General features: G+C 37.4%; 7 protein-coding genes and 1 pseudogene across 12 annotated transcripts in view; 2 read left to right on the top strand and 6 right to left on the bottom strand.

Annotated features, from left to right (window-relative positions):
- Positions 1-10385: 10385 nt before the first annotated feature.
- Positions 10386-40855, bottom strand: LOC113114886 (replication protein A 70 kDa DNA-binding subunit-like). 2 transcript variants are annotated; one of them, XM_026281963.1, is made up of 17 exons: positions 40687-40855; positions 40164-40211; positions 39701-39779; positions 39142-39250; positions 38317-38405; positions 38078-38149; positions 36911-37037; positions 36695-36797; positions 36553-36621; positions 36256-36448; positions 35548-35684; positions 34704-34852; positions 26834-26966; positions 22760-22936; positions 22024-22131; positions 21652-21738; positions 10386-10470 (listed from the first exon to the last, which is right to left on the bottom strand). In XM_026281963.1, the coding sequence occupies exons 1-17, from the start codon at positions 40717-40719 to the stop codon at positions 10444-10446; spliced, it is 1740 nt and encodes a 579-aa protein (XP_026137748.1). In that variant the 5' UTR covers positions 40720-40855; the 3' UTR covers positions 10386-10443. The 2 variants fall into 2 exon arrangements, with proteins under 2 accessions (XP_026137748.1, XP_026137746.1); XM_026281961.1 differs by lacking the exon at positions 10386-10470 and adding an exon at positions 17908-18558 and having other exon boundaries at positions 40687-40854.
- Positions 40856-42154: 1299 nt separating this feature from the next.
- LOC113114888 (alpha-2-antiplasmin-like) lies at positions 42155-46582 on the bottom strand. Its single transcript, XM_026281965.1, has 9 exons — positions 46463-46582; positions 45554-45625; positions 45362-45439; positions 44983-45283; positions 44731-44874; positions 43454-43642; positions 43115-43257; positions 42833-43037; positions 42155-42723 (listed from the first exon to the last, which is right to left on the bottom strand). The coding sequence occupies exons 2-9, from the start codon at positions 45608-45610 to the stop codon at positions 42392-42394; spliced, it is 1449 nt and encodes a 482-aa protein (XP_026137750.1). The 5' UTR covers positions 45611-45625; positions 46463-46582; the 3' UTR covers positions 42155-42391.
- A 115-nt stretch (positions 46583-46697) lies between these two features.
- On the bottom strand, positions 46698-61471 carry LOC113114887 (WD repeat-containing protein 81). Its single transcript, XM_026281964.1, has 12 exons — positions 61232-61471; positions 59862-60270; positions 56111-59634; positions 55889-55996; positions 55592-55785; positions 55309-55490; positions 55028-55193; positions 54737-54902; positions 53823-54644; positions 51955-52100; positions 51605-51787; positions 46698-49035 (listed from the first exon to the last, which is right to left on the bottom strand). The coding sequence occupies exons 2-12, from the start codon at positions 60218-60220 to the stop codon at positions 48709-48711; spliced, it is 6177 nt and encodes a 2058-aa protein (XP_026137749.1). The 5' UTR covers positions 60221-60270; positions 61232-61471; the 3' UTR covers positions 46698-48708.
- A 1760-nt stretch (positions 61472-63231) lies between these two features.
- LOC113114889 (solute carrier family 13 member 5-like) lies at positions 63232-70111 on the top strand (annotated as a pseudogene).
- Positions 70112-75395: 5284 nt separating this feature from the next.
- LOC113114893 (multidrug and toxin extrusion protein 1-like) lies at positions 75396-85015 on the top strand. Its single transcript, XM_026281972.1, has 17 exons — positions 75396-75635; positions 76026-76127; positions 76285-76353; positions 76441-76589; positions 76767-76809; positions 77034-77078; positions 77153-77250; positions 77334-77431; positions 77534-77647; positions 81364-81431; positions 81503-81611; positions 81768-81843; positions 82194-82263; positions 82707-82839; positions 83681-83775; positions 83881-83923; positions 84007-85015. The coding sequence occupies exons 1-17, from the start codon at positions 75522-75524 to the stop codon at positions 84219-84221; spliced, it is 1641 nt and encodes a 546-aa protein (XP_026137757.1). The 5' UTR covers positions 75396-75521; the 3' UTR covers positions 84222-85015.
- Positions 85016-85890: 875 nt separating this feature from the next.
- LOC113114892 (multidrug and toxin extrusion protein 1-like) lies at positions 85891-97544 on the bottom strand. 2 transcript variants are annotated; one of them, XM_026281969.1, is made up of 17 exons: positions 97366-97544; positions 96720-96821; positions 96536-96604; positions 95891-96039; positions 95734-95776; positions 95571-95615; positions 95383-95480; positions 95212-95309; positions 94547-94660; positions 94272-94339; positions 94088-94196; positions 93909-93984; positions 93651-93720; positions 87451-87583; positions 87267-87361; positions 87084-87164; positions 85891-86689 (listed from the first exon to the last, which is right to left on the bottom strand). In XM_026281969.1, exons 1-17 carry the CDS (start codon positions 97504-97506, stop codon positions 86399-86401), a joined length of 1782 nt encoding a protein of 593 aa, XP_026137754.1. In that variant the 5' UTR covers positions 97507-97544; the 3' UTR covers positions 85891-86398. The 2 variants fall into 2 exon arrangements, with proteins under 2 accessions (XP_026137754.1, XP_026137756.1); XM_026281971.1 differs by having other exon boundaries at positions 86587-86704.
- Positions 97516-114171, bottom strand: LOC113114891 (multidrug and toxin extrusion protein 1-like). 3 transcript variants are annotated; one of them, XM_026281967.1, is made up of 19 exons: positions 114137-114171; positions 110973-111186; positions 110647-110748; positions 110371-110436; positions 109988-110136; positions 107582-107624; positions 107409-107453; positions 107072-107169; positions 104839-104936; positions 104610-104723; positions 104230-104297; positions 103510-103618; positions 103336-103411; positions 103189-103258; positions 102461-102593; positions 102069-102163; positions 101695-101769; positions 101295-101615; positions 97516-97636 (listed from the first exon to the last, which is right to left on the bottom strand). In XM_026281967.1, the coding sequence occupies exons 1-18, from the start codon at positions 114157-114159 to the stop codon at positions 101343-101345; spliced, it is 1851 nt and encodes a 616-aa protein (XP_026137752.1). In that variant the 5' UTR covers positions 114160-114171; the 3' UTR covers positions 97516-97636; positions 101295-101342. The 3 variants fall into 3 exon arrangements, with proteins under 3 accessions (XP_026137752.1, XP_026137751.1, XP_026137753.1); XM_026281966.1 differs by lacking the exon at positions 97516-97636 and having other exon boundaries at positions 100758-101615; XM_026281968.1 differs by lacking the exons at positions 97516-97636; positions 114137-114171 and having other exon boundaries at positions 100758-101615; positions 110647-110761; positions 110973-111084.
- A 5426-nt stretch (positions 114172-119597) lies between these two features.
- Positions 119598-144179, bottom strand: part of LOC113114894 (membrane-associated phosphatidylinositol transfer protein 3-like) — a 71892-nt gene continuing 47310 nt past the window's right edge. The window contains exons 6-20 of one of the 2 annotated variants that reach the window (XM_026281974.1): positions 143716-143905; positions 140696-140803; positions 139524-139696; positions 136905-137059; positions 136602-136772; positions 130992-131192; positions 130231-130379; positions 128084-128200; positions 124827-124943; positions 124457-124605; positions 124078-124227; positions 123538-123721; positions 122297-122425; positions 121806-122191; positions 119598-120957 (exon numbers count right to left, since the gene is read on the bottom strand). In XM_026281974.1, coding sequence (XP_026137759.1) covers positions 121874-122191; positions 122297-122425; positions 123538-123721; positions 124078-124227; positions 124457-124605; positions 124827-124943; positions 128084-128200; positions 130231-130379; positions 130992-131192; positions 136602-136772; positions 136905-137059; positions 139524-139696; positions 140696-140803; positions 143716-143905 — 2311 coding nt within the window. In that variant the 3' untranslated portion in view covers positions 119598-120957; positions 121806-121873. Of the gene's footprint in view, positions 120958-121805; positions 122192-122296; positions 122426-123537; positions 123722-124077; positions 124228-124456; positions 124606-124826; positions 124944-128083; positions 128201-130230; positions 130380-130991; positions 131193-136601; positions 136773-136904; positions 137060-139523; positions 139703-140695; positions 140804-143715; positions 143906-144179 lie in introns of both variants that reach the window. The other variant, XM_026281973.1, reaches the window with a different exon arrangement.

The raw sequence follows: 144179 nt of genomic DNA on the forward strand, positions 1-144179 counted from the left end.
TATATATATATATATATATATATATATATATATTTATATATATCTATATCTATATATATATCTATATATATATATATATATATATATATATATATATATATATATATATATATATATATATAAATATATATATATATATATATGAAGAGTTCAGATACAAAAGCCTCTAAGTGCCATTTGAAATTTTCTTCAAACATTTGCATTTTTATCAGTCTCCTATGTGTAGATTCAGTAATTTCACTTTGATGGCAAGGAGTAGGTTATTTTCATTGCCATTAAAGTGAAATAATAATATGTATATAAAACAGTGCAAAGCCAATAATTAACAAATATGCTTATGCACTACATCTAGCATAAACTCCAGCTCAATGTAGACATTATCTAAACCTCACAGCGATTGGCTGTCGTCTGTGTTTTTTGCCTGTTGTTTACATGAAGCTGAGCATTCCCCAACCTTTTTGATGCTCATTCTGCTGTCAATCCCAAAATACACTGCGCTGCGCCAGCATGAAGCTCAACACCCCTAATGAACTGAAATGAAATGAAAATGTTCGCTCTGTCCTATGGAAAGCCAGGAAGATAAATATGGCTTTAAACATAAATACTGTTCCGAGCAGCTCAAGATGTCCAAGAAACTAAGGATTCAATTAATTATTCCACAACAACTTTCAATCTAATATATAAAAAGATGACAAGGTCTTGCTTTATTAGACTGCTGACACTATGATGAAAGAAAGAAAGTGTCATAGCAGGACATCAGACAGCACTGAATAGATTAGACATACTTCAGTGAACATCTAGCATACCTCTACAGTTATAATGTATGTTATATATGTAAATTGTGCTACGATGCAATTCAATAATGCTAAATCAGACTTATCGAATGAAAACAATGAAACGGCGGTGTACAAATATGGCACTGCAAATTGCTGACTTTGGTCTAACTCCCAGTTTGTACAACATGTACTGAGGCAATACATTTTTGGGTGGGATTTGTAATATGTCTAGATAGATTTTCCCTCTGCCAAAAAAAGTTTAAAAGAGAGTGAACTGTTCTGCTACCGTTGCTTTTTTTGGAGACTGACATTAGCTTTTCAAAGGAGGGTATTTGCCCCATGGATGTGATTTTCATGGGCATATTCCTTTCTAATCATATAAAAAATCGGTCATCCTTGTGTCAAATACTTCAATTTAATCAGTTCATTTATATAAAATCTTTATAATTATTGACTCTTATCCGAAAATTAAATCAACTTTAAATTAAAACTTATGTTATATCGATAGGTCTATATCTACAAAACAGTTACCCTCTTGCATTTCAACTGAGCACATTTATAATGTTATGAAAGGGACCATTTAACCATCATGTTGTTCCAAAATCATATGAATTCTGGAAATATTTTTAAGAATGTTGGTAACCAAAAAATGCTGGCCCCCGTTGACTTCTAGTCATTTTTTCCATACTATGGAAGTCAATGACTAATAGCAAAAGTAGTACTTTTTGGAGACCGTTGGTTTTTGGTTACCACCATTCCTTAAAATATCTTCTCTTGTGTTCAACAGAAGAAAGAAACTCATACACATTTGGAACAACATGAAAGTGAGTAAATGATGATCATTTTTGTTTTTGGGTGAACTATTACTTCTATAAAAAACAACAACAAAAAAAACATACAAACAGAGGAATTCATTACCAGCCTGCCACAATTTCTGGGGTATTTTTGTCATTTTTAGAGGCATTCTTGATTCCTTTCTCACCCTGCTTTGCACACACTAGACTCATCTGATATTGTTCTCTAATTTCAAGAGCAGCATACAAAAAGGCAAATTCTCTATGAAACCAGATCTCGTGTTACAGATGCTTTCAATTTGTTTAACAGAGCTCTGCTGCAAAATCTCATTAGGAATTTTATAACTTTAATATTTGAAGTTCTTCTAATGCTGTCACAACATTTATTACACAATACCCTAATTTGCATCGTAAGTGATAAAGGCATGTATAATGACTCCCATTATACTGACATGACAAGGGAATTCGGGTTCCTTTCTGCACCTCCTTTATTACGAGACTCGAGCAGCCATGATGATTATAAAAGACGGTGCTGACCTATACAATTAACTCTGAATCACATGAAGGAACTCACAGAGGAAGATGTAGCATTGACAATGACTGAATTTGCTTGGAAAATAATGCCTCACAAAAAGACTTTGAATAAGCGAGTGATGTCTTCATGTGTTGGGACTGTGAGAGTTTGCTGAGATGCTATGTCTCAGTTGACCTTGTCACCCGGGACAAGAGAGCCTTGACGTAACGGCATATACAAGATGCCTCATTTTGGAGAAATAATCACCAGTGCTTCGGCAGAGATCAGGTCAAACGTCTGCCGCTCTCCCCACATTTTACTTAGCTTAGCATTTTGTCAGTGTGTCAACAAGGCGCAACTTTGAACATGACAGAAGGTCGACATTTACAAGGCACCCTAATGACCCCGAGAAGACAGGTCATGCCGGCGTCACTCACTAAACCAATGATTCTCTAACCGGCCCATCAGCACGGATGCAAGAAGGTCGCGCAGACCTTGTAACGGGAATAGAGACTGAACATAATCTGATGAACTGCCATATCCCACAACTGCCATCCAGCCCAAACGAGAATAGCACTGAGCTCAGAAAGGTGTCAGAGGGGAGCAGATTCTGACATTAAACAGTAAGAGTATTATCATCTTCACCCTGACAGAGCCAAAGACTAGTTTAAGATGATACGGGTGAGAGGGTTTAATGTCACACGGTGGGAGAGCTTAACAATACCACCAGCTGTCAGACAGGATGTGCAAAAAGCCTGTGAGGGCAGTCAGATGTCCTACATCAGAATCTAGAGGATGTGTCTCATTTGACCTCCTGGAAGGTAGGTCTAGTAAGGGGGCGTCTCATGCACTTCACAAGAAGAAGGATTAGCCCTCCATGCAGCAGCAGGGGACAGAATTAACTACGGTGAATAAAGAAATTCACTGTTCTGCTATCAATCTAGCTATATTATTGAATCAGCAATAGGTCATTCTACAAAACTGGACCATGAAGTTGAATTAACATAGTCCACAGGATGCAGAAGTGTAATTTAAATTTGAGGAAGTAATGCATTTTAAATGAGGTTTAAGCCAACAGAACACTGAATTCCCCAGCTATTATTAAATAAATTAATAAAGTAATTTTTTTAATGAATTCATTAATTTAAAAAAATTAAAAACGCAAATTGTAAAGACAAATGGTGTCCTTTTGAACTTTCCATTCATCAAAAAAGTATGACAAAAATATTTAAAAAAATATTAAGCAGCACAACTGCTTTCCACATTGATAATAAAAATATTAATAATAATAAAAGTTTCTCAAGCATCAAATCAACATTTTAAAATGATTCTGAAGGATCAAGTGACTCTGAATCATAATGGCTTGATCACAGAAGACCAAAAAAAAAAGTGTTAGAGTATATTAAATTAAAATGTCAAATTATAAAAGATTTACATTAATTAATTGACTTTATTCTCTCAAACATACTATATATGTGAGACTTGAAGTTGTGTCCCCCAGTTATGTCCCCCAACCTTATTATCATCATATTTGAATTCATGAATTATTCCATAACTAATACAATTCTCCAAAGAGAATTGTATTCTCCAAAACTATTTAAGGACCAGCTCAAGTTTCCTGCCATCTTTCTCACTTTATGTAATGTCGGTGAGTAGGGAACAGCCTTAAAATGTCAACCCAATCATCGTGATTTTGTACAGGAAACAAAAAATAGACCTTGTGAGTTTAATGCCTCAAGTGTAAAATATTCCATGTTTAAAATTATTAGAAAGTTGTTAGAAAGAAGCAGTTTTGGTTCCCATTGACTTCTCTGGTTACCACTGACTTCTCAAAAACAATGAGACATTTTTCAAAAGATCTTCTTTTACGTTCCACAGAAAAAAGAAAATCATATAGGAACAACATAAGGTTGAGTAGCCTAAATGTTGCCAGTGTTTCCAACCGTCTCAAGAAAAACACACTCATATTTTCAGAAGCCTGCACTCTAAAAAGCAAATCAACTGATCGATAATTGCAATAAGCAGAAATACACAGCCTCTTGTAAGCGGTTTCTACTGCAGGCCATAAATACTGTGCTTAATGAGGGAGCGTTTATAGCGCTAGTCTGGACACAGCATAACACTACCTGACACAAGCTGAGGCCAATAAACAGCCAGCACCACATCAACACACTAATCAGCTTAACCAGCTGCACAGAATTCACTTCACGGTGACCAGACACCGGGTTAAATATACAACGAGCACCACAGAATGAGTGACTGTAATTGCAGCGTAACCTGGTCTTGTCTTACTCGCTGCTGAGAGAATTTTAACTGTGTTTCATCCCAGGCGCCCATGAGGTCATTTAGGAAACCGATTTCACCGACAACAAGGGTTGCGGTGTCAGGGGATTCATTTGATGTCATGTCCGACTCTGTGTGCGAATTCTTTGATCTCAGGGCAGAATCTCTAAGCTACGACTGGCCATGTGATTACCACGAACAACCTGTTACTTGCCGTTTCTGACCTAATCCTATCTTCCCCTCACAGTCCTTTTATCTGTCTCCCATCTCCCATCTCTGCTCCATCCAGCAGCGCTTTCATTCCACACCACCTCCCAATCTTACTGTCTTAATTAGGCCACAGTCCATTGAAAAGCCATCTGAAGCCATAATCAATTCTAGCTGAATCAATAACACTTGGCTAGGTGGAGCAGGAGGTGACAGAGTGCTCATTGAGCTGTCAATCAAATACTTACTCCAATCTTAGAGTTCACAGTGTTCCTAGCCGTGGGCAGAGGTACAGATGTCCCTAGCGCAATGTTTGAAATTCCAGACAAGTAACAAGAACACTTCACTCCACGCCATCAAATGCAGAGTAATCGAAAACAGTTCCGTTGGAGTGTAATCGTTATTACCGCCTGTATGTTTAGCAACTTGGGATTGAAGCGATTTGATGGAGAGGACAGTGATTTATAACTGTGTTTTTGTGAAACATGTTCGCTGCCAGTAAGATAATTGCTTGGTGATTTTAAAGTTACTAGGTAGTGCCAAGTTTCTGGTACTTAGTCTTTTTGGAAAATGATGGAGAAATATTTTTATACAGGGAAGAACAAAACAGAGTGCCAACAATGCATTTGTTCACCTGATGTGGTACTTTTTCTTCACTAGGCAGAACAATGTGTCTGATGGGAATTAGAGTTAGAACTTTTTCTGGGGTCCAAATACACACACGGATGACTAATTTGTGTTGTTCTTAGCAGACTGTTAGACTAGGTCCTTTAAAAAAAAATAAAAAAATAAAAACAGGGCTGTGAAAGGACCAACCACTGAGTCATAAAATTGTAGCTATACATCTTCTCTTGATTCAGTGAGAAAATGTGAAGCCTGTGGAACCATCAAGTAAAATAAATGCATTACTATATGTGAGGGAGGGATTTATGGGAGCTTTGGTAAGGAATATTCAATATGAGTTGGAACATGAAATTCTGTAGGCATGTTTATTATGACTGCCACAGTCTAGAATCATTTTTTTAGTGATGCCATAGAGGTGCCATTGTGGGTTCCTAAACCTTTAAGTGGTTAGTTTGTAAAATAACTTTTTCTAAGGGTGTACTCACACTAGGCACAGTTGCCTTGAACCGAGCCCAATCGCGATTATATTATATTTTTAAGAGATTAGAAAAGTTCCACTGGTGTTAAAGGTTCTTCATGGAACCACAAATGGCAATAAAACCCTTATTTTAGGACTTTACATATCCAGCATACAAGTTGGAGCTGCTGTCAAAGTGGAATTCTTTGGCTTTCTTTTCCTGTTTCCAGGCAGATATAATTAAATAAATGTGAAATAATTCATGCAATGAATATAATAATTAATAAACATTTTTTAGAATGAATCTAATTCTTTAGGGGCATAATTAAGATCCTTTAGGAATTACATTTATGCGAGGCTAAAAAAATGCTGTCTACGTAGGTTTTGGAGCAGAGCAAATATGTGTTAGATTATTTCCACCCACCATCATAGTAGCTAAAGATTAAAGTCAATGACTGTGAGGATTTAAAAATATATATAAAAATCAGCTTTTTGCATAAGAATATGCATTTTGCCTTCAAATTTACACAACATATAACCATGTTAAAAATGTTACAACAATCTGCATTTTTTTTAAGAAATGCTCTTTTGATCACCATGCGGGTTGCATTTAAAGTTCATTAGACAAACCACTATGTATAGGGATAAAAGGGTATTTTAGTAATACCTTCAATAATGCCCAAATGTCACAGTAATGCCACAGTAATAATGCCAAAAGATGTTGCCCCACAGCCTAACATATCCCGCCTCTCTTTATCTGTGGATTTCAGGTTATATGATAGCTGCTTTCTGTTTTTCACATTATGTCCTGCCAGACCTCCCACCGGGAGCCACGAGAGAATCTGAGGACAGGACCTGGAAAGAAAACCAACACCGTGGGCTTGAAAGGACGGATTTAGTTCAGGGCTTGCCGCTCGCCTGCTGCTTAGAATGGCTTTGAAGCTTCGAGTCGGCCCTTCGTCACACTGCCCACAGCGTCACTTTCAGTGGCAGAGCTCACAGCAAACCTTTGCTAACAAGACATGGTCATGGCATCCAAACAGACATATCTCTTTCTTGACAGATCTGTGTAGTCCTATCACGTTCCAGAGCAGACTGCAGGACAGCCTGTGCTGCTGATCTTACAGCGGTCTGCCAACAACATCAATTGCCCACTAGGAAACAGAGGGTCACCAGTGGGCCAATTTAGGACACAGTGTTTCGGCAAAAGATGGGAGAGTATTACTACAGACGTGGAGCCTTTGGCTGTGAAGGATAGACCTTGCCTACTCACTGTCTTATCTCTCGTTTTACAGGCCTTTTTGCCATGCCTAAAGCTCCTCCAATGGATATTTCCAGCATTGGTGGCTTTCCAGTGATTATATCCACTCAAAGTTATGCACAGGCATTACCTTGGTTTTTCTTCTTTAATGCTTGTCACAAAGCCAGATCCTCAACAAACACACACCCCCTTCAATAACTGCTCTCAACACCACAGACCGGGTCTGTTAGCTCACTTGGCAGTAAGCATACTTAGTCAAGCTGGTCTGTAAATAACGCTCCACAACAAGCAAGGTATCTGCCAAACCTAAACTAATTTTCCCAACTGCATTTACATTGCTAATTAAAAAGACTTTTGGATATGTTGGGCTACTGAAATTTGTCTTTCTGTGCTGTGAAAAATATGGCCAGGACTATCATGAAACAACATTTACAACCAATTTAACTTTATGAACTTTAGATTTTTTTGAGAGTTAGATTATGTGCAATGGCAAAAAAAAAAAAAGGAAAGGAAATTGATATTTGGCTGAATCAAAATCAAAGCAATCAGCTTGGTTCATGATTATTAATTAAGTGACACAACTTTTGCCCATAATCCTAACTTAGAGAAAATAGGACACTCACTGTGGAAATGTTGTTTACAAACAATTTAACTTTTTAACTAAAAACCTGACATATTTCTGAGATAACTCATATGTGGCGAGTGGCGACTAATAATATAAAGTGATATTTGATTAGATTACAATCAAAGCAATACATTTGGTTCTTTAATATTAATTAGGTAACATCACATTCACCCATAGCCCTGATTGGGCAAAAACAAGATTTCCGCCATGGTAAAAGCAATGTAAAATGACATTTACAACCAATCGATTATAAGAACGAACTTATTCTGCATTAATGATATGCAGTGGCAAAAAAACAAAACAAAAAAACAAACAAATGTAAAGTGGGATTTGATTGGATTACAATCAAAGCAATCATCTTGGTTCATGAATATTAATTAGGTGACACAACTTTTGCCCATAGTCCTAACTTGGGAAAAATAAGGGACTCATCATTGCAAAAACATCATGAAATGGCATTTACAACCAAATTGCCTGTAAGAGCTTGGCATATTTCTGAGATAAATCATATGCGGTGACTTATAATACAAGGTGGGAATTGGTTGGATTATAATCAAAGCAATAAGCCCTGACTGGGGAAGAACAGGATTTCCACTATGGCAAAAACAACGTGAAATGACATCTACAAACAACCAACTATAAGAATTTGACATAATGTTGCGTTAAATTATATGTGGTGGCAAAAAAAAAAGTAAAGCGGGATTTGATTGGATTTCAATCAAAGCATTCAGCCTGGTTCAAGAACATTAAGAAGATGGATGACAAAATGTTCCCCTAGTAGGGTTCTATAGGAGAAAATGTGGCTCTAGCCATAGCAAAAACAGCATGAAATTAAAAGATATTTTTACGAGCAATGGAACATTATGAACTTGACATACTTCCAAACTGAATAATATGCGATGGCAAATTATGTAAGGCACTTAACCTAAAATGACAAACAGGACTCTTGTGGATTCTTCGGTCTTATGTTTTATATGCTTATGCAACTCATTACAGGTGCATCCCATTGGCAGATGCCTTTGGATTTGTCATATATATATATATATATATATATATATATATAAAACCATTTTTAAGTAAGTCCATTTAAAATACAGCTTTGGTTCCGTCAATGAAAACAGAGGGACCAAAGATCAAAAGATCTTGAAAATAGAACAGCATTTACTGATGAACTGTTCACAACAAGATGATTGACATTTATTTATAATTTTGATGTCATGTTTTCTTTTCCATATATGTTTTGGTGGGACCAAAGGAGGATCGTGAACTTTCGTCATACATTCACTGACAGATGGAGTGGAAACGGAGGAGATAAGAGTAATGTCTGACAACACGGCAGAGGATTCTTTCATTGTAGTACTCCACATTTCAACTCAGTCATCAGCTGTCTGTCTTCTCCCCGGCCCACTATCAACTATACTCATGAGTGACTGGAGGGATCCTGTGAAATCTGCCTTTGCTTTAAAGATCTAAAATAAAATGTCAGATTCTCTCCCATTGACCCGGTGTAAAGCTATCTAAGTGTGCTTTCAGTTAGACACAGCATTCATATAGACAGAGACAGATTTCTCCCACTCATCTTGAGACAGTTTAACTGACAGAGAGTAAATGAGCCAATTTCTTTCAAATGTAGGAGGTGGTCTGAACTAAAGGTGGGGGGAAAGAGTGCAGAAAAACTGCACTGATCAAACAATTTATCAAACTAAAATTAAACAACAGTCCAAAAAGTACAAGTGAGAACTCATTTCACTTCAGACATGCTCTTTTGTGACTGTACCATCTTTATTAGCTTGAGAACTGTACTTTGAAGAAAATAGTTTCCGGTTCAAAGAATCTTCAACCAAATTTTGGGTGAACTTTTCCTTGAGGCCTCAGCAGTTTTGATGTGCAATTAAACTGTATGAATGCAGGGGACTGTTACATAACCAACAACTGTATGTAGAGAAGCTTGCAGAGCTGTTTTAAATGACAGTATATTGAAGTCCATAGATGTTAAGAGCTTTTCTGGATGGTGTAACCACTGTGACAGGCAGTCGAGAAAAAACAAGAAGACAGAAATCAAATTGTGAAAACAAAACATCTCTTCAGTTTAGTTGAGTGTTTCTACCATGCTATGCCAATGTGTAGAGGCAATGATATCCAATGTCACGGGTTTCAAAACCTCCAATATAATAAACAAATGGGACCTCCTTAATAAAATATTAACCAAGGTATTTTCATGTATAAAGGTCTATTCTTTTCTTATTATATTATATTATATCATATCATATCATATCAATCATATTATATTATATTATATTATATATTATATTATATTAATAAAAAGTCAGCAAGTTTTCATTTATAACAATATTTTTCAGACATTATTTTCTTTTTATATTATTTTATATTATATTTTTTTTTTCTATTGTTATTTTCTAAGGCTTTAATCTAGTCACAAATTCCTTATTAAAGTAATGTTTAAAAAAAAGAGAAATAAAATAGTAATAATATCAAACTAAATAAATGTGTTAAAAAATTATTATGCTAAAAATACATTCTAACCCCAGTTTGAAAACCCTTAGAACATTTGTATTTCTTATTCTAGCAAGTTTTTTTTTTTTTTTGAGTTTTTTTTTTAGTTTTAGAAGTACTTTTGATCTTGTACCAGAATATTATCTTTCATTCAACATCGATGAAAAAAAAAAAACTCTATACCTCAAATAAAATCTAAACAGACATCATCTACAATATCTGTACATAAGAAGTATCTAGAAATATCAAAGGATTTTCAAAGATTATCAAAAGTTGGGCTATGTGACTTCAAAGTTAGGAGTATGTAGATGTGCCAGTGACGTGACGCACCTTTGATGTTCTGCCTTTGTATTATGTTTCTTTCAAGATTTATTGTGCATCTGCAATCTCACTTCCCAAACCTTTCACCTGCTTCCTGCAAAGAAACAAAACCTCTTGACAAACACATTTTGAGGAAATCAGTCTACGTTCTCCAGACACAATAAATAACAACAAGATATGGAATTTCATCATAATGGCTCTATTAGTTTCCATCTTATAAACTGCTGCCAGTGTCTATTTATCTCTGTTCAGGACATTGCGATTTAGCTCCGTTAACTGAATTGCAATTTGAGTCACATGTTCTAGTGCTGGAGGACCAGAACAAAAATGATCAGTCTTGGACTCATCTCATAACTCAAACTCGGTCCTGTCACATAATTCTGTAACCATTTAGCGGATATTAAATATTCATTCATTACAGTGGCACACTTTAAACTGCTCACTGCACTCTGCTCATCCATACATTACACTGATATATGCGTGCTAATAGTCATGCAAGAGTGTGCACACACACACACACACACACACATATATATGTGTGTGTGTGTGTGTGTGTGTGGGCATGTTTTTGTGACACATCAGGACACAACTTTGTATAATGACATGGGTATGACACAGGTATTACAAGGAGAGGGTGGGTTATGAGGACATAACCCATGTCCCCATTTTTCAAAACGCTTATAAATCATACAGAATGAGTTTTTTTTTTGAGAAAGTAAAAATGCACAAAGTTTCCTGTGAGGGTTAGGGTTGGTGTAGGGTGATAGAATATTCAGTTTCTACATTATAAAAACCATTACAGCTATGGGATGTCCCCACTTTTCACAAAACCAAACGTTTGTGTGTGTGTGTGTGTGTATGCATCTTTCTGCAAGAATGCATTTGTTAACGTTTATTAAAACTGACATAAAAGACATTTCTAATGTTACAAAATATATTTTAAATACATGCTGTCATCAGATTCGTTGTTTTCAACACTGGTAACAATAAAAGTAAGGGCTGCTGAAAACTCAGCTTTGCCATCACAGGAATAAATTACTTTTTTAAAAAGTGTGAATGATTTTCAGTCTTTAGTGCAAGCAAATGGTTGAAACCATCTGTTTGAAAGTGAATACTGGAACGATTTTGCGTCTTTTATGTTGCTACACAATTCCATCCACTTTCAAATGATTGTCACAAGGGTCGTCGCGATGGGAAGGATATTCTATTCATTTTCCCAGTCATGTACATGTACAAGGATTTACAGACTGAAGCTGAATAAAAAGGAATGATCCACATTTGGAGTAAAAAAGCTCCTGTCTGACAGATATAGATGCTGTGCAGGGAAATAACACTCACCCCTTTTGCTGCCAAAATGTATTATTTATTGGCATGAAGGAAGACATCTTAGTAATCTGGCGTCTGACAATAGAAAACAAAAACACTATCTAGAGCCTAATCCAATTACAGAGGAGAACAGGAGAGGAGTCACAAAGTCATTTGTATCTACAAATTCAATCTCAACCACTTTTTCGCCGAATACACAGCCTGCTTTCTTTTTATCTCAACAATTATGAAAAGTATCCGCATTGCACCTGACAACCGCATAATTGTCTGTGGAATTTGTTAAATTTATTTGAAAGGGCAGGACAATATAACTTACTCCGACACCAGTGTTATGCTGATGAACATCTCAAGCCCTGCTCAGGTTAGAAGGTCTGCTGGTTAAGTTTTACTGACACTCGCTTTCTCTATCTCTTTGTTTTCTCTTCTCCAAGCCTCCGCATCTGCGGCAGGCCCATGAATCTTAAGTGAGACGCCCACATACTGTTCCCCTCTCCATCCATTACAATTATGTTCTCCCATCTGAAGGCTATCTCTGCATTTGTCTCCAACATGCTGCCATCATCAGTACTACTGATTTACAATCTGTTTAAAAATCAGATCACATGAACACGCAAACATTTTAGACCGAGGCAACCACTTCCAAAACCCCTGCGTGATATGCATTAGTTCTAGGCCACTGGTGGAACCTAACGTTGGAAGCTAGAATCCATCTCAGAGTAAAACATATTATAAAATAAAATAGAACAAAATGATATAAAATAGAAAATGCTAAAAGTGGCACCAAACGATCGAGGCCAGTTTCATCTTAAAGTGAAAAATAAAAAGGAAAGAAATTAAATGCTTCTCGTGGCATGAAATTATGGAATACCTTTTCACCTTAAAAGAAAAAAGAAAAAGAAATTCCATTAGTGTCACTAAATTTTGGATGCATGTTTTAGTTTTCAGCTACTTAAAATATGACCAAAATGTAATTTAAATGTTTAAAATAAAATAAAATACTAAAGGGAAGTCAGTTTCAGTTTTCAGCTAGACAGAAGTAAAAGAGAAAAAAATAATAAAATAAAATATAAGAACAAATGTCACTAGTGGCACTAAACTGATGTCAGAATAAAATATTAATAAAATTATATATATATATATATATATATATATATATATATATATATATATATATATATATATATATATATATGGAAGCCAGTTTCAGTTTTCAGCTAGATAAAAAGAAGAAAATATAAAAACTTTTTTTTATTATTAAAAAAAAAGTAATTAAAATAAAAACATTAAAATAAGCGTTAAAAATGCAAAGTTAAAAATGATAAAATAAAAAGTATTTTATTTTATAAAATACCCCTCACAAAATTCAGCTTTAGAGGAAGGCAAGTGGAAAAGATGCTATAAGTTGAATTCTCAAAATGCCCTTTACAGTTAAGGTCAAAGTTTGGTGCAGAAGGTGTATGCATTAAGTTCATTTGAAAGAATGACAGTACTTTGCACTCTATCTGGTCTTCTCAGCCTTGTCACAATAAGCAGGGATAGACCAGTGCGAGCCTAAAAGATAATCTTCATCGCTCCCCTGAGCCAAATCACCGTTTGAGGTCTTAATCAGGGCAGAAGGCCTCAGCGCAATGCAAAATGCAACTCCCTCGCAGGACGAGCTCCAGGGAAGCAACCAGGCAAACCGGCATCTTCATTACCACACACATCTGCCTTTATCTACTGCTCTGAGACCTGCCAAGAGCCCTTTCGGAGTCTGAGTAATAGCAAAGTGCATCTCTCTCCAAGGCGTCTGAGATAATCCTCCTGCAGAAACTTCTCTGCCACTCTCTTCTCAGTTGTTATCACTTCAATGGATTTATAACACTTTTCAGGATGTTTAGATTCTGGTAAGTGCAGTTGACAAATCCTTTATCTGTTCGGCTTCATAATGAGATGTCACAAGTGAACACAAAAATAGCAGAACAAATAATGACGCAATATAATGCAAAAAGGCAAGAGATGCAAAATCAACATGAGCCCAGAAATGTTCTCATGTAGAGTTTATGTTATAAACGTTTTTATCGTTATTATTACTTGAGTTTAAATGTACTTTTAAATAATCACTTTGTTCATTAATTCATTAATAATTCTGTTACTGTTTTATATTTTCATAATGAGCCTTCCTTTAGTGATTTTAGCCCAATCAGAAATGTTAAAATATAATGTAGAGGCATGAAGATTAATGTAAAATAATAATTATGCTTTTATTTCAGTATATTCATTTTATTTTATTTTATTTGTTAATTTAATTAAAAGTTTTGATGTTGCATATTTTTATATTGTGGTACTAATGTGCGTAGCTGTTTTGTGTGTGTGTGTGTGTGTGTGTGTGTGATTTACTTTGTATTTAAATTGTCATTATACAAGAACTGTTTAAGATTTGAAATACTGTTTAAGATTTAAAATATATATTTATAATCCACACCTCAATTGAAGACAAATAAGATGTTTATACATATTTATGTTTATATTAATTTTAATGCTAAGTTCATAGCCTAATTTGAGTCAATAAAAACACAATGATCTTACTTGTTCCTACAATGGCAATACATAATTAATAGTATATCACTAAGGTATGTAAGTTATACTGACAATGATAAAGCAAAGTTTGTGTGAGCCTTGCAGGTATAAACACAACTGGGAATTGAATTCTTAACTTATTATGTGAAGAAACGCAAGTTTAGTAGTAGGCTCACCCGTGGGATTTGAACCGAATATACACAGCTCCTAAAACATGGCAATATTCACAATATTGACTAAAGTGAGGTCGATATATCACATAAAAAAAGAAATATTAAACCAAATGTTAATGTTGTTCTTAAAATAGCCAGGGGCACAAACTTGCACCGTGCACGCCCGCCTCCATCCCAAGCTTAGACTTGCCCTGAGGCTTAGACAAAATACATACAGCTCATTATGTCGCTTTTCCACGCAAAGACTAATGCACATTTATATGACCCAGCAAATGACACTATAGAAGCACTTTCACGCCAGTCCAACTTTATATATGGCTTTTTTTTTTTTTTACTCAAATGTCTCTGATTTTATGACCTTAAATCGCATTGACTAACGTTAGTGTTCCAGTGCTAAAGCTCACGCAGAGCACGTAGGTCAGCGCCGTTGGTAATAACAGTCAAATTAATCAACTAGAATAATGCCACTCAAAACTACAATTCACAGCAGCCCGGGAGGAAGAAAATAAGGATGTGCCAATGTGGGATGACGAAAAAAAAAAGAATAAAAGGAAAACAGGCTGTTTGGCCTTCACGCACAACAAAGCACCTCTGATGTGAACAGTGCGCTAGAACTGTGTTTATGTCGTGTTGTGTGTTTGCTGCTGGGGGATTTCACCAGAGGAGGCTGTTATCAGACAGGGATAGGTATTAAGGGGACTGGGTACTTTATAGAGATGTATTTTAGTATTCGGCAGACGTAATGGGAGAGAAGAACAACAACATTCTCACTGCTGCTCCCCTCTGAAAACACAGAGAACCAGACTTCAAGAGATTCGCCAAGACACACAATCTTCAAATAGAACTTAACACAGTCCAGGTGAATAGTAGCCATACTCAGAAGGCATCACTTTATAAGTTAGTGTTATATAGAAGGTCTGCATCTTAAACGATACACTTCAAATTAAACGGTAGGGAAAAACACTTAAAAAGGGATTTTTTAATTTTTTAATGTGTGTGTGTATATATATATATATATATATATATATATATATATATATATATATATATATATATAAAATAGGCTATATTACATATTGTAATATTATATAATAATCTGTCACCCCATTGAAGGCTCGCTGTAGTGAACTAACCCTGGAACATAACCTGCTCCGGAGCAGGTTAAGTTTAGAGAGTGAGTTGCTATGACTACTAACATACCCTGAAAGTTACCTCTGTTTTTGGAACCCAAAGTTGAGGTTATCCGCTTACTTACTCTTAAACATACCCGGATATGTCACATAACCTGCTTTCTGGAATACCCCCCAGTTCTGTCTTGATTCGGTTAAAACAATTGGGTATGTAGTTTAGCAAATTTACATTTAACCCCAAACATAATTTCTCATCATAAACTAATTGTTGTAGTAATTGTTTTAAAAGTGACACTGAACACTGGTGGAACACGAAGTAAAAATAATAATACTAATAATCTTAAAGGGGTCATATGATGTGATTTCAAGTTTTCCTTTTTCTTTGAAGTGTTACAAGCTGTTCGTGAATACATAAGAGCCTGTAAAGTTGCAAAACCCAAAGAGATATTCTTTATAAAAGTTACGAGTCAACCACGCCCTCCTAAAACGCCTTAGTTAAACACGCCCCCACATGTCTACATCACCATGTGGGAAGATTTGCATAACGCCACCCAAATGTTCACTCAAAAAAAAGCTGTAGTATTGTTGCTGCTGCCATGTTGTGGAGACAGATGCTGTGTTTCATTGTAAAAGTGAAGCTACTTTGTTTGTTCTTCGAAAAGGACACAATTAGAAATCAGTGGTTAAGTTGTATTTACAACACTTAAGACATGGTTTTATGTTTACGAGGCATGATGCAATGCAATGCTTATAAATACAGTCATTATAATCCATAATTATGTACCCAGTGGATGCAACAAATGGCTTATTTGTAATGGGTTTTATTGGTTTTGTCATGTTGCGCCACTGTTCTGACCGGGACACGAATAACAGTATGGTGAACAAAGGGCGAAACATTTCTGTCAGACACTTGAGGTATTCGGCCAATCACAACGCACTGGATAGCTGGCCAATAAGAGCACACCTTGCTTTTCAGACCGATGAGCTTTGTAAAAATGACGGGTTTCAGAAGGCGGGGCATAGTGAAACAATAATGTACATTATGTGGAAAATGTTTTTTAACCTTAGACCGCATAAACATATTTCATTACACCAAATACACAAAACAATGTGCTTTTAAGCAATATCATATGACCCCTTTAAATGAGAATGTTTAGCATTTAATTTATTCACAATATCCAGGCAATTTATTATTAAAAGTGAGCATTTTACAGCAAAAGGCACTATTATGGTGCATTTAACATGGTGTTTGTTAATACTTATATTATGAAGCAGGAAAAAAATGGTTACACTTTCCATGAAGCCCGTATTTATAATACATTATAAGGGTATTCTTAAGGCATTATAACGAATGGATAAAGCATTATAAAAAACGTATGTTATCAACTCATGAATAATCCTAACAACAATTATAGTACATCATAATACTTATGTATATGTGGTTATAAGTTTAAGAGTATGATTATTTATAACACTCAATGAACACCATATTGAATCTACTTCATTTACAGTATAATGGACTGTATCATGACATTATTTAAGATCTGCACAGTATTTTACTACAGCTTGTGAGTGGTTAGATGTTGAGTGTTTTTAGAGTGTTTCCTGTTGCGCTGTTTATTAATTGATGTGAGCTTAATACTCCAACTGGAAAAAAAAAATGCAATATTTTATATGGTTACATTTTATTTTGATGGTCCCCTTAATCAATTGACTATAAGCGACTTTGCAACTACATGCCAACTAACTCTTATTACAGTATTACTATGCTCAAAAATAGTAGAATCTAATATGGTAGAATAAGCTGATGTACTTCCAAAGACACTTACAGTATGTCAGTTTATCTGTTGGTTGACCATCAAAATAAAGTGTTAGGACTTATTTACAGTAGCAGACATACTAATACTCCAGTGACCGCTGGCTGATATGAAGTTGCAGAGTTACTTATCAACAGCTGTCTAAAGGGTACCATCAAAATAATTAAATTGATATTACAATAAAAATAGTTCAAAGAAAATGTGTCATTACACATTAATATGATCGGTTATGTGACCTTATGAAAGAAAAGCTAAATATTATTATTACTACTACTTAAGTGTTTTTTTTTTACTGCTTTAAGAAGCATCAGAAAAATGGCAAGATATGCGAGATAAGCTAGAACCACAAATAAGTACATTTTATAATAATTAAAACTGTTCTTATGAATATTAATGAGATACAACATAAGTTTTATTACGATGCATTATGCAGTCATTATAATGCTTTAAGAATACCCTTATAATGTATTATAAATACAGGCTTCATAGAAAGTGTTACCAAAAAGATAAAACCACAAACACTGACTCGAGAACACAAACAGCTTTATTATTTGTATAGGAGACATACAGTTATATCTATATAAATACAGTGTGTGCCTGGTAAGCAAGAGTGTGAACAGGATTATCAAATGTTCTGCAGGTTTGGTCCAGGCATTCTTACAGACAGAGGGTTGTACTTTTCTCTAGCCGACCTAAATCACAGCAGCAGACCCCTGAATGTGCACTGATTTATAATTCTCCAAACTCCAAGACCATTTCTTTCTCAATTTGTCTCTTCTACAATCTTCACTTCACAAAATACGTCAGCAATTTCTAAAGAACTCCAGGCCCTTTTCAATCAGTCAACCCTGGGGACAGCAGCACAAGCTAATCTGATCTTGGAGTTTTTGAAAAAGGTATTGTGAAATTACTGACTGAAATACAAAACAGAGGGGAAAAAATAAACTAAAAAAAAGCATAAAAAGAGACTTTAGAGATGCTATACAATTAGTATGCACGATACCATAAGTAACTCAAAAGTTCCACACAATGACTTTGTAGGGTTTTGTTCTGTGTAACACTGTCAGTTGTTCTACTGAGCAGCCATTTTCCTTATGTTGATGATCAGCCGTTTGCTGTATTCTCTGTGGTCCACTGGCTTGGCGTCCACCACTGTCACTTTAATGCGAGATTCGTCCTATGAAGACAAAACAAAAAGGATTTGCATCCACGTCCTCAAATTTTTCAACTCATCCTCATCCAGAAGTAGTTGTAAGATAGTGTTGCTTTCAACAACAAGAATTATGACTAAATATCATCGTCGACGAACCTTTACCACGTAAAGAAAACGAGACGAAACATAAATGCTGGTCATGTGACGATTACTATAATTAAGTGCATAATGCAATATTGTTGACAAATAAAAATTAGACTAAATTTGGTTTACAAAATAAAAACTATGCTAAAAAGTCTTTTCATTTTCATTGACCAAAACGAGACAAAACTAAATGTTATACGTTATTTTGTCTTGTTTAGTAGCATTATAATTATTAGTTTGCAGTATTTCGGTTTCCTGTGTCTCACTCCAGGGGCTGCACTGTGCAGTCACTTCCTCAAGGCCCACTCTGCATTATTTAAAAAGACGACAACAAACTAAATTAAGTCTGACACCGAGAAAGGGACCGATGTGTATAATTCTAACATGTTTTGCTGGTAAAATGTAAATTCAAATCAGAGCATCTTCAGTGTCTGGAATGGAGGTATTGAGTCTATTAAGGTAACAATAATATAATTATGTATGAACGTCACTAACACGAATAAAAAAAATAAAATAACATGACAGCTTCACACAAAGACTAGACTAAAACTAAAATTAAAACAGGCCACCAAAAACAACACTATTGTAAGGTCTCCTAGGGGAATTAATATTTTTAGTTTGAATATGAACGGTTCCTATTTTTAAGCACAAATCAGCAGCAAGCATTTTGAGTTATAATCCTGAAGTACGTATAAACAGGGAATGATCTTGGGAGGGGGAAAAAAGTAGTGTAGAGGTACAAGCCAAGAATAACCTGTTAATAGACATTCACATTTTTAGATGAATGCTGAGTATTTTCTTATGACCCCTAAATAAACCTTCTTAACCACAACTGCAGGCATTAAATATCTTTTAATGTGATATTGCCTCAGAGACAAAGGGCAGATTAAATGTAAATCTGCCATGCATTAATAAGCTTGAATAAAATAATTCCCATTAAGACCCACAGTACAGAAAAAAAAAAAGAAATGAAATAGCATAAGCAGCATTTAAGATTTTATGTTGTTTTGGCATCACAGAACTAGGTCTAGCACAATCTTAAAGATGCATGCAGATGATAGGCAAAAGACACAATCTTCCACAAAATTTCTTCTATTAGTCATTTGCAGATTTAATCTTCCTTTAGAATCCTTGATGGCAACAAACTTAAACCAAATACACCTCAACCTCAAACCACTGACTGCATATTTCTCAGAGACGAACCTGCAAACCCTTGAGTTTTGCTCTCTGAGCACTGGACTGTGTTGTAAAGTAAAAGTTCATTGCCTGTAATGGTTTATGACAAATGCTGTTCTATCACATATATTCAAAAGCCTCAAAAATTCTTACCAAACAGCCTGTAGATATTTTAACAAACAGACACAGCAGTACTAAAAAAAGATGAACAGTAATCTAATCTAGCAATCTAATATCAAGCAAATTAGTGCATACAATCTGGCTAACATTTAATAACTATGAAATAAGAAAACCTTCTTTTAACGTCATCTTACCGCAGCTTGCTTATGTCTTGCTTGGGTTCACTGGTCTCTTTCACTAATTGCATATGCATGTAGAAAAGTTTCACACCCCCGCGGGATTCACCACGTCTTTACACAAAGATGTTCAGACAACTGGTTTAATCTAAATAATTATAGTAGTTATTAAAACACGATCCAATTATGTATGTTTCTACATACATTTATTTTTCCCAATACTTTCAAATCTTGGTTGTATTTATTCAATCATGACTTGACTTTATCGTACGAAATGGCCTCCATTTAGTCTGATATTTAAGTAAAGGTCCCATTTAGTCAACTGAATAAAACTCAGAATAGTTTATTCCAAATGTCTCCTCTTCACGTCTATACCTGAAGAAACTAACCCTGAGAAGATCCATATTTTCCTACACCAAAGTTAAAGGTGACCTTCCCCAGTGCTGACTGTAGCCTTGTATTCTGATTTCATTATCTAAACTTGGAATATAACGATCTCCAGCAATATGATGGCTGGGAATTCAGATACTGATACAGCATTTTAGATGCATACTAATTTCCCTGCAGAATAATAAAATCACATTACACAGAGATTGACTGCAGCACAGCTTTATGCCTAACTCGATTAAAAAAATAAGCTAGCCAATTTAAAGCTATAAATTATATGTAGCTAATATGAAATGGACTCAAATTTAAGTTAATTTGAATTTTGAGAAAGTAACATGAATCTCAACTCGTAACAAGGAGAAAGAAGGGGATAAAAGAAAATGCTGAGATGGTGTACTTTGCATTACGTTTGTCAGCAGGTGTGTTCGAGAAAGGCAAATGAAGTAGGTGGTGTTCTTTGCTTCAGGTCCACAGAAACAACAACATCCTCAATATTCACAGCTAATCTGTCAACGTGGTTCTCACACGGCTCTCATGTAGCATGTCATGCAGAGAAAGAACAAGGTGCAGAGCAATTTTTTTTTTTATCATCGGCACGGTGATGGAGGCGGGGCCAGAGATGCTGTGCCCATTTCCATAAACCTCAATCACATGAACAGGTGCAAAAAACATTGTGATATACAGTTTGAAAATTATTCTTTCATCCCTGGTTTGTAAGCAATTTCAGCTAAATTTGTTAGGAATTAACAAGAAACATTTCAACATTTTTCAAGCCAAAGACCCCTTTAGTGGAGAGAGATGCAGTAGTTTGTTATAGTATGTATGCAACAGGTTACATTTTACACCTAGTCTATAATAATTTGCATGTATTTATGTACATTACTCTTTGAAACAAACAAAAAAAAGTATGAGTATCAATGCTGCATTTATTGCCTAGAAATACAAATTATTTTAATTTAGAATTCCACAATATTACTGTTTTCTATCAAGGCTACATTTTGAAATGTAACTTATTCCTGTGATGGCAAAGCTCAATTTTCAGCAGGTTTTCATGTGACATGATCCTTAAGAAATCAATCTAATCTAACCAATCTATATTTTCTGATGAGCTTACATTGTAGGTTTCCAGCTTCGCTCGGTTCCGGAAGACAAAAGTGTTGAAGTTTGCATGCTGAAAGATCTCATCGAATGCAGGTTCGTTCTGTAAAAGCAAGGCAAGACAATAACATAAGAGGATTACAAACACCACATTGAAAAAGAAAACTCCATGTGAGATTGAATCAACCTCTTGGAGTAAGATCCTTGGGCTTAAAAGCCTATTTCATAAACACACCACAGAAAGAACTCCAATTCATACACAATGTGCCGCTTCTCAAAACGTCTTTGTAATACGCTGGCCAATCCTTGAGGCCATACTTATGTAGCGCACGGATGGAAAGCATAGAAAAAAGAATGAGTGAGAAGCAGACTGGAAGAAGAAACTCACGGAGTCCTTGAGTTGGCCGAGATAACCTGCATTTTGGCCCAGGAGGGTCTCGGCACTCTCCTGAAAGCAAGTCACCCATTGGTTGTCTCCAAAATCAGCAATGTTGGCCTGTCAGAATGAAATGACAATTCATAAAAAGCACAAAACAATCCCTTCACTCCTAGTTGGCTAGAAGTCACGTCCAAAGGATACAGGCTAGACTGAATTGAAAAATTTGGTTTGGAAAAATTGGGGAAAATTTGGTTTGGAAAAATTTTGGAAAAAATGAGAGGCCATGCACATAAGATCCAGTGTTGAAGACAGTGATGTGCTCTGTAGATGGGATGAAAAACAAGAGAAATGGACATTTCTACATGTCTGGATGCTGGAGCCAAATGGAGTTGTAAGTTTCTATTTTTACAAAATTTTTGGCTGCCGACCAGCAGCAAGATTTATTTGCCTATTTCTATCCTGTCCTGGAATTCCAGATGCAGTTTTAAATACAAAAAGGGACAATTAACAAACCAGTCTGAGCTGATAACCTGCAAAACAGAGAGTGGCCTCAGATGAACGATGCTTTTAGAGCAAGAAAACAGCAACTAAAACTGTTACCAAGTCATTTCAGAAATGACTATTTTCAGAAAGCATAAATGGGGATGGCAGAGATATTTATTTTAGGACAACCAGAAAATACTAACTGGAGGAGTTTGATGTGGTATTTCAGAAGGGGCAGGAGAGCCAAGGGCAAGTCCCTTACCGAGAACATGAGACGATATTTGAAGTCAGGGAACTCTTTGTCGCATTTCTCACAGCGGTACATGCCATTCTGCTGGTCCACCACCTTCTTGTTGCAGTCTTTACTAGGACAGGCCTGATATAAGCAGTTCTCTTTACGGATGTAGACTATGGTGGCGATGCAAGAGAAATAATCAGCCTGGGAAGAGAAGAAAGAACATTTTATACAAAGAGACATTAGTACTGTTTCTGCAAAATAAACCTGATTCTATTAAACACAGTAGCAGTTTATTACTATTTTACACAACAATAAAGATGGTGTTGTTGTCTCCAAACATTTGACTGATACTGTACATCCTAACTACCACTTCTATGGTATAAAATCCCTGAATTTATTAGATTGTAGCTGCAGAACTTATATAACATGATATATAGAGAGTTTAAAAATACAACCTGCCTGCAAAATGGGCCAAGCAGAAAAGGCAAAACAAAAAACTTGCCTATATTAATTTAAAAGTAGTATATGCAAAACAGAGAATATGCATAAACATTAAAAGGGCTTCTGAAAGGGGCTGAAGGCAGAAGGGAAACAGCAGCCGTAGAGCACCTGGAGGGGAGGTCAAAGGCTCTGTGCTAAATGTATGCAGAAGAGACAATGGGAAGACAGGAAGTGCACAGCCAGTGGGGCTAGAGATGAAAAGGGAGACAGCGATACTAGGAATTATTTTGTGCAGTTGGCACTTCCTGCTTAGACGGTACTCTCTGGTATTGCTATGACTTTTCTGAAAGCCTTAGAGGCACAGATATCATGTTTTGCTCTCTGAATCATATCAAATAAACCATTATCTAACATAACAGCTTAAAGAGTTTTTTTGTTAATTGTTTTTGCATGTTAAATATCTGTATTTTTTTTAAAAATCTAAACAGCACTGATAACAGGGTTGAATGGTTAAGCTTGAACAAACTTAATGCGAGAAAAGAAAAAAAGGGTCAAACAAGTCACAAATACATTTACAAACCAACATTTAGTCCTAAACATTCCAAAACAGACTGATAGCTTAAATACTATTTTTACCAGTGTTCTGAAAATGCACTTTCAGGTCCTATGTCCCCTTTTTATGAAAAAATACCTCAACTAGAAGGAAGAGGGGGTTCAGACAGAAGAATTGCATGTTTGAGGGTGAGAAGAGAAAGGAGGTAAAAATAAAAAAAAAAGTCTTGAAGAGTCAGCTAAGAGCACATTATTGTTTTACACACATCACACATCAAGAAATAAGATGGAGGACAGACACAGGAGATTGCGGATTACAAGGTGAAAAAGGGGTCAGTGGCTGGACATGAGCATGACTGCTCTTCACAAGGCTCTGGAGAAACACGTTAAACCAAATTTTTCCCTCACAAGCACACGTTTACCCTGGTGATAATGGTGTTGATGAAAGTACTAAGATTCTTTTGCAATGACCTACAATGGGTTTAAGAAACTCGCACTCCTCAGAAACTCAGGGCCTTATTCATATTTATGCTGTAAAACCGCTCTTTAATGAAATGCAAAAAAGGGCACTTTGCCTTTCTGAAGACTGAGAATTCAGCTCGCAGTGGATTTATCATCTCTCTTTGGACCATAATCTATACAGAGCCTCTAGCAAAGTCTTAACCCCATATTTTCTAAGGAAATGGGATATGAAAACAACAACAAATGGCAAAAACGTGTTACCACTGTAATTGATTTCTCTTCTAACAGGTTTACTGCTGACCACCCAGTTGTTTCGCTTTGAGAATTTGACCCCAATTAACTTCTCGAAGGGCTGGAATTGATATTCCGTGTCATTTCAAATAAATAAAAAGCCTCCCGGGAAATGTGAACGACAAAGGCAGAAAGCAGACAGAAAAAAGGCTTGCTATTCAATAAGTGAAATATCCCCGTAAATTATGGTCATTTCACTTAGTGACAAAAAAAAAAAACCCTCTAAACATTTCCACTTCTCTAAAATACAATAATTAATCCAGTAAATATCTATGTAATTATTGTCACATTTGTTTGGTAGATGAATGGGTCCTCACAGAGGCTGCAGAGCAGTATATTTTTCTAGTTACCAATCAATATGGCTGACATTTTCAATTTTTTTCAAGAGAGTCAGAGTAAAGTCACTTATTTCATTCATTTTTTTTTTTTTTTTTTTTTTTTTTAGCACAGACAGATAAAATGCAGATGCTGAAGTACCATTCACTCAATCAAACCTGAATGATTTAATGATTTAAGCTTTTCATACCGGATAAGAATTTTTAAAACATTATTTTTAAAAAGATTTCCAAAAGCACAATTCCTTATTGATTAGATCAGTTTAAAATTGATAATAATAAAAAAAGAATAAGATTTCTACATTAACTACAGAAATATCCCTTACATGTCCAAGCCTAGAAAACAATATTAAAATTCCCTTCCAATAAATTTGACAGGACATTTAAATCCTGGTAAAATGGGACAGAAAACTAGGACACAAACATTTTTTGCGAGGAGCGTTGCTAATTAAATACAACTGGCTTTGAGCTTTTAGCAGCCTAACCTTGTGTCCCATTAGAGCAGATAGGATGACATCAGTGTGAGGGCATGAGTACATTTCATCAGAGAATAAACTCTGATGGGGTTAACATTCTTGCCAGTTGTCCATAGAGTACCCCTAACACATCAGTCAGACCTTTTTTCCCAATTTAACACCACCAATGCACTATTCAGTAGCATTCTGGACAATAACTCAATAACTCGGAGACAGCTTATTCATCAATGTACATGATCAGGTGAAGACAAAGTCTGGGTTGTTAAGCCCCAACCAGACTGTGAGATTCCATTTCATTCTACATGCTTCCTCTATTATAATATCTTTCATGCTGCGATTTTGGTTAGCAACCACACTTGACTGATGATGCAGTGTTCAACAGCAGTATCACGCAACACCCAGTGTCTAAATCACATTCTTCAGAAATTTATAATACAGAGAAGAAAATAAAGTCTTGTTTTCTCTCTGCTTTAATAACTGATTTCTAACTTATGTGAAAACATTCCTCCCATATTTCACATACTCATTTGTTATTGTGGCATCATTCTGTAGCCCCTCTCTTTTTCATTTATTGTGCTACACCTGGTAAGCTTGTCATTTCTCTCTTTTTCTGGGACATTTAGCTTTCATTTTGTCTTTGATATTATCCCCAAAAATAACCATGCTTTAATAAATCCTCTTTAACCAAACAAGAAAAGTAAATAAATTAAATGTACTATTTAAAAAGTACAATTACATTACAATAACAAACAATAAGGTAAGCATTAACATAATTATAACAATATGGCAATTTAATTTAGAAATACTTGAAGGCCACATGCCATACTCTGTTCATATTTAAATTATTTTGCTATGGTATTGAAATTGTCATCTTTAATTGCAAATTAATATAATCTAGTCTCTGGTACTGGTTTTAACCATTAAAACACTGGCATCATGACAACCCTACTCCTACATATACGCCAGAAAATCCAAAAATAGACAGCAGACAAGGTCAGATTTATTATGCAGCATATCTGCAGTATAATCTCTTAATTATTAGGCTTAGTAAATGGAGTCCTGCTAATCTCCATTCTCTATCTCCAGTGCTGAATGTGAGTAATGCTTAAGCACACACCTTGGGAAGATGGGAAGGGCATTACATAGAGTGATTAATGAGCAGAGAGAAAAGTAACAGTGTAGCTAAATGACTGCATCCCTGTGTCTTTTGTTTCAGAACACGTGTCACGCAGGACCGACTTATTACAGCTAATCAGATGAACAGACAATGACAACCCCTAATAAAGTGATGCTCTACAAGACAATGAATTCCTAAAAAGAGTAGTATTTATGGCTTATTTTCATCATCAGTTCATCATTCACTGCTGCAGTTTCACCATATGTACAGAAGTTTGCCATTTTCTACAATATTATAAGCACTTTTAATGTGTGAATGTGCGCAGTCAAGTGTTTTAGTTTTCTAATGTTAGAAACTCTGCTATTCTAGATAGAGCCAATTTAGAAAATGGTCTTTTTAGACAAGAAATGTGTGGATGACATACTTTGTCTCCATGACCTAAGTGCTCATTCTTGACTTCCGCCAGGGTCTTCCAGTTTGTGTTTGCACCACCACCACCAGGTCCTCTCAACTCCGTCATCGACTGTCCATCCATAGCATGTCCTTCCTTATCATACCTGTTAACAAATACACAAAAAATTGTCAGCCTCTAATGCTGTCAATCATCAAAGAATAAATCAGTCAGACATCTGTTCATCTCTTCATACAAGGTAATAGCTCATCTGTTCAGGCAGATAAGTAGCTGATATCGTAACTAGATCTACAGAGACAGAGAGCTAGAGAAAAACAGCAGCAGTGGCCACAGAGACGCTGGGGGCTACTTGTGAAATGAATCAACAGTGTAGGAATGGTTCAGGGAGATGGGGTCAGAGCTGCAATGGTGAAATCAGAAACCCATTTTCACTCACGCTCCGGAGTGGTTGGGAAGACAGAGGTTGGAGAGAGAGAATAAAAAAAACAACAAAGCTCACTCAGGATGAAGCAGTGTGTCTGAGGAATCGATACCGCATGATAATCTAGAGACCGTAGGCCTGGTTACCAGAGGGGTAGGACGGGGTGGATCGGTAAATACAAGGGTTCAGGGCTCGTTCTGGGTGGCACGACTAATTGAAAATATCCAAGTTAAGACAAGCGTGTGGCCCTTGCTGCTTGTACTGTTTGCCACTTGAAAAATGGGTTTAATTCTAAAGCATGGTTTCTACCTTAGTTTTCAGCTGCTTTACTGTATCACCGTACTTGCGTACTTCCCAAAATAACTTCCTAAATATAATACTAGTTGTGCGTTGCAAAAAGGTTTAGCCTACTTCTGATTAAAACATTATTTTTTTGTCCCCCGCATACTTCAGTGAAAATTGGATTATTCAGAAAAGGCAAGCGCTATCATACGACAGTGACAGGAACTGATACTACGCTTGAATAAAGCAAGAAACTAATTGTGAACCTTGTGAATGAGTCATAAAAAAAAAAAAAAACAATGCCGCAGAATAAAACAACTGCTTCACATGGCCAAGACTTGATGGTGTGAGGTAATTGGCTGACTAAGCCTGAATGTATGGATGACGGCCGGTGCCATTGAGGAAGGCAGAATGAACACCAGAGGAGCAAATTGGAAATGGCATGTGCTTTAGAGCAGTGGAGTGACAGGCTGGCGCTCAGTGCAGTGTGCCTGAACTGAGCAGAGCAGACAACAAGAGGAAAGCAGCGAGATTGAGCACTGAACGGACTGCCACATGTCAGAGGACAAGAAATACTTGTGACAGGAATAGTAAGAGGCAAGAAAATTAAGATCCTATGAAGAGATGTTGTTAATAAGTCTTGGTTGAGTGCCTTTTCTCTGTAGCTTTGAAAAATGATTGCGGTTTTAAAAAATGATGTGTCAATATACTATATTTAAACAAAGTGTCATTATTGTATAACTAGGTCCTTAAACTAAGAGATGTAGATCGTTAAAGGGTAAGTTCACCCCAAAATAAAAATTCGGTCATTTCTCACCCTCATGTCATTCCAAACTGGTTAAACCACTGATGACACATGGACTATTTTATCGATGTCCATTACTACCTTTCTGGTCCTTGACCATGGTAATTCACTTGCGGTCTATGGAGAGACAGAAAACTCCCAGATTTCCTAAATTATTTTAATTTGTGTTTCGAAGATGAACAACGGCTTTACGGGTTTGGAATGACACGGGGGCAAGTAATTAATGACAGGATTTTCATTTTTTTGTGAACTATCCCTTTTAACTCGCTGATTAGAACCAACATTAATATACAATGCATGTCATAAATATGTATAATTTAGCCAAAAAAAAAATGTTATTTATTCACATCCATGTCTTTACAAAATAATATCCTTCTGTGTAGCAATATATGTTAGGCAGCTATTCAATCTTATATATATATAATTAAGTCTTTTAAAGCCATATGATGCATTTAAGAAACCCAATGAAACGGAGTCTTAATTGACAGATTTCTTCTCTACTTCTGTAACTCTGTGGTCAGTTACATTTCAGAAACTGATTACAGACAAAAAAAAACTTCATGAGTTAAAAGTTCAGAGTGGTATAGCATAAAAGTCATATTTTAAATTGAAAACGTGATATTTAAGTTATCATTATAAAACTACTTAAGTTTCAGTTTGTTTCTCACACAATGCTTCAGTATGGCTTCAGAAAACCTAGAAAATAAACACACCAGTCATACAGAGTGCTTTCATAGAGCTTGGCAGTATAAATCCTCTTCTGTTATATGGAAAGCTTAGACATTCTGCCTAAGATCTCCTTTTGTGTTTCACAGAAGAAAACAACACTGGGCTGGAATGATATGGGGGTGAGTAAACAATAACATTTCCATTTTTGGGTCAACAATTCCTTTGACTTGGAAACAGCATGGCAGCAAATGTTCTCTTGAAGCTCACTGTAAAGTACAATAGTGTTCCCCAAGGGGAACTCTGTTCATGTGTGAGCCAAGTGGATAGCCCCCCAAAAAATATATTTAAACAAAACAGAGTCACTGAAACAAGTGACCCTTGTTTAATATCTCAAATTGAGTTTGATGGAGACATCTAGCGTAAGTACAGGGAGTGCAAGCACAGACAGACTCCTGGGTGTGTGTTGCTTTATTCCACATCATGGTTTGAAGGGTCTGACAGATGGGGTGGAGGCAGGAGAGGTTCCACTGCCTCAGAGAAGATGGTCGAAAATGAGCCAGTCAAAGTAATTGGCAACCTATAAGTAAGAGTGGATCGGCGAACGAGAAAGAATGATAATGAACCGGGCGAGAGTGGAAGGGTGAGAAAGAAAGATGGAAGGCGTGTCTGATTGAGTATGCGGGCCACTCTGCAGGAGTGGTCTTAATCTCTGACGCCATCTATTGGACAAAAGAAGACTTGCATCAAAACGCTGAGATCTATTATCTAGTATCAGGGGCGTCGGACTGGGGGTAAAACCAGTACTGATTACCAGGGCCCCAAAGGAAGAGAGGGCCCTTGAAAAGTCTGGAATATATATTTTCAAGGGGGATCTTGTGCAGCGCCCCTGTCTAGTATTAAGGGTTAGTTCATATACTGTATAAAAACTTCGGCCCAATAAGTAAACTGACTGCTACACTAAAAACAACCGAAGCAACTACCTGTCAATTAAATATTTTAGAACTAAGCATTAAAAGTACATATTTAAATGCCCATGCCTTCCTTGGCTCAGACAACACAAATGTAAAATTCCATGATATGCCCAGGTTCTTAAAGTGAGAATTACACAAAATTGGAGAAACATGCATTAAATATTCCTTCAATACCTGCACTATAACTTTAAAAGAAATACAACACTCACATTATCAACACTAAATGACACAAAGTCAGAAATACTGACAGTAAAGCAGCACAGTGATGACAACTCCCTATACTGAGTAGGGATGTTCATTTCAGTTCATTTTTCCTAACAGACACTCGTTAACCTATTATTAACAAACAAGATTTTTAATTAAAACTGAATTAAATTAGAAAGGATAAGTTTCTCTGTGACCCATTAAAAATAATATTTGTTTTAGATGCGCAAAAAGCACCCAACAACAGAACATGAGGATTCACATGCATCACATCATGCAACTGAAGCTCTTCTGCGAAAAACATAAGCTAGGCTATACAAAGCCTAAATATAACAAATAAATAGGCCTTTACAAGAAATATATTTTTACTTCATAAATTAAAAAATGAACGAATAACACCATTTCGGTTCATTTTTGTGCTGCGCAAAAGGAAACCAGATGACAGAAAGTGGCATCCTATTTTTCTTTAGTCTTATTTTATGCACAAAGAATTGTTTTTATTGTGAATGTACACAAATAAAAGCAAACCGTTTTCAATTCCGATTCTCTTTATGACTAAAAGGAGTAGTTGCTTCCACTATTAGAAGGAAAAAATTCAAGTTACTCTGGCGTCGCATGAGCGCATGTTAAACTTTGCTACCTTGACATGCAGCCTGTTCATTATCATGATAAAATAGTCAGTCAAACATATGGGAAAAAAAAATAAGTAACACTCCTCAGTTTAAATATGTAGTAAAATGCGTTATCCCCGTACCGCCGTTATGTAAAACATTTTGTTTTACGTGGATATTGGAACGTGAGTGATGGCTACATAAGTAATAATTTGGCATTCAAATACATTGCGAATACAGAAACATTAGATTGCGTGTCGAATGACCAACCCAACGTTGGTTTCGGTTTCATTTTACCCTAAATTAATTCATTTTTGCTTGTTTATATTGCTATAACTTGTTAAAGCCCTATTTTTAATTCTTGTTCTTTTCTAAATACAGTTAATTGAAAGGATTAATTGTGGAGTGAGGGGAACCAAAATAGCCTAGCTATGTTTACAGTGATTATTTTAATGTGTAAACATTTCTAGTTGGCATTAAGCCTATTTTTGAATTTTTTTTTTACGCAACTTGAATTTTTTTTTAATATAGTGCATTTTAACTATGCAGCAAACCTAAAAAAATTTTTTATAAAATTATTGAAAATAAATGACTTTTTCAACAGTTTAACTGATGTATTAGTCGGTCAAAATTCTTAGCGGTCAGTTAAAATGAACATCCCTAATACTAAGCTCTGGACCGTGAGAACGAAAGATCCTTAATCAATGTGATTAATTGGACTAACTTTAAAATGGCAGACAAAGTGTGTGCCCCAACATGTTCAACTCCATGAGGAACAGACTTCAAGGTTTAATCCTACATCTTAACAGAATCAAATATGCACATTGTCATTTAAGTGAACATAGTACTGTATTCACACTTTTGACTTATATCATTTAAAGAATTTTCAAGTATATCAGGATATGCAACTGAATAAGTTTTTTTTAAGCAAAAATATTTATATGACAGATGGTTTGAATAGAGGGGCTGATAAACGAGTGCTTATTGACGATCAAAAAACTTCAGAGACAAATTGCTTAGTCAAAAGCTCTTCCTTTGTATAAAGTATCAAACAGAAGCAGCATCTGGATTATATAAAATAAATGTTTTTCAAAAGAATATTTGAAGAGTTTGGTTCCAAAATTTCTATAAATCCATTTTGATTAATTGGAGTAAAAATGTTTTCTTTACCAAGAAAGGCAAGATGAAAACCACTATTTTCTGTGTCAAACTTTCACATAGCATCTTTAGGTTATAGTAACATTCAAAATCTGGATTTTAATTTTAAAATATTTTTAATAAAATGTTTTTTTTTTCCCCAAAATGCAATAAATCCATTGAATCAACATGAAATGTATTGTTCATATTGAAACATGGTTATTCCACATGACACCTTCTGAACTTGGTCAATACTATACTATTATAGTAAAAATACATTCATCAGCCATCGCTCCCAAAAAAAATTCAATGAGTCGTCTTGTTTGCTATAAATTAATTACAGCAAAACTAAATTTCATCATGAACAAGAACATCACATTAGACCACAGAAAATGACATTTCCCTTACAACTTCCAAAAGTGCATTCATCTTTTCCATGTTATATTCATTTAGTAAAGTAATAGTTTGTTTATCCACAAGTGGCCGTAAAACATTAATAATACCATTTATGGACTTTAAAAAAGCACTTTGATCTACAACATTACTTTAAACCACTTTTTTCAGAAAAATGGATTGCTACAACAGCAGTAAAATAAAGTTACAACTTGAAGAGGTCTCAGAAGTAGAAAACTGGCACAGTGTGTCAAGTGGCTGAATGAGTATCCTCATGCTGCAGACCTCAACAACACCTCTAGGTTCAACTTCAAAACAGCGCTTACTGCAGCTCTACTAATTGAAGGGCACCTATCAATTCCACAGTGGCCCGCTGGACCTTCAGAACGCTGGCCAAGAGGCCATGCACTGCGTATTGGCCCATGATTTGAAAGCTCATTATCTCTGGCTCTCCAAGTGAGCAGAGGACAGACGTGAGTCCAGAGACTAAGTGGTTGAACTTACCTACGACTGGATCAGCAAAACTGAAGTTTTGAAACATCGCTGACAAAGAGCATTTTTAGCCCCTCAAAATGCAAGGAAATATGCCGGTCCAAGCCCTATGTACAGCCATGCATAGAAACCAGATGCTTTGAGCTGGCACTCTGGGACTATAAAGAAAGCTGCTGTGACTATCACTTCCTCTCCACTACCTCACCCCACTGTGCTCAGTCACATTCCACTACCCTCATTATGTAAATGAAGACTTCAGATCCCCCCAAAATAATTACCCTCTCAAACTTGCAGACTTGAGGCTGGTGAAACGGAGATTTTAATCGCTTGTCAAAATGTGCAAAAAAAAAAGAAGAGTGTATTTCAACTCTGTTATGCACAGCTTTCATATTATTTCCCTTCAAGGCTGGGGGTCTATGTTACTGGGAGGTAAATAAATGGAGCACACAGAGAGGAATTGATTGAAACCTGCAGGGAAAATGAAGAGAGACACTCGTGGATGGCTTCGGCCAAGTGGGCTGCTAGGTGGTGAGTATGGATTGTTAACAGGTAGGGAGGAAGGATTAGTCAGAGTGGCACTGTAACAAACAGGGTTTAGTGAGGTTGAAGGCTGAGCAAGACTTCATGAGTAGCACATGGACCATTTAAAAGGATAGTACACTCAAATTAAAATGGTAATTTACTCATCCTCATTTCATTCCAATTAAACCTGTATGATTTTATTCAAATTTAAAGAACGCTGGGGTTGAAACAACAGTAGAAAAACAAACACACATCAAAATGCCTTTTCAAAAAACAATTGAATGCCATTCAGTAAATGCAATTATGTAGTTATGCATGCAATTATGTGTGTACATCACTTTATAGTCTAATACATAAACACTTAAAGAAATATTCCAAGTGAATTTGGCAAAAAAAGAAAATGTAAACAATTATTAAACTGGACAGAAGTGAAATATATGTTCTATTGGCATGTGGAACTGCTCCACAATTAAATTTTTATATGAATAGCCTATATAAAGTTTTAGTGGTGCACCTCAGTACTCGTATTATTTTCTTATGAAATAGTAGAAAATGTAGTTTATAATGCAAAATGTATGTACTATGATGATGATTCCTGTTCAGCTAACAAATTCATATAATACTCTACTGCAATGGGAAAATGCATTATTAAACACTTTGCAACTGAAAGCGTACAATGACTGTTGTTTTCTCAAATAATCGCAAGCTGCTGATTATGTAATAACTGTGACAGGTCTATCCAAGATATTTTAAGCTTCATAATTATGCATTTGGCAGTCCCAACACACCTAAATTGGCAAGGCGGCAGAAGAAAACATTAAATGAGTCATAACAGTTTTTCAATTCCTTCAGTAGCCAATAAGAATCTTTGAGGATTAAGACAGCACACGTCTGTGCTCTAGAAACACAGGCAGTAATCATATACTAAGCTCAGCTACCTTGTATGCAAGTATTCAGAACAGCACCATCTCTCAAGGCATTCAGTGCCATCATTTCCCCATCTTCCTTGTTTCATATCCCCAGAGCAGAAATAAACATTTCTGTTCTGAAAGGAACCAGGTCACACGAGTCCACTAAGGGAAACTAAACATCTTGGCAGGGGATTAGTCATAATTTGCATTCCTATATCAGCCTGAATGCAAAGCCCACCAGAGCACCGCTGATAGAGCTAATCTTGATATCAAAGGCATGAGCATGCTCACCCTCTCGGAGTTCTAGAGTGTGCATTTTAGTGTCTACTCTCTGCTCATCCCAATTCTCACAAGTGGAGAAATAAAAACAGGAGCGCATCAGAACGCATCTGTATCATCTAGGACAAACACTTAACAACAGATGCAGCGTATTGTCTCTGAAACCGAGAGAAAAAATCACTCACCATCCCCGCAGTTTGTATGCCTCGGGAATGTCAGGGTTGATCATGACGGTGCTGCTGTAGAGAGTAGAGAGAGAACGCCCACCAAAGTCAGACAATCTTGCTCCCTTAATGGCCAAGATAGGCTGCCCACTGCCATCAAATGTCTCTGCCTAAAGAGTGAGGGAGGGAAAGAGAAATAGCCAAGCACTGAACAACTGCACATACTACTCCAACAGTGTGACATTTTTCTTGCAAGCACTAGTGCAAAGGATCTAAGTATTTTCCATCTAATTGTTCTTTTATGCATTTGGTCTTTTGTGTCAAATCCAGATTAGATAAGAATGGCTGACATGCCACACAGAAGCAGACATCTGGCAGGAGTAATGGGAGAGGGATGTTTCTCCCAGTGCTTGACAAAAACATCATCTGGTACAAGATCAGAATGTTTGCATGATGATTCCAATCAACCGTGATACACAAATGTTTGGAGTCCATAATTTCTTTTTATATTTTCTTTTACAAGAAGTATTAAAAAAACTAATACTTTTATTCAGAAAGCTTGCATAAAATTGATTAAAATTAACAGCAAAGACATTTGTTACAAAAGATTTCCATTTCAAAAAGCACTGTTCTTTTGAACTTGCTGTTTAACAAAGGAAGAGAAAAAAGTACAGTTGTTCTGCCTAAAAATTTAAACAGAAAAAGCATTGGATGATTTCTAATGTGAAACTTCTTGATCCACAAAAAATAACAATACTCTTAAGTTTTATTACAATTATGACAATATGGACTAATTTTACAATATCAATTTATTTTGAACTGGATCACATAAAATGAAAAAAGATTGATGTAATCAGTTACGTACCTCACTACCCCACATGGTGAGCTGGATGATTCTGCCGGACATGTCCATCAGTTGGATGTTCCTCTTCGAAACCTCACGACTGTTCTTGGTCATGATGCGCGTCACATCCTCTGTGTTTTTACACACTGCAATCACATCTGCAAACACACACGCCGGGCAGGTTTACAACACTGCTACTCCCCCCAATTTACCAACAGTAAATAGGTTTGGGATGACTACCCTATACCACTCATCCAGAATGTAATTCCACAACACCCATCAATGCTCCATTACAGCGCACCATCTTAATCCGCTCATATCAGACGGCGTTATGAATCATTTAGCTGCCATTAGGAGCGTTTCACAAATCACTGCCAGCACCTGACTCAAATCTCGGATAAGAAATACGCTTGCTGCACCTCGGCGTGCTCCGACTGCCATTACCATAATTACAGGCATGCTTATTGACTCTTCATTCTACCAGTGACAGCATCTTTCTCCTCTGGTTCTGCTAGAACCCGACAGGGACACAAAGTCAATCTGCACCACAGGCCATTACTGTCATAAGCATTATTAATATTGCATTCATCATCAATGTTATAATTACCTCAACCTCCTGGGTCTCAACACATTTGTTACACAGAGCCGTGCCACTGTCTCCATCGCAGTTAATTATTAAAATGCTGGTTACTGATGATGCCAATTGCACAGAACAGGGAATACGCTCACCTACGATGGCGTCTTTCTCCCGGGACTCCAGGTCACCAATGGGAACAAAGTCACACTGCACCATGGGTACATCATGGCTGTCCTCGCAAGGGGTGATGGTTGTCTCACCGTTTAAAGTCATCTCATAGTCATTCTTAAGCGTAGAGAACTGTTTGTTGGCAATTTTCAGGGTGCCTTTTGAGATGTAGTAGACCTGAGGACAAGAGAGATTAATCAGGTTATGATATCAACACATTCTAATAATTTGTGTAGCCCTCCTTACACACCATATTAGACGAGAACATTAGTAGACCTTACCTTTCCCTGTTCGATGAGCGAGTAGAATTTGTCCACCTCGTTATTAAATCCAGTTGCTCTGATCTCCCCCTATAATAAACAAAAAGAAAGAAGTTACTACCCTTTCTAGTTTCTAATCTGATCACTGCTAATGAATGCTTACACTTTCATCCACAAGCTCCATGGAGAAGAGCTTCCCATCCCCTCTGGAGTTACTCCATGTGCGGATGGCGCTCTTGTTGGTGACTCTGGCTCTAACAGTCCATCTGAAGAAAACAACACACTCTTATTAATTATGACCACAGAGTATGTTATGTGACATGCAACAGTCAACTGGACTGGAAAGAGAAATATTCAGGGATGTGAGATTTAGACTGACTTTGACTGGTATGGATTGAGGCTGGCGATGGGAACGACTTTAGAGCTGCCTCCAGGAGTGTTGGGGGCAGCCATGGGCTTTTTCCCAAAGCTCTGAGCAGAAGGTCTGTTCATTGAACCTAATGAGGCTAGAAGAGAAAACCACATGTCACTGTAAAGAACTATAATAAGGTAGACATCGTCACTGACACCTAGAGCACATTTCGAAATAATGACTGACTGTAATGCCACAACACTTCTGAAACAATCTTATGTGACAATCCTGAAAGTGTGAATTAAAACGGCTGTCGAATACAGCTTGTGAATCTACACTGACGTTAAAACTTCAAAGAAGATTAGACTCTGTGCTCAAAATACATAATTAAAACATCTTTAAATGCTTTTTGATAACAAAAAGGGGTATCTGCATTTTAAAAAGAATGAAATTAAGACTTTCTAATCGAAGCAGATCATGATTTTTCACACCAACTAACACAAGGTGGCCACGTGTTTCCACTACAAAACTATATTTATATATTCCATAGTGAAGTAATATTATATCCCTACTTAACAAATCACATGGTTTTACATTCACTATATACCGCACAGGACAAGTTACACATTTAAGTTTGATACTTTCGAGTCAGATCGAATCCCTGACAAGTGCAAGTAACCGTCTATTATTAGTCATGATATTAATAGTCATTCACATGCACGTTAACTAAAGGAACTGCACACCAGCTGCAATATGATTCCTACCTTCTACCGCTCTTCTACTTCAAGTTTGAAACATTTCCAGCAAATAGTAAAGTGGAGAAAAAAGTTGTTTGATTTAATAACTCATTTATCAGTTCACCTAAAAGCCGTTGGTCCATGGTCCATCAGCTTTTCATTTAAGGCTTATGGTCTCACATTTTTTCAGAAATTTTATTTGTCAGCACTTTAAAAAGCATCTCGAAAATGTCTCAGATTTTCAACTAATATATTTTAATTATTTTAGTAATCATGTAATGTTTATAATCTAAAATGCAATCAGTTCACAATTCAGAATGTCATAATATAAACTACTGCATTTCAGCTCAGGAACATGTCTTTATAATTAATATGTACATATTTAAGATTTGTATGCACATCTATAATAAAAACGGAAAACATTTTTGTTTATAAAAATGTTTGTTTATTTCCATACCATCACTTCCATTCTTAGGCTGAACTGGACGTACAGGAGCCGGAGCTGCATTCTGTTGTGGGTTTGACTGGCCTGTGGCACAAATATTTGATAAAATTGGATAAATGTATTTACATACCTCTAGACAAGGTGACTGAAATAGTAGAACCTCAATGCTAACAACAAAATGTAAAATGTTTTAATATGAGCATAACTAATGTAAGTTTTCATAAAATTTGACATTTGAAAGGTACTCTCACCCTCCACATAAGGAGTCGGGTCTCCAATTTTTCCTGCCATCTGGTCAGCAGACTTGATCACGTCCATGTCCAGTATAACTACCACACGTCTGTGTACAACATCAAACACCAAAACTTGATAATACGCATTAATACACATGTGCTATTGTTAAAAGGTTTGAGGTCAGTAGAATTTTTTTAATAAATCAATACATTAATTCAGTAAGGATGCATTAAACTGATCCAAAGCGACAGCAGATACATTTATAATTTACTAAGATATACATATATATATAAAGAAGTTTTCCATTTAACAAAAACACTGTTCTTTCAAATTTCCTATTCGGCAAAAAATCATGGAGAAAAAAAATATTAAAATGTAATGTGTTTTCATCATCGATAGTTCACAATTCTTCTTGAGCACCAAATCATTATATTAAAATTATTTCTGAAGGATCATGTAACACCAAAGCCTGCAGTAGTTGGCTACTGAAAATTCAGCTTTGCAAACACAATAAATTAAAATTTAGAAACAACGGAAAAAAGTCATTTTAAATTTCAATAATTATTTTCAATAATATTAATGATTACTGTATTTTCTTAATTTTTAAATAATTGTGGAATTGGTAAATATAAGATGCTTATATATATATATATATATAAGCATCTTATATTTACCAATTCCACAATTATTTAAAAATTAAGAAAGTACAGTAATCATTAATATTATTGAAAATAATTATATAAAACACTATAAAATAAAAACACTACATAAAGCAGAACCACGAAATCACACAAACATCCTAACAGCAACTGAGTTAACTGTTAACTGAGACTAATGCTTACCGTCCGTCTTTGAGAACATTAGTGACGCTTCTTTTCAGCATACACACACAGTTAGAGGCCACCTGGTTTTGCTCAGCCATGGGATTGAGCTGTGTGGAGAGCATGAATGCTGGATGCAAGGGGGAAAATAGAAACACTTAAAAATGAAAAATACATTGTGCCAAGTTTTTTGCATTTTTATAGAATAGCTGGGGTTTGCATCCCACTGATGAGAAAACATTAGATCATAATGGCTAATGACCATACACATCACTCACTCCTGACTTTAAAGAAACTCCTTATCCGAATTATCCCACCACCAGCTTTCAAAGACATAAGCACCTAACATAGACATTTATATGTGTACCTAACAAAAATTTTGCAGAAAAATATACGGCTTTGGGGGTGATCCATAAAGTTCCACATCTGAACTAAAGTAACAGCTGTTTTGCAAAACAATTTAACAGAACAAGTCCAAAACAACATCCTGAGCATTAAAATTACACTTGATTTAAAGGACAGACACATCAAACTAAATTGATCAAAAACGAAAAAAGAAAAAAAAACGAATCCAACTTACAGGACATGGTGTGTAGCCCATCACTCATCATGAGACGGAACCGGGACAGGCCATTTCCCCCATCAATCTTACGAATGTTCTGGAAAGGATATTCAACAGAATAAAGTTGACTAGCTTATAAATAAAAGCCTGTTTCTTTAACCAAACAAAGAAACAGAAGCAAAGAGAACGAGCAAGTAAACTAAATATTAAATAGATACAAAAATTATATGTTTAATAAAAAAATGAGAAACAAAACAGTCAGATACTCCTAAAAGTTTCCTTTTACGCCTACTGAAATATTACAAATATAGTAAGTTACAATATAAATGGAACATTACTATTTTATTTCCCTGAGAAATCATGAAATCTGATTATGGCATTAATGTCTCAATATCCTCTTTGACATCACTATTTTATAAAAACGTGGTAACAAAATAATCTGATTCATTTGTAAACAATGTGAAAGTAATCTGACAGTTACCACACACTGCAGAACAGGGCTGCTGACTTCAATTCCTTTTGTCAGGGACTGAAAAGAAAAAGAAAAACACCATAAAATTTTTTTTCAAACATTATCATATAAATCAAAGTATGAATATTATTACATTCAGATATTTGCGTTATTTCACCCACACTCAAAACAGACGGAAAAAAAAGACGACTTAGTCACATGAACAATCTGCCATCTACAAAGACTCTGACTCTGACTTCTTATACAGTTCAAATCAGTGGATGGGTGTTAATTATAGCTAACGTTACAATGAGTTCACTCTGAACGGACTACAACATTTGCATTTGCACTACGATGTATTAGCAAGTAAAATTGTATTAAATCCATTTAACTTAGTCACAGTTAAATCATGCAATCATGGAAAATGCTATGATACATTAAAACCAATGATTTGATTTCACTGTCATAAAGTTAGTGCGGATGAAAACTTGTTGGCTAACTTAGCAAGCTTATGTTTGTAAACATTGAAATGAGGCTACTGCCTTATTCTTACCTCAATTGCCCCTTCTGACAGTCGAACGGTCATATTTTCAACAAAAATACTGCGAAGCAAGGATTTAATTTAGTAATTATAATAAACAAGCGGCTCTTGCATCAGATGTCTCCTGTTTCCTCGCGCCAACTCTCTCCAAACGCGCGAAAGTGCGACACACGATGACACGTTTCCGTTACCAACAACTTCCGGTGAACTTCATAATAAATATGACACTAGGCAAGCACACTTTAGTATTGCTCCCGCTTTGAAACACTATTTGTTTTGTATTCGCATTTTAAACCATGTAATCTGGCAGAGGTTTGTGCTATTTAAACTTTTTTATATATATATATTTATTTAATGCCACAACAGCAAAAGACGCTTTTTAATAACATTAGCTGCGAGACAGAAGTTGTATGAATGTCAGTGGTTTAAAACCTTTTTTTAAAAAAACATCTTCCAAAAGATTTATATATAAAGTCTTTTTTATATATATCATACATTTAGTTTGATTATTGTGTATATGATATTTTCTTAATAACCTAAATAATTGCATTGTTTTGTTTTACAGTTGTTTTTACAGTTTTCTAGTAATATACTTTAGGTTTTGTATTCTGTTATATATATATATATATATATATATATATATATATATATATATATATATATATATATATATATATATATATATATACACACACACACACATACACACACACAAAGAGTTTTCTTTATTTTCATGACTATGAGAATTGTAGAGTCACACTGAAGGCATCAAGGGCTATTTGACCAAGAAGGAGAGTGATTGGGTGCTGCGCCAGATGACCTGGCCTCCATAGTCACCGGACCTGAACCCAATCGAGATGGTTTAGGGGTGAGCTGGACCGTAGACAGAAGGCAAAAGGGCCAACAAGTGCTAAGCATCTCTCAGGGAACTCCTTCAAGACTGTTAGAAGACCATTTCAGGTGACTACCTCTTGAAGCTCATCAAGAGAATGCCAAGAGTGTGCAAAGCAGTAATCAAAGCAAAAGTTGGCTACTTTGAAGAACCTAGAATATGACATATTTTCAGTTGTTTCACACTTTTATATGTATATGTAATGTATATGATTCCATATTTAATTCCACATGTGTTAATTCACAATTTTGATGCCTTCAGTGTGAATCTACAATTTTCATAGTCATGAAAATAAAGAAAACTCTTTGAATGAGAAGGTGTGTCCAAACTTTTGGTCTGTACTGTATATATATATATATATATATATATATATATATATATATATATATATATATATTTCAAGAAAAGTTAATTATTTGTCCATTGAATTCTGATCAGTATTTATTTGAAAAAAAAAAAATGCAAATTGTAAGTACAGTTTGTAAAAGTGATTTCTCTGTTAGTACAGCAGATTGTTATACAATATCTGAAAGAAGGCACAATTTCACTAAACCTGACTAAAAAGAAAAACTAACAAGACACTTGAAGTTTCTGGTCAAATTTCTTTAATTAAAAAACAAACAAACCAAAAAAAAAAGAAAGAAACATGACTTTTTAACAGATTAGGGTATTTAGCACAACATTGATTTTCATAGGGAAAGTAATTTCAAATTATCTGATAGAATTAACTTTTAGAATATATGTCCTTAATTGCCTCCCAGTGGGGACCAACTACGCAGTCAACAATCACTTATGGACTCATTCTGCTAAACATATGAAAACAATCTACTTTGGAGGAACATCAAAAGAGTGTGGTTTGTCATTATTTTTATCTGAATTGCCAGAGTTTGTGACCATAGTAGATGCTCCAGGGTTTGGGTTGGAAATTACTCCCAGGAAGAATGGAGTTTGACTTAAGTCATCCATTAGGGCAAAGAAAAATGGCTGATTGACAGTAAATGAAGGGTTAGAGCGTGAGATGACTACACTTGTTGCTGCCGCTGCCTCTGCCCCCTCTTCATTTATCTCAATACTGGACATATGCTGTACACTGGACACAAACAAGGGGCCCTCAGAGATGCGGTCCAGTTTCGGATTACTAAATAGCAATCCTAGACCTGGATTGGAGTAGAATTATATATTTGTTAATATAAATAATTAAGAAGTATTAAGTTGATTTTGAATCCAAGGTGATAATATGCATTAATTAGATGCAAGATATCTTACCCATGTCTGTCATGGCTTCTTGAAGGCCCTGGTTGAAGTCAAGTTTGAATTTTGGGAGTTTGACCTGCATGTTTCTTTCTCGTGGTAATCGACTGTAAAGATCTGAGATATTGATCTTAGCTGCAATGGCTGATACATTCACATGTCCAGATGTTGGCATTATTACTAGTAGACTCTTGTCACCTTTAAAGGGGAATCGAGCAACCTATAGGGATCAAATAGTGAGTAACAGAGTTCAATAGTGAGGCATAAAATAAAGAAAAGCATCTTAGAGGCAGTAACCTGGGCATCCAGCTCATGGTGGGTGAAAATGCTGAGAGGATACTTTGGCCCAAGCATCATATCCACATTAACAATCTGGTTTTCATCTATGTAGAAGAGCTCAGTGGAGGTGAAGTGAGGGTCAAAACGAGTGAGCCACTCTCCTGTGAGAGAGAAAATTAGACTTGTGTTCTTGGCTTGTTTAATTAGACTTGTGTGGTCCTTTATCAGTTTACACTTATGAAATAACAAGGGAACAATAATGCAACTGATCTGAGTAATGCAAAACCTCTGATGTGACTCACTGATGTAAAAGAGGAAATTGTGAAATACTTGCTGGTAACAGGTGTTTGTTCTGACCTTTGTAGTGCATAGCATTGATAAGCATCATAACAGCGCTGAGAGGCAGGCTGGACAAAAACTCTGAGATGTGCCCATTTGTGACTTTCTTAACCCATTCATTGATGTCATTAACATCCGTCAATGTGGCTGGCTCTGAGTCATACAGTTTCTGAGAGTCTTCCACAAAGTCCTGTTTTGCTTTAAATCCTAAGGGAAAAGAGACACCATTCATAGCTTTGCTTAGTATGGTAATAAACTGTCACTCAACTTTCAGTCAGAAAGCAAATATCAGCCAGTAATCCAAATTCCCAAACCTATTTAAAAGAAAAATAATTCAAATAACCTATATGCATACATACATATACTGTGTATGAAAAATAATTAATGGGAGACCCCAATACACAACATTTTTAAAAGTATAATGTATATAAAAAATGTAACCTAAAATATGAATAAATGTAAAATGTTATATCATTTAAAATAATTATAAAGAGAAACAGAGAGATAGATATTTTCTGGATGTCAGTCATTAGTGGAACATATTCATGAATTTTATAACTCAAGCTCACTGAAGACAAGTAAATAGTCAGCAATTACATGATAATTAAAAAAAACGAATTACAAGCAATTGAACAAAAAACTACAGTAGAACAAATAAACATGGAAAGCTACATAGCAATTATCAAAATGTATAAAACACTGCATAATGTTAACTAATTAAATTAAATATATATTTCTTCTTATAAAAGTTATCAAATTGATTTAGTCAAGAGCAGCAAGAGATTTTCTCTCTTTTGTTGATTAACATGAACGACAGACAGCAGGAATATTAGACTGCTGTCACTTTAAGAGCTGACTGGCTCCAATATACTGTTACACATTTTCTTTCTCAGCTGTTTGCTTTCACTTAAGACCTACTATGTTCATGAGGATCCATGCAAAGACAGGCATTTTGACACATAGAAAGTGTGTATTTAACTGGTCAAGGCCTATAAAGAAGCAAAAACAACTCTGTTCAATACTCCCGCACTCTATGAGCAGAGACTCCATGTGCGAAACAGTCTCTCAGACACTGTGTGCATTTAACAAAATGAGTATTCTTTCACTGCTGATTGCGTTTCAACAGCATAACTGCATGTGATATAGAGGATAGACCAAAATTTCTGTATCGCCCACCCCCAATTTTAAGGGACCAAGAAAAAAAGAGAAACTTTTTGCGGACACAATATCAACCTCCCTGGCAATATACAGTATACAGTATCTGTTTTGTGGTATAGGCTACGTGTGACTCTCACCAGTTTTCAGATAGATGCGGCTGGCGATGGACAGGCTTCTTTTGCGGAAGTTGTGCAGGAGGCTGCTGAGGGCAGTGTGGTAGCATGGCAGTGCATCTGCATGCAGGTGATGTAGAAGAAGCTCTTCTGTCTCATTAGTTGCTCCTAAGATTCAGATAAACAACAAGATTGTCTTACTGAGATGCATATAAAAGCACTAAATTATCAAAAATAATGCATGCCAAAAAAAATTGTTTGTCATTGTAGACTTACCCAGTGCTAGCTGTGAGAGTGCTACAGATAAGCTAAGAGGGGAAATGATGACATTGGGCTGCTCTGGACTAGGCTTCAAGTTTTCCAAGAACAAAAGTCCAAGCTTCAGGATGCCATCGCCTACGGTCCGCTTAATCTGTTGGCTGGTCATGTCGCCATCACAGAGCGAATCAAGGTCCTCCTCAGAGGAGCCTTCTTTCTGCTCAGGAGAGGGAGCGGAGGCTGAAGGATCTGCTTCTAGGGCATCTGGAGATACTGCGAGTGCTTCTGTTGTGGTGGGGTCAAGAGTGCCTTTCAAATCCTGAGAGGGACAAGGCGATTAAAGTGTCAAAAGACTAAACATGTATATACCTTTAAGAATGTAATTGTGGGTTCTTACTGATACGGGTTTACTAGGCATCAGTGGAATGAGAGGAATTATAGGCTCTCCTCCATCCTCTGGTTCAATCGCATCTTCCTGCAGTAACAAGGAGCAATTTGTGGCATTTAAATACTAGAATAAAATCAATCATTTGATAAAATACAATTCAATCATTTGGAAAAAATAAACAGCATAAGTGGAGTGCATTACCGTCCAACCTTGCTTGGCATAACAAAGGAGGAGGAATGCCAGAAAACAAAAGTTCATGTTCTAGAAGTTAGTCTGAAAATGGAAAAAAAAAAAAAAACAGCACAGTTTATACAGAATATGGAATGATTTGGCATTGATCGGTCACTGGTCATTTGTACAAAATTACTCTACATAACCATACTTATTAAAATATTATTATTAGATAAAACATATTAAATCCATTAATACACATTTTGTATACACTTCATCAGATCAGATTGTTCAGCAGAAACACAAGAAAAGAATCCTCACTCACAATTTTAATCAATCTATTATTTTTGATAGAAACTCATTCCTGAAAGTCTCCCTCACTTGCACAGAAATCCATAATCTAGCTACTGGCAATAAACCAATACATGATCTGAATAACACCTCCAATTTCAGGTGGATAGTTTTTTGTTTTGTTTTCTACTTACAGATTGAACTAAATATTCAGTCAAATAATCAATAAATGCTTCACGTGGCTAAAGGTCTGTCAGCTGTTGCATAATTCCAGGGTTAAGCAGTTTAAATTCGTTTAAAGCTACAGGTTAAATTCAAATCGCAGGAAAATGTAAAAATATATTTACATTTTGAAATCGACAATGTATTTATGTAAATGTTACTGCATTACTACTAATCAATTTTCTTGCGCACATAAAAATAGGCTTTGTTAAATGTTTTATCAAAACATTCTTGTCGGAATTATTTGCCATTACTGAGAATTACACTTCGAAAATACAAAAACGAAAGACGAAGTGTACATATTTACAAACCAAAAGAGCTGGCAATGGATTCAACTTGTATATTTGAACAAAATATCTACATAATATATTGCAAACAATTATTTAAGGTGAGAATGTATGAGAATAAACATAACTGTAAGCTTACCGTGCAAATCTCCAGTGGATCCAGCCCTGACTCAGGAAAGAAACACAAAATAGGCAATGGGAAAATTCTTTGCTGTAGGGGTTGGCAGTCTCTGAGCAGGCAGTTACATTTCAACTTTCATTGATCTTTACCTCATATAGCTCTCAGACCTACCTCTTCATAGATGTAAATATTGAGAGACCTTGGGGTCAAACATCAAACTCAAGTGTGTAGATTCGTGGATCTGTGAAGACTTTGAATGAAGTAGGTTATAAACTGGTAGTGTATAGTTTGCCGAGCTAAATAAACTCACTGCTGACAGTGCATGCGAGACACTGAATATGAGTAAACATGCTGCACAAGAAAAACTGCACATAAATGAGGAGGAGATGACAAGTCAGCATTGCCAATGCTGATATTAATATAGACCGTTATTGGATAGAGGGCTTTTATATTGCTTTATTGAATGCCAGATTTAACTTGGGTCATCCGCAAGCATATGCCAAGATCTTCAAATTGAGAGCAGTTGAAAGGCAGTGTGTTGCAAACACTCAAATGGACTTTGTCCTATCAGAGTAACCTCTCCGTTTGGTGCTCAGTTTGCAAGCATGAAAATCTACCAAGCAAACCATATGATTGAGTAATCTTGCTCATTCATCAATGAGTAGGTCATCAATCGCCCAGTTTGAAGTTTTTCAGACAAGATAAATAAATTAAATTAAAAGACACAGTTATGATAAATTTCTTTTACTTTAAATCATTGAAAAGGATCATTTTAGTGAGCATATAGAAAAAGGTCACAGTTTAAAAGTAAAAAAGAAAAATACTCGCAATGAAATACAAAAGAGCAATGGCCAATGTCAAGACAGTGTGTTGCTTGTGGTACTACTGTACATTAGACAGATGTTTGTCAATCTCAAACAGACATCATCTTTAGCATGAATCATCAAAATCATCAAGCTGTTTGAGGAGTAAAATACAACCGATTACATTTTTAAATACTTTGCCATATGGGATTCACCAAAATCCTCTACTTAGTAAATAAATAATGTGCTCTTCAAAATTAACACTTGAACACTAAGCCTGTTTCAACACAAAATAATAAAGGCATGAATTCAAATCAGAACTCATAATCCACAAACCAATTTTGAAAACCTGACAAATAGTGGGTTACTACTGTATGTAACGTGTTTTAGTAATCTGTATAAATTCTCATTAAATATTTGAACATTATATAATTGGAATGTCTGGAGACGTTCCACAATGTTTTACACAAAGCATTCCAGTAATAAATTAAATAGTTAGTTCCTAGTTCATTTCTATTCAAGGATGTTGCATAAAAGCATTCTTTTAGATAGTAAGCGTTAGACTCAACAAAGATATATACATACATCTATAAACGTGTATGTATATACAAACATACATACAGTATGGTGTGTAAAATGTAACATGTTGCTTGACCTAGGGTTGATGTGACAAGTGAATTGCTACATCATCAGGGTTAATACAGCATCAAATTGCTCTATATAGTCATTAGATAAAAAATGTTTGTGTCAGAAGGTCCAAATTCAGAATTGAGGACCATCCCGTTGCATATTAGGCATTTACACTCTCAATCGGTGTAGAGTAACAGACTCACATTTGGATCACATTTGCTTGTTCATTATGCTTCATTGACATGGATGAAGAAACATACTGTGTAATACAGAAAAAAAGTGCCAAACATGATGCACGATGAAGGTCTACCATGAATACTGCATAGTTGCTGAGCAAGTCTGGTGAATCGAATCATATGATATGATCAACATAGACTAACCTGTGATTCTCACAGTGTTGTTTTTGGCGATTTCACTCATCTAATGGAAAGTGTAAATGCTACACTAGAACCACACTTCAACTTTCCTGAGCAGCTCATCTCATGCATGCCTTTAAGATTCCATTCGCTTGACTTTTTTGAAGAGAAGTTACAGAGTTGATTATTATGTATAAAGCAGCTAGTGCAGCTATATCACATGAACCCTAAAAATCATAAAAAAGACAATTCTTTTGATTGTATGAATCAGAGGCAATATTCAGTTTTGGTCACTTACTAAAGAGTGAGGTTTTAAGTTCTCTTTCAGCCAGTTTAAAATGGAAATATCAGGCTTGCTCCTTTTACGGCTGAAACAGGTTTCTTTGTGCATGGTTGGCAAGAATGTTTCATTTTGGGAAAGGAGCCAAAGGCGGCACGAGGAATATAATTTTCTGAAAAAGCTACACTAGCTAGTTTAAGCCAGCAGCCTGATGGCACCGTTGTCAGAGCCGAGCAGCAGAAGCCTCTTTGTAGGCAACACAGACAGACTTGTGAGAGTCCCACGGAAGTTCTCTGTGCTGAGCTTGGTGGATCCCACCAGGTTGGCCGTGCTGTCCAAAATAGAGTACACCCCGATCTTGTTAGCAACAGTGCCTGCCACAATCTCAGCACCATAAAGATCAAATGCATGGATGGGGTCGGATGGAGTCCTGTACTGGTGGAGTGGCTTGTGCTCCACGTCTTTCCAAACGGTCAGTGTGTGGTCTGATGAAGAACTAATCAGCAAATTGCCCTCTGCTGCCTAAAAAAAAATTATAAACACACATAAATCACTGTCACTAACAAACAGATGGATACTTCTGGCTACTATGTATTTTGTATATTCTATACAAATAATTATATTTTTAATTTCATACATTTTTACTATTTTTTTTTCCATTCATAAAAAATAAAGTTTTCCCTTTTTCTTTAAACAAATCACAATTTATAACCCCCAACATTAACATAGTTTAAAAGAACAGCATTTGTTTAATATATTTGATCATATATTTAATTTATAAAATTAAAAGAAAAAAAAACACATTCTTAAAGGGTTAGTTCGCCCAAAAATGAAAATTATGTAATTAATAACTCACCCTTATGCTGTTCCAGACATGTAAGACCTCCTTTTATCTTCGGAACACAGTTTAAGATATTTTAGATTTAGTCCGAGAGCTCTCAGTCCCTCCATTGAAGCTGTGTGTACGGTCTACTGTCCATGTCCAGAAAGGTAAGAAAAACATCATCAAAGTAGTCCATGTGACATCAGAGGGTCAGTTAGAATTTTTTGAAGCATCGAAAATACATTTTGGTCCAAAAATAGCAAAAACTACGACTTTATTCAGCATTGTCTTCTCTTCCCTGTCTGTGTGAGAGAGAGTTCAAATCAAAGCAGTCTGGATATCCGGTTCACGAACGAATCATTCAGTTCACCAAATCGAACTGAATCATTTTAAACGGTTCGCATCTCTAATACGCATTAATCCACAAATGACTTTAAGATGTTAACTTTTTTTTTATGTGGTTGACACTCCCTCTGAGTTCAAACAAACCAATATCCCGGAGTAATGCATGCACACTGACTGAACTGCTGTGAAGATGAACACCGAGCCGAGCCAGATAACGAACAATAGACTGACTCGTTCACGAGTGAAGAACCAGTTGCATCGGTGTTCGGATCACCAGTAGTTCTTTCGGACAGTTCAATTCAATAAACCAGTTGAAGAAAACGGTTCACCGTTTCTTTTGCGCTCGACGTAATGGCGTCATTTGCGATGATTGCCCTTAATTCAAGCCTTCGGTTTACCCTCGCTCATAACACTAAAACAGAATCAGTTCAGTTCAGACGCCCTGTGTGTCGGTCTGCTTCACGCTGAATCACACATGCGCAGTATCATCAACTCCTCGGTTCACGAATCGGACGCGTCTGACAGAAACGGTTCTTGACTCGTGAACGAGTCAATGTTTTGTTCGTTATCTGGCTCGGCTCGCTGTTCATCTTCAGTTCTCTCTTCACAGCAGTTCAGTCAATGTACTGTTTGAGTACATGAATTACTCCGGGATATTGGTTTGTTTGAACTTAAAGGGAGTCTCAGCCACATTAAAAAAAGTTAACAGCTTAAGTCATTTGTGGATTAATGCGTATTAGAGATGCGAACCGTTTAAAACGATTCAGTTCGATTTGGTGAACTGAATGATTCGTTCGCGAACCGGATATCCAGATTGCTTTGATTTGAACTCTCTCTCACACAGACACGGAAGAGAAGACAATGCTGAATAAAGTCGTCGTTTTTGCCATTTTTAGACCAAAATGTATTTTCGATGCTTCAAAAAATTCTAACGGACCCTCTGATGTCACATGGACTACTTTGATGATGTTTTTCTTACCTTTCTGGACATGGACAGTATACCGTACACACAGCTTCAATGGAGGGACTGAGAGCTCTCGGACTAAATCTAAAATATCTTAAACTGTGTTCCAAAGAAAAAAGAGGTCTTACTTGTTTGGAACAGCATAAGGGTGAGTTATTAATGACATAATTTAAATTTTTGGGTGAACTAACCCTTTAATGACCTCAGAATTATGAACCCAGGTGTACTTACTTATTGATTACTAATGAGCAGAAGTTGTAAAGATTATGATGAATGTATCACAGAAAACCAAATAATTAAATTTATAAAGCATACAAATGTATTTCGTGAATGTGAGATTATTAATAGCAACAAAGCAACAGCCTGAAACTCCCTCACACTGGCCCTGGTCCAGCTGGACGTCCTTATTGTTGAGCCCTACAAAGGTTCATCAATTTCCTGATAGTCACAAATAATAAAGCAATCTGCAAAGCTCATAGATTTTGTTCTAATGAGTAACTCGTGTCTATATTTGCCCAAACATGGGCCTCTCGTGGCAGAGACAGACCTTTGACCCTACAAATCAGGGTTAAATAAAGCTTGCTTAGTTCTAATCCCTTGTTGACTGCATCTGAACAAACCAGCAGGGTACAACTTTTACTCATACTGAAATCCCAAAACAAAGATAGGAATCTAGTCCATGATTTGTAATGATTCCTGGTTCTTCTCCATTTTAATATTTGACTATATATAGTGCATGCAGTCGTCCCATAAACTCTTCCTGATGAGTGGTAGTATGACAATCCGATTCAGAATTTTTAGCTAGTTTCAGTAATTTTTATAAACAGTGTGTATCCATATAACATAATGTTCCCTAAAATCAGTACAGTATCTGATCTATAAAAACATCAAAGGACAACAGAGCATGCAGTCATATGCACGTCTTACATTATTCATTAACCAACGGCATGCATACTCACTTTCATTTGCAGTATATCTCCCTCGTGACCAGGCCAGCCTCTTAGCACCAGACCCGTTCTTGCATCCAGCAGCACTATGAATCCAGTGGAGAAGCCTGCTGCAACAGTGCGTCCGCTCGGGCTGACAGCCAGACAGCGGATCAGGCCAGCGCTCATGTTACTGTAGGCCAGACGGAACTCATGCTGTCAACAGAGAAAATACAGGGTCCTTAATGGTAATCATAAGCTTTGCAGGAAGGAAAAATATAGAAACCAACCTGGTCATTGTAATGCTTGACAAAAAAAATTTGATCTGAAATAATAACTGCTTGTAACAAATCATGTATTAAAGAAAAAGGAACGAGCAATACCTGCAAGCCAGGTTTGCGTGAATCTATGAAACGCAGCACAGAGTCTGCGCTAGCAAACACTACACTGCAGTGAGGAGCAGGCATGGTGGCGACAGCCGTGATGGGGTTCTTCCCATCAAGAGCTTCATCACAACGAATATTCTTACCTAGTCATATGTAGGAAATAGCAAAACAAGACATTATGTGAAAGCTGTTGGTCTGACAGACCCAGGCAAAAGGCAATATGTATGTATTATTTGTAATGGAAATTGTATTAATGTATACAGTACATTTTGTATATCAATGATCTAATAATAATATCATTATGTAATGGAGATTGTGGAATTTTTTTTATAAAAAGATGCTATGGCTAATAAAAAAAAAACTACCATTTTATGTATCTGACATCAACAAAATAAAATTATATTTTCATACTGTATGCATCATATACAGCTTGGCTGTATATATTATACACAGTAAGATTAGATTATTTCATTTTAAAAAGTAGTATATAAATATTAATAAAATATATTGTAAATGTAATGTTTTCCATGTAATAATTCATATTTGTGTAATGGATATTCAAAGCTAAAAAGTTAAAGTCTGGGTAAGGAATGAGGCTAAATAATGAAGTCTACACATACACATAAAAGCACAAATTCTGAAGGTATGATTGAAAGCTGAAATTGAAATCTCTCAAATATTATGTCTCAAAATCTTGGGGTGGGAATTTTTTTTTTATGTTTTGACATCTCTGTGTTCACCAAGTTTACATTTATTTTAATCAAAAATACAGTAAAAACAGTAATATTGTAAAATATAATTAAAGAGTAAAATAGATGCTTTCTATTTAAATATTATTTCTCATCTCATATGGTAAAGCTAAATTTTCATCAGCCATTACTCCAGTCTTCAGACTGGCTACATTTACATGGAACCAAATAATCCTTTTGTAATCAGATTGACGGCTCAATTGGACTGAAAAGTCTTCATGTAAACACGTTAATAAATACAACTGAGCTCGATAGGAATGAATTTTCAATCGATTATTCTTTTTCTAATACGATTGAGAATGCATGTCGGCACTGCCATTTAAATATATATATTTATAGAAATGTATCAATATTAATTATACTGTTAAAAACAAACAAGGAAACAGTGTTGGAGAGTGGTTATTATGTGCAAACGGTGAGAAACTATATTTGGCAGTGTACGCATCTCAAATAAATCTATTTTGATTTGAAGCTTGTGACAAATAAACCCGGACATCAACCCTATCACTTTATTTAGCGTTCATGTAAACACTGCATTCACATTTAACAATCGGAATGAATTCATTCCGATTGAACCAAAAATTGTGAATGTAAACAGGGTGTCACATGATCCTTCAGAAATAAGTCTAATATGCCGATTTGTATCTTAAGAAACATTTCTTCCTATCAGTGTTGTAAACATTTTACCCCTGATAAAATGAATAAGCAGAAAGACAGAGGGCCCTATTTATTTATTTTTTTAAATTATTATTTAGCCTACAAAGAAATCGTATGCATTGCAACTTTTAATATTTGGCATGTTTGTGTGCTGCTGTGTGTCCCTGTGTTTAATAAGCTCTTTAAATATAAAAAGAAAAAAACATTGCGCCAGACTTTAGACCAGGGTTGAGCTTAGGATTCTTTGGAGAAAAAAAAAAACCCTTCCTTTCTGATTAAAAGTATTATTTTCCTAAAAAATATAAACCTTACTGACCCGTTAACTTTTGAACGGTAATGAATGTGAATGCAAAAAAATGCAAGCGATTAATCACACAAAATCAACTATCCTATACCAAAAAAGGGCAGTTACTGTAATACTGTAAGATGCTCAAATTAACAGTACTGTTGTTCTCTCACCTGTGAACTGATCCCACAGATGCACAGTACCATCGCAGCTCACCACTTCCTGTGAGGCCTCTAGCTGGCCGACATAAAAGACAGATTTGCGGTGGTCTGTGTAAATGAGTCGAGGTTCGACCTCTCGTGTGCCATCACCGTGGTTATAAAGTGGCCACAGCCTCACCGTTTTGTCTTTACTCCCAGACAGGAAGTAGTCCTCCCTTGCTAGTGGTGCCAGACATTTTGCCGTGCCTGAGTGGCCCAAGAAACTCTGAAGACGGATCTGGTGGAAATGGAAATGTGAGTCCTGCTGGTTAAGACCAATTTCATACTGCCAGTAGGCAAGCCAATTGCCCTGCAGGGAGCGACTGCTGCGTGGGAGGTCCTGTTTCAGTGCGCTGTCCTCTGGAGTGGGTCCCAGGACCCAAGAGTATGAGGAGTGAGAGAAAGATGGTCCGGCTGAGGAAGTGGTGGCGAGACTTGTCTGAGGAGCGCTGCTACCATATGGTCGTGTCCATGTTTCCAAAGAAGACAAGTTAGGACTCCCACAGGCTTCAGTGTCCCGGGGTACCTGGATACGGTTTCCCACCAGATGACTGCCAAATGTTCCTGACTCAGGCAGGATGTCTCCACCTAGTGGTGTGGAAGTGGACGAGGGAGCAGGGAAGGGACTACGACCCATCTGGCGGCCCATGCTAGGAGAGAGGCCCATGGCAGTAGTTTTCTGACCTCCAGCAGGGTTGGTTTCTGGGCTACCTGGACTTGCTCGTTCATGATATGATTGAGCCAGTCTCCAAACTAGCTCATGATTTGTAACTAGTTTCCGAATCGCTGCATCACCTAAAAAAAAAGTATATACAGCTCATCTAATGAAGATGAATAGGAACACATTTATCAATGCTTAAAAGCTAACCAGTACAAATGTGTCTCACCAATAAGACAGTAGAAAGGAATATAAGATGCATAAGCCATTTCAGGATTAAACACAGCCTGAAGTTCCTCCAAAACTCTAAGCTCAAATGTAATCTCTGTTCCATCTGGACTGCACATGTCCAGGTATGTGCTGTCTCCAACCTCCCTTCGTGGGGCACTTCCCATCTGCACATAAAGAAAATTAATTTTAATTATTAAGTTATCATGTAGTTATTTATGAATAGGACTACAAACTGTTTCAGTCAAGTATAATTATACATAATGCAATATTGTAAATTGTCTTTGGTTACCTGATTTTGCAGAAACTGCAGCAAGGAGAAAACTTGGAAGAACCTGGAGAGGGTTTCTGCCATGTGGTGCTGTACCATCTCTCGGCCAATCCGCAGACAGATCAGTGCCATCAGGCTCAGAGTCTTTAGACACACAGCGGAACGAGTCTGTACTCCACTAGGAAAGCTGAACACAGATGGAAAAAAAAAAGTCAGAGGACAACTCAAATATATTTATAAGTTGCAAACTTTTTTTTTTTTACTTCCTGACTATGACTGATGCACTATAAGCAAGCTATTACCCCATTTTAGTTGATGTTAACAAATCCAGCAGAGGCAACAGAACCTCCTGGTTAATCTTCATCAGCATATCCATTAGAGTGGTGTCTGACAGGAATACTATAATCTTCTGAGTGAGTACCACTGCACCCAAAAGCCCTGCCTCTTTTCGAGTGTTCAAACGACAAGAAGAAGGTGGAGAGACCTGCAAGTTCAAGGAAGTACAATTTTAAGTAAAAATCTATAAAGAAAAAAAAATTACAGGCCTAACTGTTAATAAGTAAGATTCCGGAATTTTCACGTTACCAGGTAACCGATGTAGGGTAGATACTGGTAAGTCAAGACTGGTTCTCCATAGAGATGTGCTATGTAAATAAGACACTCGAGAACTGGTCTTGCAGTCTGGTCACCAACAACTGGCTTCTTCTCATATACACTTCCAACGCTCTCAAGGCTATTTTCCTCATTTGCAGAGAGCATGAACTGGTGTTTATCAAGACCTTAAAAAGAAGAAGATTACTTATGACAGAGATAATAAATGAAGCTAAAATCAGCAAATACTGCAGAATATAGTGATACGTGTATGCGGTTCAGAAATTGTACCTATGTAACATGTAGTAAGAAGTCTCAACAGGTTTCTGGCTATGAATCGAGATGTCAATGTCGGCCCCAGTTTTGCAGACAGCCATCTGACAGTTTTGCAAACAGTGTCTGGAAAACACAATTAATTTTTTTTAATGCATAATCTATTGAACTGCTACTTTGAATATTAAACATGTACAAATAAATCAAATAAATGCACAAAAAATATCTGTTTTGACTCACCTAAAAGTATCTTGTGTTCTTTTTCCTCAGAATCTTCTAAAGAGTCATGTTCAGTGTCTTCTTCCTCCATGTTTTTCTCTGCATCTTCTTGCACAATTCCATTCATGACGTCTCCCTCAAGTGTGGCCACGGTTGCCTCAGACTCCTTTTTGCAAACTGAAAGAGTCATCTCTAAACTGGGCAACCTTTGCACAGTATTTTCTCGGTCTTCCACTGTCTCCTCATCCTCAAGCTCTACACCATCCTCACCATCACTAGCTTGCTTTAGGTCCTGACTGCTGTCAGCAGACTTTAAACTTGCACGGTCTCCAATGGACACCTCACTAGCGCTGCTCTTGTCACTCAGTTTCCCCATGCTGAGAGATTCTTGGTCTTGATCTTTGTTTACTAGGCTTTGGTTCTGCTGTTTTGCGCCAAGTGCCATTGTTGCCCCAGATGCACTATTATTCACATAAAAGCCATTCTGAAAGTCCTCACCTTCAGTCAGAAAAACCTGGTCATTGAGACTGATGCCTGGGTAATCCACAAGTCCTTGATCTCCGCCAACACCTCCACTACCACCTCCACTGCCTCCACCTACTTTGCCAGATGATGTGACAGTAGATGACCTCCCATCCTCACACTCATAGTCCTCCTCTTCCTCATCTAAGGCACCAGCAGCTCCCCTTAAAACCTTCAAGCCCTCCCATTCAGTCCCTGCAGCTGTATTGCAGCTTTCAAAGCCTGTGATGACCTGTAGAACATGTGGAAGAAGGCTGGAAAGAAAGGCTTGCAAACCCAGTCTTACAATAAGCTGCAGCACAAAACAATCCGTGTAGAGATAGAAACGGCCTCGAAGGCATCTGGGATTCTCGTATACACATACCAGAGGCTTTAGTAGGTACTTGGAGGCATTGCGAGGCCCAAGAACCTTGGACACAGGCTCAAATAAGTACCAGGCAGCATAAACAGCAGTGGACTCCTCTGACATCAAAGAAAGCACAAAGGGTAGAAGAATCTCAAGCCCCTCTGCATTTATGTTGTCCTTGAGAAGTGTCTCCAGCTGTTGCCATAAGTTGAACACAATGTCACGGCCCTGAACGCTGTTTATGGACTCCATCTTGGAGTGGTAGGAAAATATGAATCTGTGCAGTGTTGGGAAATATGCTGGAAACGGTAGAGGGGAAAGAACAGGACTAAGCAACTGCCAAGGGTTTGGTGGTGGAAGACCCTCACAAATAGGGTCATATTTGAACAGATACGGTAGTCCTTGCGGGTGTCTTGTGAATGTTTCTGTCTCAGAGCAATGCTTGTGGACCTGCAGAAGTGTCTCTAGTGCATGATGGAGTGGTAGTGGAACATCTCGGAGGTTTGTAGAGCACAGCTTCAAAACTACTTGAAATCGATCACTCAAATGTGTTCCAGGTCCCAGTCCCCGCAGTTTGGAGGAATAAAAGATCTCAGCAATGAGAACACCCAAGGCTTGTATATCTCTCTGGAAAAGATCTGCTAATGACAGAGGAACTTTCAGTACAGGTCTCAAGTCTTTCTTGTTCATGTCAAGACCCATTGTATGCTGGGCTTGACAGTGTAGACCTTTCACCAAGAAGTTGTTGAGCTTCTCTAACTCTTCCAAAGGCTGCAAAGGTTTAAATCCCTCTGGCAGGCTTATCTTAAAATCCTCAAAATTAGAAGCCTCTGGCCTTTTACCAACAGAGGCTGTTCTGTGAAGCATGGATGCTCTAATACCTGATCCTAGGGTATTTTTGCCATTTCCAGGTGTTTCACCAGGGAAAGAACCATGAGAAGGAGACACAGCCAAAGCAATAGTCTCTCCACTGGTCTTTCCACCAGCAGACCCAGCCAAAGGGATTGGAACAGAATTAGATGATGATGAGCCACTTAAGTCAAGGGCTTCCATTGCTTGCTCAAGCTCCTCGTCCCGGCCTACAACTGACCAACCACTGGATTCACAACCTGTTGTTTCTGGGACCAGTCCATTCCCACCATCCATCGTGGTTTCAAGTGACGGAATGTGCCAGGTCGTTACGTTGATAGGCCCAAAGTGGGGAGGCTCTGGATGTGAATACTGGTAAGGTGCAAGACGAGGTGGATGAGGGTGGTCAAATAGTTGCACAACTCCATAGCTGGTGAGATGTGTGTGGCTATCCACCAAGTGCAAGCACACATTCTTGGCTTTGATGGCTTCCTTACCTGATAACTTGTAGCCAAATGTCAGGTCAATCCAGTGATGCAACTGTTGAGACACTTCTCGACTTTCTAGCAGTTGTCTATGCACAGCAATAAACTCTTCGTAGGAGTTACACCATGGAGGTATATCAAGGTCTGGCATGTCTGGGTGAATGGAGTGGAATATTGAGGGATCCGTGTAAAATTCTGGGATGCATTCATCAGGGGTCCAACTCTGAATACGTTCCATACTAGCCGGATATTCATTGGGTTCCCATTGGGAACGAACATGGCTGCACAGTACAGATTTGGGAGTCTGTCTAGCTTTGTAGACATAATAAGTGATGTCTGACAGAACATCTGAGATATGATGGGGAACGTGGAGGTGATCCAACTGGCCTGAGCCACCAGGTCCTACTGGCCCACCAAGGTCTAAGGCAAAATTGCTTCCACCACTTCCATTAGCTGCTGCTAGTGCTTCTTTGGTCATTTCATACGTGAAGTCCAGTTGTTTATCACCTTTATTCAGACGAAATTTTGACCTCTTGAGATCACGAAACCTTCCATATGGCACAGTGAAATCTATCACCCAAGGTAAAACCGGGTGATAGTTTGGGTCTCCCTCACGCCTCCCTGCCAGTCGGTTTAATTCCATCAGATACTGGAAGTTGCTGACTTGCCCATTAACCCAGTCTAAGACCAGAGATTTGAGTTCATCCAGACAATTTTTACACGGATGTTCATTCACACCACTGTTATGACTCCGATTGTCTTTTGCTGTAACACTTGTTGGCACTTTACTTCTTAATGCATGAGGCATAGAATCCATGTACTCTCCAAACTTTTCATAATGTGCCAGAGATATCTTTAGGCGACTGCAGAGCTGCTCATCAACTGCAATGTCAAGTAAGGAGAGTTCACCACACAGTAGCCCTGAGGCATGACATTCGCGCATTGCTATAAGCAGCTGGTACAAAATGAACAATATCTTAGCATGGCTGTTAGCCAGCTTAGCTGGACTGTAAGTGACAATGTCATGAACAGTGTATTGTGTGTACGGGAAAACCACATAAAGAACCTCCTCCGACTCCAGCAAGCATTCTGCAGGTAGCACATTTGGACACAAACTATCAGTACTTTGTTTAAGAGCTGAGCAGCTGGATGGGAATGGACTGTCTTTCTCCTTCTCTTTGGCTGGAGAGAGGGATGGTGACACTCGATCGGTAGAGATAATGCTAGAGCAAAACAGTTTCTGTAAGGCTTGTCGAACAGCATCAATTGCCAAAACAGGTGTTTGCTCATTGGAATCTGCATATGGTTGCACATGATTAATGTAAGCTTCACGCCATAGATTTCTGAAAAAAAAAAAAAAAAGGATATTACGAGTCAACACTGACTGAAAAAGTTAACACGTTTTATAAAAGTAACACAAGCAAAATTAAATATCCAATTCTAACATTTTATCAGATATATAGTGAACGTTTTGCCCATCTGAATACAAGGTGATTTTGAATAGATTGTTTTAATCAACAGAATTAAAAACACAACAATTACACAAATATATTCTCACACAGTATTGTACCTGAAATTAGACTGGGATACTCCCTGCATCAGAGTCATGAAAGAGTCCTGTGAGAGTCCCTCCCCATGGCAGCCTGGCTCCCTGGCTAATCGGTATCCCAGTTTGCGCTTTCTAAGGCCTTGGATACAAACACGTGTCCAACCAGATGGCAATTTCATCTGAGAGCGCTGGAGGAGAGTGCAGATTTCCCCCTCACTGAAGCACTCGTATCGTGCACAGCGAGTAACTCTCTTATTTCTCAGGGCCATTACCCATCGAGTTGGGACCAGGACCACCAGTTCATTGGGTCGCTGACTTGGTCTAGTGTGCCGCTGATCAATACCAAGGTCCCTCTCCAAGGCTGGTGCTAGCCACTCCATGATCTCTTTCAGTTAACCAGACTGTAGCCCTTGTAGGCCCCTATAAGAATCTAAAAAAAGTTAAAAGAAGTTAAAAGAAAACCACTAAAGATACTTCTATCGGTTTCTGCAGACACTATTACACACACATATGTTCATGACATAAAATAATGAATAAAAAATTGAATTGTATGGAGACACACGTGTTTTATATCCACTGCATACTTAAATAACATACTTAATGTGCTTTGTGCAATTCTTGTGAAATCCAAATAAAAATTATTTTATCACAGATTATCTTAGAAGTGTAGTCAAAAAATTGTTACTGTTTACACTATTTATAGTAACATCATTTTTTTACAGTTTCATAATAGATTTCAGAAGAAATCCACTCAACAGTGTATGGCAACAATGCATATTAGTAAAACTATTACTACTAATAAAAAAAAACATAAATGTAATGTTTCTGATGTACAGATGTGAACTATTTTAAAATAAAATCCTGTAGAATAGAAACAAAATAATTACAGTATTTAATAATTATAGAATTATTTTATTATTCAAATAAAATAATGTTATGCAAATAACACTATAGAATATGTTTCAGTAGAAGCTTGTATATCAAATCATCTTCAGGATAGCAACAACTAATGATTTGTCGAGGACACTGATGTCATCGCTGAAAATGTCATGCATTACCCCGTGAATGTATTCTTCCATGCTTCATCAGAAATAATAAACTTAATTTATAACTTCCAAAACAAAAGCTCGAAAGATCGACAGTGTAAAATGTAGCACATACATTTATCTTTGATTTCTGCATCTAATTTCTACATTTTTAGTTCCTCTTACAGGCAACAAGGAAATAGTGCACTTCTGCCAGTTCTCGATGGTAAAGTTACAGATGAAAAAAAGCACTGCATTATACATTAAGCCACAACTTGTTTTGCTAATGTAAACACACAAGCACCACCGTTAACCAAACATTTGGAAAGGAGGAGATCTGTCCATCAAGATGTTGTTGTTGCTCACCTCTGCACTGTTTGCTGCTTGTCAGCAATTGCGCTCTGGAACAGCTGCCATCGCGATGCCAAGTCCCATGTTTGCGGGATGTACAAATTGTATTTCCAGTACTTTGAGAACCACCATAACCGCACAAAAATGTCCTAAGAACTCGAGAATATTTTGTTGTCTTCAGAAGCCACTTGGGTTCAGAGCGTCACGTGACTCCCTTCTCTGCGTGCGCTCCCAGACCGTGTGATTCTCAGCCAGTAGAATTGTGTCATAATACAAGTCCCCTCAAGATTATAAAAGAAAAAATAAATAAACAAATGATCAAACATTAAACTTATATCGTCATTCTGTTTAATCTTGGTTAAGGACCCCGGATTGACCCCCGACTGAGAGCCACTGTTATATATCATATGGCCATGCGAATAGTTTATGACTTCTAATAAAAGACTCCAGAGCATGAGCTGAAAATGTGCAGGCCCAAGAGCAGGAGAGATTGAGAAATATGAAAAAATAAAAAAATATATAATGTTTAGTCTTAGGCCTATTTCCATGATAAAGCAGTTTATGATAAACACATGATATGCCGCTGATACATGACTAGCGTCTTATGCGGACTCCGAAAAATAAACCTGTTGCCTAAAGAAATCCACTAGAGGGCGTCCTGCTATTGATTCTGTTGTAAGTCTTATGACTGAGCTATTCAAACGTTCCAGCACAGTCACAGACCCACCAAAACTGTAGTTGTGGGGAAATTGTCGGTATTATAAAACTAGGTTTTGAATGAAACGTCCAGTTACACAAGTGTGTGGTTTCTATTTAAGTGGTTTTCAAAAACATCTTTAATTTACATTTTTATGCAAATTCTGTTCTCCAGTCTACAATTTCAGAATCATCCATTTTTTTGAGTTTGGGTAATAAGTGAAAAAAAGAAGTTTTATGCTGTTTTTGCTGTTTCTATAAGTTCTATGCTGTTTAATGCTGTTTGTGTCTTTCTTCTTATAAGTGTCATGTAAAGTGCAACACACTGTCAAGTCAGTATTAGTAAAATTGGCTGTTATTTTTCTTTTTTTAATTCAGCAAAATTTATAATATACTATTTTTTGGCAAGTTAAATTATGTCAATATGCATTTAAGATTTAAGGTATGTCTATACAACAACAACAACAAAATACTTAAAAAAATACAGCTACTTTGGGTAATATTCACTAGCAAACAGTATCAAAACGACTCCCTTCTGGCTTGATTATAACCAGAATTCATTAATCTACATGGAACTAAACATTTGAGTAGTATACATGGATTTATTTAATCTTAAATGATGAAACACAATTAAATCAAACTTTTGTAACTACTTTTGTTCAAGGCGAAGTTGTTAATATAATTTCTAAACAGGGACAGGTCTATAACAATGTTAAATGACATCCACTCTTCAGCTATATCTACACAGCGCATAAACAGCAACTTCTTCCTTACAGTATCATCAAGTTCTAAGGCACGGTTGCCCTGAACCGAGCCCTGGCCTGCACTCACACTCAACTTTCCGATCCGCAACACGCTAACGTCATGCATGAGATAACGGAGAAAACCACTTATTATTAATATTTTTTTTTTTATCTACTCCGTACATTGATTTTCCCTTGTATGTGTCAGAAAATTATTACGAAGACAGCTGAGGTTATTTAAATTATTTGCAGCTTTACTCTCAAACTACATTTCCTGTTTATCAATAAGGTAAAAACAAGAGCCATTACAAACCTAAATATACTTGATTGAATTAAATGTATTGACACTTGCCAAAAAGTGATTACAGGCGCCAATCAGTTTTCGGCAGACGATCAATAGTCAAACGAACCGGGCTTTGGGGGTCAAACGTGCTCGGGAGCGGTTCAAAACGCCTAGTGTGAGTCCACCCTAATGATAAGAATATGATTTAAAAGCTGGCTGTGTGCATGATTTTGTGATAATAATTGCTTTTTTTCTCTCTCACTCTCCCTCCCTCCCTCCCTCCCTCACTCTCTCTCTCTCTCACTCCACCCCAGAGAGCAGGTTAAAAGGACGTGTCCAACACTGTTAAACTTACTTTATATGCACAAAACTTTCTTTATTCTGAGATGATCCCAATACTAAAATCCATATGGAACATGAAGAATGGGATAGTTCTTTTCTTCACTCCTTTGATTTTTCTTCCACTCCCAGTGGTCATCAACACAAGGGTATGTATCAGATGAAATTTCCACAAATGTTTAATTTAGCACTTGAATTACATTACACTTGTCTTATTACTTCTATTAAGTCACTTTTGTATGCTTTTGTCCTGAGGTTATAATTGTTTGTTTTTATGCACCTGTTAAACACTGCATATATAAACACTGTTTAGTACAAATTCTGTTTAATACATAGATACTACATTCATACACTGAGGCCTCCATGTACAATAATTCAATGTGCCTCAAATTTGTTTTTTTAACCCTTTGTCATTGTGTATGTTCAGGCGTGGGAACACATAAGTCTAAATTCCTGACTCAGAGTCAATGTGTTGTGGTCATGACCCTCATGTGCATATTTGAGACCGTGCTCATATTAACTACTCCCATTGACATTAAGATCAAAAATCACTTCTTGAAAAAAATTCCTTATTGCCAGGATTATACTCTCAAAAATAGTTAAGTTTTTTGCAGCGATACCATAGAAGAATCACTTTTGGTTCCCCAAAGGACCTTTCAGTGAATTCTGATTAGTGTAAAGAAAATTGTAAAGATCTAAAAAATATATTTCCTGTATGAAGAGACTTCTGTCCAATGGAAAGGTTCTGGGAATGTTAAAGGTTGTTCCTGAAACAACTGATGCCAATAAAGAACCTTTATTTTTAATAGTGTTAACCAAATATCATGTTTAACATATTAAACAGGGATCTAAAACTACAATGGGGTCAAGGCGACAAAATAATAAACATAAATCAAAGAGCACTTCACTAAAATCAGTAAATTTGCAGTCGCAACTTCAGTAAATTTGTGATACTGATTTTGAAAACTACTTTATACAGATAATCAAAAACAGATGTCCTTCCATTCATTGAATTACAAAATACACTTTAAATACATTTCGAATCATGCTGAATAACATGAGCACCACTGTTGTTAAAATACTAGGACACCCTGTAATTTATTTTATTAATTTAAAAAAGGTAATAACTTCAATAAAATACAGTATTTGGAAGAAAATGTTTTTACTTTTTGTCATGCTAATGCATTCCCCAATATGATCATGATGATCATGCTTATTATAGCTAAGCTCTAAGTATGAGCCAGATAGACAATTAATTTGTAACATTTCATCTTTCCTTTTCCATTTCCCAAGCAAAAGATCATATCCAATACGAAAACATTCTGAGAAAATAAATAAATAATAATATGCATCACAAAATTGTTGCAAATAAGGACGAGGCGGAATCTAAGCAGTTTAGATTTACACAAACTCAAAACTGGAAACAGGAACTGAACAGAACAACCAGGTTAAACACACTGAGAACTGACAACGAACAGAAGAAAACACTGGGGATAAATACACTGAAACTAACCAATAAACCAAAGGAACAGCAGGTGCAAACACTAACAAAACCATGAGAAAATAGAGAAAATAAATGGATCTGGAAACAGTGAAAACTCAAAGTCCAACTAAAGCATACGCAAAACACAGATACCCATAACAAAATGTCCCCAAAATATGTCTAGAATCATACTAGCATGTGGTTTTAAAAAGAGCACGTTTCCATCTTCCAGGAGGCCAGCTGTGCCTATGTGATCATACTGATGGCAGTTTACTGGTGTACTGAGGCTCTTCCTTTAGCTGTCACTTCACTGCTACCTGCTGTCCTCTTCCCCATGCTTGGCATCATGCAGTCCAAAATGGTAAGTTGGTTTCAGTGTTTCCAGTTAAGAAAGGCATAAAATTCATTAGAGATGAAAAAAGCACACATCAAAAAGCTAAGGCTCCATTTTGTTTCTCTAGGTGTGTATGCAATACCTGAAGGACACTAACATGCTGTTTGTGGGTGGACTAATGGTCGCTGTGGCAGTTGAGCACTGGAACCTGCACAAACGCATTGCCCTTCGAGTGCTTCTCATTGTTGGGGTGCGCCCAGCACTGTAAGTTAAACCCTGTTATGGGTACCATCATTGATATGTTGTTAAATCCTATCTTTGCTTTTTGTGTTCACATTCTGATTGCTTCCTTTGTATTAATGCAGCCTGATGCTGGGCTTCATGGGGGTGACAGCTTTCCTCTCCATGTGGATCAGTAACACGGCTACTACGGCCATGATGGTCCCCATAGTGCAGGCTGTGCTGGAACAGCTGAACAAACAGGAGACAGAGTCGTCACAGACGACCTGTGGTGAGGAACGGCCCCAGGCCCCTGAGGCGGAATACAAACAGACAGCAAAAGACAGAGACTCAGAAGGTAAGGCAAAGAATTGTTATGAGGTCCATGCAATAAGAGGTATTTTAGAAGTACATATACTACTGTTCAAGTTTGGGGTCAGTGAGAATAAAAAAAAACTAAAGAAATAAATTAAAGCTCACAATAACTCACAATAGTGATTACTGATTATAGTTAATTCTCTTATTGTTTTTTTATTTAACAACAATTCTATTCATCAAAAATTCTGAAACAACAACAAAAATTGCATTATGGTATCCACTAAAATCAGCACATTTTCAACATTAAAGGAACTGTTTCTTGAGCACCAAATCAGCAAAAAAAAACTTCTAGGTGACTTATTTTAAAAACATCCAAATAACTTACTGACCTCAAACCTTTGAACTGTAGGTTATGAGAGTAATGTATCATGTTTTTTAAACTATTATCCCCCAGGGGCTTTTTTTCTCACCTTCTCATGAACTCCAAATATTTGAACAGTACAGTTTTCATATCAAGACGCAAGTTTATTTTTTGGATCAACTATCATAATTCTTGATGTGCATTCCCTATTTCTTAGTGGTGCTACGCATGCTGGATGTCTCACCAGAGGCCAAACAAAAGGAATCAGCCGAGAAGCGGTTCATGGCTAAAGGAATGACTCTGTGTGTGTGTTATGCGGCAGTGTTGGGGGAACGGCCACACTCACTGGCACTGGACCGAACCTAGTACTGAAGGGTCAGATGAACCAGTGAGTACTGAATAAAAACTTCACTTCTACCATTTTGTTTCAAGAAACTGAACCCTTTTATTTATTACCCTCAGATTATTTCCTGATAATGGTGATGTCATCAACTTTGCCTCATGGTTTGGGTTTGCCTTCCCCAACATGATCATCATGCTGACGATAGCTTGGCTGTATCTTCAGTTCATTTTCATAGGATTCAAGTATGATAGATAATTGATTTGTTACATTTCATTTTTTTTTTCCACTTCTTTAATGAAGTGCTTTAATCATGTCTCCAGCATTAGGAAGACATGGGGATGTGGAGCGGTAAAGTCAGAGAAGGACATAGCCGCCTATAACGTGATCCGGGAGCAGCATCTTCAGCTGGGACCGATGTGTTTTGGCGAACTCAGCGTTCTGGCTCTCTTCAGTTTGCTCATAGCTCTGTGGTTTACTCGAGATCCTGGATTTGTAACAGGCTGGGCAACACACACCTTTAACATTGAAGCAGAGTATGATTTACACTACAGGCTTAGATCAATGAATTTATTGCAAAAGTGCAATTTATTAAAGTCACTAAACATGTTAATAAAGGAAATTAGTAAATAAAAATATGTATATTCATATTTAACTAGAGTATGTATGCAGGTATTATTCCAAAAATACTGGAATAATAAGATGACTTTTTTGGTGTTTAATATTCTGTTCATTTAGATATGTGACAGATGCTACAGTTGCAGTCTTCATTGCCCTGTTGCTCTTCATTCTGCCATCTAAACCACCCCGGCTTTGCTTCTGGTCATCAACTGGCTCTGAAACTGGTGAGAAGGATTTTACACAATGAAACGCTCTACAAAGAAGACTCGGAGAGTTTTGATCTATTGTTCTTGTTTGGATTGACTCGCTGTACTTTGTATATTAATTTACAGAGCCTCAACCCTATTCTGCGCCCAGTCCAGCCCTGCTCTCCTGGAAAGTAGCTCAAAAGAAGTTACCCTGGAACATAGTTTTGCTCCTAGGTGGAGGATTTGCATTGGCCAAAGGTAGCGAGGTGAGAACACTCGATGAAAAAGGAATGTCTCATTCTCATTCTCAATGTCATAGTTATTGTGTTTCTTTAAACTGCTGTGAAGATAATCATTTAAATTGTGGCTGTGGCTTTTTTTGTGAAAATGGCTTCTGAAGTGTGCAAACAGTTTTCAGGAATCTTTGAGAGAAGATTTATTCAAACATACTTCAATTACAGGATAAATAAAATTACGGTGTGTTTATAATAGTGAATCTATTTAACACTACATTTACAATAATGGCAATATGCTTAGAAATCAGTCACATTAGTGAAATTTAGCAGAGAAAAGGGCTGTACTGTCCGACTAAACGGCCATTAACAAAAGCCAGAGAAGCCACAGAAGCTGGAGATGGATGCAAAGATGAGAAAATTCTGTATCAGGCAGATCAAGCTCACTGTTCATGATGCACAAAATATAGGAAGAAAATTCAAACGCAGAGGGTGAGGGGTTTAAATTAATGTATCTTTGAGGGGAACTGACTTTTCTTTGGAAAATTTTAGATGATATTTTCTTTTTATCTTATCTCCGTATGATGCATATTTAAAAGCGCAGCGCTGCTTTGTTTAAAGTGGTGAAGGAAATGTGGTATCACTGCTTTTTTTATCATCATTTAAATTGTGGTGAATTATGAGGAAGTTGTGGCCTAATGGTTATAGAGTTTGATTCCTAACTCTAAGGTTGTGGGTTCGAGTCTCGGGCCAGCAATACCATGACTGAGGTGCCCTTGAGCAAGGCATGAACCCCCAACTGCTCCCCGGACACCCCAGCATAAAAAATGGCTCTTCACGGTCTGTGTGTGTTCACTGCTGTGTGTGTGCACTTTGGATGGATTAAATGCAGAGCACAAATTCTGAGTATGGGTCACCATACTTGGCTACATCACTAATTTGCATTTTCATTCAGTCCGTCTGCTGTTTTTGTTTTGTTCCGTTCAGATGTTTTATGTCGCATTTCACAAAATGTTAGACCATTCTGCTTTTGCTATAAATTAAAAAAAAATTATACAATCTAATTTACATCAAAAACTGCTGTTTGTTTGGATCGTGATTAAAATGCATCTGATTAATATAAAGGGACAGTCAGGGAAAAACTACGATAAACTGTCAAAAGAAAAGGGAGATAATAAGAATAATAATAAAAACATGACTAATTAGCTCAAACGTATTGATTTTAGCTAATTAGTCATTTTCTTTATTTACTCCATTTGTAAGATGAATCTGATTTCATATTTTTCTTTTGTATCTCAGGAGTCAGGTCTGTCCAGATGGATGGGAAACCAGTTGACTCCTCTGCATAGTATCCCTCCCTGGGCCATTGTCATCATCCTGTGCCTCTTGATTGCCATTTTCACCGAGTGTACCAGCAATGTTGCCACAGCTACCTTATTTCTTCCTGTCCTTGCTTCTATGGTAAGACTGGTATAGAAAGCCTGTAAAGGTCTGATATTTACCAAATAATAGATGCTCAGAAGATGAGAAAAAAATCTAGAATTAAATATGATAATCATATCTGTATGCATCATTTTTAGGCAGGTGCTTAAATTCTTGAAATAGCATCAGCTGTGAAGAGTATTGCTCACCAGCTGTGCAAAGCTTCACTGAAACGTCAGCCTCCGTGCAGACATGACTCACAGTTTGTTATAATCTTTAAGAATTACAGCCCAATTACAGACACTTTGTGATGAGCTTAGAAAACATGCAGTTAGATCAGAGACATATGAGTCAGCGCTGTCCACAATTAAATCTTGTTTTCTGCTTTATAAGTACATCAGACATTTCTGTTTCTGTTTCGCAGTCTCAATCGGTTGGAATCAACCCTCTTTACATCATGGTACCATGCACGCTCAGTGCCTCCTTTGCATTCATGTTACCTGTGGCAACTCCACCAAACGCTATAGTCTTTTCCTACGGATACCTCAAGGTTTCAGACATGGTGAGTTTCAGAATCTGGCAACCAATTTTATTCCAGACAGAAAAAAAGGGTTCCCTGGTGTTCCCAGCCCAAGTGGAAATTTCAGCCTATTTCTATATTCAAAGTGTGTTTAAAAACTCATCATAATACAGAAGAACCAGTTTACAAGATCAGCTGCCAGACATCAATCATTTATAAGCAGTTATGTTAGTGACGTAGCATTGTTAAAACAATTATGGCCCCACATATAGACAAACCACAAGTCATTTTACCACATCTAAAAGATTTCCCTTCGCAGCTGCTCCAGTGACCAATAAACTCACTCAATCTTTAACTTTTTTTTTTCTCAGGCAAAAACTGGCATAATGATGAATATCATAGGGATCTTCTGCATCACCTTATCCATCAACACCTGGGGCAGGGCCATGTTCAACCTAGACTCTTTCCCTGCATGGGCCAACCAAACAGTAATATGACAGACACTACAAGGCCAAATGGAAACCAGCAAGCTGCTTAATTTCTTCGCATCATTCTCATAAATGTTGTGGATCAAAGCTGCAGCAGAGAGAAAATGGAATCTGTCATGTCTTGCAGGACTATTTTGCACACTCATAACCTCTTTCAGACCTACAGTAACTAAGCACCAGGATATACTACAGTATGTTCAAATGTTTGGGGCTCTTACGATTTTTTAATGTTTTTGAAATCTCTTATGCTCATCAAAAATGCATTAAAATCTGATAAAAAAATACAGTAAGAATAATATTATGAAATTGTTTTCTAATTAATATTAATAATATTGTGAAATAGTTTTTGCAACAAAATGACCATTTTATATTTTAATATATATTAAAATGTAATTTATTACTGTAATGGCAAAGCTGGATTTTCTAGCAGCCATTACTCCAGTCTTCAGTGTCACACAATCCTTCAGAAATCATTCTAATATGCTGATTTCTTATTATTATCATTGTTGAAAACAGCTGTGCTGCTTAATATGTCTGTTGAAACCATGTTTGTTTGATTCTTTGATGAATAGAAAAGGGTGAATTTTACTTACCCCAAACTTTTGAACACTAGTGTACATGGTCATAACATTTTGCAACCCAACTTTATCAACCAAATATGCATGTCAGATGTTTCAAACATCGAAACAATCAAATGTTTCAAACATTTCATATATTCACAAACATTGCTTTAGATGGCAATGACAATATTGTGGATGTTCGTTCCAATTATAATTAATCATTTGAAATTCTCTGGGATAAACCTGACTGAGATGTGAAAGCCTCACCAACAACTGCCTTAAATCTCAGGGCATTAAACTAGTAAGACACATCACGGGCAATTTCCTAGATTCAATTCTGCAAATACCTCATGGTTTTGACACATGAAATAGTCCTAGTTCATAACAGGTATGCTGAAACATTTGAACATGTATAAATTATAAATATATAATTTATAGTGTTAAACGCCACAAACTGCATGAATAATGCATTATTACATCACTGGAGAAGTGCAATTTTAAAATGTAAATTTTTCCTTGTATTAATGCAACAACTGATTTTCTTTTGTTTTATGTGAGTGTGTTTTGTTTTGGGCCATCAAACTATTGTATTCTCTCTAAACAGAGTTCAAATATGCAACTTTAATACTATGTGTACATCTACGTTTTATAGTTCCAGTCTGTACCTATAGCATCAAAATGACTTTCTTTAGAAATATTTCTAAAATTAAAATAATGCACAATTGGAAAGTGTATGACATTAACGCACAGGCAGGGATGGTCTCTCAGAGTTTAATGCACATTACCAGTGTGGTGTGCGAGTTCACTGATACACTGTATCACATTTTATTTGACTAAATACTACAATGCTTACTGAAACATTATTTTGCAATTTTGGAGAAATTATACAAATAAAAAAAATAATAATGCTGTTTATGAAAAATAAAGCACTTATAGTATAGGGCATGTGATCGGAATATGTCCTGAAACTGCTCTTCTATTATGTTAAAGAGATCAAATTGAATAAAACTGTATAAAACCTCTCCCTGCATTATGTTTATTATTGTGGATGAAATACTGCGTTCCAAGAGTGCTGTATCAAGTCACCTCAGTGGAAAGTCTGTGGGAAGGAAAAAGTGTGGCAAAAAACACTGCACAACGAGAAGAGGTGACCGGACCCTGAGGAAGATTGTGGACTGAGTCTGGAGTAGAAACATCCAGAGCCACCGTGCACAGGCGTGGGCTACAGGTGCCGCATTCCCCAGATCAAGCCACTTTTGAACCAGAAACAGCGGCAGAAGCGCCTGACCTGGGCTACAGAGAAGCAGCACTGGACTGTTGCTCAGTGGTCCAAAGTACTTTTTTTGGATGAAAGCAAATTTTGTATGTCATTCGGAAATCAAGGTGCCAGAGTCTGGAGGAAGACTGGGGAGAAGGAAATGCCAAATTTCCTGAAGTCCAGTGTCAAGGACCCACAGTCAGTGATGGTCTGGGGTGCCATGTCAGCTGCTGTTGGTCCACTGTGTTTTCTCAAGGGCAGGGTCAATGCAGCTAGCTATCAGGAGATTTTGGAGCACTTCATGCCTCCCTCTGCTGAAAAGCTTTATAGAGATGAAGATTTCGTTTTTCAGCACGACCTGGCACCTGCTCACAGTGCCAAAACCACTGGTAAATGGTTTACTGACCATGGTATTACTGTGCTCAATTGGCCTGCCAACTCTCCTGACCTGAACCCCATAGAGAATCTGTGGGATATTTTGAAGAGAAAGTTGAGAGACGCAAGACCCAACACTCTGGATGAGCTTAAGGCCACTATCGAAGCATCCTGGGCCTCCATAACACCTCAGCAGTGCCACAGGCTGATTGCCTCCATGCCACGCCGCATTGAAGCAGTCATTTCTGCAAAAGGATTCTCGACCAAGTATTGAGTGCATAACTAAACATAATTATTTGAAGGTTGACTTTCTTTGTATTAAAAACACTTTTCCTTTATTGGTTGGATGAAATATGCTAATTTTTTGAGATAGGAATTTTGGGTTTTCATGAGCTGTATGCCAAAATCATCAGTATTAAAACAATAAAACCTGAAATATTTCAGTTGGTGTGCAATGAATCTAACATATATGAAAGTTTATTTTTTATCATTACATTATGGAAAATAATGAATTTTTATCACAATATGCTAATTTTTTTTGAAGGACCTGTATCATGCTGGTATATGAAGATGCAGAAAAACTGACAGCTGTTGTTTTAAAATAACTTCAACTTTGTACATCAAGTAAACTAAAACTACAACTTTCATTAAGCTCAAGAAGTTTCATTATGTTCAAAGTGATTCCGCCAGTACAAATTAAATGTGAAGCAAAAACTATTTGGGGAAACAACATGGCACAGAAGCAATGACAGTGTACTATAAACACTGAGTCCTATAAAATAGCTCAGCTGACTCTCGCTCATGCGAGCAGAGCCAGAAATGCCCATTGTCACTTAAAAATAAAATTAAAATGCCAGTCTGTAATGTAAAAACAAAGCAAACGGATTTTCCCAAAAGTGCAGTATCAAATCCTTAGTGTTTCAACTTGCCTGGAGCACAATAAAAGCATTTTTCCGCATGATGGATCAGTACAGGAAATAAAACTTCAAGACTGACAATTCAATATATTTTTTTCTTCATAATTTTCCTTCCAGAAAACTTGGGCATACGGTTCCCGCTTGGATATTTTAGAAACTTAATAATAACAATCTAGGAATTTCTAGATTGGTTTTTTATTTATATTTTTTTGCAATCAAACTATAGTAATCTCTCTATGTTTTTGTCATTTAACAGAGTTTACAGTTGTTAAATATGCAACTTCAATATTCTGTGTACATACAGTAGAGCCCACATAAGGGAGTTTTGCTTTGTGACAACCTAAAGAGAACAAATACAGAACATTCTCTATGGTTATTTTTACGGTTTTATTTTATAACCAAAATGTTCTGGGTACCAAAAGTTGTTAGCTGGGCTGAGTCTCCTTTCCTTGAAAAGAAAGTGTGGGAAAGCCCTGGACTCGAGCAGGAACATGATGTACACTTACAATTAATGTCAAAAGAAAGCAGGGGGTTCCGCACAAAAAGGGTAGAAAGCGGTGAAATCAGTAAGCTCTTGGGGAAGACTTTAAAAGTCAATGTTGTACTTGTTGTGACTGTGACTCTCAATGAAAATCTTTAAGGTCAAGCTAAATCCTAAGGGGAGACAGCGCTGCACCACTGCAAATCCACCTGATGATTTCATAAACCTGGCAAGGTCAGAAGCACTGGATTAATGATAGTTCACGATCTTGTGGAGACAAAAGACTAGACTTCACAACCATGTATTTACAGTCTCCAGTAAGCGGCCACACAGCAACCCCATAGTGCATAATAATCCTCAATTGCTGAGGTATGACCAGGTTAAAACCTCATTATAATTTCTTACAACTGTTGCAATAACTACAGAGGAATGTTGCAATTTTGGTTAGGTTTAGATCACGTGCATGATGCCAAATGCGCCAAACAAAGAAATCGTTCTTAAAAATACACAGTCACACATAAATTATAATCTCTGTCATGAAACAAAGCGATAAAATTGAATTACAGAAAAAAGGTCCCCAAAAAGGTCTGCCATTCACCACAGAATGCCTGTTTTCTATTTAAGAAATTAAATTGTTATAGGCCTAACAAGTAAGCATCTAACAAGCGGTTGGGTGTGCAGTGACACTGTGATCACTATGATCTTAGAACAGATATAATTACAGTGCCCTTTTCTGCTTTTCGGCAACTTCAACACCCACTCATTATCCATCTGAACCAAAAGCGCATATACCTCAGCCTCCAATTTGACTGTAAACATATGAGAGCCCAAAAATATAGTAAGAGAAAAAATGTTCATTTTTGCTTGGAAGTTATTCTTGTAAAAGACCTTTTGTTGAACTAAGTGAATATGGTTAACTTTTATTCTCCCTTTATGGTTAACTCTTTCGGGATAATAATATGTTGGATAAAAAGATAATTCATTTACATCTAGCCAGTATTAGTGTCACAAAGAAGTATATACTGTGGTGGAGACTGGGTCACAACGGGAGTTCCCACAAGGGCCAATGTATAGCATCTATAAGATTTTGAAGGAAAAGGTACAAGTATCTATAGCAGGCTGTAATAAAACTAAAATAAGCTCTAAATATTATAAAAAGCTTTTTAATGGCAGGTTCCATTGTAACAACATCCATTGGTAAGATCAAAACTTTTTCTTTTTCTTTTTTTCTGAGCAGTAGTGGAAATGCCCAATATCCTTTTTTGTAGTCAATACTTACATGTAGTCAAGGTATGTGCTAAAATAGAAAATACTTAAATCAACCGCAGTGAAATCTTTACCGGAACAAAAATCCAAGTATTCAAACTCTTAGAATTTTAGAACAAACAACGCCACCAGTTGGCGACATTAGGAACTGCAGCAGCAGCAGTGTGTGTGTGTCCATGAGCAGCAGTGTTTGGCTGAACATAGCAACCGATTAAAAATATCAAATGTCATTTTTGCACCATCATGAGGATAGTGTTCAATAAACCATGGGATTTAATACTTTACTGGATATCGAAAGATACAACAAGCAAATGCTTTGAGGACTTGCTTTTTTATATTGAAAGCTATTATAACAATATATTCATTTAAACTGGGGTGCACACTGAGACACCTACACGATGTGAGCTCTGCCACAAACCCTTGTGTTCTACCCCTTACTTTGTTGTGTGTGATCTGCTCTGTGTTTCAGTATTTCTGCGCGTGTTGATTTGAGCAGAAGAAGCGGTTCCTATCAAACAAACTTGTTTTTCTACTTTTCACTAAAACCTTACGATAGAGATTAATCTGGGTGATAAACAAATACTGAAACCACTAGTTTAAGAAACATATATTAATTATTAATATATGTGAGGATCGATCCTCTCGCCATACAACAGTATCAACAGTCAGTATTAATATTTCACGATCGATCCACCCATTCGACGTCAGCTGGATTGGATTTGAACTGTGACTCATTTATTGTGACCACCATAAACTGTCGAATCAGAACTACAGAGATAAGAACAGCTTTCTAAAGGCACGTGTTCCCGGTTCTGCATCAGTTATAGCTCTGTATCTGATATATCAAACCATTTGTCAGGATGAACGAACCAGAAAACACATCCAGATGTCAAGGGTGCCTGAACTGTTTTCGTTTTTTACCTGTACACATTTCAAGAGAAATTGTAAACTTATGCTCTCTAGCTCTGCCTGTGGTAAGTACAGTACGTCCTTGTTTTATTTTATGGTTTAATCGTTCAACTTAATGTTTAGAATCGTTCTACGAATATTTTTATTTTTAACCAGTATTTCATTTTGTACAGTCCATCAAAATGTGAAGTGTGTCTTTTTGAGCCCTGTTTAGTTATGTCAGAGGTGTCCCATCCATCAATCAATAGTTTAGTTCCCTAATATAGATCTGAAGCAGCTAAGCAAGATGTTCAAGATCATTAGAAACTTCCTGAAATCTTAAAAAAAAAAAAAAAAAAAATCTTTAGCCTATACAAAACAATATTTTGAGCTTTAACTGAGCCAGCATCACAGAAATGGCATGCTTTGCTATTCACTGACCATGTCACCCATGTCTCTGTTGTTTCTTCTCATAGTTTTTGTCCTATCTTTTCGACTATTTGATTATTTTTGTAAGCACTGTGTTCTGTGGGCACCTGGGAAAAGTAGAGCTTGATGGTGTGACTCTTGCCACAGCTGTGAGTTTTATATATCTACTGTATCTCCTCTTTATATATATATATATATATATATATATATATATATATATATATATATATATATATATATATATATATATATATATATATATATATATAAGCGATTAATGAGGGTTCATTGTGTTTTCACCTACAGGTCATCAGTGTTATGGGTATTGGTATTGGTTATGGCTTGTCCGCAGCATGTGACACACTGATTTCTCAGGTATAAATTAATTTTCATGTACATTCAACACATACACAAATAGAACCTTTTAATTTTTTTAATACATTGTTTTTCTGTCTTTTGCAGGCTTTTGGAGCTGGTAACTTGCATCTAGTTGGTCTTATAACTCAGAAAGCCATTTTAATTCTGCTGCTCGCATGTTTGCCATGCTGTGCATTTCTTATCAATACAGAGTCAATATTACTGCTTGTAGGGCAAAGCCCAGAGGTTGCCAGGTGAGCACTATTCAAGATTGTAATTAGCATATTGGCACATGCTGACTCTGAAATAAAAGGAGAATGCATGCAATAACATCCTTCAATAATAGCTTTATGGAACATATTCATGTGCTCAACAGGAAATAGTTATTAAAGAATCAAAAGGCTAAAACAATAACTGTTATTCTGTTTCAGAGTATCTCAGCTGTATGTGAACATATTTTTGCCTGGTCTTCCGGTATGTACTTCCATTATCTAGAAAAGTGATCCCCACTTCAATGTTATACACACTCTTATTTTGTCACGTCTCAAATCTACTAAACGCTTAAAAGAAAGGCTCTCCTTTTTGGTCTAATGGTTGTTATTTCGTAGATTTTGTGACTAAAATTAGATTTTTTTTCTTCATTTAAAGTGTTTAGGTGCTCTCAGTGTAGAAAAATAACACTGTTATGTTTGTCTCAGGCTGCTTTCGTGTTCATTATTGAAGCAAAATATCTACAGAATCAGGTATGAGAAAGACATTAAAACGTAATGCTCTGTGAAAGCATGAATTTGAAATTTAATGAAATCTCTCATTACAGGGAATTATTTGGCCGCTGGTCATTACTGGCGTAGTGGCAAATCTCCTAAATGCTTTAATCAACTATATCTTCCTCTTTGTCCTGGACCTGGGTGTTCCGTGAGTTTCCATGATATTTTCTGTTAAACTAAAGTACAGAAAGTAACTCGGGAACTTACCCACCATGTGCAATTCATCTGCAGTGGATCAGCAGCTGCTAATACAATCTCACAGTACAGTTTGGCGATCATATTGTTTATCTACATCCGATGCATGGGCCTTCATAAGAATACTTGGCCTGGTAAGCTGGTGAGAAATCCAAATCTGTTATTATACAGTAGGTCCTCTCTCCAAGCTGATCCAGTTGACAGATACATTAAAGCATTTCTTTATTGCTGTATAGGTTGGTCGATGGACTGTTTGCAGGAGTGGGACTCATTCATCCATCTGGCCATTCCAAGTATGCTCATGATGTGTGCAGAGTGGTGGACTTATGAGATTGGAGGACTGCTGTCAGGTTGGAGAATGCACACTTGTCAAACTGTTATACAACATTTTTAAGAATATGTCTAGTCATTTGTTTGGTATTATTCGAGTTGATATTGGAGTTGAATAGACCGCAACTTACAGGATGTGGAATTGGAATGACAGAAAGAAGTAAATACATTATTAGTTTTTAGCAATTATGACTTTAATATGTTAATAAACTTTAATATTAATAAGTGTTCTTATATAAAGTATATGATAAACCTACTATAAAAATGACAGAAATAAAATGCTTTTAAAGTATGTAACTGTACGTCAGCTTCGATAGCCTTGTGGGCAGTGCGTCGACATACAGCACCGTTGTTCACTTCCTGTCAGTTCGGATCTATCCTATCACAACAAAAAACTAAAATGCAAATAATAATTTTGGCTTTAATTTTTTTTTTTTGATTATTAGTATTTTAAAATGTGTCTGACTGCTTACAGTATGTGTATGATAACATAAAATAAGTTTTTGTTTACATAATATGTGTGTGTTCTGTATGTATTATGTATATATAAATACACACACATACAATATATATTAAGAAAATATTTACATTTATACATTTATATATTCATATTCTTATATTTTATATTATATAAAAAATATACTTAATATATAAACGTATAATATTTTTCTAAAATATATAAATGCATGTGTTTGCATTTGTATATACATAATAAATACACACAGTATACACAGATGTATTATGTAAACAAAAACTTGTATTTTGGATGTGATTAATCGCAATTAATCGTTTGACAGCAACTACAAAATATTCAACTAAAATTGATATAACAATATTTATTTTTAAAACTACTCTTACAGTAAACAAATTTATGAATGAATGTGATCTAAATTTATCAAAAAAGGAATCACTCCAAAGAGCTCAAAATGATATGTGACACCCTAATGAAGACTTGTTAACTACAATTCGTTAGTAAACTTGTGTGTTTTTTTATTGTAAAGCCATATGAATAAAGGCTTTTTACATTTTTACTATAATTTCTAGTGCTTTGAAGTGTATTGTTTTTTGATGAATTTAGAAATCCCACATCCAGAAAGCATTGATTTATGGACATTATACTGCAGCAGCATTTTTTGCATATTTGTGGATGTATGAGTTTAAATTTAATTCTACTTTTTGAATTCTGCATCCATTTTAATTCAGATTTGACTCAAAATGAACCCTGTTCCTAATCTTTTATTATTAGGGGTTCAAGCACGCAGTGCTGAAACCCTATTGTATTTGTTAGGATTTTTATTATTATTATTATTATTATTATTATTATTATTCTTCCGCCTTAAAACTGAACGTGCAGCCCAAACCGTAAGGCCTAGAGAGCTGAAACTTGGTCAGATGGTAGTAGTCTTGCTCGCTACTCAGATACAAAGAACCGGCCCAATCGGCCTAACGGGGGCGCTACAGCGCAAAAAACAAAAATTTTGGACAGTTTTGGCCGAAAATCGTATACCGTTAGCCGTAGACTCAAAAACATGGCATTGTTGCAATCCTTGGGTTAGCCCGAACAAAAGTGCACGGCGCCTTTTTGGGGTCTACGACGCACCGTTTTCTCGCAAAATCGAGCTATATCCGAAACCTACTTTTGCGAACTAGTCCTAGGATTTTCAACCAATCATAACCAGACCACTTCATAAATATTCCCTGGACACTCAATATCAATAATTATCAAAAAAAAGTAGAAATTTCAATTCTTACGCGAAACAGTACGCCAAAAAGCGTCTATGCTAACGTTAGCCAAATGCTATTTTAACTATAACTCTTGAACGGAATGAGATATCTTCACCAAACTCGGTACACATATGTATGAGCTCAATTTTTGGTCAAATCAAAAAAATTGCGCATTTCTGCCACTTGGGGGCGCTATAAGATAGAAAAAACACATAAATTGCTATAACTAGGCAACCGTTGGCTCGATCGACTTGAAAATTGGTATGCAGTGTCTTGGTCTGAAGGGGCACAAGTACTTATGAGGACATTTGCATATCTCAAAAAACATGGCCGCCATTGGCCAAACAAATTTAAGCACCTATTTGAAAGGGTTAACGGATGTTGATCGGAACGAAACTCGCTGGGTACGTTCGACTCATGAACCTTAAGGTCTGTAAGAATTTTGAAAGAAATCGGCCACTAGTTGGCGCTAACGAGTTTTATGGCTCTGTAATCACGTGGTGTTTCACATATCAACACAATATGCATATCATTTGATAGATCTCCTCGTAATGCACAACTTTGCCTCAAGAACCATTGCTGTCAATCAAATCGTTCAATTGTTATTCACAAATATGTTAAAAACCTACTTTTGCGAACTAGTCCTAGGTTTTTTGCCCGATCGGAACCAAACCACTGCAGTAATATTCTGTGGACTCTCTAGATCAATAATTATTAAAAAAATGTTGAATTTTGTCCTTTGGTTAGCTGTAACCGGGTAATTTAGAAAAAGGGGTGTGGCCAAACATACCCCAAAGCCTATAAAACCTAAAGGAAAACTCAAAACTGTATGAAACTCAGTGACATCATGTAACAGGTGACTCTTAACAAGCATGCAAAGTTTCATGGAGATCAGACCATAGGTGGCGCTATAACAGTAGAAAAGGTCTCAAAACACAAGATTTCTATGGTAAATGGCCTCAAATTGTTTGAAAATGCTCATATATTCACTCAAAAACACCAAATCTTCATATCATATGATATATCTCCTCATTCTGAACCACTTTGCCTCTGGGACCAATGTTGTCAATAAAGCTGTTAATTAAATATTCAAGATTATTTAAAAAAGTTACTTTGGCATACTTGTGATACAGTTTAAGATGAAAATCAATAAAACCACTGAAGTACAATTCTCTAGACTCTGAAGGTCAATAATTATCAAAAACATGTTGAACAATTGCATTTGGGCAACTATAAACCAGTCATTTTATAATATGTTCTTTCATAGTGCACACAAAGGCCTATTAATACAATCAGAAAGCCCACAAATTATCAAAACTGTGTAAAATAATGCATGATTTCATTCTAAACAAGCATGCAAAATTTCAGAGAGATTGGGCAAAAAAAAAAAAAAAACACTATAACAGTTATGTTTAAAAACAGTGTTGTTGGAGTAAATGCAATTTATAACCACTAGATGGCAGCGGAAGACCACTAATGGGCTCATTCAGTAAAGTTGAACAGTACTGTTGAAAGGATTCATGAATTCATGCCAAAACATTAAAAAATGAACTGTTATAACATTTTAAATCTCATTGAGTCAATGTTTTCCATTTTGTTCATACAGATATATCAGTTTTTAAAATTTTGCCACATTATGATTACAGTTTAACCTGAAAATGACATCTAAACTCTTAAAAAGAAAAGACTTGCAATAAGTTTATTATCACCTATCACTTATTTCAAATACCTATATCTGCAACAAAATGTTTGTGCATGTATATGTGTGTCTTTGTTTGTGTGTGTGTGTGTGTGTGTGTGTGAGCATATGCTTATAGAGTATACATATATTAGTCTAATCATTTACTTTCAGTGTGTGTGTCTGTCTGTTAGCCTGTTCTCCATTTTGGATGTGTTTAACTGTCATCCATGCATCCAGGTTGGCTCAGACCACCTCAGAGGCCTTAATGTGCTTGAACCCCGGTAAATGCTGCTTGCAGCTTTAATTATTATTATTATTTTTGTGTGTTAGGTCTGATAAGTGAGGTGGAGCTCGGAGCACAGTCAGTTGTGTATGGACTGGCAAATATTGCATATATGGTATATATTTATTAGTGTGAAAGTGTTTTATTTCAAGGTGCATGAACAATTAGTCAGTGGCTTGTGTTCAGTTCCCTATAGGGTTCAGTGTAGCTGGCAATGTGAGGGTGGGCAATGCCATGGGAGCAGGAGATGTTGCCCAAGCCAAGCTCTCTGCCAAACTCTCTATGATTTGTGCAGGTAATACTAAGAAAGAACAAAGATTTTAGATTCCACTTACACAAATCATTACTTTATGCCTGTATACATCACTAGCTAGTACTGTAAATTATTTTTATACCATGCTAATATTCGAATGATTAATGTGGAAAATATTTGATTGCATTTTATTTTCAGTCTCTATTGCAGTGGTTTTGGCAACTGTCGTTGGTTCCTCAAGGAATGTAATTGGTTATATCTTCACAAATGACAAGTGAGTGTTCTTCCATATTTAAAAACATTTGCATAATTATTTCTCCTAACATCACTAGTACTAAAGCGGCAACTCTAGAATGAACTCTGCTCATGTAATACTTTAAATATGAACTTTATGTATTTAATGCATTTCAAAATCTTTAGTTTAACATTAGTACCGATGCAAACATTATATTTGCATCTATAATTAACCTAATATTAACCTGCTTTGAAAAAGAAATAAAATAATTTAAAGCCACAAAATTCAAAGCCTCAAAGTAATAAAATATGTCAAACTGATACTTTTGAAAACAGCATTTTGCGAAAAACAAGACTAATATTGAGGCAAATGTTTTCTTCCTCTCACAGAGACATCACAATGAGGGTTGCCACGGTAATGGTTTTATTCGCTCCTTTCCATCTTCTTGACGCCACAGCGGTAAGTCATTAGCAGAGTAGTGTTAGAGCACTCACAGCCCTCATTAGTGTTAATAACAAAACTGACAACACCAACACACTGATCAGAAAAGTTGAGTTCAAACCTTTATTATACTGAATGTTATTCCTTATACTCAAACACATCTGAAACTTATGGAAGCCCATTTCCGCCACTAAATAAGAAATAAAACAAGGTCATTGCAACTTATTTTTTTCTCAGAATTGTGTGATACAAATTCTCAATTCTGACTTTTTTTCTCAGAATTGGGAGATATGAACTCACATTTCTGAGCATAAAAGAAAGTCAGAATTGCGAGATATAAAGTCACAGTTACCTTCTTATTTTTTTTTATTTAGTGGCGGAAACGGGCTTCCATAGAGACACTGCATATGGTCATCCAGGAAGAAAATATTAATGACTATTTCTTCCTTCAAACCAACCAGGCAGCAAGTGGCAGTATAGTGAAAGCTCTGGGCAAGCAGAAGATTGGGGCAGTCTGCAACCTTGTTGGATATTATGCTGTTGGCTTTCCTATTGGAATATCCCTGATGTTTGCTGCGAAATGGGGAATTTTTGGTGAGGCATATATATATATAATAAATGAAAATAAATATATATTTTCTATCAGTTAAATATTGTATTATCAGTTAAATATTGTTTAGGTTTTTTTTACTGTTAAATATAATGTATCTTTATTAGTAGTATGCTTATATATTATAGGTAATTAATGAATTCAGAACTTTTTATCTTAATACTAATAAATTGTGTGTTTATAATAAAAATAATATGTATTTAATATTTATAATTTATATTAAATGTACATTAGAAATAGAATTTAAAATATGTTTATATGATTTCATATATTTATTAATATTACATGTAAAAGAAAAACACTAATAATAGTACATTATATTTGACAATATTTCTAATTTAAATTACATTACAAATACAGATCAAAAATAGCATTTGATATATTTTATAATGACATTTATTATTATTTATTATATATGTATTTTGTTCATGTTTCACTCTGTCTTGCATTCTATGTACCGTATTTTTCGGACTATAAGTCGTACCTGAGTATAAGTCGCATCAGTCCAAAAATACATCATGATGAGGAAAAAACATAAGTCGCACTGGACTATAAGTCGCATTTATTTAGAACCAAGAGAAAACATTACCATCTTCAGCCACGAGAGGGCGCTCTATGCCGATCTGTGTAGACTACAGGAGCACTGAGCAGCATAGAGCGCCCTCTCGCGGCTGTAGACGGTAATGTTTTCTCTTGGTTCATGTCAAATTAATTTTGATAAATAAGTCGCACCTGACTATAAGTCGCAGGACCAGCCAAACTATGAAAAAAAGTGCGATTTAGAGTCTGGAAAATACGGTAATCCATTCCTCTAATCTTCTCAAGGTCTGTGGACTGGTCTGTTCATTTCCGTCTTCCTTCAGTCAGTGTTCCTCATCGCCCTTCTTCTCAAACTTAACTGGAAGAAAGCCTCTGAAGAGGTGAGGAATATAGGATTTCCTTCCATTAAAAGTAGATTTAGTCCTTTTACAGTGCACTTAAGTGAAACTTTTGACTGATCTACTGATGAACTCTTCACGTCCCAGGCACAGATCAGGGCTGGTGTACTGACGAGAGGGGCGGATGATGGTAATATGTTAGTTGTGACTAACAACTCAAGAAGTCTCATTTTATTTAATGAGGCGTGCTAATAAGGGTCATTTTCTTGACAGGTGCGCATGAGGATGGCGGATATATTGAAGGCTGTGATGCGAATAATACCACAGACATGGATGGGGTAGTAATTGAGGAGACTGAAACACTAGTTGCTACAGTGAGGGTGCAGCTGCCATTGAGTGTGTTAGTGCTGCGCCGCGGTCTGGCTCTGGCAACTATGCTTGCGCTCCTAGCTGCTGGACTCTCCGTTAGGTTCTTTCTAAAGAGATGATGTTAGAACAGCTGAAGGATTGGTACTGGGGAAATGTTAAAGCAGATAAAGAGTCCAGCTATTGCGTGTCTGGGTGCTACCCAAAAGCAACCAGTGTGTTTTGTACTGTATCTACAGGACAGAAGAGGCATGTCAGGCACAAAGCAGAGCAACTTTCTGGGATGTCAGTCATTGTCCAGGCATTAAATATCCACTCACTGTTTTGTTTACATGACATTGGCCATGTCATTTTGTACTTACTCCTTTTGTATTTATTTATTTTTTAATATGTTGTTTACTCAAACAAAAACGACTTGTACAATCCCGAGTCCTGCAATAAATCCAGCATATAAGGCTATGCTCTCAGTCCCACATGCTCTCACGTCTTTATCATCTCATGAATTTATATTAAGCTAACATTTTGCCACAAACACAAATGACAAACATTTCAGGAACCTTTTTAAGTGAATGCTATTTCATGGGCTGAAAGTTGAAATGCAGTAAAATCTACTTTTTGCATGCTGGTGCAAAAAAAGTAGATAGAGAAAGCCACCGTGAAATTAAAATTCAGTATCCTTATTAATAAAATAATGCAGTTTTTATTATAAATGATTTGTTATGCATATAATTCATGTGTACTCATAAAATTAATTGAAACATAAAACCAGTCATTAAGATCTCAGCCTCAGCAAACAATAATGATCCAATCAGTTCCCAATGGAGAAAATCAAGTCCCACCCAACATTTTTTTTTTCTTTTGGTTCAAAAACATTAAACTCAGACATATGTTGCAATATGGAAGAAAACATTAGTTTCGTGTAGACTGAGACCGTGCCACATTGCAATTATGATTTCACACTGGACCAACATGCAAGGATCTAGCATGTGTTTTCTTTATATACCTGGCTTTGAATATAGCTGATATAGAAAAGTAATCCCAGACACTCTATGTAATGGGAAAATTATTTATTGACCCAGGGATTTCATTTGTGATAAGCTGCTCTAAGTCAGCTATGTGCAATCTTTTGCAGCTATTTGAAAGTATGAATTAAATGTAACTTTTTACAATAATAATATCTAACTGCTCAGCACAGGGCATGTGTGTTTTTTATATGTCTTGTTCAATTTAAATGATGTCACTGACTTTACCAGTTCAAATAAGACAACCCCTCTAATATTACTCTTTGCCCCCAGCAGCTAAACTACCCTTCCACACCTGACACTTATCTGAAAACAGCCCACGTCAGACTGTTTAACCAGGAAAAATCACATGATTAGTTAATTTTAATGGCCTATAGGTGGATTGAACATTTACATACAGTATAACAAGCTAGCAAAAAAAAATGTGACAGCAGAGCTGTGGAGAGGCATATCAGCATGTGAATATATATTAGTAGGCTTAGGATGGAGCGTTAGTATTTCGGACGGACAAAATATGATTGGAAAAAGGATGATCTAAATATGAAGTTGAATTTCTTTTAACTTAAACACTGTGTTTTTAGAATGCTATGTTGAAACATGCCCATCTATTGCATTTTTTACACAGAAAACAACTGTAAAAAGCAGCACAGTGGATTTCATAAGTGTATTCTGAGTGAACAGCCCCTTGTTTCTTTCACAGGACCTTGCACATGATATGTAATTCCAAAAGTGTGGTGCTTAAATTAAGCAAAGTTTAACTCTAGACCATGCTATTTTTTGTTTTTTATTCGACTAGCCTACAACTCACACTTTTAAACACAAAAACATGTTCTGTTTGAGCAACCCCTCAATATAGGCAGGCAGGATTCCTTAGGAAGGTCCCGCATGCAATTGACAACATTTGCTTCGAGTTTCCATTATATTTCTCAATATATGACAGGGGCTTTGAAGAATGTTTTCTTTTTGGCAGCATTTCTCCAGCTGCCTGACTAGAAATGTCAACGGAAGAGATTATATGACTGTGTTACTGGGGAACAGACCTTTTCCTGCTAAGCTGCTCGATTTTCTTACTACATGGCCTAATGCTGTGGACAAAGCAAGTGCACACAGAATAAAATATAAACATGTCTAGGTCACAATATACAGCCTGAGATCAATTTGAAGATGCTTCTACTTTTCTAATTCAATACAATTTCTTCATTACCTCTCATGTTCACAGCATAGAGATATTCACGGTGAATCTATCTGAGGCCCAGGTTTCAAACGATACTCACGGACTAGATGGGAGTGACTGTGGTAAAGTTTGAGTCCAAAGTAAAATTTGCACCTGCACCATAAGACAACTCAGGTAAAGGCACAGTGAGATGGACAGCTATCCCAGCAGCTAGGATGAGAAGAGCAGCGAGGGTGGTCAGACCCCTCCTGAGGATCAGCTGAGAGGTAGAGAGCAGAACTGAGGGCTTTTCCTCCACTTGAGTCACGTCTGGCCCATCGTGCACCAAAGTATGGTTGAGCCCCTCATCCTGGTCTTGAGAGCTCACAACCACGTATCCATTCCCATTCTGAAACTAGAAGCATTTTTTCTGTCAACACAATATAAATGAGGTACAATTATGTTTTGACCCCAACTTTCGTTATATGGACACAACTGTTGAAAATTCTTCATAAAGTCTTAATCTCTTCTGTAAAATGCTAATAAACTTATAGATAGTTATCATAGGAACAACATGAGGATAAGCAAATAATTTTTTTTTATTTTTGGTGAACCATCCCTTTAAAAGTTGTATGTATGAATCTACAAATCAGCAGAGATCATTGAATGCATTAATTTCTTAGCATGTTGTAATTATTATTATTGTTTTATTTTATTTTATTGTTTAATGCATTAAACTTCTAGTTTTTGTTGATTATTTAAAATAAAACAACAAAGACAGAAAAAAATAGCTCTGCATTGAGCACCACCTGGTAGAAGCTGTCGCGATTGTTCGGAGTCATTGCTCTATTTGCCGCTCCATTTGAACTCTTTCCTGTACGCTCAATTGCCTTTAAAAGAGAAAGAAGCTCTTTTAGTCATCAACTCAGCACATGATCTTGAGGAGTATAATTAGAAGAAAGGTGCCGTTTTAATAGACCTGATATACCTACCTCTTCTGTCATTTTCTTCCAGTTTAATTTAAAAATAGCCACAGTGAAAAAAATTGCTAGCAAAAATACTGCAATGAGGAGGCCCAGCCAAAAGCCTGAATAAATAATTGTAGATATTAAAAGGTTCACTCTAATCAAACACCAGTAATTGTGACAAGAGTCATTATGACACATTTAGACGAACCAGCAACTTGTAATTTAGCGGTGAACATCAGAACAATGCTTGATGGGAGTCCAATGCAGTAGTAGCCAAAGAGGTTAGCAATAGCGGCTATCTTCTGCTGCCCTGTGCCAAGAAGAATGCCCATGCCAACACACTGAAAGAAAAAAACTGTAGGACAGGAACTTGTAATGTACACAAACACACACGTACAAACCAACAAAGATGATATATAATATAAACTTAATTTCTGCCAATATTGTCTGCTTGACTGTTTGAAGAGAACGTCTCTAGGTTACGTATGTAACCCTAGTTCCTCGAGGGAACGAGACGCTGCGTCAAAAGCGCTTTGGGGAACGCGCCCAGCGTGCGCGACTCTGAATATCGTGTGAAATCAGACCAATGGAAGAGCGTGACGTCACCGGCGGAGTGACGTAAGCGACCAGGAAGCTATAAAAGCACGTGCCACGCAGCTGGCGTCAGCTTCGAGTACCAGCAAGCGCCGGCAGGGGTGCCGGGGGGTATGGCTCCGAGACGCAGCGTCTCGTTCCCTCGAGGAACTAGGGTTACATACGTAACCTAGAGACGTTCCTCTTCAGGAACTCGAGCTGCGTCAAAAGCGCTTTGGGGAACGAGTACCAACGCCGCCAGACTACCAAACCCCTGCCTAGTGTGTATCCGAAGAGCACAGCTTAGGTCAGGAGGACTGAAGCGCCTGGAGTGACTGGCATGTCTAGGCCATAGAATCTGACAAACGTGGAGGGCGTGGACCATCCCGCAGCGTTGCAGATGTCCAGCATGGATACACCTGCTAAGAAGGCCTTGGAGGCCGCCATACCCCGGGTAGAGTGAGCCTTGGCTCCCGACAGCGGGGGACGACCAGAGGACTCAAAGGAAGCGTTGATAGCCTCGACTATCCAACGACTGATAGTCTGCTTAGAAGTAGGAAAACCCCTCTTGGGGGGACCGTAGCATACAAGCAATTGATCGGTCTTTCTCCACAGGGCAGCTCTGTGGACGTATGCGTCCAGCGCTCTAACTGGACACATACAATTTAGCTTCGCCTGGTCGGGCTCCCGAAAGGGAGGAGGACAGAAGGCCTGCAGTACGACAGGTTGTGGTGTAACAGAGGGAACCTTAGGAACATATCCCGCTCGAGGGTATATGAACGCTTTAGTCATGCCTGGTGCAAATTCAAGATAAGTAGGGGCCACAGAGAGGGCCTGAAGGTCTCCTACTCTCCGCAGAGAGGTGATAGCCAACAGAAAGGAGGTTTTAAGTGTAAGGTGTCTGTCTGAGATATCTTGAATAGGTTCAAATGGGGGTCTGCACATTGCCTCTAACACCACCACCAGGTCCCACGGGGGAATACGGGACCGTACTGAAGGTTTCAGCCTCAGCGCACCGCGGAGGAAACGTGTAACTAAGGGGTGTCTTCCCAAAGACTGGCCATCGAGAAGGGCGTGGTAGGCCGCAATAGCCGCCACGTAAACCTTCAGCGTGGAGTGGGTCAACCCTGCAGAGAGCCTAGCCTGTAGAAACTCCAGAACTGTACCAATCGGGCAGTTTGCTGGGTCTAGCTGGCGGTCTCTGCACCATGAGGTGAAGAGTTTCCACCTCAGGGCGTACAGTTTCCTCGTTGAGGGAGCTCTGGATTGGAGAAGGGTCTCAACAACCTCGGTTGAGAGACCGGCTGCTAAAAGTTGTGCCCCCTCAGGGGCCACACCCACAGCTTCCACAACTCCGGGCGAGGGTGAATTATCGTACCCTGCACCTGCGAGAGGAGGTCTGTCCTGATCGGTATCTCCCACGGAGAGCCGTCGAGGAGCGAGACTAGATCTGAGAACCATACTCGGCCCGGCCAGAACGGGGCTACTAACAACAGACGGACCCCGTCCCGGCGTACTCTCGCCAGAACTCCCGGGAGCAGAGCAATAGGGGGAAATGCGTACAGACGAAGCCTCGGCCAGGTCTGTACCATAGCGTCCAGTCCCAGAGGAGCTGGATGAACTAGAGAGAACCAAAGGGGGCATTGAGACGTCTCTTGAGATGCAAATAGGTCTACTTGAGCCCTGCCAAATATTCTCCATATCTGCTTCACTACTTGTGGGTGAAGTTTCCACTCCCCGGGCCTCGGCCCCTGCCTCGACAGTATGTCTGCTCCCACATTTTGTTTCCCAGGAATATATACTGCTCTTAGTGAGAGGAGTTTGCTCTGGGACCACACCAGGATCTGGTGCGCCAGCTTGTACAAAGGGCGCGAACGCAGACCTCCCTGGTGGTTGATATAGGAGACCACCGATGTGTTGTCGGTGCGCACCAACACATGGTGACCCCTTAGGTCTGGGAGGAAGTGCTTCAGTGCACGAAAAACTGCTAGCATTTCTAGACAATTGATATGCCATGTTCGATGGCGATCGCTCCACAGACCACGGGCAGGGTGGCCACTCATGACTGCACCCCAACCAGTGAGGGATGCATCTGTCGCTAGCGTTACACGGCGACAAAGAGCTCCCAGCACCGGGCCCTGTTTCAAGAACCAAGGTTTCTTCCATACATCTAAGGCACGTAGGCAGCGCCGCGTGACCTTGATAGTGCGGAGTAGATTGCCCCTCGGGGAAAATCCCTTGGTCTTGAGCCACCACTGCAGGGGCCTCATGTACAGCAGGCCAAGAGGTATCACGTTGGACGCAGCTGCCATCAGACCCAACAATCTCTGAAATTGTTTGACAGTGAGTGACTGGCCTTGTTTGACTCTCTCGACTGAGATGCGGATCGACTCGATACGAGCAGGGGACAATCGTGCCTGCATCGTGGTCGAATCCCATACTACGCCTAGATAGGTGGTTCTCTGAACCGGAGAAAGTACACTCTTCTTGGCGTTCAGTCTCAAATCCAGCTCCCCCATATGTGCGAGGACGACATCTCGATGCCGAATCGCAGCCTGCTCTGACTGAGCTAAGATCAACCAATCGTCGATATAGTTGAGAATGCGGATGCCCTGCATGCGCAGGGGGACCAGAGCCGCGTCTACACATTTTGTGAACGTGCGGGGTGAGAGTGCAAGGCCGAAGGGAAGTACTCGATATTGGTAAGCTTCGCCCCCGAAAGCGAACCTCAGAAACTTCCTGTGATGTGGAAGGATGGATATATGAAAATATGCGTCTTTGAGATCTATCGTGACAAACCAGTCCTGGGACCTGATCTGTGCTACAACTTGCTTGATTGTGAGCATTCTGAATTTTAGTCTCATAACTGAACGATTTAAGACCCTCAAGTCTATAATCGGACGCAGCCCCCCATCCTTCTTGGGAACTATGAAATACCGGCTGTAAAATCCCGACTCCCTGTCTTGAGGAGGGACCACCTCGATGGCCTCCTTCTCTAATAGGGTTTTCACCTCCTGTTCCATAACCAGACCCTGCCTGAGGCCGACTACTGTCTGAACGACCCCGTTGAATACTGGCGGCACGGAGCCGAACTGAATGCGGTAGCCTTTTTCTACTGTGTGCAGGACCCATCGAGATACATTTGGCAGTAGTTTCCACGCTGCTAAATAATCTACTAAGGGAATCAGTCTCTCGAGACTGATCTCTGGTGTAAGAGGCCCCCGCAGGGGCGGTGAGCGTCTCAGCCCCGCTACGCGCACGGGCGGAAGATACTGAGAGCGATGCTCGCTGGGACCTGCTGCGCCCTGGATCACTGGCAGGGTTAGCAGACCGGCCCCCAGAGGGCGCTGAGGGGAGACGGGCACCGTGTACTGCGGTGTGTACCGCTCTACCCCAGCAGAGGCTGCCCTCTGAAACCCTGGGTTGTTGGCGTCAGGGTTTCTTGGCCGAGGACTTCTTAGCTTCAATAACCGCCCTGAGATCTTGTTTGGGCTGGGAAGTCCTCGGCTGAGCCTCGCGGTACGAGGAGCTAGGGAGCGGCTGGGGCATCTCCCGCCCAGATGCCCCGAGAGAGCGACGAGGGAGGAACTTATGGAACGCCGCCGCTTGCTTGCGGGCCTCCTGAAACCTGTCGACGACAGAATTGACTGCGTCGCCGAACAGGCCAGTCGGCTGGATCGGGGCGTCCATGAGGCAGACCCTGTCCCGCTCTTTCATATCAGACAGGGTCAACCATAAGTGCCTCTCCGCGGCCACCATAGCTGCCATGGACCGCCCAATCGCTCGAGCGGTCTCCTTGGTGGCGCGGAGGGAGAGATCAGCGGTCCTTCTTAGCTCAGAGATATCATGGGACTTGATCTCCTCTCCCTCATCTAGCTCCTTGAGCAGATCGGCTTGGTACGCCTGTAACACCGCCATGGTGTGCAGACACGCACCAGCCTGACCTGCTGCCGCATACCCTTTGCCCACCAAAGCCGAAGTTGTTCTTAGTGGCTTTGAGGGCAATGCCGGGGCCTTTAGAGACGACGCCGCACCAGGGGACAGATAGCTCGCGAGCGTCTGTTCCACCCGGGGCATCGCTCTATAACCGCGCTCTCCCATCCCCACTACGTTCCCATAGTAGTCTGACGAGGGGATGTAGAGGCGGGCCGAGAATGGGCGTTTCCACGACCTGGAGATCTCATCGTGCAGGTCGGGAAAGAATGGCAGGCCCCGGCTGGGAGGTGGCTGACTCGCGCGCAGGAAGCGTTCATCAAGCTTGCTTCTCTGCGGTTCAGCTGCTTTCTCGGTGGGCCAATCGATGTTTAGCTTGGCCACCGCGCGAGTAACCACCTCCAAGAGCTCCTCATACTGCGGCGAGTGGGGTGGCGAATCCCTGTCGAGCGACTCCACATCAACTTCCTCCTCGGAGGAAGAGAGGCGAAGCGTCGACCCCTCTCCCTGAGTGGAAGGAACCGCTGAGCGTGCTTCCGACTCTAGGGATTGGGTGCCGGATCTGGCAGAAGTGGAAGGAGATAGGGACTGGCCCGTCTCCATTCCCTCCACCAGATCCACTTGCGAACCCCACGAGTGCAGCCGCCGTTCTGCCTCAGCAGAAGCGGGACCAGCACCGCGGGGAACGCTGGCGAAGGCCCCCTCCTCGAAGAGGGCCCTCCGGGAACGAAGCATACGCACCGACATCCGCAAACAGTGCGGGCAGTCGGCCCCCTCGAGAGCCGACTCGGCGTGCTTCGAACCCAGGCAAACCACGCAAAGGTTGTGTGTATCCCCACCCGTTATATATCTCGGGCAGGGAGGAACACACAGCCTAAAACACGATTTGGAATCGCCAGAATGCTTAACTTTCGCCTTGCTTTTGGGCATTGTCTAGGAGCTCTTAAACTGGACAGACAACAGTAAATAAGACTCACAGACAAACAGTTTGACAATCACACACAGAGCGCTTGCTGAGAGACGCGAAGCTGACGCCAGCTGCGTGGCACGTGCTTTTATAGCTTCCTGGTCGCTTACGTCACTCCGCCGGTGACGTCACGCTCTTCCATTGGTCTGATTTCACACGATATTCAGAGTCGCGCACGCTGGGCGCGTTCCCCAAAGCGCTTTTGACGCAGCTCGAGTTCCTGAAGAGGAACTGAACTGAGCTGGATGATGAAATCACTGAATCAACAGTGAATTGACTTTAACTTTGTTAACTATTGTCCTTCCTGTTTAACACTGTAAAGCTGCTTTGGAACAATCTGTATTGTAAAACATGCCATATTATAAATAAAGGTGACTTCACTTGAATATTCATTTTAATACAGTAATAGCACACAGGCACAAATACATGAAAACATTTAATTTCAGTTAATTCAGTCTTTTTTTGTTGTTCAACTTGAAATAATTAAGTACTAATGAATAGAAATGTATAAAAATATACATACATTTTTAAAAAACACGACAAAAAAAAAATCTAAAACAATAACAAAAAAGTAAAAATTAACAAAACATGATTTTTTTTTTTATTGAATCTATAATTAAAATATATTATTTATACATTTTAAACACTAAATATAAAACAATTAAAAATATAAAATCTAACTTAAAATTTAAAAACTGTGATACTATCTCGATACTAAAATAACACTGCAACAAAGGCATTATAAGTTGGGCTTCTTTAGTTCAATTCATGCTAAAAAGTTTTAACTTTAAAATTAAAGGAAGGACTTTTATTCCTACACCACTATAATTCTGCATTACAGATTCTCCCATTCATTTCAATACACTTCAATACAGGTGGTCCATTCTCCTCCCTTTATATACTGTCACTGGTAAAAATTCAGTTAAAGAACTCACCAGTATTCCATTAAAGAACTGAAGAGGGCAGTAGATGTTCAGTAGGTGAGACACAAGCTCCGCTATAGCCCTAAATATGACAGACATCACAAAACCAGCTGAAAACTGAAACGCAGCTGTTGTTGACATTGTTTCTATTTAATCTAAATTTTTAATTTGAAGAATGGAGTGTTTACAGATTTGTTAATGTGTACATATGCCAACAAAAATTTATTTGTTTTTTTTTTGGTGCTTGAAATAATGAGATAAGTGGCTTACTCATCGGAAGTGAATATGTAGCCAATGACTGTTTTTGTCGAGCCCAGAACAAAACCTTGAAAGATTGCTAAAACAGCTTAGGAACAAAATGAATGTGTTTACATGACATCAACCGGTGCTGCATATAACTGTCTAAGTGTTATGACAGGCTTGCGAATGATTGATATCAAATGTTTTACCTGCACTGATGAGAGACACCTTGCTGGTGAGGATGGCAGCAGCTGTTTCCCCAGCACCAAGCGCGTTTCCCACACGAATACACGCTGCACCTTGCATTCCTAATGGGATCTGGCATATAAGAAAGGGGGTGAACAAAAACAGCACCGTCATGAAAAGGAAAAGGCAAAGATCATCCAAACACACCATGTAGTTGATGTACGCCAGCATGATAACCACGTGTTGAGCAGCCAGGTCCACCTCACTCAGCATTCCTGATGGGAAGAGGAGAGTTATTCATGAAGGAACGAGTCAATGAAAAAAAAAACTAAAGTAAAACTAGTTAAGTATACAAACATATTCATTGTCTGTTCTGTGAATATGCCAGTTATTTTATCACTATTGATATACTATATTTTACATTTGTTTTTATTTTTTTTATTTTTATGGTTTTAGTTCACTATTATAACCATGCACTGTACCTGCCAAGAAGCCTCCAACTTCATAGATCCACCATTCAAAACAGGTCATCAGTGTGCTGGGAATGGCCAGCTTCATGTAGGACCCCCAATCCTGCCATGCTTCTAAAGACCACCCTTTCAGAGGAAAAGGAAAACAGTAAGAAAGTAATAAGTAAATGTAGCGCCGGTATACTAACTTTTTAGCTATACGAAAGGTTATGTTCTTTAAATTGTGCAGGTTGTCCAGTAACAAGCTCAACAAGCTGAACAGACAAAAACGCTCTTCAAAACCTTCCTATGAGAGATTCATTTTAGTGTGAAGCCTTAGTTTGATTCAGTTTATTGTCTTGGAAAGTCTTATTCAATTTAGTTAATAGCCTCGTATTTTCTCTGCCATGTGCAGAAGATTATATATAAGCAATAATTACTCCAGTGTCGACTCCTAGTAGATGGCCATGAAAAGTCTAATTCAATTTAGTGAATTGAATAATTCCAAACGATGTCATATGCTTAAATCTGAATACTGTAGGAAAATGGTTCAGCCTTAAACTGCATTCAAAGCGTTATTTTGTTCCAGAACAAGACTAAAGTAACAAAAAGTAGCTTGACTAGGTAGTTTAAAATTAGGCAATCAAGTACAGTAGCTTTGCAAACCACAGTTTCAAGGTAACATCCACAAAACTCACCTCCCCAAGTGTTTTCATGGAGCCTCTGCCAGCGGATGAACCAAAACAGGGCAAAACAGTTAAAAACCTGAGCAAAGCTGTTTGCAGCGGCAGACCCACTAAAAGTTAACAGAACGATATGTAAATACTGAAGATCAAAGAATTAATAATATGGAAAACGTTCATACTCACTAGACTCCAAAATCCCACCAGTACAGCAGAAAGTAGTTCACTATCACATTGGCAACATTGGCAACTGCAGATGCATACATCTGAGGCTTGATCACTCCCTACAGAGGGTTCATGAGCATGACACCATCAACATACAACTGAATCCGGTTATTAAGTTGTTAGTTTCCTTAAAAAATCATTTCATGTACCTGGTTCTGAAGATATGACAGTTGCAGCTGATACAGAAACATGGCCTGTGACATAGACATGGGACAGAATGAGGATGAACAGCAATGTATACAAATAATTATTTGATATGAGTTCATGTGTGCCTGGTAATGCAATACATAATTATCCATTAGTGGACCTTACCGGAATTGCTGGCACATATGCAACCACATACAGCTGTGCAATCCTGAGAGAGAGAAAGTGTCCATTTCAATAGTGTACTCTAGTGCATCTATGATCAGTTTAAGCATTCAACAGTCAAAATCAATTCAAGTATGTTCAGAAAGGGTGTGCCGGTCACCTGGCCACCTCGGGGTCCTGCCCCAGATAGAGAAGGAGAGGCTGGGTGTTCACAAGCAAAGCCCAGCAGGGCAAACTGAAGAGCGTCAGAATTAGGATGCCTCTCTGCAGGATGACGCCTACACGGAGAAGGTTCTTACTCCCGAATGTCTGAGGGGAAGATGAAAGACGGTCGTAAGCTATTCGTTATTTTAGCATTCACTGTCAGAAAGCAAGGTACAAAACTTCCACTGGGACAATACCTTTTTAAAAGGTATGCAAGACATCATACAATATGCTTGAATATAACAATTGAGAATAATTTGCATTCTAATGCCTTTGAAGTATTTTAACATTAACAAGACAAGTTATCTATTAAGGCTAGAAGCAAGCACTTAATAAAACAAATAGATAAAAATGTTCACAACTATTCATGGAGTTTTTGTCCACTGAAAGGTTTCGGAAAGACATTTTGTCAGCTGAACAGCCGGTATGTTGTTAAACAACAATACAAGCCATTAAACATGTTTAATCTCTCAGTATAATTTTCATTACTGTCAAATCATTGTGTGATTCATGGCAGTCCTTTCATTCCTTTTTCTCATTTCAGGCTTTTGGTTTATTATTTTACTAAGCAGTTGGAGTGATATTCGTGTATGAAACACACCTGTGATACCAAAGTGTCGCATGCCAAAGCAAGTCCCAACCCCGTCGCTGCAGCCGTTACATTTATTGTCTGAAAAACAAATCGAACACATTTTGCTTAATGCTCTATAACTACATTGGACATCTTAATAATGTGGTCCATGACACATATTGGCCTGCAGAAATTTTGAATCGAACCGACTCACAGCTGAGGCCATGGCATAACCCGCCAGCACAGTGTTCCCCAGGCGGCCACAAAACATCGTCACCACAAAGAAAAGGAGAAAATTCAGGAACCGGCACACAAGCTAAGAATACAAACAAGGATTTAGCACAAGCTGAAGAAGAAAGTTCTGGACTCACATGGATAATGGCTGTGAAATACCCCCCTCCCCCCCAAAAAAATAAAAAAAATAAAATAAAATAAATAAATAAATAAATAAAAATAAAATAAAGCACATCTGTGAAGTGAAATAAAACCAATTTCTTCAACTGATCTTCTTTTGGAAATATCCATGACATTCATTTTATTCATGATAGGCATCTTTCTTTATACAGTATTTATTTTATGCCAGACACAAGACATATACATTATTATGGATGCATTTAACAATCAAGAATCAACTCATCCAGGATTAATTTATATTCAAATGGACATGCATGAAGATATGATACAAATATAATATAATACAGTCATATGCAAATAATACAAACTGTACCCAAAACAGATCATGGTCTATTCAGTAATGGATCATTTTTGTGTAAGCGGCTGCATTTCTCTGCCAGCTCTCTACTATACATCCAAAACAAGCATAGCACATCATCATGATGTGTATGTGACAGACTCCTCACCAGGGGTCCAGTCATGCGCAGGATGTGGTATAGCTCTTCTCTAAACACCAGAGGGATGCAACGCCTCACAAAACCACAGCAAAACAGCTTGGCACTGGGCTCCACTGACATGGCATCAGTTCTGGGACTCGAGACGTCCATGATCTTCTCAGTAGTGATCCTTGAAGACGCTGTAAGAGGCCTGGCTTTGCTTCAGAGACTGTAAGGGACCCTTCTACTGCTGTTCTTTCTTCAGGTCTGCATTCAGCACCTTTGAGGGCTTACTGATTAACTGAGGTGAAGACAACGAGAAGCTTTGATTTAATCCACAGGATGGGAGGAGGATGTTTGCAATCCTGACAATAGATTTTTTTCACAAGATCAATCAGTTATTTTTGAAATCTTATTACAAGATGATTAACCTGTTAAATGTCACCCCATCCCGTATACGGGACGCCTACATTGACTTTACTATATTACAATCAAATCTAATCTAATCTTGACAAACTATATATCGTTGGAAAGGTCTAAGACTCCCAAATATATATTTTACCAATATTTTTTGTTAAACATTATGTAGCAAAAGTAATAGATGAATTTATGACAAGAGTGCACCCTCAGAAATCTACATTACAAAAGGAGATTTGACCTTTGTTTAAAAAAAAGACTTCCTCGTTGCCTTTTTCTCTATCACTTTTTAGAAATCATCAGAAGTTATATATCACTTGAAAACATAAAATCTCAAAATTCATCCTTCAAAACCCATTTTAAAATCAGACATTGCATTACCATGTTAATGGAACATCAAACATGGTAATGCAATGTCTGATTTTAAAATGGGTTTTGAAGGATGAATTTTGAGATTTTATGTTTTCAAGTGATATATAACTTCTGATGATGACGATATATAGTTTGTCAAGATTAGATTAGATTTGATTGTAATATAGTGTGGTCAACGTAGGCATCCCGTATACGGGACGGGGTGACATTTAACAGGTTAATAACTGACTTTTATTTTCTGTTTAGTTTTCACGTGTATTCCAGAGAACACTCCACTAGTAAAGATTCACCAAGCTGTGACACAATAAGTCATTAATTTAAGTAATAATAAGTAATATGTAAAGCTTTTTTCAAAGTAACGTTGTTGTGGTGGAGCTAGAGGCAGCTGTAACTCAGGCATGGGTTACATAGTTAGAGGTAGAAGTCTGCTGTTAAATACGCTAAACTATAAATATTAAACTCAATACTGGCTATATTAAATATAATCATTATATTTATGGGTTGTAAATACAGTTATTAAAGTATTACATTTTTTAATGAAAATACTATATAGCTCAAAAAATTGCTATTATAATTCTTACATATACAGTGGGGATTGAAAGTTTGGGCACCCCTTGCAGAATCTGTGAAAATATGAGTAATTTTCAAAAAATAAGAGAGATCATATTAAATGTTATTTTTTATTTAGTACTGAAAACTTTTGGAATTTGAAGATCAAGGTAAATTGTACTTAATTTGTGTACCGGGAAACATACAAGTATCTTCTGTTGCTTACGAAGGGCAGAACTAAATGGAAAAAAATTATATTTCAACAAAATAAGACAAATTTGGCCATCTTCATTGTGTTCAAAAGTTTTCACCCCCCAGCTCTTAATGCATCTTGTTTCCTTCTGGAGCATCAGTGAATGTTTGAATCTTTTTAAATAGTTGTGTTTGAGTCCCTCAAATGTCCTCAGTCTGAAAAGATGCATCTCAAAATCATAAAGTCACTGCTGGAAAGGGTTCAAATATGCAAAGATACTGGAAAACTGAAGAATCTGCAGGACCTTAAAGATTTTTCTGAAGAACACTGCTCAGTTTAACTGTTCAGAACAAACAAGGGACTCATGCACAACCATCACAAAACAGAAAGACAGTCAAGGATCATCAGGTAACAGAACACAATACTAAGAACCAAGGGTTCCCAAACTTTTGAGTGGGGTTATTTTAATAATTTCAGCATTTCTTTTGTCTTGTAGACTAAATGTTAATATCTTTTATGCACAATATCTTACTCAGGACAGTACTAAATAAAAAATAACATGCATTCAGTATGATCTCTCTTATTTTTTGAAAATTACTCATATTTTCACAGATTCTGCAAGGGGTGCCCAAACTTTCGATCCCCACTGTGTATATATATATATATATATATATATATATATATATATATATATATATATATATATGTGTGTGAGTGTGTGTGTGTGTATATATATTAATACATAAAGCCATTTGTACTTTTATTCATTATTGGATGCATTAAAATGGTTAAAAGTGACATTTTACATTGTTACAAAAACATATTTGAAATAAATGTTGATCTTATGAACTTCTTATTTCATCAAACAATCCTGAAATAAATGTATTATGGCTTATACAAAAATATTAAGCAGTGCACACTCAGTAAAATTAAGCATATTAAGCAATAATAAAGCTGCTTTCAACATTGATGATAAGAAAAGTTTCTTGAGCAGAAAATCAGGATATTAGAATGATTTCTGAAGGATCATGTGACACTGAAGACTGGAGTAATCCTTCTGAATACAGCACTTCCATCATAGGAATAAATTACATTTCAAAATATATTAAAAAAATAAAACATTTTAAACTAATCATTTTCGCAATATTGCCGTTTCTACTGTATTTTTGATTGCCTTGGTGAGCATAAGAGATGTCTTTCTTTAAAAACATTAAACAACAGTGTAAAAGCTCATTTAAACACTTTGCATAAAACTTACGCAACTAAATCATCTCTTTCTCAGTTTTTTTATACTCCACATGACCTTTGGCCTTTACACTTTCAATGACCTTCAGATTACAATGACCAATATTTGTACCTGCATGCCATTCACATGTTATCTTTCCTCTTTTCCACATCCCCCTCCATTAACCCAAATGAAATGATTCATCCAGCTGCTCTTTTAAGCTAGAGAAAATATGTCTTTAACATTTAAAAGCTAAGGTTTGTTTATCATTACAACTGGCTTTCGATTGTAGTTTGCTGGTAATGTCACTGTAATTGTAGATTTGGTCTGTTTCTTCATATAGTACATCTCACATAAGAACATATAAAAACAAATATTTGAATCATCAATCGGGTTCCAGGAATCAATTACAGGAGTGACTAATACCTAAACTTATGTACATTAGACCCACAATGTGTTGGACCATCATATACAGTGGATGTGATTTCATAAAAAGGATTAGTTTTTTTAAGGAGAAAGGCAAACATTAACATGTTTTTCCCTTCCTCAGTGCCTCATACCAACCTTTGAACCAATGTGATGTTCACAAAGCTGAAAGTTCTGGCAAGATTTGAATAAAGAAGAATAAGAAAAAAAGAGAAAACAGTTGCTCTGAGATCCTATAGCTGGACTCATGAATTTTAATATTGCAAATGTGTGATGAGTAACAAATTATACAAGTATGTTATTTTATACATGTAACTTTTCTACAATTTGTAAATAAATATTGTGCATACACAAATACGTCTCCTTTTATTCTTTTCTAATTATGTTTCAAATATTAAGGATGTGTGCCAAGGATGAATCAATATCAGACCATCTGTGTTAACATTTTAACCTTTAATCAGTTTTTTTTTTATCAAAACAAATCAAATTAGGAATGCCTGATTATATGAAATATGATTCAGAGACTGCTCATGATTGAAAACTATGCAGTTGTATTTGTTGCATATTATGCAAAGCTATGATGTTTAAAAATAGGTTTTCAAATAGAAGTTTTTAAAATATTACGTTCTTAATCAGTGTTTTGTCTTGTTTTGCAACAAAACAAAATATTCTTAAAATCAAATATAGTTGCATTTCTGTTTTTATCTAATGCTTCAGAAATGATTAAACGTGTTTTGGAAACTATAACGTTCTAGAAAATGGCTAAACAGAAAATACCTGGGAAAAACTGCATGTTTGAACAGCTGCAGCTCTAGCCTCTGGTTCTCACATTGAGACTGTAGTTGAATGGATGAGAGATGAAGGCGTAGTAACATTTAAGTCCAAAGTAGTATTTGCTTTGACAGCGTAAGACACCTCAGGTAAAGGCACAGTGAGATGGACAGCTATCCCAGCAGCTAGGATGAGAAGAGCAGCGAGGGTGGTCAGACCCCTCCTGAGGATCAGGTGAGCGGTAGAGAGCAGAACTGGGGGCTTTTCCTCCACGTCTGTCTCCTCGTTCTGATCATTTGAGTTCATGCTCATGTACTCATCCCCATTCTGAGAGCAACAAAAGACATCAAGCTCAAGTTTCCAGAGATGTTTTGTGTTAAGATACAGTAAAGGTCATCAGACATACCTCTCTGTGCCTTGCTGTGAGACTATCCGGAGTGGACATTGCAGGGATTTTACGCTTTCCAGCTCTTTCCACAGCCTGAAATGTTATGGATGTACCATACATCATACCATATAATTGATGAGAACAGAAAAGAATTAAAAGCATAGAGATTTTAACAAAAACTACAGTTGCATTTCTGGAAGGAAAATGTTAACAAACAGCTTTAAAAAAATATATGTAGCCACTTTTCATAATCTGATCAAATCCTGTCAAAATCTAGTCTCATCCTATATTTTTTCCCTCACTGAATATTTGTTTTCAACACATTATGATGTAAAATAGACTGTGAATTGTAATTCAAAAATACAAAGCACACCTGAAATACTGAAATATACCTCTTTAGTCACTTGCTCCCAGTTGAGTTTAAGAATGACTGCAATGAAAATACTGGACTGCACACAAACAGAAACGAGAAGTCCCAGCATAAAGCCTGTGAAAGCAAGAGAGGACATTGCTGTAGGACAGCTGTTATCTCATTACAGAGATGTTTTAATGAATGCTGTTCTGAGTGCTCGAGATGCATTAATGCAATTCTGCAGGGACCTGTTCTGAGTCCACTGATGTTCTCTACGTGCTTCAACCCAATAAAATTATGATTTAGAAACCAGATGCTAACATGGTGACCACAGAAGATGACAAGGTCAAAGAATATCAACGAGTACAATGAGTGACAATTTATTTGAATTGTTAATAAGATCCTAGCATGAAAAAATGAAGGAAAACAAACCAATAAGGTCTAATTTCGCAGCAAACATGAGTGAAGCGCCAAGTGGAAGTCCAATGCAGTAATACCCAAGGAAATTTACTAAAGCTGCAATCTTCTGCTTCCCTGAACCCAACAGAATACCCATGCTGACACACTTGAGGACAGAACAAAAGAATACATTTAGACATTTGCATTTTTGCATTTACAGAACATTTATCTGACTGTGCATTCAAAAACTATTAGCTTAAATGATAACACTGCCAAAAGAAAAAAAATTTTTTTTACTTAAGCAGCAAAATGTGCATATTATTTTTTTCCATTAAAATATTTTCTTACCTCATTGGCAACTATATTATATGTTTCAAAAACAAAAAAACAATTCACCAATGGGGTGAGAAATAAACTTCATTCAAGATACATTCTTCATTACTCATTATATTTGTTTTATTTAATGTATGTATTTATTGCAAAAAACAATCCATTTCCTTTAAATAAATTTTAGCTATCAATTGTTACAAATGCATAAAAATGGCAAGTAAAACATTGAATTAAACATTATAAGCTTTAGGTAGAAAGACTGAAATAGTATTTTCTTTTAACACTTTTTTCAATGTAACAAAAAATTACAGATTTCTTTTTTTTTCTTTCACTCTAAGGAAAAGACAGCAACCTAAAACCATGCATAAAAATAAAACACTTATCATTTCATCTGAAAAAAAAAAAAAGTTCTAGCAATGTAAAGTACTTACAACAAGACCATCAAACAACTGGTGCACACAATAGACGTTTAAGAGTTTGGAGACGAGCGCCACAATATGCCTACAGAATAAGACACTATCACCAGTACAGTACTGTTTAAAGAACATCATTACTGCAAGACAAACACAGATAACTACCTGTCTGATGTAAATAAGAAACCAATCACAGTTTTTGTTGATGCAAGCACAAGACCTTGCAAAACAGCGAAGGCAGCTGCATCCAAAAGATAAAGGAAAAGAAAAAGGACGTGTCAGACATGAGCAGACAATGAAAGATGACTGTGTCTATACGGAATATGACTGTTTGTAAACCTGCGCAGGTGAGGGACACCTTGCTGGTGAGGATGGCTCCGGCCGTATCTCCTGCTCCAAGTGCATTACCCACACGTACACACGCCGCACCATTAAACCCTAAAGGAATCTGGCATCCCAGGAAAATACATTGGGGTCATTTAGAGACATCTCTTATGCTCACCAAGGACACCTTTTTTTCTTATCAGAAAAACATTAAAATATGATTATAATTTTAAATCGCTTTTCTATGTTAATATATTTTTACAAAATGTAATTTATTCCTGTGTTGACAATGCCGAATTTTCAGCAGCCATTACTCCATTCTTCAGTGTCACATGATCCTTCAGAAACCATTCTAATATGCTGACTGATTTGATTCTCAAGAGACATGTTATTATCAGTGGAAACAGTTATGTTTAGAACGTTCAAAAGAAAAGCATTTATTTAAACAGAAATATTTTGGAACTTTAAAAATGTCTTTTGATCCATTTACTGCATCCATATATGAATCAATTAATTAAAAACAAATCTTGTTGATCTCAAACCTTTGAATGGATATGTGTAAACCTAGTTATTCGTAATTTATGAGTTCTCTAATAAATTTCATATACTTTGTTTTTCTGATAATGTATCAAGTAAATCATTGTTTGACAAGGGACAAAGTAGAGAAAATGGAAGCATCTGTTCATTTTCCTTGGGGAAATTTATAATTGGGTAAATACTAAGACTAAAAATTACCACGTAGCTTGTAAGAGCCAGCATATTGACTGCATGTAGAGCTGCCAGATTCATCTCTCCTAACATGCCTGAAAGAGACAGACATAAGGGAATGCATTTGAAAGCATTATAATGTTACACTAAAGTGGTTTCTCTCTGTGCTTCAGCTTTTACACAAGCATTTTCTATTTTCCTAAAGCAATCATGCATGAAAAATCATTTGTGGCTGAAATTAATAACCTTAAACCACATTAAGCACTACATCCAAACAGACATTTTAATTGGAGGCCATTCCTCATGTCTAGGCCTAATAAAATGCATAATCCAATTTCATTTTACAGGCAGTGGTTTCTGTGTATTAACACAAAGGTTTGTTTTCGAGTTTAGTCTTTAGAAAGCACCTGCTAAGAATCCTCCAATCTCATAAATCCACCAGTCAAAGCAGAGCATCAAGGAACTGGGGATGGCCAGTTTCATATATCCATCCCACTCCTGCAGTGAGTCACATGACCAGCCTGTGGAGAGCAGAGAAAGATCTCACAAACATAGAGTGGTATTTTATGCATTTATTTAAACAATATAGTAAGGTTGACTGGTTTATCTCTAAGTTTAACTAGCTAGTTAGCTCACCTCCCCATGTTTCAACATGCAGTTTCTTCCAGCGAATATATAAATAGAGGAAAACACAAATATAGATCTGACATATGGTATTGGCAGCAGCAGATCCACTAAAATACAAAAGCCAGAAAAATACACGACTGTAAAAATGGTAGAGTAGTTGCATGTCCTTGTATGGATAACATGGGTGGAGCTTGTCCTAGTCCAGCTCCACCTCTACATATCTAAGTCCTTACCCTATCACTAAACCTAATTACTGTAGGAGAAAAGCTCCACATGAGTATTTTTATTCTACAAACAAAAATAGTTCCAAACGGAGCCATATCATATACAATGATATACCAGAATCATATGGAAGCCTCTTTCAGCCACATAAGAAAAAAATCATGCTGTGTTAAGTCATGAAAAGTCAAAATAATAACTTTAAATGCCTTAATTATGACACAATGTTGATTTTTTGATTTGAATACATGATTAAATTCAGAATTTTGACCAAAAAAAAAAAAAATCATAATTATGTTGGCACAGTGGATAAGTCACATGCCTTTGGTGTGAGAGACCCGGGTTCGAATCCACTGTGAGACACCAATGTGTCCCTGAACAAAACACTTAACCCCTATTTACTCCAGAGGAGTGTGACCTATGACATATATAGCAATTGTAAGTCGCTTTGGATAAAAGCTTCAGCTAAATGAATAAATGTAAAATGTATTAGAGCCTGTTTACTGAATCAGTGTATTGAATAAATCGGTTAAGTGATGATGCAATAGAAAGCTCAGAAAGACAATGACTTGATTTACTCCTAAATGAACCAGAGTCTTCGAATAAATCGAGAAACAGTTTGACTGCTCAAGTAGTCACATTACTGCATGACTAAATACAGGTGCTAGGTATATAATTATATCATCAACAATATCATCAAAAAGTTGATGTATTGCACTAATTCCATTCAAAAAGTTAAACTTGTATATTATATTTATTCATTACACACAGATTGGCATATTTTAAATGTTTATTCCTTTTAATTTTGATGATTATAACTGACAACTAAGGAAAATACCAAATTCAGTATCTCAAAAAATTTGAATATTGTGAAAAGGTTCAATATTGAAGACACCTGGTGCCACACTCTAATCAGTTTATTAACTCAAAACACCTGCAAAGGCTTTTAAATGGTCTCTCAGTCTAGTTCTGTAGGCTACATAATCATGGGGATGACTGCTGACTAGACAGTTGTCCAAAGGACGACCATTGACACCTTGCACAAGGAGGGCAAGACACAAAAGGTCATTGCAAAAGAGGCTGGCTGTTCACAGAGCTCTGTGACCAAGCACATTAATAGAGAGGTGAAGGGAAGGAAAAGATACGGTAGAAAAAAGTGTACAAGCAATAGGGATAACCGCACCCTGGAGAGGATTGTGAAACAGAACCCATTCAAAAATGTGGGGGAGATACACAAAGAGTGGACTGTAGCTGGAGTCAGTGCTTCAAGAACCACAATGCACAGACGTATGCAAGACATGGGTTTCAGCCTTTTCTCTTTCCTTGTGTCAAGCCACTCTTTAACCACAGACAGCGTCAGAAGCGTCTCGCCTGGGCTAAAGCCAAAAAAGGACTGGACTGCTGCTGATTGGCCAGCAAACTCGCCTGACCTTAACCTCATAGAAAATCTATGGGGTATTGTGAAGAGGAAGATGCGATACGCCAGACCCAACAATGCAGAAGAGCTTAAGGCCACTATCAGAGCAACCTGGGCTCTCATAACACCTGAGCAGCGCCACAGACTGATCGACTCCATGCCACACCACATTGCTGCAGTAATTCAGGCAAAAGGAGCCCCAACTAAGTATTGAGTGTTGTACATGCTCATACTTTTCATGTTAGTTTCATGATTTCTAAAAATCCTTTCTTTGTATTGGTCTTAAGTAAAATTCTAATTTTCTGAGATACTAAATTTGGTATTTCCCTTAGTTGTCAGTTATAATCATCAAAATTAAAAGAAATAAACATTTGAGATATATCATTCTATGTATAATGAATGAATATAATATACAAGCTTTACTTTTTGAATGGAATTAGTGAAATAAATTTAATAAATTTAAATATACTTTTTGATGATATTCTAATTATATGACTAGTACCTGTATGTTCACTCTGTTTCGAGAACTGGAACTATTGCGTAAATAACCAATACACCACAACTGTGTATAAATGATTGACAGAGATTACAACCCTTCAAACTTACTATAACCCAAGGTTCAACCAGTTCAGAAGGATGTAGTTTGTCACCACATTTGCAATGTTGGCTGCAATGGCTGCATACATCTGAGGCAGAATCACTCCCTTCAGAAACAAAACAACCACTGTTAAATCATTCTTTGGATCTATAGTCACTGCTGTGACATTACATTGAGTGACACATATGAAGTTACTAAAGATCATACCGTAACAGTTGGAAGCTGACTGGGATAGTTACACAGCTCTGCAGGTTTTAAGATCTTGCATGCAACAATGCTTTTTGAAGAGCTCAGCTAAGGTGCTTATCTACACTTATCTGCCAAAAAAAAAAAAAGATTGCATACCTGGTTCTGGAGATAGGCTACTTGCAGCTGATGCAAAAACAAAGCCTGTTTGAAAAGAGAGAGAATGAGAAACTCTGCTGGTTGTGTATATATGTATCATATTTCAAGCTATGTCATGTAAATTATGTGACTGTGCTGGCAAGAGGAAAATTATGCTATTTTTTATGACTCACTGGAACTGCTGGCAGGTAACAAACCACGTAGAGTTGAGCTATCCTGAAAAGAAGCACATTTGTAACTGTGATATAGAGGACAAGGCAACATGAATGATTTTAAAAAGAGAGCTGTGAGTTTTCATACAGCAGAATAAATCTGCTGCACAGTGTCATTTTCATCTTGGCCTGCATCTAAATGAAGTATTAGAGCGTGTGCCTGAGCACATTAAAATGCCTCATTTAACAACATCGTCAATATTTATTTAGAAATGGTTTTTATTGCCAAATATATTTGCTAGAAAAGAGATAAGGAGGACTGTCATTCTCAGACACTATCTTTATTTGTACAAAACTTTGGGGATCTATAACTTTACACTGACATGAATAAATATAGCTTTTTTGATTCTTGTCAAAATCATTTATTCATTCTTAACAGTAAACAATGAGTAATTCACCACCTACTGTTGGCAGATAAATCAATATTAAAACATAAATGTCTTTGAAACAATATACATTTTCTTGAAGCAAAATGTTTTAGAGAATATATCTTGAAACTTTTTCCCACTGAAAAATATCTGTTTTTCTTATTTTTAGCATAAACCTCAGTATATTTTGTTAGACGTTAATGCCCCCAAAATGAAAATTTGCTGGAATTTGTAGTTCAAACATCTGATAAAAACATCTCAATAATCCAGAAGTAATCCACATGACTACAGTCCCACCAATTAATACCTTGTTAAGTGAAAGCTGCATGTTTGTAATCCAGCATTATTATGAATTATGGATTGGTATTTTGGCCAGAAGTGAAAGTTTACAACACAACACCTTAATTATAATTTTTTTTTTTTTTTTTTTATTCAAATACACAGCTTTTCACTTCACAAGACATTCATTTATTGATTTGATTTGATATTCATTTATTGAGTCATGTGGATTACTTGTGGACTATTGTGATGTTTTTGTCAACAGTTTGGCTCTCATCATGACGGCACCCATTCACTGCAGAGGATCCATTGGGGAATAATGCAATGCTAAATTTCTCCAAATCTGTTCAGATGAAGTAAGAAACTCATCTACATCTTGGATGGCCTGAGAGGAAATACTCAGAGCATGTTCATTAAAAGTTTCCTTTAAAAAACAAAAAACAAAAAAACAATTCTTATTGGGTAAGACAAATAAAATGAAATATATTTAAAGGGGGGGGGGGGGGGTGAAATGCTCGTTTTCACTCAATATCCTGTTAATCTTGAGTACCTATAGAGTAGTACTGCATCCTTCATAACTCCAAAAAGTCTTTAGTTTTATTATATTCATAAGAGAAAGATAGTCTGTACCGATTTTTCCCGGAAAAACACGAGCCGCTGGAGGCGTGACGTGTGGGCGGAGCTAAAGAATCATGAGCGCCAGTAGACTTTTGAGTTGAGAGCATGTGGAAGCTGTGACACAGATCCAGAGGCTGAAATTTAACAAGAGCAGCATCAGCAAAGGCTTCTCTGTGGTATGTACTGAAACTGTATATATTAGCTTAGCGGTTTTGGAAAATGACTAAGTTCTACTTTGTCGTCTTTTTTTTTTTTTTTTTAAGCTGTACATGTGGAAAGTGCAGTTTGATAACAACATCGCATGTTGTTTACTTGATGTGCTTACGCGCTGATAGCTAAGTTAACAACACAGAGATATTTGAAGCAGTTTTACTCACCGCATGCGGTTCCAACACACGATCGTGACCCTTTTTCGTTGGGATTGCATTATCCTTAAGAAATAAACGATGTGCAAATCCAGCGTCAACCTGGGCCTTGTTTGTAAAACAAGCATCTTCGAAATGCAGGGGAAAAAACACAAACACTTGCACAACTCTGTTGATGCTCTGTAAAAATAAACTCCATCCACTGGTCCCTTAATGCCGTTTCTCTTTTGGTAATCTGTGCAGGGTTGTCTTGCCCTGGCAACCAAAAACACATTCCTTTTGTGACATTTCGCGACGCTCTCGCTCTGATCAGTGATTGTCTGTGCACAGCCTCTCTCTGCTCTGCTATAAGGGAGCGCGCGCTCTTCCGGCAGACGCGCCATTAGCACCCATATAAGGAAATTCCGCTCCATCTAATGTCACACAGAGCCATACTCGAAAAAAACTTTCCGAAACTTGTGACAAACCGGAAGGAGTATTTTTGGAACAGAAATACTCCTTCAAACGTACAACTTAATTTTTGAAGCTTTGTCCATGTTTAGCATGGGAATCCAACTCTTTAACAGTGTAAAAAACTCAGTATGCATGAAATAGCATTTCACCCCCCCTTTAATATCTTTTTAATATGAACAAAAAATGTATAAATGTAAAATATTATATATAATAAGATAGTCTAATGAATTAATTCAATCATTTAATTTATTTTAATAATATCATTTATTTTTGCAGTGAATCACCTGGCCACCTCTGGATCTTGACCCAGCAGCAGGAGAAGGGGCTGGGTGTTGATGAGTACACCCCAACAGGGCAAACAGAAGATTAGGAGGATCAGGACACTCCTCTGCAAGATGATGCCAACCCGGCGCAGATTCTTCCCACCGAAGGTCTGACAAGAACATTAGATCAGAATTCAAATATTTCTTCTGTATTCCTGAATGTATCATATGGTACCAAATTTAGAATTTTAGCAGAATGTTATGTATTTCATGTTTCATTGCAGAAGATCCAGGAGGTCCAATTTTGCTTTTTTCCGCCTAATTCAATATAGGTTTACATCCCAGCTCTCTGGTCTGGTCTCATCCTGTTGGACACCACTGCATATCCATACATATTTTCGTACCTGAGAGATAAGGGTGTCAGCCGCCAGTGCAAGACCTCCACCTGTAGCTGCAGTTATGTTAATCGTCTGATGAATCAGAATAACAAGCATCAGCTTCCTCTCAGCCATGCTCCGAACTACTTCAATACACAAGCTTTAAAACCAAAAGCGTGTGACACGGCTGAACTTTTACAGTGCTGTGCCAACGTTTGCACTTCATATACATTTTTCTGTTTTACCACAGACAAGTACGTAACATTCCAGAGAAACAATAAGCAGAGCAAAACATAAACTCACAGCTGAGGCCATTCCATAACCAGCCAGCACACTGTTTCCCAGGCGACCGCAAAATATTGTTATGACAAATGGCAGAAGATGATTCAGAATGTGCGATGCAACCTGGAATGACAACCTGAGAATTCTCAGTGGATGACAAGTATATGAGAGCACTGGGTTACAGTATGTGGAGGAAATAATGACATTTCTTTGCTTTTCTGTCTTGCAGATTCATTCTTTGCCACATGAGGTGAAACTGATTTAAAACTTCCAAGGTTTCCTTTATGTTAATATGAATAGATTAATATTTTACATTCATACATGAGTGTAAGTGAGAGAAAAATTACCATGGGTCCAGTCAGGCACAGGATGTGGTAGAGCTCCTGTCTATATACCAGAGGGATGCAACGCCTCACAGATCTGCAGCAGAAAAGCTTGGAACTAGGGTCAATTGCTGAAGCTTCAGTCCTGGGACTTGAAACCTCCATGATCTCCTTAAACCTGATCTGCAGTGAGGCCAGAGAAGGGGCAGGGACGGTCCCGCTGCTGCAGCTGTGTACACTAACAAGGCAATGTGGCAAAGTTTCACTATCTTAAAAGCTGACTGATTAGATAAAGCACATGAGTGCAAGGGTTGAAATCTGCATCTAGATGAGATAAATACAACAGACATTGTATGTGTATATGTGTTATATATTGTATATATTTAATTTTAGAGAATGGTTACAAGATGGGAATTTGAGAAATATGTTCAGCATGTGCCAGAACAGTCAGGATTTTCATTAAATGAAATTGACTGACACAATATATATAAATTGGAAAAAATAAATTTTTGAAACAATTTTAGAACACACTCAGAAATTCCTAGTAAATTTCACAAATAATTGCAAGGAAATGTCAAGTAACAATAAATAAAAAAACTGTTTTCTTGTAAAACATACTCCAAAAATATTAATATTTTTTTTTTTTAATGTGCCATTTTAAAGAACAGCTCACATTTGATCAAATACTAACAAAGCCAACTTGGGGTAGTCTACTAGGCCTTAATTTCCATGTCAAATCTCGAATATATTTAATTATTCTTGAATGTCCATCTATCTAATGATTCTGAATTCTTATTTACGGAATTAGGACATACGGCATTGTTGTGAGACTGGCGCCACAATATTACCACTGAATCAACAGTGAACAAACGACTCTAATGAGTCTGGTCTTTTTAATGAATCAAACATACAGATTATAACTCACTAATGATAATAATTTTAGCGTTGTTACTGACTAGTTGTTAACACAACAACTTTTATCTTTAGACACACATTATGAGGTCTGTCAGTCAAATTTTATAATGACATACATTTAGGTTACCTCGTCGTTTGTTGTGTTTTGACAGATTTAAAATGCTGCAAAAAGACAAACGACATGAAAAAATACAATAGTAATTCATAGTTAATACTATAGTGTTTCTGAACAATTCTATAGTAAAGAACATTAATTAATTTGTTGTAATATAACAACTATAGTTATTTAAACAAATTACTTTACCTAATAATGTACTAAGTTTATATTTTATAGTATTCTACAATACACTTCAGTTTACTGTAGTAAAAACTAAAGTATACTACAGTATTTATTACAGTTTATCAGTTGTAAATAGTACAGTATGCTGTAGCATTCATTAAAAAGTGTTGTAAATACTATAATATATACAGTATATTACACTTTACTATAGTATGGTAAAGTAGTATGCTACAGTATTTACTTTAAGTTACTAGTGGGAGTAAAAGTTCTATAATTAAAATTCTCTCATCATCTAACAAAGGAACACTTCTTTTTCCTTTATATTATTTAAAAGTGCTAAACAATTCATTAATAGAATCTTAAGGAACTGGAATTGTTCCAGATTCTCATCCCTGTTATTCTTCCACATGAACTAGAACTTGGACAATGGTTCGAATACACACCATGAACTGGACACAAGAGGGGGCAACAGAGCTTTAATAATTGGCCTACTGGAAAACTTCCCACGTTTTTCATAACTTCATAATATATATAAAGGCTAACTATACGGTTGCCTTGTTCTTCTAGAAATGTACTGGATCCTTTTATAAAGTGCATGCTATAAACAAAGGCCAACCGTGACAGAATGATTCCTGACAAAGAAATCTAGTGATATTAAATGACAGATAGGTCTACAATATCTAGCACGACATAACTCAGGGGAATGTTTGATATTGATTTGCTTGTAGACTTGTGCCGGAATTCGGTAATGCGATATATCACGGTAATGAATATGCACGATATTGTTGTTGTGGGCACTTCTAAATATTGTGAACAATTATAAATTACAAATTTTTCAGAACATGGGATATATTTTAAATATACTTTTCCCATCAAATGGTCAAACTGCACAACACCACTATATGCTCCTTGAAAGACCTGTGTGCGCTCTAATGTAAACAAGTATGCATGAGAAGCACCTGTACTGATGATTTACTTCAACACCACTCTGCAATACACGTGACTGAATTGAATGAAACGCATTGTGTGTCTGTAAAAACATCACTTGGAGTCTGTACATTCGTAGAATGACTCCAAAGTTAAAGCAGCAGGCTAAATCGGGCTCGTTCTTTTGTTAACTTCTCTAATTGTTTGTAATACGACATTTACATACGCTTAATTCTGTAGATTTAATTTTCCGCACCGAGATTTAGTGTATCAAGGTGTTATCATACACTAATTACCCAGGATGAGGCGCAGAGGAACAGGGGTCTCCATGGCAACCGCATGATTACTATGCAACACGTCTTGATCTATAAGCAAACTGAAACGCATGATTTGGCTGATATGATGGAAATTGCGTCGTCTTGTTTTGCCCAAAACAATAAGTTCGAAGACGGCTAACAAGACGATTCCGTGTAGATATAGTAGCGATTAAACTCCGAGGAGCGCGCTGTTCTTAAATAGCGTTCTAATGACAGTCTCTCTCTCAGTATTCCCTCCACATACATAGACATCCCGATATCACCAATCAGCTCAAAGAAATTGCTTTAGAGAACAGGGAGGGTGACAGCAAATGATACAGCTAATGAAATTCTGCCTATTATGTTGACTCTTTGGCACTGTTATTTAGTTTGCTGGTACAGTCCAAATCAATACGGCTTGTTGTCCGCCTACAGATGCGTCAAATCCCGCTGTCGTGTGTGATTTATGGGTCTGCTGTTTGTTTATTCCCGCTCCGGTTTTTCGTGCTATAAACAGAAGTGGGGTCTCAAAACACTCTCAGCCCACTGTTGGCTATTTCTGTCAGGTATAATATATTGTCTTCTTCGTTTAGCTTTGGCAGTCTGGAAAGAAAATCACCCAAATCTGAAGGGCCTTTCACCCTCTCCTGTGCTTTCTATATCCTATATCCTTTCTATAGCCTAACAGGTAGCAAAATAAAAGCATTATTTATCCTGCACAAACTCTTTGGCACTAGTTTTCTAAACTACGTTTGAGTTTCGATTCTTACCACCTGACGTCTCCGATTTTCATGTACCAATTCTGAGGGGATTAACATCTCTGTGTTTATTACAGAGGTGGGAGGCTCAGTTTTGTGGATCTGGGCGTCACTGTGATCACGCGCTCTGAATGCGTGCATTGCGTTTAGCCAGTCGGATTGATTACAGTTGAGTTAACGTTAGTATTATCACACAATTGTTATTTGTCTCTTATATTTTGGTCTGATGTTAGTGCCTTTCTATTTTTGCAAAGAAATTGTTAACGTTGACATCTTGCAAGGTAAATATTGCTAAATGCATACCAAAGTGTAATCTATTTTTAGATTATAGAATTACATATTGTTACACATTGTCTTAATGAATTTTTAATGGGTAACGTTAACTTTTATGAATGTTAGCACTTAGCTTTTCGGAGCTTGACACTTTCTGTTTTGAAATTGATGTGTGGAAGAACCTGAATGGAAGTAAAATAAGGACATTAAAAAAAAAAAAAACATCACACTTCAAATTAAGCTTACTTTAATGACTCTATTTATTCATAGTGAAATTGAACATATTCATGAAAAAATATTTTTTATAATTTTAATAGGATGACCACACGTCATGTCCTTGCTGGGATTTTTAAATTAGGCCTAACATTAAATAACCATGTTTTGGCTTTATTGGTGTGCTCTCTACTAAGCCATGAAAGCCAGTTTCTGCCACGGATTGAAAAACGAAAAGAAAGAAAAAAAAAAACAGTAAAAGGTAGCTGTAACTTTTTGTAAATTTTGATTTTATATCACACAGTTTACGACCATTCACTGAAGAACCCATCCCGCATCACCTTACACGTGACGACTGGTTATGAACAATGCCACTGGCTGAACAGTCATTATCTTCAGCAAATATTTAAACAATAGGGAAATAAAGCTCCAGCCCTAACATTTTAAGGCACTTCAGCCATCCCAGTCAGGACGTGTCTAGGAAAAAAAAGTCAGATTATTATCCCTATTGCAAGGATAAAACAGACATAATAAACTCAGCATTATTCTTACAGCAAAAAATATCTATGTGCACCCAAAAATGCTTCCATTTCAAATCAGTAATGCCTTTAAATTGTTTCCTAACCAGTTATATACAGCTTTGGCATATGTTGTTACCAGAAGTGGTTTCTTGTTTGGCAGATGGTTTAATGAAATTATGCAATCACACTCTCAAAAAGTATGGAGAGAAAGAACTAAGCAGACAGTGTTTGCGTAAACTTTTCAACCTTTTGTTGTATTTCTTTTATGGTTACCTCAACTGAACACAAACGAACTAGCTTCCTGGAGAGGGAACAAATGGGAGGAAAGAATCTGACCTTAGAAGATCACCAGGTCACTTTCACCTGCCACTTAAGACAGAATCCACAGTCTCCATCTAATGAAGAAGGACAAATACTGTAAGCCCTGTGTGGAGGTGATGGGAACCTCTTATTGTCCTGTCTAGACCATTTTAAAGATAATTGGTTTGAATGACGTAAAAACGGCCCTGTTGCTTTGTGGTTAACACTGCAATATATTGATTGTTATGCAGTCAGAAAGGCTAGTACATAGTGCACATCCTCTCTAGAGAATGAAAGCGGTAACAGTGATTGAGGCTGTTCTGTACATGCTAACCCTCAGTGTCAGGCTGGTGGATGGTTACGCTTTGAACCAGAGCGGTCACGTGTCACATTAAATTCCCTGAGGCTTTCAACTGTGGCACAAAAATCTTTAATAGAATTTATTTCATCTGCCACTTTCTTCTCCAAAGTGTCTTTGTATGCACTAGAGTGACAGCAAGAGAATAGGTCAAACTGCTTTTCAGACCCTTGGTCTATGGCCATTATTTCCTTGATGAAAAAAAACAAAACAAAACAAAAAACATATTAGTTACCAGTTCAGATTATTCTTCACAAAATTAGCTCCTCGCAATATACATCAAATGTATGAGTTGTTTTCCCCTCAAGTCATGAAAGTACATATAACAGATGCGCCACAATTCCAGGATCGTAGCTCATGAATCCTAAAATAAAATATGTAAATAGTAGTTTCCACGAACATATTTCATCACTGGTTTCCAGGCATCATAGATGGAATAGACGATTTAATAGCTATTTTTCTGGTTGGAATTTATGTCAAATTATGAGCTGTCTCAAGAAGCATGGCTGAATCATCTGAATGATTCACCACAACTATTTCAGCATCTAATAGAATAGGTTACACATTACTGTAAGGCTGGATGAAGTCATGTCATCTAAAACCACAAAAGATATGACTTTCAAGTTATATTCATGCTTAGGTTGAAGGCAGAGTCCAATGAGGTGCCTGTGAGAATGAAGAAAAAAAACATTCGAAACGTAGAGAAGAAATTAACAAACAAAGCAAAATAAGTCACATCTAAATGAAAATAAATAAATAAATAAACAAAACAGTCAAACAAAACACAATGCAACAAAAATAACAACAAATACACTGACAGTACAAATAAAAAAATTCCACAAAACCACAGTGCAAAACAAAAATCACAAGCACAGTACAAAATACAAACTAACAGAAAAAAAAACAACAACACAGGATTAAAATTCCTCAAATAAGTATAAAATTAGAAAAAGACAAGGAAAAAAACAACAAAAAAATCTGCTACAAAGCACAGTACAAATAAAATAAGTAAATAAATATACAAATAAGATTACTTTATATATATATAAAAACAGTACTACAGTAAAAATAAAATAAAAATAAAAAAACACAATAAACCAAAAATGGAACAGGCTAAATCAAAACAAGCAAAAACAACAGAAAGGCTGGTTTAAGAATTGAAGGATATGCAAATTATATAAATTCTTATTGCAATTGAAAACACTATGAATATTTTAACATCCTGAATATCTTCAGCTATCACAACAATGATGATTCAGAACATTTGAACAGTGCCTTTAACAAGAGCTCGCTTGAGACGCTGCTGGATACTACATGACTTTCCCATGATCAACAGTGACTGCATGGGAAACTAGTCCCTAGGGGCTCATGGACTTGACCCTGCAGCTGAAGAATGTTCTGTGGCAGGATATGGATTATGATAGACGGGCTGCTGCATCTAATAGTTTGTGCAAGAGAACACCAGTGTGTATTTGTTTTCATTTTGCAGAAGGTCTGCTTTCAGGGTAAGCTCTATCTCCCGGAGTCTTGCTTGTCAGGTCAAAACATCTCTTGTACTCATTCCAAAAATCATCCAGGAAGTCACTCAACAGTCTCAAAAGCCCCAGATTCACACAAATCTACATGCTTAAAGAACGCTGTAATGAAACCGCTGGTCTGCTGGGCCCTCTTGACTGGAATAATATCTATAATGTGTTGAGAGTTTGATTAGCTAATAGTAACTAATAGATGATGTCGTGCTGGGACCAATCTTAATAATGAAAAGAAAGGCACTAATGTGTAATTATTAATTTTTAAAGCTACAGTGTAATATCAGATTGAAATGGGTTTTGTGATGTTCCAGATATAGTCACTGGCTTCGAAAAACATCCGTGGCTTTTCTATAAAAGGAAAAATTGGGTTCAAATCTGAGCAGATGAAAATGCAAATAGTTTAATCACTTAATCCACAGTAACACAGAACAGCAAAAAGGACATTTTCTTTTCAAAGCAATCCAATGATACCAAAATAAACATGAATTTTGCTTTGCACTCTAGAAAGAAAGTGATTCATTTGAATTCTCATTTTATGGATAAAACAAGCAATTATCTGCAATATTTTCAAGCAGTAATTACCATGCAAATCCAAAATGAAGACGCATTCAATAAAAAATATGCAACAATGCTGGCATCCATCAATAATCCCAGCGATACGGTCACACAATTTGCAAATGCCAACCTCTCCGGCACATGCCTAGGGTATCAATCAGCTAAAGTGTGTGATTTGTGATTAAAGGGCCATTTCCATAGCATCCCAAAGAATGAGAGGGTTACATTCATTAATGGTGACAGCCACTGAGAGCATTTGTTCACCTGCTGACTTTAAGAGACCACAGACGGCTCTGTCCCTTGAGGTGGAAAGAAAAAGTTAATTTCATTGGAAACCAGTTGTCTGCACATTTGTCGCTTTCAAGGACTGATGTTATTTGTGCTCGGTTTAAACTACACAAACAAATTGAATGAGAAAGACAAAAGCGACTGGTGTGTTTTAGTTCATACCAGCGTAAAAGTGATCAGATCGTTTCATTAGCTTTGGATTTGGATACATATTAAAGAACAGGAATAGCCCATTTAGATCACTGCAACTCTTGACAGAGTGATTTAGTGTGAAATCTGCTTCCTCTGATGTTGTGTGTGTGAATTGATAGAGCTGAACTCACCTTTCTGGCTAGTCAGAGAAAAGGTCACAACTTCAAATGTCTTCACAGTACTGACAGAGCTAAAGTTTACCCAGATATATCAAGCAGGATTTATAATGATTTATTGAAGAATGAGTATACAGCTCGGTATAGGCCCAACAGAAGCACGTCCACGGAAAGAGAGCGACTGGACCAAATACCACAATAATACATGATCTCAAGAATATATGGACTTTACATGTTTTAAAATACAAATATACTTTTTTCACACACCATCTGAGAATATAGATATCAGACAAATAAATATACATCTTGATAAGGCTGAAAACACGTTCATATATATTGACAATTCAGCGATGATCACACATGAAAGAATTTAAAAGTTTGCCTATAAAATCTCCACAAATTACAGGCTTAGTTTATAACTATCAGAGGATCAAAAGGCCACTAGCACGATCTCGGAATTAAAAATATTTACAATAAATACAAAACAAATCTCCAAACTAACACTCACACGAGACTTGCACACATGTAACAGACATGCGCACACATACAGTAGATACAGACCAAAACACTCATGCCTACCCACTTTCACGCGGTCTCTAGTGTTATATAAAGATTTTAAGTTAAATATACAACAAAATTAAATTACATAAATGCTTTCGCAGTGCAACTGCAATTTTCAATAGACAGCCTCATACAAAATACCAAAATCAGTAACTACGATAGGAAAATGTGACATTACAAGAACTTGATATGGACCCTCGTGGTGACAACAGCATTATAGTGGCCTGATGGTGTCTTTTGTAAATTTATATTAATTTATTGTAACACCGAGGTTGTCCTCTAGTATAGTTTAAAATACTAATATAGTACAGTATGTTCTTCAACAAGACCATCGTACCCAGTGAGATGGATTTACATGTAAACAATATCAAGGTGTTGTGTTTGCGCAAGTTGTTGTACCGATAAAATCAATAATGTGACACGAAGACCTCCTGACAACCACAGTTCACGTTACAATACAAATATAAAATGGTTATTTATTTGGCCATTCAAGGTGTGCTATAAAAGATTTTTAAATCTGGGGTTTCCACTCCAAATATTTGAGCATTCTTAAAAAGATAAATTTACTTGAGAAGCAAAATATAGATATAAGAGAATGTATATTTATTTTTTACACTAATGATCCAAAGTTCAGGGTCAGTAAGCTTTTATAATGTTTATGAAAGAAGTATCTTATGCTCATCATGTCTCCATTTATTTGATCAAAAACACAGTACAATTTGTTTTATATTTTAATATATTTTAAAATGTAACTTATGCCTCTTATGGCTGGATTTTAAGAGGGGAATTTTCAGCAGCCATTACTTCAGTCTTCAGTGTCATATGATCCTTCAGAAATCATTCTAATACGCTGATTTGCCGCTCAAGAAACATTTCTTATTACTATCAGTGTGGAATACAAATTAACTGATTAACATTTTGTGAAAACCATAATATGTCTTTTTTTAGGATTAGATGAATAGAAAGTTCAAAAGCACTTTGTTTTATTTAACACAGAAATCATTTGTGTTAGTGAAAATTGCATTCATCAGTTGCATCAGTGTTTCCACTTATTTATTTATTCCCCAGATTTACTGTCTGAAAAATAATCTTACGCTTCATGTAAATTAATCTGGTTTAAGGATGTTGAAATATTTGTCCTGGAAAAGAGACAAAAATACCAATTAAGAAAATGCTTCACTGCAGAGTGAGCACTGCACATACTCATTTCGCTTCAGTGCCACTTACTGTATTATATATTTACAACACTAGTGAGAGACAATCACAGAAAGAACCACCGATGGTTGTAAATATGCTTCTGCAGTGTACCAGAGCTGCGAGTCTCGGCGTGACCTGGCACAGGAGTGGGCGGAGTTCAGGAGCGGTGGCCAATGATGTCAGACTCTGTTCTGGCTGAACAGAGACAGGGGCGACAAGAGTTCAGGCCAGGTCGCCACACTTGCACAAAAGGTTAATGTACAGTTTTGCAAGTCCGTCTGGCCACAAGCGGCCCAAAGACAGACGCTCAGAGAGCAGACAAATGCCTGCAATATTAAAACAGAGGGATTATTGCAGGAGTCAGCGCTGCCACCTGTCCAAGCAGTGGGATACTCACCCTCCCTCTTCTTCCGTATTGCTTAGGCGTTAGGAAATTTGATGTTTTCTCTTATCAAATATCCTCTTTGTTCCTGATGGGTGATGCGAGGAAGCCTTCGTACAGGGCTAAATAAATCCAAAAGTTCTCCAAAGCATCACAAACAAATAAAACAGAATTTAGAAACTGAATTTCCTCTTCTCCTGCTGCCGAAAACAAAGCATCGGGTCTCAGAGTTTGTGCGTTGTTGTGTCAGATCCATGCGGATGGCACGTCACTGAGAAGTTTTAATCAGCTCAGGTGGGGTTTGTCTTATTTTATGGTGTAGTATCAGCAGAAGGAGTAAAGATGCTGTGGGGTTGAAGGAGGAAAGAGATTGTGAATCGAAGAGCGCTTCACACAGCAGTCACGCTTCAATGAGCGCCTATATAAATACCTATTTCATTATGAAAATCATCAGAGAAAATTACAAATGGTTTCCCCAAGGAGACACACACAGGCCGCGGCCGGCATCTATCTCATCAGGCAAACATTATTTGGCAAAATGGAAGAGCGCTTGAGTCGGGGCATGTCTGGGCACTCTTATTTGCGGATCACCGGGCCCAGCAGAGGAGCCTCTCAGTTGCACATTTGCATTCAGATTTGCACGGCGTGATGGGAGATGAGGCGGTGGGAGGCCCAAGTTCTATTAATAATTTTTCAGCCTTTTCTACAGTCCTGATTATGAATGAACCAGAGCTAGAGGAGGTGTAGCCTCTAATTTAATGGCAAGGTTTGGAAGGATGTCGAGCCACTGGTCCCTAATCACTTTTTCTCCATTTGCTGGTATAAAGCTGCTAAATCATCAAGGAGGGCTGCAAACAGATATCGTGGGGGTTGAGGTCTTGCTAGGTTCTGAATACAAATTTAGGGTTACAAATTCAGCGATGCTGAGATTGAATTTAGGAATATTTTACAGCACAATGGTACCGCGGTGAGAATATTAGATGTGCGCTCATTTGAAATTTTAATTTAACTAAAATTTAAAACATGGTCATGCCCATCCACACACAAAATCTGTTTGTTATGCATTAGAGACAAAACAAAGGGGCTGTTCAACACGGTATTACAGGTATTTGGATAGAGCATGTTTACATAAAAAAAAATTAAAAAGCATCCAAAATGTGATTTGTTCAAACAGGCTTAAAACTAAAGCTTACCTGGGCTCTGTCCACCGAGAGATCATAACCATCTGTCCTTTTTCCATCCCTCCTATGTTTCTCTTGGGTCAGGGAGTGGTGTCGCCACGGTGCATGGACCCCCGAGCCCACATGGCATGGCCTGGACCCCCTCCACCCCCGTGGTCCTTGTCCGACTCGGGCTGGCTCTGAGCTCTCTCTGGTTTAGGGTTGGGTGTCATGGGTGGCTCAGGCTGCTGCACTGACATGGTGCGGCGAAGGTGTGTCCGCTTACACAGGAAGTCTGGTTTGGCTGACAGACCAAATGAGCCCTTTCGAAGAACCATTCGCACAGAGCTCTTCTTGGGCCGGGCTCTGTGACTGAATTGCAGGGAGGAGAGATGTACTGCATAGCCCTCGCTCAGGAACTGTGGTAGATCAGAAGACATAAAAAAGATTTTAGAGGAAACTAGATTAATTGTGACCAGTTATGGTGGAAATGGAATGAAAGACAAGGAAGAATCAAAGTTAACCTGGCACTGATTCTGGTACTTCTTAGAGGGCCGTCCTACTATATATATCTGGTGGGGGTTGAGGCCCAGCATGTTGTAGACGGAAATGTCCTTCATGGAGCCGTAGGCGCAGTTGATTTTAATGTGACACTGCCAACATAAGAAAAGGGCAAAGTGTGATTAGATGCCCTGAGGATTCACTACAAAAACACCTCAGTTCCTGTGTGACTACTCATGCGAGAGACAGAGGAAGCAAGCCTGAGAGAGATTGACCAAGAGGAGCAGAAATAAAGGAATAAAGAAAAATGATTCTTACTCTTCATTCCTACTATGTGGTATATTTTCATGTCTCCATCAAATACAGTTTTTGAAATGTACACTTTGCCATTCAAAAGTTTGCGGTCAGTCAGTTTATGTTTTTAAAGGGAGTCTCTTATGCTTACCAGAGCTGCATTTTTTTGTTGTTGTTGATAAAAATACAGTAAAAACAATAATATCATGAAATATTATTACAATTTGAAATAACTATTTTCTATTAGAGTGTATTTTAAAATCTAATTTATTCCTGTAAAGGCAAAGCTGAATTAATCCAGTTTTCAGGATCACAGAAATCATTCTAATATGCGGATTTGGTGCTCAAGAAATATTACTTTTTGCTATCAAAAAAAAAAAAAGGGTGCAGTGTTTAATATTTTTGTGAAAACAGTGAAATATTTCTTACATTTCTTTTTTCCATCATGTTACAAATTCTTACGAAATCTAACAAAAGCCAGATCCTTAATGATGTCACCCTCAAGCAAGTGACATCATTTTTGGTGGGAAACCAACAGCAAAAGCACCAGCAAGTATTTGCAATGGATTTGAAGAAATCTTTGATGTTTTGTGGTATTTGTTTATCCTACTCTTGTTCTTGATCAAATTTCAAACCCTATATAAATGTCATAACATTTGAAAGAGGGTTAATTAAACAAATGGATATTGTAGGCCAAATCTTAATCCCTCATTGAGCATTGCTTGAATACAGCTTTTTATTTCCATCCTGATAGCATCCTGTTTGTTTTAAAATGTGCACATAAGAAGCTATGACTCATACAGTGCCCGAGCTTAACCAGAGCATATTTCTGAAAGTCTAGTGAACCCTTTTATAGAAACACTTCCCGAAACTTCAACACAGGCATATTCATATTTTACAGTTACAGAGTTCAAAAGGTACTTCAGAACCACATATACCAAATATGTGGACATGGTAGCAAAAGACTAACCTCTTGCACCAAGTTCCTGAGGAAGATGGTTTTCTGGCGAAGAGGGTCATGCACCAAACCCTCCGAGAAGAAGATCATGCCTTGAGGGAAGTTGTGTTGAGACAACCAGGACACAACCCTCTGCTTCTGCATGTCTGGACGGCCAGTGATGTAAATGATCAGGTAGCCCAGATCCTGCCAGTGTCTGCATGCAAAATACAATCATTTACCCTCGGAGCAATCCCATAATGCTTGGTGAAAAACAGTTGGGGACCGATTCCTGGATAGTCATGACGCCTGTTCGTCTAGTAACAGATTGCATTTGACAACGCAGTAAATTTGCCCAAGGACAGTCTGGGAAACAACCCAAGATTGTCCATTTGTAAATCCCAAACCCCATCTGATATCTGGTATCAGCACTTTGCTATCTCTCTATTAAATGAAATCCAATTGTGCCTCACCGGCAGGCCGGTTCTTTTCAATATTGCCGTAGCATGAAATGAAAGCATCGATTCTCTCTCACACGCATTTACACGAAAAGCCACCCTGTGAATTTGTTACCTGACCACATCCACAGCTCCGGGCCGTACTTTAGGGTCGCTGCCCATAATAGAGACGCTAGCGGCAAATGAACCGTCAATGCTGAAGACGACACACTCCATCCCCCGCGGCAAGACCGTCAGGAAAGCCTCCGCGCTTGTCTGGTCACCCCTGTGAGGAAAGAGTGACATGAACAAAGATCCAGCTCTTGATAAAGCTCAAGATGCGGCATGCAGCCCGAGATCAATTTAACAGTGAGGAGTCGTTCTCCTTCAGCCCTCAGGGTGAGAGTTTTATGAGTGCCAATTGAACGCTTGCAAATTATCCCCGCTGAGACAACCTTGAGAGCATGGCCATTTTGGATACATTACAAGTAATCCTCAGGGTCCCAATGACTTACTTGACAACCATTTTGATGGGGTAGACCCCCACGGCCAGCTTTTTGCTTTTGGGGATGGTGTAGGTCACTCTGCCACTGCTGTTGGTCACCTCGGTGTCCAAGTGCTCCCAGCGACCCGACTGCGGCTTGGTCATCACGTACACATCGACCTGAGAGACAAAACAACAAAGAAACAGACAGTGGGAGGAAGCGAGTGAGATGGAGAGAGATTACTGAGGCACACTAGTGTTGTCAAAAAAAACCAAAATGTCAGTAGACAACTTAAGCACTGTTTTGCTATTTATTGCACTCCTTTATTTGACGCATTAAATATTAATAAACAAACTGAACAAAAGTGACAGTAGAGATATTTACAATGCCACTCTCTCACCTTTTCCCCAGTCAGGGTCACCATATCCAGCGGACCGTACATGAAGCGACCAACCAGGGTCTGGTGGCCGTCCTCGGTTGCGATGACATCATTGACTCTGTGGTTGGCGGTGACATTCTGCAGACACAAAAGAGTCTGTTATGACAAATAAATAAAGCAAATGATAAGCGTAAATGACACTGATAATACTGCCATGCAGCATTTCTGACAGATGGAAAAAGTGAAAGGGGCAGTTTAATAAGTATGCAGTACAAAGTACTTCCAAAAGAGGGTGTCACGCTCTAATCCTTCCCTTCTTCAATAAAATTTAATTTCAGTGATAAAGCTGTTCTACACAGAGCTCCGTGAAGATAAATCCTACAGCCCCTGCTGAGGCAGCTGTGCTTAAATGGGAAATTAAAGCAAGCAAAACACAGAGATATGCAAATCCTGAAAATAACTGGCCACAGTCACCTTCACGCCAGCAGAGGAAGCAGGCAAACACAGAGAGGAAGCTTTTACTCTGCTGCTTTATAGAGCAAAGGCAATGCTTTGAGACAGCGTCTGAATTCACAAAAGCTTCTTCCAATAAGCCTGACTTAAAACATCCCTCTCACATACCAGCTACTATAATTATGAAATCCAACAGGATATTGAGGCTTAAATGAACTGGGGCCTTAAAAACTGTAAACAGTACTAGATTTTCACATTTCTGAACTAAGTTTGTGTGGCTTTATGTGCTATTGCTAAAGCTTTGTGAGTGGTTGTTAGCATGTTGCCATGTGGTTGCTAGATGGTTATTTATAGGACTGTATGAACTGGGGAAAAAAATCTAATTGTGATTAGTGCTACCAAAATATGCACTTTTTTTTTTTACGCAATTAACGCAGAGGCGGAGCTAGGGTTGGCCACCCCACTCACAACTGCTGCTTCTGTATATCTTTTCTTGACAAGAATTGTGTTTATTTTTGCCATTTTTTTGGACAGATCAAAGCTGAAAGGAAGCGAGGTGGGAGAGCGAGAGGGGGAGTGGGGCAGCACACTCCCCACAAGGCTATCAACGCCGAGAGCATTGTGTTTATTTAGACTGAGAACGTCTTTACAACCACATCAAATGGGAAACTTTTCAGATACGCACTCCAGTTCAACTCGAACCAGTCAAATGAGTGGGATAAATGTACAAATGATGACAGAACTTCAGCAGAACAACAGCGATCAGATGAGACGTTGTGAGGCCTAAGCATGAGAAATAGTCAAAGCAATGTTAGAATTAGCAAGCCCCCCCAAAAAAATCTCACCTGAAGTTTGAGTGTCATGTAAATGTTAAAACTCACGTTAGTGTGTACATCACTTAAAATAACTCCTTGCCATGGTTACTATTGAATGAGAATCTAAGTACTGTGACTGTTAATATTATGCTATCATGTTGGTATGGCATGAGCCCACATAGAGAGCTGTACAGCCCTGTAAATCATTAGCCCACAAAAGCTAATGAGACTGATTGCACTGATTTGTCATTTAATGAAGCGGTTAAACATTTCCCAGCTTGCAGCCATTTGCATATTGATTAAGTCAGTCAATAATTCATCTTGGCATGAGCCCATACATGTTTGCCATATGATGGTATTCCAAACCAACACGCATCAAATACACACAAACAGCCAACAAGCAACACTCCACCAAATGTGCTGGTTACACACCTGAGTGGGTCTTCAGACACAAGGCTAATCTGACAAAGGAGCATGTTGTTGTTGTGTAGGAAAGGATGTATGCTTGTGAATTGGATCCAGATTGGGTGCCTACTTTATGCCTTGCAGCTCGCTTACCGAGCCAGAATGATGCAGCATATACACATAAATAGAAGCATTCAGGATCTCACAAAGGAATCAGCTGAGTCTTTCGAAAACAACATGACTAGATAGAAACACCTTTGACTTGAAAGGCTAGCAAGTGCTCTGATCAAATACTATTGAGGCCATCAGCGCATTCAGAAGGGCTCAGTGGGCGGCAGAAATAACCACGATTTCAGATCAAGGCCTTGAGTGATTAAAAAACCATTCCCTGTGAAAAGAAAAGGTAGCGGTGATAACACAGAAGTGTTTCACTGAGCTTTACTTAACCTCAGTGGAGGACTGGGAAGAATTGGTCTTTGTTATGGTTGTTATGGTGGGTTCTTTTGAAAGCGAGTGCTAAAATACCCTGTAAACCTGCATAGGCAGTAGTTTTCAGCAGCACTGTTAGGTAATTGTGTTGATGTGCCTCCGAGCAGTAAATCAAGGCCGGCCGTGATGCTTATTTTCGTAAGGTGCAGATTTCTGCCCACACACACTGAGCTATTGTGCCGCATTTGAGAAACTCAAAGCCCTGGCAGAGGGGGATATTTTTAGTTCTTCTACAATGACTCTGCAGCAGTCCACATTTTCACTCGAGTGATGTGTGTGTGTGTGTGTGTCTGTCTGAATCTGTAGACCAGAGCCAGAATTTGGCCAGGGGGGGATGCCATTCAAAAGGGACAAAATTCCTTGGATATTTAAATATCCTAATCGAAACAGCTATTAAAAAATAAATCTACAATGACCACAGACAGTATACTTAACATTCCAACATAGAGACAAGATAATTATTTTAATTACTATTATTATTAGGGATTCAATTTTAAATTGATATTAAAATTCTGGATTATCCAGTGAAATGTCAGACTTCTCTCTGGTGACAAATGCTGGACTTTTCCAACCATTTAGTCAGTTTCTTACAATCGAGCAAAGTACACGGCCTACTTTTATTTATTGATTTTTTCTCGATAATCTGTTTTACTCGGACATATCACAATACAGAAGAAAACATCTACAGCTACTTTTATTAAATTATGAATTTAAGTATTCAACATTGACTGATATAGATATATATATAAAAAAAACTCAGCTGATAACAAATATAGTTCTGATATATCATGCAATGCTGTTTTATATGTTTAGAAAAACAATAAGCACACATATTAACCAAAAAAAAAACACATTCCAAGAGGCATATATTAGCTCTTAATAAATATCTGACACTGCTGGAGAGAGATACCTCTATCACACAGACATCTAACTGATGGATAACATTACTCAGCAAATTTCATGCACAGAGATGTACTCTAAATCACAACAGACACTTATAATGAAGAGCAAGTTGAACTACCTGGGTAAAAACACAAAGCTTACTGATGTTCGAAAGTTTTCCAGTGTGTGTTTGAGTAGATTTTGTTTTGTCAGCTCTGCCTTGTTTGTCCTTACCCTAAGCTTGACGTGTGTGCGTCTGCGTAGCCACTTCTCTCTCGAACTTGAAGGTGAGAAGGGGGCGGAGTCAGAGTTGTCCATCTCTTGGGTTTTCACATGGTCACATTGCATCACCTGTCAATCAATCACATAGACATTAGTAACCAATCATTGTTATCATGAGGCTGTGCAACCTCTAAGGGAGAGTAAAGTGGAATTGCAAAGTGTGGAATTTCTGTGGAATTAGAAGCAGCAAACACAGAATTACAATTGTTTGCCAACAGGTGACAGGTTTCCTGGCTTCCCTAGGTTCACAAACATGTTATTTGGTTGAGACAGATGATAAGATGTTGGACTACAAATGACTTGCAGTACAGGTAGTATCTGCACATTATCCTTGATAGAAATTGGGTAATAAAATGTGTAGTATGTGGTGTTAAATCCAACTATGAATAAGCAGTATTGTCCTATTTTCTTAAGGGATGAATAGTCAAGTTGTAATCATTTTCCATCCAAGCGTAAATAATAAGAAAAGCTATTTCCCCCAAGGATAAACAACACAACATTCTTTAAATGCTGCTACTGCACAGGTCAGATTGAATCAGAATGCAGGTATTAACTCTTCAGATGAAATACAAAATTTGTCATTTTATCTGTTTCCTGCTTTAATGTAACTAGCTACAGTGAGAAATACACCTACAATCAAAAGCAATCTTTATGACCTCTGTAAAAAAAAAAACAACTCAGTGGATTCAGGTGTAGATAAAACATCTTTGTTGCTGTAACATTTGAGCTGGAGCAAGAGGATCATTTTTATTAGTCTTTTGTGTTGCTATTAAGATTTGAGGATTTGTGATAGCTGCACTTGAGGATCTAAATCTTTGAAAAATCATGTCAAACCTTGACTTCGACAAAGGTGTTTACTGCATACCGTCAGTGGAGGCATTAAACGAACTCAAGTGACATTGAATCATAAGACCCAAGTGATCATTTTTCAATTAAAATTGATATTACAGTCACAGCCATAAAACAGAGTCATGTGGATGAAGTGGCTGGACCAATGAGATAATTACCATAATTAAAATGAAAAGTGCAACATAAACACAAAAGGTCATTCAAAATATGAATAAATGCTATAAATAGTAAAATGTCACAAAATCCTAGTTTTTCATACTGAACAACCCATATTTATTTCTCTGAATGATTGTACACACTTTGTCAAGGCTTCACCATTTCATGTGACATTTTGAAATGTATAAGTGGTATGTAATGACTTAATAATGTCATAATGGCATCTTCAATGATAGCTTTCCATTTAGTAGGCCCTGAGAAATGCAATATGAAGTAAGGAGAGTGCAAACATATTAAACCAAATACATAAAACATGAAACCAAAAGCACAGAATTTGCACATAGATAACAACACTATCTGGCGTGTGACACCAAAATCAAACACTGCAAGCTGAAACTCTTGTCAGCTCTATTTCTCTCCTTCACGCAGACAGAAACAATTATGAAGGAACTGCATTCAAAAAGATAGATTGGTCTATGATTTGCCTAAATTGACTACTTCCTTTCCACCTGTGCCGAGGCCGCTTCCTAAGGATGAATTTAATAAGAGGTGCCATTTGCATTTGACACTCTAAAGTGAAGGCCGTGTACATCTGCATTGAGAACTACATCTGTGATCTGATCTTCAAAAGTCTCTGTAAGTGAAGGATGTGCCACATTTGTCTCTCAGCCAGAGGTACAGCTGATATGAATAAAAAAGGCATTTAGAATAAAGTAGAGTCCTTTGGCTGAATCGAAATTACCAACACAAAAGACAGAGAGAAAGGGATTCTTTTGATAGAGTACAGACAGAGGTTGTGAGAACAAGCTATCTAAAATCTTTCTGTGGTAAAAGGCAAGGCATGCAGTCTTGTCACGTAGTACTAATTTGATTTCTCTGGCATGGGGAGAGCATAGTCAGGGAGTCTGAAAGTTTTGACCTGAAAGATGCACAATAAAACAAAAAAAAGAAACAATGGCTATGGCAAACTCCTATGAAGTTCAGGATGGCCCTCTACACAGCTCAGGAAGATCTGAGGTGTCACTGTCTCACAGCAAAATGGAAAACAATTTTGAGCTTTGCTCCCAGTGTTCAATAAATGGCTATAAGTGTACCTGTCGCAGAAGTAAGGCGACCACATCAGTGGATTCCCAGTACGAAGCGTGGAACAGATGAGGGAGAGCCACTGTAGGGAATGCTGTCAGGACGTCCGGACAGTACAGAGCATAATCCAACCTCTTAGTACCCCACCAGTTGCTGGAAACTATCACATAAACAAAAACAAACTACTGGTATATGGTTTATATAAACTCTAAACAATTGTTTTACAATTGTTTGAAATCAGTAAGATTTCTTTAAAGATTAAAGAATCACAGTAGTGAAAAAGCAGATACCTGGCAACACACATAAGTTTTAATTGAGAGGACACTGTCACCTAATTAACATTCATAAACCAGGGCTTTTTAATGCGTTTCCCCACATTTAAGACCGTTTTTATGTCCATATATAATAGAGAATAATGCTATACATTATGGCACACTGTATCATTACATACATCTCATTAGAGACAGACAGATCTTGTAAGAATAATTCAGAGCCAATAAACCCGCCATGTTTTAGACTAATAACTGCCATTATGTCCTTGCTCTGTAGCTGAGATATGATCTACTTGAAAAGAGTTAAATACACTGCAGCCGGCCTTTTGGCAGCACAGACAGCCGCTAACGCTGCATTGCTTGGCTTGAGAGCAAAAAGCATGTCTAATTATGAGGTTTGTGCAGTACGGAGTCTGACAAAAGATCAAAAAAACTTTAGATAAAGTCAGTAAGAGCGTTTAATATTGTGCCCGGAGCTCGCCCACCCGCTGCCCACTCACTGTTGGTGACGGTGCTGCTCAGCCTGCTCTCCCAGCAGCCCGATAACTGGCTGTCCATGCTGGTCAAACTGGACCTGCGGACCTCGCCGCCCACCCGCCCACCTGCGCTATGCTCCGTCTGTGGAGAGGAGGAGTGCGGAGCACCCACCGGAACCTTGCTACCGGGCAGGAAAACGTCAGGGTAGCTGTGGATCTCATCGACTGCAGGAAAAAAAAAAAACAGATCAGGGTGGTGAAAGAGAGATATGTAAATTAGTGTTGGATCAATATCAGAATATTGATTTTGGCACAATATCTCCCTCTGGTACCGATAAAAATCAATACCTTAGAACAAGTGAAATGATTACATGAAACTAGGGTTGTCAATAGAATGAGTCGTTTAATACCAATATTTCTTGACCTATTTTTGAGGTTAACACATCCATGGCTTTTAAGTATTTTTAGTATTGGTTTCAATAATTCATTTGGAAAATATCTAGGAAATGCAAACCTCCAATAATACAATCATTCTCTAGATTTTATTTTTCATTTGATCTCAAAAACTTAAATGATAATTATATATGTGAATATTAAAAATATGTGTGTGTGTGTTTGTGTGTATATAACTGTTCATGTGTGTGTGTGTGTGTGTGTGTGTGTGATATATATATATGTGTGTGTGTGTGTGTGTGTGTGTGTGTTAAAACAGTAATAACTGATATGTGATAATTTTCCTAATTTTATAGATTTCCTTTGACCTCATGAAAAGCTTTTGGATATAAATGAATATGCAATACGTGTTTGTATGTTAGAAAGACAGAAAGAAAGAGAACTGGGATGATTCTAGACAACACCCCACCATGACCCCAGAGGAGTCTGTTTAAATTGAATTGATAAAACCCTCAGCCACTCCACAACCAAAACAACAAAAGCCTCCCTTTCACTCTCAATATAACTCACCACAACGTCAAACTATGTTTGTGCAATGGCCCTAAATGCTTCCTGACAGGGATCAAGCGCTCTCCTTTCCTCCCTCTTTGAGAACACTGAATGACATCCAGGCAGAAATTCTGTAAGTGTCCACCTTGGCTAATCTGTCCTTTTATATGCCTGCTGCCTCGTGCACACATGGCCTGTTATTTCTGACAGGGGTAAATTGAATCTATTTTCATTAGTCCAGCAGCCGGTGCAGAAAACAACCCATTAGGCTGGCCCACATTATAGGCACAACCACATGCACGTGTGAGCCAGAATATATGTGTGTGTCACACTGGCAGCTGTGAGCCACTGACCACTACAGGTGGTGAAGATCACCCTCCTCTGTCATTCCAGCAATTGGCTTCTCTTATTTGCCACTGCCATGGGCTCGCAAATGGCCAGGGTTTCAATCATGATGACAGTCACTGAAAAGTGGGATACGGGGATGGCTGATGTCTGTGACAGATCATATCAGCATCTTTTCACAAGTATGACATGGTTTAAATCCTTAGTTGTCACAAATACAGTCATATATCTTAATTATTTTTCAATTCTGAAGTAAGCCATTTTCTATGAATGTGCAAGACTTCTGGTTCATTAGCCACAGCAGGGAAATAACGATAAGAACAACAAAGTGCAGTAGACAGTAAAACTGTTTGCACTACAAACCAGTTCGATCATAATCAAGATAATACATTAAAATAATATGGTAAGATATACCAGTCTGCAATATCATTTTGCCCTTCATGACAACTGTGAGGGGGATGATTTTTTAAACTCATCCGTTTAAATTATATTAAGCCTTAAATTGCTGCATAATTAAGGGCGTGGCCGCTTGAGTGACAGGTGGATTTCTGCTGCTGTCACTATGGTCACTATTAGCTCCACCCATGTCCCATGTCTTTGCTCTCTTTTGTTTATCAATGAGTGACAGACCTCCAAGATGGCGACGACTGGCTCCACCCAGTTTGGGCTTCAAAAAGGCTCTTCAGACCCCTACAGTTGACGTCATGGAAACTACCTCCATGTTTTATACGGTCTATGAGCCAGACCCATAAAATGCACAAATGGCCATGCTCATTCTTAATAAAAAAAAAAGAAAAGGTGAATAGAAAGCTTTAAAACTAAACTTGAATGAATGAATGTCCATCACGCTTCCTAAAACACTGTAGCATCAATTTTTAAACATGGATGTTAAAATTAAATACTACTACTAATAATAATAATAATAATAATAATAATAATAATAATAATAATACAAATAAAAATCTATATAAAGCAAAATAAACATTACACACACACACACACACACACACATATATATATATATATATATATATATATATATATATATATATATATATATAAAGATAGATAGATACATAGATAGATAAACAAACAGATAGCTAGAGAGAAAATAGTAAAAAAAAAAAAAAAAACAGAAACAAATGAATATATAAAGTTCATGCCAATTAAATAATTAATATTCAGAATATTTAAAAATTTGAAACAATTCTCTATGTTTTTGTAATAATAATTATGCCCAGTTTGTCATTCATGAACTGACACATTTTACCCCACCCTCCCAAACAGGGGATCAGGCAAGTTATAATGATTGGTATGACCCTGGTAATAGGGGTCTGAAAAAGGGTAAATTAATAGCTTGGAGATGAGCAGGGTGGAGGGCTGGTGGACAGAGAGCATGATACCGAGGCTAGGTGTGAATTCTAAGCAAGGGAAGCCCTATCAGTGCTGGTCATCAGAACAAGCCTCTGCGATTTTATTGCTTTCCAGTCATGCTGACATCTCTGAGAGCTTGGCTAAAGCGTGTTCTGAATCTGCTTATGCCCGCTCCAACTGTAGCAGCAAACTGCAAAATGCTCCAGAGAGCCAAACTCTCCTATCTGGGTACAGTTTTGCAGAGTTAGCCCCCACGGTCTCTCAGCTTGACCTTTTCCGAGGAGTTTTTGCTGGGCACAGGACGCTGCTTAATTTCTCATGTCACTAAAGGCCCTGGAGCCAGGTACAGAATACAAATTCACAGGAGCTCTTTCTTCAGAAAGCGTGGACTGGAATCCAACAGCGCCATTACACTAAACCCGGATGAACACAGGAAAGACGACTGCTCTTTATGCAGACATGAGGAACAGGCTGGGAGACTGATCACACTTTCGATACAGAGTTCATTAGTGTTACCAAAGCCATCTATTAACGTGAGCAATGGGCTTTTTACAACAATCCCACTCATTCTTACCAAGACGAAGCATGCATACAAATGGTAGCAAACATTCTGGTGTGATCATGACACTGACAAAAACATTTGAGTGAGAGATTAGTTTGACAAATGAACAAACACTTGACTTGTGTACAGCTAGAAAGCACAGATGCAATGAAAACACATCAAGGAGGATAACTGAAAACATACAATCAAACAACCACTTCCTAAGTCCATGAATCACCCATTCAATAATACTTAAGAAGTGATACTTGAGCAACAGAGAGAAAGTGGTGTGTGTATTTATATTTACATGATAAATATACACAGTATGCACACATATATCATGTAAACAAAAACATTTATTTTAGATGCGATCAATCATTATTACGGCAATACTTTATTTCAAATGGTACGTAGACATGCTTTTACATCTTTTTTTCATCACAAAAGATTTTAGTGATTGCGAATTAATCAGTGGCAAAATAAATAGTTATACACTTAATGAACTAAAGAGCATATTCAATGCCCCATGTGCTGTACACAGAACAGTCAGAGCAAGACCGTGCTTTCAATAAACTTTACATACTGAGTGTATGTGCAATATTTGAAACACTTTAGAAGCAAGTTTTAGTCTGGAGACATGACTAGAGGTAAGAGACGTAGCGGCATTCAACTTTAAGAACAAAAAAGGACAACGCTCTGAAACACAAAAGGCTAGATCAACTGAGCAAAAGGTCTTGCTCAAAATACTAGCTTAGCATGACTTATAAAACGACTGGGCAACTCTGAGAAGATTGAAGACTAAGGCACAGCATTTACAACTACGCTGTAGAATAACACGAGGGACCTTTGAGACGAGGGCGAGGTGGTATATGAGCTCTGGGCATGAGGGGCTGAAGGCAATGCGGAGATGAAAGAAAAATAGAGTTCAGTGGAAAGAATCAGGCTGCTCTTCAGCGTAATGAGAAAGGGAACTCTATGATGTCGCTACACATATGGATTTGGGATCGCAGTCCCCAGTTTCCAGCTACTTGAAATGAATGGCTCCGGATTTTCAGTCATCTGCCAAATGAAATGAATCAATCCAAGTGCACAGGAACAGCATAAACACGAAAACAGATGGATATCAGATACATTTCTCACATTAAAGGCCCGCTGAGTAAATCAGTAATGATTCATAATGGAAGAACCCTACACATGGGAGGCTGCTCCAGAGATACTCCATTAGGATGGCAATTATTAAGTACTGCATTAAAAACAGAGCATGTGTGTGCGGTGTGTGTGTGCATGCATTAAATTAGTCACATCCACGCCTCGGTATCTAACAAATATTGTGACATTCTTCGCCTATGATCAGCAGAGTGAGACTTGATATAATTAAAAGTCAGTGTCAGATTTCCTGTGAGACACAGACTGTTTCCTCTCAATGGCTGATGCCTGTCTCTGTTGCATTGTGTTGATAAGGGTTGTAAAGGTTTCACAGTTAATACTTTATGTATTTGCTTTCCTGTCAAATGATCTTAAAAACAGCTCATTTACACATCATATTTAAAGTGTTCCTTGAGATTATCATTCTTAAGCATGTTCAAATGTGTTTACTAATCATTATTTCAGTTCGTTTTTGAATAAATTTTCATCTTCTAATCTTCTAAAAAGTCTGTTAGTTGAAATGACCTTGAAAAATATTTTGTGTGTGTGTTTGTGTACTAGATGGAAACTTGAATACAAGCACTTACCGACTGAAATTGCTTTAAAATACTAAAATTACTCAAATTAAAGCTGAAAAATCAATATAAGCAAACTAGAAAGACACAAACAAATAACTAAATCTTAAACTAAAACTAAAAGCTAATTCAAAATATTAAGAAATAGTAAAACACTTTAGTGAACCAGATTCGTTATTTCTGTCATTGAAATGTTTCTTAAGGATACATTAGCTCAATAATATTTGTCCTAGTTGTAAGCCTAGCCTAGAATATAGAACAAGCCTAAAATGGATGACAAGCAAGTTAAATATGTCTGCAAAGCAGGATAAAATATGCTCTAAATAAATCAGGACCTCATTACAGAGCGAGACACCAGCCTGCAGAACTTGGTAAAACTCCAGGGAATCTGACAGGGAGTAAAAGAATGTAAGGGGGACAAAAGGGGGGCACAGTATTGCTCAGGTTAGCAGTTGTCTGACTGGGAAAGGAGGAGGTTGAGAAACATCCAGTGTAGTTTCTTCCCCAGAACACCTTGTTAACAGCCAAACCAGAATAATTCCTCAAAATAGCACACAGAGACAATTTGGCAACCCAAGATAAGCGCATTACTGTGATAAAGCAATTATGAATCATAACAAAAGAAACAAATGAGTGAATACTGCACTTTATTTGTGCATGTGGTTTAGCAACGTAAAGTATAATTGATTCTCGACGGGATATCTCACTCACCGATAAGGTTGGAACGACCGTCTCCCAGAGGATAACGCTGGTAGCGGGGCACAGGGAACGGAGGCAGTTTGTGGAACTGGGAGTGCAGCAACGGCTCGAGTCTAGAGGCCGACGGGTCAGAGGGGTAAAACAGGTTGAAGATCTGTGAACATGCAGGCCGGAGCTGAGACACTGCAGGATAAAGAGAAAAGAAAAAGCTGTCAAAATTAATCGTGAACATGATAGAGGAGGAAGAAAACATAACAGGAATGTATTCAGAGGAGAATGTGCCCTAAATATTAATTAGAGAATTTCCACACCAACCCTGGACAGCTGGAAGCACAGTGCGTCTCATTGCAAGCACCAATCCAAGAGGACAACCCAGAAGAAAACAATCCGACACCTCAAAGTCAAAGCGACCTGGATTCAACAAACTGGTGCTGCTGTTCGGTCTCAGGTCTGTTCCATCCTGTATCAGACTGAATACACACACAAACAAACAAAAGACATCTACTTATAAACTTACAGTAGGCCATGTAGTTGTTGCCTTTGGTATTTTGGGAGTTAGTTATTTAAAGCAACAGTCCACACAAATACTTTCTGTGAATTTCCCTCATTCCATTCAAGACACATACATGTGTTTCTTAATCAGAATAATTTGGAGAAATTCCGCATTACATTATTTGCTCACCAATGGATCCTCTGCAGTGAATGGGTGCCGTCAAAATAAGAGTCCAAACAGCTGATAAAAACATTACAATAATCCGCAAGTGATCCAAACAAATACAGTTCATCAAGCTCTGTCTTGTGAAGCTAAAAGCAGCATGTTTGTAAGAAACAACAAACCCATCAAGATTTATTTTAAAAAACTATTTAAACTGTTGCTTCTGGTTAAAATACAAGCCCTATATTCACAATAATGCTTTCTACAGAATCCCTGATGGCCAAATTTTCATTTCTGGTGAGCTATTCCTTCCAGAATACCCAGACACAGCTGTCCTCACAGATATCAGAAAATGTGCATATACCTTGATATAAAATCATATTCAGCCCCAACGGTTATACATATACAGATTTGTGCATATACAGCACAAATCTTTCTGTTGGACTGTCAACAACTCTTCTAACTGCGTTTCAAATCTCTGCCCTGTTTTCGCACACAGTTTATCATTATTACCATCATGCTAAGAGCGATGACAGAAAAGCTCCTGGCTATCTCACTTCAGACTGTGTGTGAAAAGTGTGAAAAGGATGGGGTTTACAGGACCCTGGGGACAGATGATTGGGAGTGAAATGTACTGTAGTAGAGCTGAGGGGTATGGATGAACTAGGTGATGAGACTCCTTCAGATTCAGTGCTATCAGTCCTTTATGAGAAAAAGTGCTTTGTCCAGTACTCCTCTCAGCGACCCGTTAGTGACTGCACAAAGGTGCAAGATATGAAAACCTATGACAAGATAACTTGCATTGTAAGGGCTGGTAATGAAAAGGTCCCCAGATCAATCATCAGTAGGAAACCAGCATCATGGTGCCCTTAAGCCAGCATTTTTATAGAAAAAAAACTACTTACCGTATATAAAAAGAAAAAGAAAAAGTTTATTTAAATTTTTTACATTTTGCATAACCATATGTATTTTCTATATTGCAAATAAAATAAAATTTATTTAACAGAAAATATATTGCACACACATTTAAATATACAAAAAAGGGGGCTTGTTGATGCTTGTTGATGAATTACCAATATATAAAACATGCATTTTGACAAAATATTAGGCTGAATTTCTAAAAGCATTTTTGTGATAGCAAACATTGCAACTAGGAAATACTAAGTAAAAATAAACACTAAAAATTAGTATTACATTATACTGTTACAGTATATTACAATAAACATTACAGTTATAATGTTATACATTATATTTTATATTAAATAATTTCAAATATTACACTTTAATAGTAAAAATTTACATGTAAAAATGCTTTCACTCAATACATTTATATTCAAAATGATAAATAATAAAGATTTACCAAACACGTTTCAGTACTTTCAAATATCCAGATTATATTATATTTTCCTGACTGGCTTATGGGATTCAAGACCTTCGAACATGGGATAGTGCATTTTATTTATTCTCATTTGTGCTCACATCATATTTGAAACAGTTTTTGTATTCCCCAGTGACTCAATTTACCCCTTGACATGACACAGCTTAGCCCCACTTTATTTAATATATAATTTTATGCACCATGACAAATTGCTAGCTGTAACTGAATGCAATTGTTGTATACATTAATATTCAGGAACTTTTTTAATAAAAGAGCTTTGCTGGAGACTCACAGCAACAATATTGCAGAGAAATCTCTCTAGCCACATCAATACCCTAAATAGGATCATTTAGAAGATGAACAGTCAGATATTTGGTCTTTTGCTGCTGTGGCATTGAGCAACTTCTGCTTCAATCTCTCATACAGTATTCGCACACTGACTGCAGCTGTGACTATTAATAGCACTGCAGGCAGACGCAACATACCATCAAGCAGCCAATATTGATAAACAGGATTGAAGGAAAAATGTGACACATATACAGATGGCTAGTCCAGAGGGACACATTTGGGCCATCTTGTTCTGATTACTTATTACAAAAAAAGAAGCATATTAAATAGAAGCACAGATAATCCTAAAAATCACCAAGAATGCTTATATGCACCAAAAACAATTAAAATATGCCAATTTTCTAAAACTAATTACAAAACTAATGACAATTTTCCCTGCCATTGTTCAAAAACATTTTTTACCACACCAATGATAACATGTCAGTCTACTCAAAAAACAAGAGCAACATTGACACTCTTCAGAAATTGTTTCTGCAAGGAGAAAATATTGTAATAGAAACCCTTCTAGAAGCAGGTTAAAATTCTGGTGTGTGCTCTTTCAAGCATGCAGTACCTGCTGAGGAACGGATGGTGCTGGCTGCCAGAGGACTCTCCATCATACGAGTCGCTCTGTTTGCGGCTGAGTGGAGTTTTCCTGTTGCGGGTCTCACTGGGGGCAGATAAGTCAATGTTGCTCCTGCTAAGACGTTTGCTGGAGCTCAGACTCGGACTGACCTCAGGGTTATCCTGAGTCTGTGGAAAGCCAGTTGAACAAAGTCATCGTTTATATAAATGTGCAAATAATATAAATGAGCACTAAAGTACAGTGTCTGGATGGTGTGACTGATGTGACAGCTGTTCTGTGCTCCCTGAAGATCACAATAATGTGATAGGAAAACCCACAGGAATTTGCCCAGAAGTTGCTCTTTCATAGCTCAGAAGGCTTAAATGAGCTCTAAGTGATGTTTCTTTACCAACTTTGTCTCAGAGGGTTCAAACGTTAATTACAAATAACTGAATAACTGTTAATTAAGAATTCTAAAAGAAGTTATAAGTAAAATATAATGGAGTTATGTATAAGTAAGATATTTGGGGTTTAAAAACCTGTAAACATATTGTAATGCAGACATGAATTCAAAGAGTAGGGTGAATTGTGGTTGATTGGGAGACTTTTTCAAAGTCATTTCAATTGCTAAAAGTGTCATTTCCGATTCACTCAATAATAAAATATAGTTATATAGTTAGCCTTCATTATGTCAAGCTGACTGTCAAAGTGCAAAATTGCTACAACAAATTGAATGCAACTTAGGTCTCTGGTTCACATAAGCTCAAGATACTTTAACTTTACTCGTGTATTAGTATATTTATTGCTTTAGAAGTATTTTTCATTGATAACTAATGTAGTAACTTATGTTAACAAATGGAAATCTTTTTGTGAAGTGGTACATATATTTCTTTGCCATAATCATCATCATTACAAGCATGAATAATGTAATATCACTGTTAAATGTAATATATTTTTAATATATCCGTATCAGCTGATATCGCTAATTTCATTATATGCACCTTTTACATCTATTTTCATTTTGCACTTTATAAAGTTGTGAACCCAAATTGACTTGTAGCTTTACAAAAATTACGGATTCTAGTTTTTATTTTGAATATATTGTGTGTAATATATGGCATCTGTTTTAATTGTCAACAGTGTATCCCTAATCAGGTGTGTTTCAGTGTTTCTGTACATACCTTTAAGCTCTCTGTGCTGTTATGTCGGCTGCTGTGTTGCGGGCTGTTGCTGAAACAGAGAGCATCGAAACACAGCACACCTCCCACACAGTCACCCAACAAACACACCTGTATAAAACACACACACACAAACTAATTCAGCCAGAATCAGTGCAGCGTTTTCCCATGCAATCAACACCGCCAGGCAAATCTCAGGATTGCATAATGACAGCTCAATCTACAGGGCAGCCTAACAGTCAGTAACACATTTAATTAAACGTACAGAAACAACACAGCTGCAACTCTATGCTTTCCTGTTTACTGTTGAGGAACACCTCTATGGTGAGCTCAATTAATGTATAGACATTCCACTAACAAACAAATCCACAGGGCTAATTATCGGTGTCAACAACTGACAAGCCTGTGGCATGCTGTAAATGAACTACAAGGCTATGCTTTGTCAAAAAGCACCCCAATTTTATCCCCAAATCAGAAGGCTAATATGTTATTTAAGCACTATTTGAATGGTCCGACTCCCTAGAGAGTCAACACTTGACACGTAGCTCATAAACTGTGGTCCCCACTTCAGGAAATCATTGTGCCTTCTAAATTGACAGGAGTGTGTTATTGGATTAATCATGTGAGATTATGGAGTAAGACGAGTGGAAAGACTGCCTCCTTTTCGTCTGTTTTGAATGACTCATCACTGATGAGTCACTTTCTCTGCCAGAGACCCACACACCCTTTCCACTGTTGCTCTGAACAGTTTGCCTTCCTAATACTGAGCTGGGACCACCCTCATCTGCCTGTGAGGCCGAATCTCATTTGTTACGAAAAAAAAGTTTTTTTCAGAACAGAAACTAAACTCGCAGCCACATTTATCATTCCACTGCAAAGTTCTGAAAAGAAAGTCATGTATATGTTCAACAGAGGGCAACGGTCCTGCCTACTTTTCCCATGCCGTTGGTATTTTCCATTCATCTTTATTTCTCAACATCTTTGGTAAAGCACAATAAGCCATGATCCAAACCAACAGCTTCAATAAGGGCAGAGAACTAAAATCCCATTAAAAACACTGTGAATTATATATTTAACATAACTAAACAATGGTGAAATATAAAATGATTCTGGTAACACTTAAAAGCCTTTATGTATAATGCATTATAAAAGTAGTTTTAATGCATAAATTATGCCTTGTAATGAACGTTATAATCCATTGTACAATCTAACAAGTAATTGTAACCACAGTTAATACATTATAACACTTATCAATTCATTGTTACACTATGCATTTTAAATTAGGTTAAAATTATGACAAGATACAATATAATGTATTACAACACACATCATGAATAATTGTAATGCATTACACTTTTTAATAACCTTTTATAATGCATTATACATAAAGACTTTAAGTAAAGTGGTACCAATATTCTTCCAAAGTTGTTGAGAGTATAGCAAGATTGACTTGATTAATTAATTTGTTGTGATCAGGGCCGGCCCTGACCAATTTGCTGCCCTAGGCAAGATTTTACCTGGCGCCCCATGCATCACAGCCCATTTCACCCTGTCATTGTGTTCATGATTTAGCATATATATATTATATATTATATATATATATATATTATATATATATATATATATATATATATATATATATATATATATATATATATATATATATACACACACACACACACATTACAGCAGAACTGTTTCATAATAAATCATCAAAACACTGTGACACTGAAGAATGGAGTAATGATGCTGAAAATTCAGCTTTGCATCACAGAAATAAATTAAGTATAATAAATTGAAAACTAATTATTTTAAATTGTAGTAATATATCACTTTTTTTCCTTTTTTTCTGTATTTTTGATCAAATAAATGCAAGCTTGATGAGCAGAAGAAACTTCTTTCAAAAACATTAAAAATAGTAATGTTTCCAAACTTTTGGCCTGTACTGTATCCCCCCAAAACTGCACAACTGTAGAGTACATTAATAAACATTAATAAAAAAGTGATAATAAAAAATGCGTCTTAAAACTGACATGATTGTACAAAATCACAGTCTGGGGACTCAGAACTCAGAACAACTGCTAACATTAAGTTTAAGGTAAAAATAACTGCCATGAAATTAAAGTATCTTACTCCTATGCAATAAATTGTTCTTTCACTACATCTCTTTACCTCTGTCTTTATCCTCTTCTCTTCTTTTTGGCACTGTATCTATCGCAGACTATGCTCATTTATAATGTGTCATGTAAATTCGGCCTTCCGTCACAATCAGGAAACTTTCACCGTGTCTAGAACTGGCGTGAGCTGCCAGGCCTGTTTCTGAGCTGTGTGTTAACAAAAGCAGTGCTGTCTACATTGGATGCGGCGTCGGGCATGCTACACAACAAATTACCAACAACTGATCGTGTGCGCGCGCTTTTTTTTTTTTTTTTTTTTGCTTTATTTGGTAGTATTTCGAATTCATGGTTTTTAAATAGTAGCCTATTATAAAAAAAAAATATGTAAAAAAAATAAATAAATAAATAAAATAAAATTCACTCGTACACTCATTCTGGCACCCCTATGCCGCGGGCCGGCCCTGGTTGTGAGTGGGTGTTCCATGTTTCTGATTGGTGGAATTTTCTTTACAGCATTACGGCTAGTGTAGTTTTTCACCAGGAATTCCACTGTTAAGCATAATTCTTAAAAAAATAAAAAAAGTTAAATTACCGCAAAATCATGGTTTTGACAAAAGCATATACCATCAATTAATATTGGAGCTCACAATAGGCCCGTCTTTAAATCCTCATTTAATGATCAGTTATCAGTTTCACTATGGAGAAAATAAATATAATTTATTTACATCTGAAACCTGACATTTGCAAACAACTTTGTATAAGGGTGAAAAATTATTAAATGCTGCGGTGGTCAAAAGTAAGCTGCTTGGTTTGACTGGGACTTCTGTGTAAGCAAAGCTTTATGCATGAATCAAAATGTTGCTAATGTGAGCACACCTTGAGATTGTTGGGTGCTCCTGAACTCACCTGCCCCGTGAACCCCTGTCCTTCTGGAGACTGCAGAAAGCCGTGGTACACCTGGTTGGCCCGAGCGATCACGGTTGCGACGGCGTCTTGGTAGTGTGGAGCAGCTATGGCGAGTAGTGGTAAAGCAGCCAGAGGTAGATGGTCTACGCTGCTGGACACGCAACTCTCGTCATAGCTATAAGGGTTCAGACTGTGGAAGTGAAGAGCATGTTAGTATCCAAACTGGTGACCCTTTGCCAAAGCAACAGACACAAGACATTTTAGTTTTGCTACCTTCTGAACTTTAAGAGATTAAATGAATTAAATGGATGACCAGCTACAATCTTCCAAAACTAGCCCAAACACATTAAGTTAGAACAACCAACGGGTAGCTGGTTAGCTCATTTTACCCAATGATTTGCTCAAAACATTTAATGCACTGCTGAAGTGCTGATTACCTGTTTTTACTAATTAATGTCCAGCTT

This window comes from Carassius auratus, chromosome 15 (genome assembly GCF_003368295.1).
Source record: "Carassius auratus strain Wakin chromosome 15, ASM336829v1, whole genome shotgun sequence".
In the NCBI taxonomy this organism is placed as follows: domain Eukaryota; kingdom Metazoa; phylum Chordata; class Actinopteri; order Cypriniformes; family Cyprinidae; genus Carassius; species Carassius auratus.

What these genes read in the sequence shown, in the direction of transcription:
- LOC113114887 (XM_026281964.1), bottom strand. Translation starts at nt 60,220, where the DNA reads ATGGAGTGGCTAGCACCAGCCTTGGAGAGGGACCTTGGTATTGATCAG. An exon ending in TCTTACTACATGTTACATAG is followed by an intron (nt 55,786 to 55,888) that starts GTACAATTTCTG and finishes CTTCTTTTTAAG; the next exon opens with GTCTTGATAAACACCAGTTC. An exon ending in TCTGTGGGATCAGTTCACAG is followed by an intron (nt 52,101 to 53,822) that starts GTGAGAGAACAA and finishes ACATATGACTAG; the next exon opens with GTAAGAATATTCGTTGTGAT.
- LOC113114892 (XM_026281969.1), bottom strand. Translation starts at nt 97,506, where the DNA reads ATGGACGTCTCGAGTCCCAGAACTGATGCCATGTCAGTGGAGCCCAGT. An exon ending in AGTTGGAGGCTTCTTGGCAG is followed by an intron (nt 94,340 to 94,546) that starts GTACAGTGCATG and finishes TCTTCCCATCAG; the next exon opens with GAATGCTGAGTGAGGTGGAC. An exon ending in TGGCGTACATCAACTACATG is followed by an intron (nt 94,197 to 94,271) that starts GTGTGTTTGGAT and finishes CTTATATGCCAG; the next exon opens with ATCCCATTAGGAATGCAAGG.
- LOC113114893 (XM_026281972.1), top strand. Translation starts at nt 75,522, where the DNA reads ATGAACGAACCAGAAAACACATCCAGATGTCAAGGGTGCCTGAACTGT. An exon ending in GTCCTGGACCTGGGTGTTCC is followed by an intron (nt 77,251 to 77,333) that starts GTGAGTTTCCAT and finishes ATTCATCTGCAG; the next exon opens with TGGATCAGCAGCTGCTAATA. An exon ending in TATATCTTCACAAATGACAA is followed by an intron (nt 81,844 to 82,193) that starts GTGAGTGTTCTT and finishes TTCCTCTCACAG; the next exon opens with AGACATCACAATGAGGGTTG.
- LOC113114886 (XM_026281961.1), bottom strand. Translation starts at nt 40,719, where the DNA reads ATGACCGTTCGACTGTCAGAAGGGGCAATTGAG. An exon ending in ACTTAGGTCATGGAGACAAA is followed by an intron (nt 22,937 to 26,833) that starts GTATGTCATCCA and finishes TTCTCTTCCCAG; the next exon opens with GCTGATTATTTCTCTTGCAT. An exon ending in TCGGCCAACTCAAGGACTCC is followed by an intron (nt 21,739 to 22,023) that starts GTGAGTTTCTTC and finishes TTGCTTTTACAG; the next exon opens with AACGAACCTGCATTCGATGA.
- LOC113114888 (XM_026281965.1), bottom strand. Translation starts at nt 45,610, where the DNA reads ATGAACTTTTGTTTTCTGGCATTCCTCCTCCTTTGTTATGCCAAGCAA. An exon ending in ATGCCAAGCAAGGTTGGACG is followed by an intron (nt 45,440 to 45,553) that starts GTAATGCACTCC and finishes TTGTTACTGCAG; the next exon opens with GAAGATGCGATTGAACCAGA. An exon ending in CCGCATCTATCTGAAAACTG is followed by an intron (nt 43,643 to 44,730) that starts GTGAGAGTCACA and finishes CTTTTCCCTTAG; the next exon opens with GATTTAAAGCAAAACAGGAC.
- LOC113114891 (XM_026281967.1), bottom strand. Translation starts at nt 114,159, where the DNA reads ATGAAAATCGGAGACGTCAGGTG. An exon ending in TAGCCTATCTCCAGAACCAG is followed by an intron (nt 107,170 to 107,408) that starts GTATGCAATCTT and finishes TTGTTTCTGAAG; the next exon opens with GGAGTGATTCTGCCTCAGAT. An exon ending in GATTGGAGGATTCTTAGCAG is followed by an intron (nt 104,298 to 104,609) that starts GTGCTTTCTAAA and finishes TGTCTCTTTCAG; the next exon opens with GCATGTTAGGAGAGATGAAT.